Genomic DNA, 144,179 nt, shown 5'->3' with positions numbered 1-144,179 from the left:
CCATCCAAAAGCAGCAGAATACAACTTCTTCTCAGGTGCACACAGAATATTCTCCATGATAGACCATATCTTGCCTCTGTAAATTTGAGAAAATTAAGATCATATCAAGCATTTTTTCCTGAGATTACAAATCAATTACAGGAAAAAAAAGATTGTAAAAAACATGAACACATGTAGGCTAAACTATATCCTACTAAATAACCAACAGAATACTGAAGAAATCAAAGAGGAAATAAAGAAAATATCTAGAAACAAGTGAATGAAAATAAGACAAGCCAAAATCTATGGGATGCAGCAAAAGCAATTCTAAGAAGGAAGTTTAAGTTTAAAATTTCAAATAAACATCTTAACCTTTCACCTAACACAATTAGAGTAAGAGGACCAAACAAAACCCAAAGTTAGCAGAAGGTAAGAAATCACAAAGATCAGAGCAGAAATAAATGAAATGGAAATTTAAAAAACAGTTGTAAAGATTAATGAAGACAATCAATAAACAAATATACTCTCCAAATAAAAAAAAAAAAACAGTTGTAAAGATCAATGAAACTAAAAGCTCTTTCTTTGAGAAAATAAACAAAATTGATAAACCTTTAGCCAAACTCATCAAGACAAAACAGGAGAGGACTGAAATAAATACAATTAGAAATGAAAAAGTAGAAGTTACAACTGATACTGCAAAATACAAATGATCATAAGAGAATACTCCAAGCAACTATATGCCAATGAAATGGACAACCTTGAAGAAATGGATAGATTCTTTAAAAGGTACTAGCTTCTAAGAATGAACTAGGATAAAATAGAAAATATCAACAGACCAATCACAAGTAGTGAAACAGTGATTAAAACTCTTCCAACAAAATAAGTCCAGAACCAGATGGCTTCACAGGCAAATTCTGTCAAAAATTTAGAGAACAGCTAACACCTATCCTTCTCAAACTCTTCCAAAAAACTGCAGCATAAGGAACACACCCAAGCTCACTCTATGAGGCCACCATTACCTGATACCAAAACCAGACAAAGATATCACCAAAAAAAGAAATTATAGGCCAATATCACTGATTAACATACACACAAAAATCCTCAACAAAATACTAGCAAACAGAGTCCAACAACACATTAAAAGGATCATACACTCTGATCAAGTGGAATTTATCCCAGGAATGCAAGGATCCTTCAATATATGCAAATCAATCAATATGATTTACCATATTAAAGAAGAATAAAAACCATATGATCACCCCAATAGATGCAGAGAAAGTTTTTGACAAAATTAAAAACCCATGTAATATATATTAAAAAAAAAAAAAAACTCTTCAGAAAGTGGGCATAGAGGAAACCTACCTCAACATAACAAAGACCATATATAACAAACCCATAGCAAATCTCAGTGGTGAAAAACAAAGCATCCTCCCTAATATTAGGAACAAGACAAGGATGCCCATTCTCACCACTATTATTCAGCATAGTTTTAGAAGTTCTAGCCAGGGCAATCAGAGAAGAAAAAGAAATAAAAGGAATCCAAATTGGAAAAGAAGAAGTAAAATTGTCACTGGTTGCAGATGACATGATACCATATATAGATAACACTAAAGATGCTACCAGAAAACTAATCAGTAAATCTAGTAAAGTTGCAAAATTAATACACAGAAATCCTATACATTCCTATACACTAACAATGAAATGTCAGAAAGAGAAATTAAAGAAACAATCCCATTTACCATCACAACAAAAAGAATAAGATATCTAGCGTGTAATGGTACCTCATTGTGGTTTTGATTTGCATTTCTCTGATAATGAGTGATGTTGAGCATCTTTTCATGTGTTTGTTAGCCATCTGGATGTCTTCTTTGGAGAAATGTCTGTTTAGTTCTTTGGCCCATTTTTTGATTGGGTCATTTATTTTTCTGGAATTGAGCTGCAGGAGTTGCTTGTGTATTTTTGAGATTAATCCTTTGTCTGTTGCTTCATTTGCTATTATTTTCTCCCAATCTGAGGGCTGTCTTTTCACCTTGCTTATAGTTTCCTTTGTAGTGCAAAAGCTTTTAAGTTTCATTAGGTCCCATTTGTTTAGTTTTGCTTAAATTCCAATATTCTGGGAGGTGGGTCATAGAGGATCTTGCTGTGATTTATGTCGGAGAGTGTTTTGCCTATGTTCTCCTCTAGGAGTTTTATAGTTTCTGGTCTTACATTTAGATCTTTAATCCATTTTGAGTTTATTTTTGTGTATGGTGTTAGAAAGTGTTCTAGTTTCATTCTTTTACAAGTGGTTGACCAGTTTTCCCAGCACCACTTGTTAAAGAGTTTGTCTTTTTTCCATTGTATATCCTTGCCTCCTTTGTCAAAGATAAGATGTCCATAGGTTCATGGATTTATCTCTGGGCTTTCTATTACACACCAGTCAGGATGGCTGCTATCCAAAAGTCTACAAGCAATAAATGCTGGAGAGGGTGTGGAGAAAAGGGAACCCTCTTACACTGTTGGTGGGAATGCAAACTAGTACAGCCACTATGGAGAACAGTGTGGAGATTTCTTAAAAAACTGGAAATCGAACTGCCATATGACCCAGCAATCCCACTTCTGGGCATACACACCAAGGAAACCAGATCTGAAAGAGACAGGTGCACCCCAATGTTCATCGCAGCACTGTTTATAATAGCCAGGACATGGAAGCAACCTAGATGCCCATCAGCAGACGAATGGATAAGAAAGCTGTGGTACATATACACCATGGAATATTACTCAACCATTAAAAAGAATTCATTTGAATCAGTTCTAATGAGAAGGATGAAACTGGAGCCCATTATACAGAGTGAAGTAAGCCAGAAAGATAAAGAATATTACAGCATACTAACACATATATATGGAATTTAGAAAGATGGTAATGATAACCCTATATGCAAAACAGATAAAGAGACACAGATGTACAGAACAGACTTTTGGACTCTGTGGGAGAAGGCAAGGGTGGGATGTTTCGAAAGAACAGCATCAAAACATGTATATTATCTATAGTGAAACAGATCACCAGCCCAGGTTGGATGCATGAGACAAGTGCTCGGGCCTGGTGCACTGGGAAGACCCAGAGGAATCGGGTGGAGAGGGAGGTGGGAGGGGGGATCGGGATGGGGAATACATGTAACTCCATGGCTGATTCATGTCAATGTATGACAAAACCCACTTCAATATTGTAAAGTAATTAGCCTCCAACTAATAAAAATAAATGAAAAAAAAAAAGAATAAGATATCTAGAAATAAATCTACCTAAGGAGACAAAAGACCTGTACTCAAAAAACTATAAGATACTGATGAAAGAAATCAAAGACAACACAAACAGATGGAGAAATATACCATCTTCTTGGATTGGAAGAATCAATATTGTGAAAATGACTGTACTATTCAAAACAATCTACAAATTCAATGCAATCCCTATCAAAGTACCAATGGCATTTTTTACAGAATTAGAATGAAAACTTTACAATTTGTATGGAAACACAAAATACCCCAAATAGCCAAAGCAATTTTGGGAAAGAAAAACAGAGCTGGAGGAAGCAGGCTCCCTGACTTCAAACTACATGACAAAACTACAGTAATCTAGAGAATATGGCACTGGCACAAAAATAAAAATATCATCAGAACAGGATCAGCTCAGTTCAGTTACTCAGTAGTGTCCAACTCTTTGGGACCCCATGGACGGCATCACGTCAAGCTTCCCTGTCCATCACCAACTCCTGAAGCTTGCTCAAAGTCATGTCCATCAAGTCAGTGATGCCATCCACCCATCTCACCCTCTGTCATCCCTTTCTCCTCCTGCCTTCAATCTGGAACAGAATAGAAAGCCCAGCGATAAGCCCATGCACCTATGGTCACCTAATTTATGACAAAGGAGATAAGAATATACAATGGACAAAAGACAGCCTCTTCAGTAAGTGGTGCTGGGAAAACTGGACAGCTACATGAAAAAGAAGGAAATTGGAACACTTCCTAACACCATACACAAAAATAAATTCAAAATGGATTAAAGACCTAAATGTAAGGCCAGAAACTATAAAACTCTTAGAGGAAATATAAGCAGAACGCTTTCTGACACAAATTGCAGCAAGACCCTTTTTGATCCACCTCCTAGCATAATGGAAATAAAAACTGAAATAAATAAATGAGACCTAATTAAACTTAAAAGCTTTTTCACAGCAAAGAAGATTATAAACAAGATGAAAAGACTGCCCTCAGAATGGGAGAAAATAATTGCAAATGAAGCAGCTGACAAAGGATTAATCTCCAAAATATACAAGCAGCTCATGTGGCTCAATACCACAAAAACAAACAACCCAATCAAAAACTGGGCAGAAGACCTAAATAGACATTTCTCCAAATAAGACATACAGATTCCTAATAAACACATGAAAAGATGCTCAACCTTGCTCATTATTAGAGAAATGCAAGTCAAAACTAGAATGTCATATCACCTCACATGAGTCAGAATGGCCATCATCAAAAGATCTACAAACAATAAATGCCAGAGAGAGTGTGGAGAAAAGGAAACCCTCCTACACTGTTGGTGGGAATGTAAATTGGTGCACTCACGATGAACAGTATGGAAGTTTTTGAAAAAACTAAAAATAGAACTACCATATAATCCAGCAATCTCAGCCCTGGTCATATATCTATCTGAAGAAGTCCATAATTTGAAAAGGGACATGCACTTCAATGCTCACTACAGCACAATTTACAATAGCCTTGACATGGAAGCAACCTAAACATCCATTGACAGTGGAATGGATAAAAAAGATGTGGTACACATATACAATGGAATATTATGCAGCAATAAAAAAACAAAATAATGCCATTTGCAGCAACACGGATGAACCTAGAAATTATCATACTAAGTAAGTCAGACAGAGAAAGACAAATATATGTTATCACTTATTTGTGGAATCTAAAAATAGGAGGTACAAATGAACTTATTTGCAGAACAGAAATAGAGTCACAGATGTAGAAAACAACCTAATGGTTACCAGGGGATAAGGTAGGCAGAGGAATAAGTTGGGAGATTGGGATTGACATATACACACTACTATGTATAAAATAGACAATGAATAAGTGCCTACTGCATAGCACAGGGAACTCTACTCAATACTCTGTAATGGTTAATGTGGTAAAATAATCTAAAAAAGAGTGGATATATGTATATGTATAAACATTTCACTTTGCTGTACATTTGAAACTAACACATTGTAAATCAATTGTACTCCAATAAAAATTTAAAAAAATAAATAAAAACAGAAAATAAGTATTTTGGAAAAATTAAAATTGTCATGTGCTGCTGGCGGGAATGCAAAATGGTGCAGCCATTGTGAAAAAGTTTTTCAGTTACTCAAAGAATTCAACATAGAGTTACCACATGACCAGCAATTCTACTGCTAGGTATATACCCAAGAGAATTGAAAACATATGTGCACCCAAAATAATGTGCATGAATGTCCATACCTGCCTTATTCACAATAGCAAAAAGGTGGAAATAACCCAAATGTCCATAAACATAACATGATAGATACATGTTATCTACCATTATTTGGCCATCAGAAGTAATGAAGTATGGTCATGCTACAATATGGATGAACCTTGAAAATGTCATGCTAAGTAAAAGGAGCAAGTCACAAAAGACCACATACATGTGATTCCATTTATATGAAATGTCCAAGGTAGGCAAATCCATAGAGACAAGAAGTAGACTAGTGGTTGTTAAGGGGTTTGGGATGGTAATGGGAGCTAAGTGCACATGGGCAAGAGAGAGATGCTATTGAGGTGATAGAAATATCTAATGTTGGATGCAGTGATGGTTGCACCACTTGATAAATTTACTTAAAGTCCTTGAAGGTACACATAAAAGGAGTCAAATTTATGGTGTATAAATTATATCTCAATACAAAATTTTGAAAACACTTTAGGAAGTAGAGAAAAATAGAAAGTCCATGTGTCTGATTATTCATTAGGGGTCATACACGCTTCATTGAGCTGCTGTATGTTGTTGATGTTGCTGCTGTGGTTATGGTAGGAGTGGAGATTTTCCCCTGAGGACTGAGGGTCAAGCAAAGACTTGGGTCCTTTAAAACACTGTTTTGTAATTAACAGAAAAAGAGTGTTGCTGGGTTGAAATTCTGAGTAACAGGGGAGGAAAGAGAAGTGGGTGGGTTTAAAAAAAATATTCAGGATGCAGAAGTGGCAAGAATTTGCACTGATCATATATTCGGAACGAGGAAGAGTGAGGATGCCTCGGACTTAGCATGCTTCAAGTTGAATTCCTATCATCCTCTCAAACTTACTGTCCTCCTGTGCTGCTCATCTGAGAGTGGATCAGCATCCTGGCACAGAGGCAGTATTCATTGATTGTCTTTGGAGTGACAGTATGAATGAACAGAGTAAAAATATGGCCAAAGCCTCCACAGGGTCCTGCCAAACAGCCAGTCCTATGCACACCTATGAGGTTGGCTCAGCAGATGTCTAGCAGAAGTTCCCTCTCACCCTACTGATCACTTGGGAGGTCATCAGGTCCCCCATCCTAAAGGACACTCACATTCTTACTGGCAGCCACTCCTTGTTTAAACCCTGCAGGTGTGGCAGCGACCAGATTTTGCCCAAAGGCTGTAAGTTGTCCTGCAAATTCTTTACATGTGGGCAATGACAGGTGCATGTACAGCCCATATGACCATGGGGAACATGTGGTGTTGTAGAGAGAGGGTCGCAATGGTGCCCAACTGGTGGATCCGTGTTCACTTTGACTCCAAGCAGAATGAGACTCTTCCCATCAGAAGGGGTGTATTCACCCAGGGCCTGCATCCACCCCACCCCACCTCATCCTGGCAGGCAGAAAACACAGCTGCCAAAAACACTGCAGAGAGTGAGTGATCAGTTTGGATATTTTACTGCTGTTTCCAGGGTTGACAAGCAGAGATATACAACTGCTTGTGGTTCCTCATACAGATACTAAAACCAGGAAGTGATCCCTTCCAGTCCACCATTCCCAGAAACAGAGAATGAGTCCACTATTCCCAGAAACAGAGAAACATGCAAAAGACGCCCCCAGACTCAACCCTCCCATTGAGCATTCCCCGATTATAGAAGAGAAGTGAAATTTGCAACCCAGAAGGGAAATCTGGCTGTGTCAGCAGTAGAATTGAGGTTGGAGACTTTTGATGAAGTACACTTTTCAAACCAAAGGCAGTGTCATTAGATAAACATCCTTTTCAATGTTAAATGTTAAAACCCGAATGATTTCTGGACCTTTTCCTGGAAGAGCTTTTTGCTGCTGTCAGGTTACAGAACAGCATAAGGGGCCATTTTCTGGGCATGAAGCCCAGGATTCAAAGGGAAGCTCTAGAGAACATCTGGTCTGCTTGATATATTGAAAATGCTTGTGTATTTTTCTGTATGTGCTTCTCTATGCTGACTCATAGCATTGAAGCGTCTCTGGAAACACCCCCACCCTTCTAGCCAGCCAGTTTATACACACCCAGTTGGCTCCTCCTTGATTCAAATGTTAGTCAAGAGGAAGAAGGAAAACGAATTCAAGAGCCGCTCTCAAGCATCTAGAATTTTCTGCACCCCTCCTCTTGAAGAGAGACTAGCCCAGTTCTGACAATTAGAAGCTGGATTTCCCTCTTAAAGCACAACCTGCATTTAAGCCTTTGGATAAAATTGGAAGAAACCAATCTGTGAGTACTGTGGACTGTGCAGAAGGCAGAGGGCTGACAATTGCCACTAAAAACAGAGAGATGGCAGGCCCAAGGCCCAGCAGTGAAGCTGACCCTGAAATTGAGCTTTTTGTGAAGGTAAGTTTCTAGCTCTAATGACAGCATACAGAATGTAATTTTTCTTGACACTGGACCTCAGCTCCTTTTTAAAAAGTCAACATTTCAGCTAAAGATAGGAAATAAATTTGCAATTAGGTACATACTCTGAGTCCTTGAAGAATGCTTGGGTGTTTGGCTGCTCTTATATAACAATAGAAAAACATCCCATCTGAAAAAAGCAAGAAGATGTGGTGGAAAGACAACTAGACTGGTTAGTAGTCAGAACAACTAAATTATATTCTCAGTGACTTCCTTTGTAACCATGGATCTGTTTGTTTCTCTATCTATACAATGAAGGAGCCTGACAAAATGATCCTTAATTCTTTCCAGGTCTCACAATTTATGTTTTATTGAATAGATTTTGGAAGGGCTGAATGTGAGGAGAGGGCCAAAAATGGCCCGAGAGCCTCATTCCCACCCATGGTCCAAATAGAGCTTTCTAAAATTCTCCTACAATGGATGAACATCAGAGCAGTGTCACATGAACACCATAGGAGGGGAAAGCCAGGAGTGTTTGTGTGCCTGTTATGTGAGTAGCAGGCATTTTGCCTCGGTTTTTTTTAAACATCTTAACTTTTAAGAAAAGCCCTTTGGAAAACCCCTAAAGCAGGAGAAAGGAACATGTGTTTCTAAATTAGCTCATCAAGAAAAAGAAACAATTTGAATGGGTTATTCCAAGTAGAAACTAACTACATAGTTTCCTAAATCCTTGCCTATATTAACTATTTTCTCTATATTTTCATTTACTATTGGAAGTATTCAGGATGATGATAATAATAATAACAAATTCATATCATGCTTGACCCTTTTCTAAACACTTTACATATATTATCTCCTTTAGTTTAGGAGGATAGGTTAATAAAAGTTAAGTAGTAGTATAAGTAGTATTGGTAGTAATATTGTTCTCATGATTTCTAGATAAGTAAGCTAAGGAAATAAAGGTTAAGTAATTTGCCTCTAAAACTACATCTCCTCTTGATGGCCTACAAAGACATAAATAAGGTGTGCTTACCAAATATTAGATTAAACACCTGTTAGCCAAAGTAATACTTTTATACCCTGGTGACTCAGACAGTAAAGAATCTGCCTGCAATGCAGGAGACATAAGAGACACACATTAGATCCCTGGGTCAGAAAGATACCTTGGAGGAGGGAATGGCAACCCACTCCAGTCGTCTTGCCTGGATAATTCCATGGACAGAGGAACCTGGCAGGCTATAGTCCATGGGGTCCCAAAGAGTCAGACATGACTGAGGGACTAACACATCTATTTTCACTTTTTTTAAAACATATATACACCAAGGACATAGTTAATCTGCCTTTAAAAAATTATGGGTGGAGAGGGTGGGAGGGGGGATCAGGATGGGGACTACGTGTAACTCTATGGCTGATTCATATCAATGTATGACAAAACCCACTGAAATGTTGTGAAGTAATTAGCCTCCAACTAACAAAAAAAATTTAAAGAGAGAGAGAGAGAGAGGAAAAAAATAAATAAATAAACTGAGGAATTTAAAAAAAAAAATTATGGGAGAGAGAGAGACTCTTGAATTCCTACACAAGAAAAGAATCCAAGTAAGTGTTTGCTGGACTGTGGGGCATAAGAGCCACTTCTTCTACCTCTTGTTATTGCTGTTTAGTCACTCAGTTGTGTCCAACTCTTTGCGACCCCATGGAATGTAACCCGCCAGTCTCCTCTGTCCATGGGATTTCCCAGGCTAGAGACTAGAGTACTGGAATGGATTGCCATTTCCTTCTCCATCTCCTACCTCCAGATTCCAGCAAATCTAAATAAGCCTTAACTTCCCAACTGGCTTTTTATACCTACCAATTTCAAACCAGAGGTAATAAGTCTCTTCATAGGGTAACTAGTTTCTTTTGTCCAAACTTGTTTATTCAGTCCAACCTAATTCCTCTAACCCATTGCTGGCACTGATCTGTGTGTTTATCTTCATAGACTTCCCATGAATTGTGTGGTTATCTAGACAGTAGAAGTTAGGAAGTCACACGTTGGAGGAGCAAATGTTAAATTAAACAATAACTTTCAGGTTAAAAACTAATCACTTACTGAGTACTTACTATATGGCAGGGCCTGTGCTACGTGGTTTATTATTAACCCTATTTTATGGGTACAGAAACTAAAGAAAAAAGTACCTAGGTAGTTTTGCCTAAGGTTACATAGCTAATAAATGGCTGGGTTAATATTAAAGTCCTTTTAAATAACTGTTTTGTGTGTGCATATTCACTGACTAAGTCATGTCCTACTCTTTGCGACCCCATGGACTGTAGCCTACTGGAGTCGGTTGCCATTTCCTTCTCCAGGGGATCTTCCAGACCCAGAGATCAAACCCATATCTCTTGCATCTCATGCATTTCCAGGCAGATTCTTTACCACTGCACCACCTGGGAAATTAAAATAGCTGTGCATAATCTTAATTGTTTTCACTTGGGCACACTTTTTAGTAAAATTTCTCAGAATTTCATTAGATGAAATCCTCTACATGTAAGCATATCTAATGACGTTGACACAAGTCACAGATTTTCTGAAGGAACCTTGACTATCATCTGGTCTGGGTTTTTGTTTTGCTTTGCTTTAAAGAGTGGCGCCAGTGGTAAAGAATCTGCCTGTAATGCAGGAGACATTAGAGAGGTGGGTTCAATCCCTGGGTTGGGAAGATCCCCTGGAGAAGGGAATGGCAACCCACTCCAGTATTCTGGCCTGGAAAATCCTGTGGACAGAGGAGCCCAGGCTACAGTCCATAGGGTCACAGAGTTGGACATGACTGAGTGACCTAGCATGCATGCATGCAAGATTGATTCCAAAGATCTCTAGAAGTTCTGTAGAAGATACTATGAGTGAGAATAGGGATTGAGAGAAGTGAGAATGTTAATGACAAAGCTTAAAAAGCAACTATATCTCATTTATACTGTGGTGTCTTTCCAAAGATTAAATAACTTTGCAATTTTCCCAGCTACCTCTGGGGAACCTACCACAATTTCCCAATAGCACTGATGGGATCCCTAAAAGAAAGTAATTTTTTCTCCTATCACAATTAAGAATGCATATCACACACACCCCTGTGTTCCATATAGCTAGTGAAAACATTGCCTTTCAGCTCTAAATGACTTGGGCAAGATTTATATCTGGGAACTAAGAAAGGATTTTCTAAAAGAACACATTTTATTTTCTCTAGATGCAGAGGTTGTCTTATTTGTTTGCTGTTCACTGATAAATGGAGTTTTTGTGTTCTCTACTCTACCAGTCTAATGGAGAAGGAAATGGCAACCCAATCCAGTATTCTTGTCTAGAGAATCCCATGGATAGAGGAGCCTGGTGGGCTGCTGTCCATGGGGCCGCACAGAGTCGGACACGACTGAAACAACTTAGCATGCATGCATGCATTGGAGAAGGAAATGGCAACCCACTCCAGTATTCTTGCCTGGAGAATCCTAGGGACAGAGGAGCCTGGTGGGCTGCCATCTATGGGGTCGCACAAGGTCGGACACGACTGAAGCGACTTAGTAGCTGCAGCAGCAGCTACCAGTCTAAAATTAAGTTTTCACAGATTTGTACATAACATTATGTATGCTGTGCTTAGTCACTCAGTCGTGTCTGACTCTTTGCAACCCCATGGACTGTAGCCCTCCAGGTTCTTCTGTTCATAGGGATTCTCCAGGCAAGAATACTGGAATGGGTTACCATGCCCTCCTCTAGGAGATCTTTCCAACCCAGAGATCAAACCCAGGTCTCCTGCATTGCAGGCAGATTCTTTACCATCTTAACCACCAGCAAAGCCCAAGACTACTGGAGTGGGTAGCCTATCCCTTCTCCAGGGGATCTTCCCAACCCAGGAACTTAACCGAGGTCTCCTGCAATGCAGGCAGATTCTTTACCATCTGAGCCACAAGGAAAGCCCATACCATTATAGACTTTAACATTTGGACCAAAATTCTGAATAAAATATTTTTGTCTTTATTGATAAATGTGAGATAGAAAGCAATACTATTCTCTAGCCAGACTGCTTTCAAATCAGAACTATCATAAAGACGATCATAAAGATTTTGTTGTTGTTGTTCAGTTGCTCAGTCATGTCTGACTCTTTGCAACCCCACAGACTGCAGCACGCCAAGCTTCCCTGTCCTTCACCATCTCCTGGAGTTTGCTCAAACTCATGCCCATTGAGTCAGTGATGCCATCTAACCATCTCATCCTCTGTCATCCCTTTTACCTCATGCCTTCAACCTTTACCAGCACCGGAGTCTTTTCTAATGAGTCAGCTCTTGGCATCAGGTGCCCAAAGTTTTGGAGCTTCAGCTTCAGCATTAGTCCTTCCAATGAAAATGCAGGGTTGATTTCCTTTAGGTTTGACTGGTTCAATCTCCTAACTGTCCAAGGAACTATCAAGAGTCTTCTCCAACACATCAATTCTTTGGTGCTCAGCCTTCTTTAGGGTCCAACTCTCACATCCATACATAACTACAGGAAAACCACAGATTTGACTCTACAAACATTTGTCAGCAAAGTAATGTCTCTGCTTTTTAATATGCTGCCTAGGTTTGTCACAGCTTTTCTTCAAGGAGCAAGCATCTTAATGTCATGACTGCAGTCACTGTCTGCAGTGATTTTGGAGCCCAAGAAAATAAAATCTTTTACTGTTTCCATTGTTTCCCCATCTATTTGCCATGAAATGATGGGACTGGATGCCATGATCTTAGTTTTTGGACTGTTGAGTTTTAAGCAAGCTTTTTACCTCCCTTCTTTCACCTTCATCAATATGCTCTTTAGTTCCTCTTCACTTTCTGCCAAATGGGTGGTGTTATTTCATATCTGAGGTTATTGATAATTCTCCCAGCAATATTGATTCCAGCTTGTGATTCATCCAGCCTGGCATTTCACATGATGTACTCTGCATAGAAGTTAAATAAGCAGGGTAACAATATACAACCTTGATATACTCTTTTCCCAATTTTGAACCAGTCTATTGTTCCATGCCCAGTTCTTCTTGACCTGCATACAGGTTTCTCGGGAGGCAGGTAAGATGGTCTGGTATTTCCATCTCTTTAAGAATTTTCCAGTTTGTTGCCATCCACACTGTCAAAGGCTTTAGCATAGTCAATGAAGCAGAAGTAGATTTTTTTCTGAGATTTTCTTGCTTTTTCTATGATTCAAAGGATGTTGGAAATTTGGTCTCTGGTTCCTCTGCCTTTTCTGATTAATAATAAATCCAATAAAACTATCAATTGGGAGAAACCAATGTTTAAGGAGTGTGGGTTCTGGAGTAGATAGTAATGGATTTGCTACATAAGAAGAGTATATGTGTTCAACTCTTGTCTAGGTGAGAGTACTTGAGCAAGTCAGCTTCTCTGAGCCTCTTTCCTTATCTGTAAAACAAGAGTAATGATAGAACCTCCCTCACAGAACAATCTTCACTGTAAGGATTAAATCCAATAAATATGTAAGACACAGTAGTTGTTAACATGGTAAACACTCAATAAATGTCAGATGTCACAGTTGTTATTTTTTACACTTAGAAACTTAATCATAAATGCAAAGAGAAAATGTTCTTCTGGTGAATGACCACATCCTGTCTTTGCCAGCTGGAAGTAGGTAATTTATAAATCAGGCTTCACAATTTGTGTATGTGTGTGCTCACTCACTTAGCCATGCCCAACTCTTTGTGACCCCATGGACTGCAGCCCACCAGGCTCCTCTGTCCATAGGATTCTCCAGGCAAGAATACTCGAGTGAGTTGCCATGCCCTCCTCCGGAGGATCTTCTGGACGCGGGGATTGAACCCAGGTCTCTTGCGTCTCTTGCATTGACAAGTGGGTTCTTTACCACTAGTGCCACCTGGAAAGCCCAACATTTTGTGTAATGGCACTTTATTTTTTATTTAATTTTTATTTTATATTGGAGTATAGTTGATTTCGTTTCAGGTGTACAGCAAAGTGAATCAGTTATACATAGACACATATTCTTTTTTTTTCAGATTCTTTTCCCATTTAGGTTGTTTACATAATTTTGACCCGAGTTTCCTGTGCTATACAGTAGGTCCTTGCTTGTTATCCATTTTAATTTTTTAAATTAATTTCTTTATTATAATTGGAGGCTAATTACAATATTGTAGGGGTTTTTGACATACATTGACATGAATCAGCCACGGGTGTACATGTGTCCCCCTGTCCCAAATCCCCCTCTCACCTCCCTCCCCATCGTATCCCTCAGGTTTGTCCCAGTGCATCAGTTTTGAGTGCCCTGTTTCATCGAACTTGGACTGGTCATCTATTTCACATATGGTAATATACATGCTTCAATGCTATTCTCTCAAATCACCCCACCCTGGCCTTCTCCTGGTGGTGATTTAGTCGCTAAGTTGTGTCCAACTCTTACGACCCCATGGACAGAGGAGGCTGGCAGGTTACAGTCCATGGGACTCTCCAGGGAAGAATACTGGACTGGGTTGCCATTTCCTTCTCCAGGGGATCTTTCCAACCCAGGAATCAAACCCGGGTCTTCTGCACTGTAGGTGGATTCTTCACCAACTGAGCTACAAGGGAAGCCCTCGCCATCTCCCACAGAGTCCAAAAGTCTGTTCTTTATATCTGTGTCTCTTTTGCTGTCTAACATATAGGGTCATCATTACCATCTTTCTAAATTCCTTATATATGCATTAATACACTCTATTGCTGTTTTTATTTCTGACATGCTTTGCTCTGTATAATAGGCTCCAGGTTCATCCACCTTATTAGAACTGATTCAAAAGCATTCTTTTTAATAGCTGAGTAATATTCCATTGTGTATACGTACCACAGTTTTCTTATCCATTCGTCTGCTGATGGATATCTAGGTTGCTTCCATGTCCTAGCTATTGTAAACAGAGCTGTGATGGACATTAGGTTACACTTGTCTCTTTCAGATCTGGTTTCCTCAGTGTGTATGCCCAGCATTGGGGTTGCTGGGTCATATGGCAGTTCTATTTCCAGTTTTTTAAGGAATCTCCACACTGTTCTATATAGTGGCTGTACTAGTTTGCATTACCACCAACAGTGTAAGAGGGATCACTTTTCCCCACACCCTCTCCAGCATTTATTGTTTGTAGACTTTTGGATAGCAGCCATTCTGACTGGCATGAGATGGTACCTCATTGTGGTTTTGATTTGTATTTCTCTGATAATGATTGATGTTGAGCATATTTGCATGTGTTTGTTAGCCATCTGGATGTCTTCTTTGGAGAAATGTCTGTTTAGTTCTTTGGCCCATTTTTTGATTGGGTCATTTATTTTTCTGGAATTGAGCTGCAGGAGCTGCTTGTATATTTTTGAGATTAATTCTTTGTCAGTTGCTTCGTCTGCTATTATTTTCTCCCATTCTCAAGGCTGTCTTTTCACCTGTTTATAGTTTCCTTCATTGTGCAAAAGTTTTTAAGTTTAATTAGGTCTCATTTGTTTATTTTTGCTTTCATTTCCATTACTCTGGGAGGTGGGTCATAGAGGATCCTGCTGTGATTTATGTCGGAGAGTGTTTTGCCTATGTTTTCCTCTAGGAGTTTTATAGTTTCTGGTCTTACATTTATATCTTTAATCCATTTTGAGTTTATTTTTGTGTATGGTGTTAGAAAGTGTTCTAGTTTCATTCTTTTACAAGTGGTTGACCAGTTTTCCCAGCACCACTTGTTAGAGAGATTGTCTTTTCTCCATTGTATATTCTTGCCTCCTTTGTCAAAGATGAGGTGTCCATAGGTGCGTGGATTTATCTCTGGACTTTCTATTTTGTTCCATTGATCTATATTTCTGTCTTTGTGCCAGTACCATACTGTCTTGATGACTGTGGCTTTGTAGTAGAGCCTGAAGTCAGGCAGGTTGATTCCTCCAGTTCCATTCTTCTTTCTCAAGATTGCTTTGACTATCCAAGGGTTTTTGTATTTCCATACAAATTGTGAAATTATTTGTTCTAGTTCTGTGAAAAATACCGTTGGTAGCTTGATAGGGATTGCATTGAATCTATAGATTGCTTTGGGTGGTATACTCACTTTCACTATATTGATTCTTCTGATCCGTGAACATGGTATATTTCTCCATCTATTTGTGTTCTCTTTGATTTCATCAGTGTTTTATAGTGTTCTGTATATGGGTCTTTTGTTTCTTTAGGTAGATTTATTCCTAAATATTTTATTCTTTTTGTCACAATGGTGAGTGGGATTGTTTCTTTAATTTCTCTTTCTGTTTTCTCTCTGTTAGTGTATAGGAATGCAAGGGATTTCTGTGTATTAACTTTATATCCTGCAACTTTACTATATTCATTGATTAGCTCTAATAATGTTCTGGTAGTGTCTTTAGGGTTTTCTATATAGAGGATCATGTCATCTGCAAACAGTGAGAGTTTTACTTCTTCTTTTCCAATCTGGATTCCTTTTATTTCTTTTCTGCTCTGATTGCTGTGGCTAAAACTTCCAAAACTATGTTGAATAGTAGTGATGAGAGTGAGCATCCTTGTCTTGTTCCTGACATTATTGGAAATGCTTTCAATTTTTCACCATTGAGGATAATGTTTGCTGAGGGTTTGTCATATATAGCTTTTATTATGTTGAGGTATGTTCCTTCTATGCCTGCTTTCTGGAGGGTTTTATCATAAATGTATGTTGAATCTTGTCAAAGCTTTTCTCTGCATCTATTGAGATAATAATATGGTTTTTATCTTTCCATTTTTAATGTGGTGTATCACATTGATGGATTTGTGGATATTGAAGACTCCTTGCATCCCTGGATAAAGCCCACTTGGTCATGATGTATGATCTTTTTAATATGTTGTTGGATTCTGTTTGCCAGAATTTTGTTGAAGATTTTTGCATCTATGTTCACCAGTGATATTGGCCTGTAGTTTTCTTTTTTTGTGGCATCTTCATCTGGTTTTGGTATTAGGGTGATGGTGGCCTCATAGAATGAGTTTGGGAGTTTACCTTCCTCTGCAATTTTCTCAAAGAGTTTGAGTAGGATAGGTATTAGCTCTTCTCTAAATTTTTGGTAGAATTCAGCTGTGAAGCCATTTGGTCCTAGGCTTTTGTTTTTTGGAAGATTTTTGATTACAGTTTCAATTTCTGTGCTTATAATGGGTCTGTTAAGATTTTCTATTTCTTCCTGGTTCAGTTTTGGAAGGTTATACTATTCTAAGAATTCGTCCATTTCTTCCAAGTTGTCCATCTTATTTTCATATAGCTGCTGATAGTAGTCTCTTATGATCCTTTGTATTTCTGTGCTGTCTGTTTTGATTTCTGCATTTTCATTTTTAATTTTGTTGATTTGATTCTTCTGCCTTTTTTTCTTGATGGGTCTGGCTAATGCTTTGTCTATGTTATTTATCTTCTTGAAGAACCAGCTTTTAGTTTTGTTGATTTTTGCTATAGTCTCTTTGTTCCTTTTTCACTTATTTCTGCCCTAATTTTTATGATTTCTTTTGTTCTACTAGCCCTAGGGTTCTCATATCTTCTTTTCCTAGTTGCTTTAGGTGTAAAGTTAGGTTATTTACTTGATTTTTCTCTTGTTTCTTGAGGTAAGCTTGTATTGTTATAAACCTTCCCCTTAGCACTGCTTTTGCTGGATCCAATAGGTTTTGTGTTGTTGTGTTTTCATTTTCATTTGTTTCTATGCATATTTTGATTTTGTTTTTTATTTCTTCCGTGATTTGTTGGTTATTCAGAAGTGTGTTGTTTAGCCTCCATATGTATGCATTTTGAATAGTTTTTTTTCCTGTAGTTGACATCTAATCTTACCATTGCAATCCGAAAAGATGCTTGAAATGATTTCAATTCTTTTGAATTTACCAAGGCTAGATTTATGGCCCAGGATGTGACCTATACTGGAGAATGTTCCATGTGCACTTGAGAAAAAGGTGAAATTCATTGTTTTGGGGTGAAATGTCCTATAGATATCAATTAGGTCTAGCTGGTTGATTGTATCATTTAAAGTTGGTTTATCCATTTGAAATATAGCAGTGTGTCAATGTCCATCCCAATTTCCCAGTTTATCCCTCCTCCCACCTTCCCTCTTGGTAACCATAAGTTTATTCTCTAAGTCTGTGACTCTGTTTATGTTTGGTAAATAAGTTCATTTCCAACATATTTAGATTCCACATATAAGCAATATCATATAATATTGGGCTTACTTCACTCAGTATGACAATCTCTAGGTCCATATGTGTTGTTGCAAATGGCATTACTTCATTCCTTTTAATGGCTGAGTAATGTTCCGTTGTATATACATATATATATGTATATATATATATACCACATCTTCTTTATCCATCCATCTGTCAATGGACATTTAGTTTGCTTCCATGTACTGGCTATTGTAAATAGTGCTGCAATGAACATTGATGTGCATGTACCTTTTCAGATTATAGTCTTCTCTGAATATATGCTAAGGGCTGGGATTGCTGGTCAGACGGTAGTTCTATTTTTAGTTTTTCCAGGAACTTCCATACTGTTCTCCATAGTGAATGCACCAACTTACATTCCCACCAACAGTATAGGAGGGTTCCCTTTTCTTCACATCCTCTCCAGCATTTATTGTTTGTAGATTGTTTGGTGATGGCCCTTCTGGCCAGTGTGAGGTAATACTTGTTGTAGTTTTGATTTGCATTTCTCTAATAATGAGAGACGTTGAACATCTTTTCATGTGATTATAAGCCACCTGTATGCTTTCTTTGGAGAAATGTCTATTTAGATCTTATGCCCACTTTTTGATTGGGCTGTTTGGTTTTTTATACTGAGCTGCTTGTGCTGTTTGTATATTTTGGAGATTAATCCCTTGTCAGTTGCTTCATTTGCAAGTATTTCCTCCCATTCTATGGGTTGTGTTTTTCTCTGGTTTAAGGTTTCCTCTGCTGTGCAAAAGTTTTTATATTTAATTATATCCCATTTGTTTATTTTTGCTTTTATTTTCATTACTCTAGGAGGTGGATCCAAAAAGATCTTGCCCCTATTTATGTCATAAAGTGATTTGCTTAAGTTTCATCTAAGAGATTTATAGTATCTGGTCTTACATTCAGACCTTTAATCCATTTTGAGTTTATTTTTGTTTATGGTTTTAGAGAATATTTTAATTTCATTATTTTACATGTAGCTGTCCAGTTTTCACAGTACCACTTATTGAAAAGAGACTGTCTTTTTCTCTATTGTATATTCATACATTTTGTGTAATGGCACTTTAAATCAGCATTATTATAAACAACAGAAAAAGTTTCAGTTTTCCTGTAAAATTGTACTGCATTTCCCCCACACCTCAGTGTTCTGCCTTTCCTTTTACTAAAAGCAACCCACCCTTCCTGCTGTAACTATTATCAGACTTTATTGTTCTTCCTGCCTCCCACCCATAATCAAGATTCCATTCACTAACCCCAGTTACGATTGGATCTTTAGTCTGACTTCTGTTACAAAAGAAGTTCAGACTGCCAAGACTGGTTGTTTCTTCCCATATCTCTTCACTCTCAGATGCCAAAAAGAGCAACAATGAACACTATTTCCTCTGTTGCAGTCACTGCCAAGAAAAAGAAAACTTACCAAAATATAAGAATTACGTTCAAAATCAAGGTGGCAGAATGGTCAGTTTCTGGTGAGAACACTCTTCCTGGTTTATAATAGATGTGTGCCTTCTCTGCTGCAAACTTGCACGCATGGTTGTAGGGGAAAGTGAAGAAAGAGCAATGCAAGGGAGGGAGCTCTCTGATCCCTTCTTACAAGGCCATTAATCCCATCATAAGGGTTCAAACTTAATGACCTCATCTAATAATAATTTGCATCTGCTAACCCCAAACTCCCACTCCATCCCTCCCTCACCACCCCCCTTGGCGACCAGTCTGTTCTCTACATCTGTAAGCCTGTTTCTGTTTTACAGGTAAGTTCATTTATGTCATATTTTAGTTTCCACATATAAGTGATATCTATGTTTGTCTTTGTCTGGCTTACTTCACTTAGGATGATAATCTCTAGGTTTATCCTTGTTGCTACAAATGGTGTTGTTTCCTTCTTTTTGTGATTGAGTAGTATTCCGTTGTATATACACACCACATCTTCTTAATCCATTCATCTGTCAATGTACATTTAAGTTGACTCCATATCTTGGCAATCATAAATAAGGCTGCAATGAACATACAGGCACATGTATCTATTTGTAAAATAATAAAAATAATAAAGTTGGAGTCCCAATATGCTCCTTATGTGAAAATAAATTCTAAATATTAATAGATGAAACAAATGTAAAAAGGAAACCATAAAGGTACTAGAAAAAACACGAGAGGACATCTTTATAGTAAAACAAAATAAGAAAATATTTTCTTTGCAATTTTGATGTATATAACAGCTGTATAAGCATATCAGAAAAACCAGATTTTACAAAGGAAAACAGTATAAGATTTTATTTAAAATTTTAGTTTTACATGAGACTTCAAAAAAGTACGTGTAACATGTATCAAAAAGAGTTAGTGAAAAAAAAAAAGAGTTAGTGGCTTTAGTAGACAAATAATTTTTCCAAACTAATAATGAAAAAGTCATAATCTTAATAAAAAATATAAAATTGTCATGAACAAACAATTCACAGAATAAGGAAATCAAATATCCAATGAAAATATGGAACACATCTTTCAAGAAAAATTTGGCAGGATCTATCAAAATGGAAAATGCAAATAATGTTTAGTTAGCATTCTGGTTTTAAAGGTGAATTCTAAATATATAATCTTAAAAATGGAACAAGTTGTATGCTTGGAAACATTTGTTACTGAAGTATTTAGAGTAACAAAATTTTGGAATATCTGAAATGGTCATATAAATTTTGGTAATGCATAAAATTTATCATTATTAATACTCATCACACTTGTAATTTTTACATACAATAAAATTATTTGCTTCATTAGCACTCTGCCCAAAGATTGTAGAATCCTTGAGATTAAGGACTTCCAACTCTGTCTCTAGCAACTAGCTCATTTCACAGTAAGCAGTCAATAAATACTTGTTGAGCAAATGAATGAATGAAGCCTCTCTTTGTCTTAATAGGCTGGAAGTGATGGGGAGAGTATTGGAAATTGTCCCTTTAGTCAACGCCTTTTTATGATCCTCTGGCTTAAAGGAGTTAAATTCAATGTGACTACTGTTGACATGACCAGGTAAGAGAAATCAGGGGGTTAAAATCAGTAGACACCGATACAATCTTGGTGTTTGCATAATATGTACTTTATCTAGAAGAATAACTCTGCTTATTTTCATTAATTATAGAAAGCCTGAAGAGCTGAAGGACTTAGCCCCAGGCACCAATCCTCCCTTCCTGGTATATAACAAGGAGTTGAAAACAGATTTCATTAAAATTGAGGAGTTTCTAGAGCAGACACTGGCTCCTCCAAGGTACAGCATTTTTACAGGATATTATTGTTCTTGAGATGATCTATTTTATTGACTTATTTATTGCAGATTGAGTATTTTTCTAAACATCTTTTTTTTCAGTTTTGCTCTTTCTAGAAAAGTTTGCAAAGATACCCCTGATCACTCCATATATGATTAGAAAACTTGTGTTTTGTTGTTGTTACTCAGTTGCTAAGTCGTGCCTGACACTTTGCAACCTGATGGACTGCAGCACTCCAGGCTCCCCTGTCCTTCACTGTCTCCCAGAGTTTGCTCAGATTTATGTCCAGTGAGTCAGTGATGTTATTTAACCACCTCATCCTTTGCCACGCTTTTCTCCAATTTTGCCGTAAGTCTTTCCCAGAATCGGGGTCTTTTCCAGTGAGTTGTTTATACTTTTCCTGGCAATTTTGATTCCAGCCCAGCATTTCACATGATGTACTCTGCCTATAAGTTAAATAAGCAGGGTGAAAATATACAGACTTGTCATACTTTTTGCTCAGTTGTAAACCAGTCAGTTGTTCCATGTTCAGTTCTAACCATTGCTTCTTGACTCACATACAGGTTTCTCAGGAGGCAGGTAAGGTGGTATGGTATTCCCACCTCTTGAAGAATTTTCCAGTTTGTTGTGACTCACAGAGTCAAAGGCTTTAGTATAGTCAATGAAGCAGAAGTACATGTTTTTCTGGAATTCTCCTGGTTTTCTGATGCTCCACTGGATGTTGGCAATTTGATCTTTGGTTCTCTGCCTTTTCTAAAACCAGCTTGAATATCTGAAAGTTCATGGTTCACATACTGTTGAAGCCTGGCTTGGAGAATTTTGAGCATTACTTTACTAGCATGTGAGATGAGCGCAATTATATGGTAGTTTGAGCATTCTTTGGTATTGTCCTTCTTTTGGATTGGAATGAAAACTGACCTTTTCCAGTCCTGTGGCCACTGCTGAGTTTTCCATATTTGCTGGCATATTGAGTGCAGCACTTTCACAGCATCATCTTTTAGGGTTTGAAATAGCTCAACTGGAATTCCATCACATCCACTAGCTTTGTTTGTAGTAATGCTTCCTAAGGCCCACTTGACTTCACACTCCAGGATATCTGGCTCTAGGTGAGTGACCACACCATCGTGGTTATCTGGGTCATGAAGATCGTTTTTGCATAGTTCCTCTGTGTATTCTTCCCACCTTTTCTTAATCTGTTCTGCTTCTGTTAAGTCCATACAGTTTCTGTCCTTTATCATGCCCATCTTTGCATGAAATGTTCCCTTGGTATCTCTAACTTTCTTGAAGAGATCTCTAGTCTTTCCCTTTCTGTTGTTTTTCTCTATTTACATTGTTCATTTAAGGCCTTCTTACCTCTCGTTGCTATTGTCTGGAACTCTGCATTCAGTTGGTTATATTTTTCCCTTTCTCCCTTGCTTTTTGCCTCTCTTATTTTCTCAGCTATTTGTAAATGTTCCTCACCCAACCACTTTACCTTCTTGCATTTCTTTTTCTTTGCAATGGTTTTGGTCACCACATCCTGTAAAAAGTTACGGACTTCCATCCATAGTTCTATAGGCACTCTATCAGATCTAATTCCTTGAATCTATTCATCACCTCTACTGTATAATCATAAGGGATTTGACTTAGGTCATACCTGAATAGCCTATTTCAGAGCTCTATTTTGCTCTTTCTATAAAAGTTTGCAAAGATCCACCCTGATCACTCCATATATGATTGGAAAACTTTTACATATATTAAAGCTTTATGAGATGCAAGTAGTGTGTTAGAAATGAAATTTAATTTTAGCCACATTGTCTGATCCATAATGAGGTTTGGGGACACTTATACTGGTAGAAATCAGACTTATTTTATTGTAGAGCCCTCAGAAGATCTAGAATTTTGAAATAGGCTTTAATTCAGTCTGATCTCTTAGTTCTGCAGGGGAGAAATATTATGTCTATCATGCATAAACTTCCCCCTTTGACCTCAAAGACACAAAGACCATCAATATAATATTTTAAATTATTTTTAAAATGCATAACTCACTTAAATTAAAAAAAGTAAATTCTCTGTAGTCTAGAAATAGAGAAGAAACACTTGGAGGGTTGGGAGTGAGGGTATGGGATAATAGCACTGTAAAGTCCATGAGGATTGATGAAGACTAGCTCATTATATCACTGATGACATGAAGGGAGACCATACCTAACACGAGAAAACCAGGAAACAGATATCTCTCAATTAACCAGAGGCCATAACTGCACTGTCTACACTTGAATGACAGCTCTATGTCTCTGCCCACCCAGGATAGTGTCTGAAAATAATAAGACTACTGTATTCATTTTTTATTGTTTTTCAACAAACCCAGTGTCTTAAAATATCACTCATTTATTATCTCACAGTTTTCATCAGTCAGAAGTCTGGCTGTAAGCTTAAAACTGCTCTAAAAAAATAAAGTCTTTTAATGTTAATGTATACATTATAAATAAAAGAGTCTATCAGTATAAAATTCTTCCTACCTAAGAAACTAGGAATACTATTTCAGATTCTTTTCTGTGTTCCTATGCTTTGTCTCTTTCATCCATTAGTGATGGCTTCCTGTATTTTAAGCACTTGTTCCAAGTTTGTCCTATAAGTATTGAGTCTAATTTTGTTATTTTCTCCTCATCCATCTTCCTCTACTACTGAATCCCTTCAAACCACCTGCTCCCAAACCTTTTCTTGCTCCCAAAGGGAACTAATGAAAAATAATCTGTGGTATATGTTTCCATACCCTTTTTATGCTCATATAAACACAATAATAGTAAGCATAATTATGCTTACTTGCATCTTGCTTATCTGACTTCAGAAAAAGTTTTTAATATTCATCAACTCCACTAGTGTAGATTTATGCTTACTATAATTGTGCTGCAAATTGCCAAACGATTCCTCTACTGATGGACATTCCCTTTCCTTCCAGTTTTTTTATCAGTACAAACTGCTATAAATAACATCCTTGTTCATGTGTCCTTATGTACTGGTGTTTTTATCCCTGTGGAATAGATTCACAGGAACAAAATTCAAGTGGTATGTATCTTTTAAAAAAGATTTACAGCTTTATCCATTAGAATATAAGGGTACACTTTTTCTACATATCTTTAATACTATACATTATCATTCTTTTAACATCTGTGACACTCAGATGGGTTTAGTGATAGCTCACTGATACTTTAGTTTGCATTTCTGCTAACTTGTGATCTCAAGTAAATTTCTGGTTCCCAATGTATAATAGCTTGGGTCCCCACTGATGTCTTTCCAGCAGATCTCAACTCTCTCTGAAAGATCCCTCAGGAGCCACTGCCCACATGCCCAGTAGAAGGCTCCTTCAAGTCTTTTTTAAAGGCAAAATGTTGGCTTTTTAGTAAATATGGATGGTGGGTACATGGGCATTTCTTTTTTGTATGCTATTCTCTGTATCTTTTGTTAAACTTCAAAACTTCAGAATTAGCAATGAATTTTCATGTCTCCATACAATGGAATACCATACAGTCATTAAAAAATGTGTCTGAAAAATATTGAAGTATAGTTGTCATATAACATTGTGTAAGTTTAAGGTATACAACATGTTGATTCAATACATTTACATATTGCCATATGTTTACCCACCTAGCACTAGCTAATACCTCTATTCCATCACATAATTATCATTTATTTTTAGTGGTAATAATGGTTAAGATCTACTGTATTAGCAACTTTGAAGTTTATAATACAATATTATTGACTATAATCACTAGGCAGTGGATTCAATTTCCTAAACTTATTTATATACTAGTTGCAAGTTTTTACTTTTAAATAACATCTTACCAATTCTTTCATCCCCCATCCTCTCTCTTGTGACCTCCATTCTACTCTCTATTTTTATGAGTTTGGCTTTTTAAGATGCCATATGTAAGTGATATCATATAGTATTTGTCTTTCTCTGTCCAACTTACCATAATGTTCACAAGATCCATTCATGTGGGCACAAATGGCAGGATTTCCTCCTTTTTCATGGCTAATATCCATTGTGTTTGTGTGTGGGTGGGTGAGAGAGAGAATAGAACCACATTTCTTCATTCATCCACTGATGGACACTCAGGTTGTCCTAAGTGTCTTGTGTCATTTGATGATATTTTGTAGAGTTCTGTTTTTATTTTGGTTCTATACCTTTCATATTAAATTATTTCTAAATATTTTATATATTTGTCACTTTTGTAAGTGGAATATGTTACTAATATCCATTTTGTTATGGCTACTTCTTTAATGTCTGATTTGTATTTAGCCACCTTATCAAAATATCTCATTAATTCTAGCAATTATTTTGGCTAGAAAAGGCAATCTTTTCTTGCTTTTTATAGGTATACAGTTATATTGTTACTTTTCTTCCAATAATTATACTGATTGCTTTATGTTTTTGTTTTTCTCCACTTGCTAAAACCTCAGAAAATGTCAACTATAATAGCAATCATAGGCATTTCTGTCTTGTTGCCTAAACTTTATGTACAAAATGTAGTCATCCACAGAATGGTGTTTTTCCTTGTCTCACAAGTTAGTACATTCAGCACAATATTGAAGAGCCATAGTTATCATGATTATCCTCATCCTTTACTGATTTTAAAGGGAATAGTTGTAACATTTCACCATTTAAAATGATACTTGCTGAAAGTTATTGATGGATACATTTGACCAAGTTAAAGAAATTAATTGATTCATGTAATCATTTAACAAATATTTACTGAATACTTATTATGTGTCAGGTACTACTCTGGGCATTTGGGACACATCAGTGAATAAAATGGGCAAATCTCTGCCTTAGCAGAACTTACATTTTAGTTAGGGAAGACAGCAAATAAGCAAGAGAAAAAGCAAACTATTAACTATTTTAGATGATGATAAATATGAAGAAAAAAGTAAAGCAAGGGAGGGAAATAGTGGGTGTATGGGACAAGGGAGAGGTTGCAATGTCAGATAAGGTGGCCAGTGAAAGGCCTCACTTAGGAGGAGATATCAGATTAAAAGACATGAAAGAAGAGGGAAGCAGGCCATGTGCATATACAAGGGAAAGCTCTTTATGTAAAAGCAGATCAAGTGAAAAGGACCTGTGGTGGGACCTTGTCAGGCCTATTAGAAGAAAAGCAAGGTGGTCAATGGGAATAAGGCAGAGAGTGGAAAGAGATGAGAGCAGAGAGGTAAGGTGGGATCAGATCACACCACTGTGAAGACTTGGGCTCTGGTAGCAGGTGCAGAATATTCTGAGAGTGTGAGGGACAAGCATGGGACAGGGAGGATTCAGGAAGTTCCCTACATACAAACGAGTTCTGTTCTGAGAGCATGTTCATAAGTCCAATTTGTTTGTAAGTCCAGTGAAGTTAGCCTGGTGGTGGTGGTTTAGTCGCTAAGTCATGTCCGACTCTTGTGATCCCATGGACTGTAGCCTGCCAGGCTCCTCTGTCTATGGGGTTCTCCAGGTGAGAATACTGGAGTGGGTTACCATTTCCTTCTGCAGAGGATCTTCCTCACCCAGGAACCCAACCCAGGTCTCCTGCATTGCAGGCAGATTCTTTACCGACTGAGCTATGTACCCAATAACCTAGAAAATCCCATGGTCAGAGGAGCCTGGTGAGCTACAGTCCATGGGTTGCAAAGAGTCAGACACCACTGAGCACAGCCCCCCCACCAATAACACAATCAGCTATATAGTACTGTATTGTAATATGTTTTTAATACTTATCACACAAATAATACATAAAACATAAACAAGCATGAAAAAATAAAGGGAACATTTTTAATCTACAGCACAGCACCTTGAAAAGTGCAGTAGTGCAGTACAACATCTGGCATCCAGGAGCTGGCATCCAATGAACAGGCAAGAAGGGTTACTGACTAGAGGAAGGGGACGAGATGGGAGATAGTAGAGCTGAAAGGTCAAGAGCAGTAGGAGACAGAGGGCGAGCTACAATGTCACTCACACCTGCATTGATGCCACAGTGTCTGGCTCCTTGCTGGACTCAATTCTATCCACCTTCTTGAAGAAACAGTATGGTGATGTCAGGTAGTTACTCTATTTTTCTCCATAGATGACACAGTAGCAGTGGATTGCATTCTGAACACCTGCTGCAACATTCATGTACCATTCTAGGTTCAGGTCCTGGGTTTCAAAAGCTAACAGTCCCTCCTCAAATAAAGAAAATCCCCTTGCCATTTGCTGTGTCATAAACCTCATCCGTTCTTCACTTACTTATTCCTCTGGCCTCTCTGTCCTTTCTCTGACCCTCCAATTCCATCAGGTCTTCATTAGTGAGCTCCTTGTGTTGCACAGCAAGGAGTTCAATGAAGTCATCCTCCTGCAGATCTAGCTCATATCTTTGAAAGTTTTTTTTTCATTTATTTTTATTAGTTGGAGGCTAATTACTTTACAATATTGTAGTGGTTTTTGTCATACATTGACATGAATCAGCCATGGATTTACATGTATTCCCCATCCTGATCCCCCCTCCCACCTCCCTCTCCACCCGATGTTTGAAACTTGAAGGTTCATACGTTGGGGAATTACTGTAATCAAAAACAGTTGCAGTAATATAGGCTTGGGAGCAGGCAGGAAGCAGTGGATGTGGCAAGTTGTGGACAGATTATAGATACATTTTGAAAGGTAGGCTGGCTGGACTTGCTAATGGATCAAATGCAGGGATGGAGAAAAAGAAGAATCAAGGAAGATGGTTAAATATTGGACCCAACCGTTTCTAGTTGCTAGTGCAGGGTTTTATGAATAGGAGTTGATTTATTTATTTTCACTGGACACTTTTCAGGCATCTGTTCATGATCATACAGCTTTCGTTCATTTGTTAATGTGGTGAATTACATTATTACATTATTTTATTGTATTATGCTAAATTAACTTTGTATTACTAAGAGGAAGACATCTTTGCTTCTTTCCCCACTTTCTCCTCTTTACACTTTTATGTGTTTTGTTATTTGAAGCCATGTTTTTTTGTACTACTTATCTTCTGTCAAACAGGTTTTTAGGATCAAGTATGGAGGGTTTCCCTCATAGCTCAGGTGGTAAAGAATTTGCCTGCAATGCAGGAGACCTGGGTTCGATTCCTGGGTCAGGAAGATCCCTTGGAGAAGGAAATGGAAATCCACTCCAGTGTTCCTGCCTGGAAAAAATCCCATGGACAGAGGAGCCTGGTGGGCTACAGTCCGTGGGGTCACAAGAGTTGGACATGACTTAGTGACTAAACCACTACCATGGGGACCCGACAGTCATTTGAAACATTGTTTTCACAGATAAAGGAACTTTGAATTCCAAAAAGCTGATTTCCCAGTGAATTTTAAACACTAAAGTATTCTCAGGCTGGGAAAAAGACATATTTTCAATGAAAGGTTTCTCAGGACCTTCAGTTTCCAGCACGATTTTCCAAAATTTCTATTCTCAGTAGAGTGCAAGCTAGGACACCTGGTGTATGCCTTGTTATATGTGAATGTTATGTGCAGTGATGTTTCTTTTTAAGGTATCCTCACTTGAGTCCCAGGAACAAGGAGTCCTTTGATGTGGGCTGTAATCTCTTTGCCAAGTTTTCTGCATACATTAAGAATACACAAAAGGAGGCAAATAAGAGTAAGACACCTTTATTTAAATTTTTTTGTTTCTCTCACATGCTCACAATCACATTCTGACTCAGCTAAAATAGGATTTTCCTGAATATATAATATATATTGAGAAATACTCTTCATCTCGTTCTCTTTCCTCTCTTCTGAAATTCCCTTGAATGAAGTTTTATTGGATTTATAACCTAATATTCAATATAGTAATCACAAACTTAGCTCAACTAGAACATTGGCATGCCAAATGTGAACTAACTGCAGGATTGTATTTCTTAACCCTCCAACTCTCCCAGCTCTGTGTACCTTTAAGGTTTCTTAAACCATAGCAGCTACCATTTCCCACAAACACTCTTGAACAGGTTTACTATTCTCTGAATCAGGAGAGCTATGAGTCTCTTTTCCCACTTTCTGACTCTCCTCTAGTAATAATATGCATCACCTTTCTTTCTTTGACTCTCCTCCCAATGTACTTCCTCAAGAAAAGTCCAAAAATATTTCCACTCGCCATTTAATTAAACATCTGCCTCTGTCTTATCAGTGTGTAGTTGAGCATTCTAGTTAAATATATAGATTTTGAAGAGTCATTGTAAGCAATGTGAAAGGACAGAGATATCTTAATGTGAGAAAAGCATATTGAGAATGTATTCAGTCATGAAGATAACAAATGTATACGTAACCCTATGATTTCATTGCCTCAGCCTTTGAAAAATCTCTGCTTAAAGAATTTAAGCGTCTGGATGACTACTTGAACACCCCACTTCTGGATGAAATTGATCCAGACAGTGCTGAAGAACTCACAGTCTCCAGAAGATTGTTCTTGGATGGTGATCAACTGACCCTGGCTGACTGCAGTTTGTTACCCAAACTGCACATTATTAAAGTAAGTCTTTACAGGGTAGGCTGAATGATTGAGAAGGGTCTGGGGAGTCGCCAGCAAGAAGCACAGTGACCATTCAGTGTGAGGTTTTTATTATTGATTTGTCATCATTGATATGCGTAGTGTATGTCTCCTTTTCTCCTCAGAGGAAAAATCCATAATGATCTCCACTGGGAAGCATAAACACTTCTTGCTTCTTTCTTCTTAAATCAGAAGGTGTTTTCCACTGTCTTGTCTATAAAACAAGGGTACCCATTGCACAGAATTGTTGAGGAGTAAGACACTGTTGGAACCCTAAACAAACTCATAGTCCAGTGAAGAGATAGAAGCTCTTTATCTGTGCTTCCTTCTTCTAAAACGCCTGGGAGGCCTTCGACAGCCACGGGCAGGACAGCAGCGGCCCGCTGCCCGAGGAGCTCTTCCTGCTGCTGCAGTCCTTGGTCATGGCCACGCACGAGAAGGACACGGAGGCCGTCAAGTCGCTGCAGGTGGAGATGTGGCCCCTGCTGAGCGCCGAGCAGAACCACCTCCTGCACCTCGTTCTGCAGGAAACCGTCTCGCCGTCTGGCCAGGGGATCTGATGAATCCCTGACGGGAACCCCGCCACGCTGTGCCTGTTCCCGAAACTCACGCACTGGCCTGCGCGTTTGCGGGAGCATGATAGACCTTGATCCCAGCGGTTCTGCCTCTGCAGTGTATCTTACTTGTCTTGCCACCGGAGGAATGTAGTTGACTAAAGTCACCTTGTTAACATAACAGTTGCAGGAAAAAAAAACATATAATAGAATCGGAAGACACAGCTCACCTCACCAGGAATTTCAGCATAAACTTGAGAATCCCTTGGGTCCCTTTCACCCAATTGTCCCCTCACCCCGCTTCCCCCCTACCCAAGAAGGCTCGCCTTTCCCCACATCCTTGTTTCACACAGGATTTATTTGCGTATCTCTGGCTTGGAACTCTAGCTGCATGATTTTTTCATGGTGAATCTGATTCCTTAGCATATTCAGATGTTTGCCTTCGTGATCGCCCAGTTCCTCCTTTGTTTCATGCGCCTCATACGTTGGAATCGGTGTATTCAGTCTTCCGCGGTTGTCTGTACAGCCCTCAATCTATGATAAAGCCTTTCTGACACTCCTGACTTGTGGTTTAGATTGATTTCCTCTGTAAAATGGGAATAGCTTATCTACCTGTCAGAAGGCAGAAGCACAAACAGTTCCCTTTTAGATCCGAGGTGGACTCGTTCACTTGAAATGGACACTGTGCCTATGAATCTACAGAGATCATTTGTGATGTGGTCCTTAGCTGCAATGTATTTGTTTTCAATGCAAAAGGGGTGGACCTGGGAGTAGGGGTGAGGGTGGGGTGAGCTCCAGCGCGAAAGTGTCAGATGTGCACTGGAGTTTTCAGTTGCGGTTGTTCCGAGAGGTCCGGGTAATCCACATGGGCAAGTTTTACTTGTAGTATGGACCCTTCTACAAATCTTCCTTTAACTCAGATATATAAAATCAGCATCCTTCTTTGGTCTAGCGTGATCACGTATATGCCAGACTGTGCCCTTGGTCCCCAAAAGCAGGATGGCGTTCCATTTGTAAACACTAGATTTCTGGTCCAAATGATACATGCAAACTGACTTAGCTGTTTCCTCAAATTTTCTTTAGTGTTGAGTGTGATGATAAGAGCTCTTCAGAATATATTCTCATTCTCAGCCATTCAGTTTGGGAAAATGCATCCTTTAGGCTGAGGTTGTAGACAGCAGTAATCTTTTGGGGTGAGATTTAAGCACTCAGTTTGGGAATCTGTCTTGCTTTTGCATATTTGGTGGGGAGGGGGAATATGTGGAGTGTTGTATGAGATAAGTGACCCCAAATGGGTCGGACTTTACGGTATTTTTTGTACCTCTATTTCAGCAGTGTGGAAGCAGTGGCTAAGCAAGTATGGGGAGCCCATTGGAGACAGATGCAGGCACCCCTCCTGTGCTCTCATGTGGCTGCCAGGCAGGGGCCTTCCAAGCCCTGAAAGCCCAGTCCAACTTATTGCCCAGGTGGTGAGAGTGCATGCTCCCTTGTGTGTTTGCTTTTTCTAGAACACTCAGCCCTGGCTGCCTCTCTTATCGTCCTTAGGACAAGAATGCTTATGAATGAATTATGGAGTGTGCCTGGTGAGAGCATTTGGATTTGGGCACAAGGGAAAACCTCCTTAGAGGCTTGCTTAGAGTGGGTGGGGGAAGGGATTCCCAAAGATGCTGGCATTGGGTATACAAACAATATTCGACTTCTCCAGAGAAAGGAAAACAACAGAATCAATCTGTTAAAAAACAAGAAAGCATACCCAGGGACTTCCCTGGTGGTCCAGTGGCTAAGACACTGAGTTCCCAGTGTAGGGGACCCAGATGTGATCCTTGGTCAGAGAATTAGGTCCCACATACCACACCATGCCTCAGTGAAGATCTAAGATCCCATGTACTGCAACTAACACCTGGTATAGCCAAGCAAATAAATATAAATATTTTTTAAAAGAATAGCCAGGAAATCACTAAAAAGGAAAAACTATAAGGGAAAAATAGTTTGATAAGATATTAAAATATACAATCAGGTCTTCCCTGGTGGCCCATTGGTTTAGAATCTGCCCCACAATGTAGGGGACGTGGGTAAAAACCCTGGTTGGGAAACTAAGATCCCACACACCGAGGGGCAGCTAAGCCCACCTGCCACAATGAAAGATTCAGCATGCTGCAACTAAGACCCAAGACAGTAAATTTAAAAAAAAATGCTTCACAAATCCAACTTTAATTATAAAAAATAAAATATACAATAAGGCATCTTTAGGTAAAACAGTGGGGTAGTGGTGTAGCAATAGACAAACACACCTGTGGAGTGAATAGCATGTCAAAAAGTAGACCCAGATACACATAAAGAGTTTAAGATAAAGATAACATCTCAAATCTCTAGATAAATGATGGACATTTTAATAAATGGTTCTGGGACAACTGAAAAGCTATTTATTAAAAAAAAATTAAGTAGATGCATATCTCACTCCATACACAAAAATAAACTCCAAATATATAGGGGTCTAAATATTAAAAAATAAAACTATACAAGCATCAGGAGAAAATATTAGAAAATTCTTCTGTAGCCTTAGTGAAGAGAAACACTTTCTAACTACAATTTAAAACCAGATGTAATAAAATTAAAAATTGGTAAATTTGACTCCATTAAAATTTTTTAAAATCAAAAACTTTTACATGGTTAAAAAACACCATAAAGTAAAAAGACAGCAAACTGGGAGAAAATATTTACCACATATAATGCAGAGTAATAGCTAATATTTCTAAAATAGATTCACTTTATTATTTTACATGTTTTTTCCATTGGGATTTTGATCCTTTGTCCCTCAATTTTAAATATTTTATATATATATATATGTTTGTTTCTATTGAAGAAACAGAAAGGTAAGCCAGAAACAAAATTGGTTGGCTATAAGGGGTGAAAGGGGGAAGTTTTTTTATTTTTAATAATGTTGACTTTTGTAATCATGTTAATGGTTTTATATTAAAATATAAAACCAACAATGATAGGACAATAATTCTAAAACTAAATGAAAATTAACAGTTGAGTTCAACTACAAATAATTAACAAATGTATTCAAGGAAAAAGAAAAAACTTAATGCCAGTATGTTTTAATACAGTTCTTTGGCTAAATATTCTCAACCTAAAAAGAAGTCAGAATATATCAATAATATCTTGAACTATTCTTAGCAGACTTGCTTTTTTAGGTTTTTTTTTTTAACTCTGAAGAAAAAAAACTACTGATGAGCATATTTGAGACTGGGCCCAGTAGTTGCCAATGGAAAGAAGTGAAAGTCTGTAAACAAGTCACAATATATTTTTCAAAAGAGTAATATGTTAAAATTTCTTAGTGAGATTTTAAGCTTTTAGAATATGTGAAATGAATGTCTCCTGCAAACAGCAAATGGAAAAATACATATCAAAATCCATAAAAAAATTTTATGAAAAAGCAAAAATCTGTCATATTTGAACCAAGGACACTCCCTCCCTTCCCACCTGCCCCCTACCCAGACTCAGCACTCCGCTTCAGATTGCAATCACTTTCTCTTCCCTTGACTTGTAGTCAGAGGGCTTTCTTCCCGGAAGGAGCAGTATGTCATTCTGTCTCATCCTGACCCCAGCTGTGTGCTGATGAGGCTGAATCCCAGGCGAGTGTGGTTGAGAAGTGAAAGTTCCCTTCTTCCACTCAGTTCCCACTTAGCAGACTGAGGGTGCACCTTGGGTGCAATGGTTTGAGAAGACTGCGGTCCTGATCATCTTGTTCTTTCTCTGGCTCATGAGTCGGTGGTTCCACTTCAGGCAGATGCCCCCTTCCAAATGTTCAAGTCCTAGAGCACGAGTGTCACTCAGAAGTTTTCCATTGTCCCCAACCCCAGTTCCAGAGCCCTGGCTCACAGATTTTACCCAAAAGGAGATACAGACCAAAAAAAAAAAAAAAAAAAACAGATAGCTCTTAATCTCTTCCCAGAGGAACTGATTATATTTACAACAGACCATGGAGAAATTCAAACCTAAGGACAGTCTCAAGAACAATGGAGGTTGTAGTGAAAGACAGTGAAACTTGTGGATTTAATGAAAATGCAGACTTATCAGCCAGTTAGGAGCCTTCCTGGGGTCAGAACAAATATCAAGCATGAACTCAGAAACTATTCTTCAAAGAAGCCACAATTTGGTTGAATTCCTTTGAAGAACAATTTATACTGCCAAGGCTTTGATGAAAACGAAGAGTAAGTAATCAGGTGGCAATTCATGGACTTTTAACAGCTGGATGTGGTCAAGCAAAGAGAATCCTGCCAATATCACTGTCACTCTAGGGTAATAGGTCAGAGACTTAACAATGTGTGGGGCAAGGGTGGGGGAGCTTGGGGATAGACTTTACTGGTATAATCCACCTAGCCACTAAATAATAATAAACAATAACCAACCCTGGGGTGGGTAATGGACCAATACTCAAGAGTTACTACAATATATTGTCTAAAATGGCTAGCCTCCAACAAAAAATTATGAGACGTACAAAGAAGAAAATATGGTTCGTACACTGGGAGGAAAAAGTAGGCAATGCAAACTGCCTGAAATAGCAAGTAGATGTCAGATTTAATAGAAAGACTTCAAAGTCGTCCTTACAAATATGTTCACAAAACTAAAGGAAAGCATTCTTTGAAAAGTAAAAGTAGATATGGTGGCAATGTCATATCAAATATAGAATATCCATACGAGATAGGAAGAAGAACCAAAAGGAAATTCTCAAGTTGAAAAGTACAATAACTGAAATAAGTAATTCACTAGAAGGGCTCAGCAGATTTCAACTAGAAGAAGAAAGAGCTAGCAGACTTGAAGACAGTTCAATAGAGATTATGCAAGCAGAAAATAGTACAGATAAAGAACGGAGAAAATTGAACAGAGTGTCTGAGAAATGTGGGACACCATTAAGTGTACCAACATAGGAGTAATGAGAAGAGAGAGAGAAAAGAGTAGAAAAAATGTCCAAAGAAATAATATCAGAACACTCCCTAAATTTATTGAAAACCAATAACCTACACATCCAAGAAACTCAATGAACTTCTAGTAGGATAAAGATAGTGAGATTCCCAAACAGATGCATCATAGTAAAAGTTCTGAAAGTCAAATAAATAATAAAAGTCATAGAGAAAATCTTGAATATAACAAGAAAAAAATGATTCATCTCTTAAAAGGGAACTCCAATAAGATTAACAGTCAACTTCTGGAGGAAAAAAATGCGTTGGGATAGCATATTCAATGTGATAAAGTAAAAAATGTAAACCAGCAATCCCATATTCCGCAAATCTATCTTTCAAAAAAGGAAAGCAAATAAAGACATTTACAAAGTAAACAAACAAGCACTGAGTGAATTTGTTGCTAGCAGACCTGCCTTACAAGAAATACTGATGAAAGTTCTTCACGCTGAAAGCAAGTGACTGCAGATGGCAATTCAAACACACATACACACACAAAACAGCACCAGAAAGGTGTTTATGTAATTATAAAAGACAGCATAATTGTAAACTTTTGTTCTTTTCTGTTAACTTATTTTTTTAAATGTATAAAATAATATGTATAATACATATAATAACATGTAAAATACATACAATAGTATGTATATGGTGCACTGTTGGGTCTGTAACATAAAATGTAATATATTTCCCAAAAGTAATGCAAAAGAAGTGGGTGGGAGTCAAGCTATACTGAGTTACAGAAATGACTACAGTAGGCAAAGCAATAATTATTACAACGCATTGTTGAATTTGTAATATTAATAGACATAATAGGTATAATAGTAGTATCATTAAAGAGAAAATGGAATAGAGCTAAATAGGAATAATGTTTCTATATATTATATAAAATATAAATATGTATATATGTGGAATAAGGTAGTATAGATCTGAAGGTGATTCTGGTAAACTAAGATGTATTTGGCAAACCCTAGAGCAACCACTAAAAAAAAAAAAAAACTCAAAAATACATTTTAAAAAATCATTTACAAACTTACAATGTTATATTATAAAATATTCACTTAATTCAAAAAAGGTAATAAAGATTAGCTGCTATCCTTATGGGATATTTGTTATTCGTTGTTTTTCCCTTGCTGCTTTTAATATATGCTCCTTGTGTTTGATCTTTGTTAATTTGATTAATATATGTCTTGAGGTGTTTTGCCTTGGGTTTATCCTGTTTGGGACTCTCTGGGTTTCTTGGACTTGGGTGATTATTTCCTTCCCCATTTTAGGGAAGTTTTCAACTATTATCTCCTCAAGTATTTTCTCATAGTCTTTCTTTTTCTCTTCTTCTTCTGGGACTCCTATGATTCGAATGTTGGGGCATTTAACAGTGTCCCAGAGGTCTCTGAGGTTGTCCTCATTTCTTTTAATTCTTTTTTCTTTTTTTCTCTCTGTTTCATTTATTTCTACCATTCTATCCTCTACCTCACTTATCCTATTTTCTGCCTCTGTTATTCTACTGTTGGTTCCCTCCACAGTGTTTTTGATCTCATTTATTGCATTATTCATTATATATTGACTCTTTTTTATTTCTTCTAGGTCCTTGTTAAACCTTTCTTGCATCTTCTCGATCCTTGTCTCTGGGCTATTTATCTGTAAATCCTTTTTTTTTTTTTTTTTTCAAGATTTTGGATCATTTTCCCTATCATTATTCGGACTTCTTTATCAGGTAGATTCCCTATCTCGTCCTCTTTTGTTTGGTTTGATGGGCATTTATCCTGTTCCTTTACCTGCTAGGTATATCTCTGCCTTTTCATCTTGTTTATATTGCTGTGTTTGGGGTGGCCTTTCTGTATTCTGGCAGTTTGTGGTTCCTCTTTATTGTGGAGGTTCCTCGCTGTGGGTGGGGTTTGACAGGTGGCTTGTCAAGGTTTCCTGGTTAAGGGAACAGCTGATCTTTCAATAGAAACTCTTCAGGCCAGAAGGCAATGGCAGGACATACTTAAAGTGATGTAAGAAAATAACCTACAACCCAGATTCCCGTACCCAGCAAGGATCTTATTCAAATATGAAGGAGAAATCAAAAGCTTTACAGACAAGCAAAAGCTGAGAGAATTCAGCACCACCAAACTAGCTCTTCAACAAATGCTAAAGGATCTTCTCTAGACAGGAAACACAGAAAGGGTGTATAAACTCGAACCCAAAACAATAAAGTAAATGCCTTACATACGGGATCATACTTATCAATAATTACCTTAAATGTAAATAGGTTGAATGCCCCAACCAAAAGACAACAACTGGCTGAATGGATACAAAACCAAGACCCCTATATATATTGTCTACAAGAGACCCACCTTGAAATGAGGGACACATACAGCCTGAACGTGAAGGGCTGGAAAAAGGTATTCCATACAAATAGAGACCAAAAGAAAGCAGGAGTAGCAATACTCATATCAGATAAAATAGACTTTAAAACAAAGGCAGTGAAAAGAGACAAAGATGGGCACTACATAATGATGAAATGATCAATCCAACCAGAAGACATAACCATCATAAATATATATGCACCCAACATAGGAGCACTGCAATATGTAAGGCAAATGCTAACAAGTATGAAAGGGGAAATTAACAATAACACAATAATAGTGGGAGACTTTAATACCCCACTCACACCTATGGATAGATCAACTAATCAGAAAATTAACAAGGAAACACAAACTTTAAATGATATAATAGACCAGTTTGACCTAATTGATATCTATAGGACAGTTCACCCCAAACAATGAATTTCACCTTTTTCTCAAGTGCAAACAGAACCTTCACTAGGATAGATGACATCCTGGGCCATAAATCTAGCCTTGGTAAATTCAAAAAAATTGAAATCATTCCAGTCATCTTTTCTGACCACAATGCAATAAGATTTAGATGTCAATTACAGGAGAAAAACTATTAAAAATTCCAACATATGGAGGCTGAACAACACGCAGATGAATAACCAACAAATCACAGAAGAAATCAAAATCTGCAGAGAAATGAATGAAAATGAAAACACAACCCAAAACCTATGGGACACTGTAAAAGCAATGCTAAGGGGGAGGTTCATAGCAATACAGGGTTACCTCAAGAAACAAGAAAAAATCAAATAAATAACCTAATTCTACACCTAAAGCAACTTGAAAAGGAAGAAATTATGAACCCTAGGGTTAGTAGAAGGAAAGAAATCTTTAAAATTAGAGCAGAAATAAATGCAAAAGAAACAAAAGAGACCATAGCAAAAATCAAAAAAGCCAACAGCTGGTTCTTTGAGAAGATAAATAAAATTGACAAACCATTAGCCAGACTCATCAAGAAGCAAAGGGAGAAGAATCAAATCAACAAAATTAAAAATGAAAATGGAGAAATCACAACAGACAACAAAGAAATACAAAGGATCATAAGAGACTACAACCAGGCAATATGCCAATAAAATGGACAACTTGGAAGAAATGGATGAATTCTTAGAAAAGTACAACTTTCCAAAATTGAATCAGGAAGAAATAGAAAATCTTAACAGATCCATCACAAGCACAGAAATTGAAACTATAATCAGAAATCTTCCAAAAAACAAAAGCCCAGGAACAGACGGCTTCACAGCTGAATTCTACCAAAAATTCAAAGAACTAACACCTATTCTACTCAAACTCTTTGAGAAAATTGCAGAGGAAGGTAAACTTCCAAACTCATTCTATGAGGCCACCAACACCCTAATACCAAAACCTGACAAAGATGCCACAAAAAAAGAAAACTACAGGCCAATATCACTGATGAACATAGATGCAAAAATCCTTAACAAAATTCTAACAGAATTTTCTAACAGAAAATTCAAACAAACAAAATTCAAAATTGAATTTTCTAACAGAAAATTCAAACAGAATCCAACAACATATTGAAAAGATCTTACATCATGACCAAATGGGTTTTATCTGAGGAATGCAAGGATTCTTCAATACCCACAAATCAATCAATGTAATACACTACATTAACAAATTGAAAAATAAAAATCATATGATTATCTCAATAGATGCAGAGAAAGTCTTTGACAAAATTCAACATCCTTTTATGATAAAAAAAAAAACCCTCCAGAAAGCAGGCATAGAAGGAACATACCTCAACATAATAAAAGCTATATATGACAAACCTTCAGCAAACATTATCCTCAATGGTGAAAATTTGAAAGCATTTCCCCTAAAGTCAGGAAAAAGACAAGGGTTCCCACTCTCACCACTACTATTCAACATAGTTTTGGAAGTTTTGGCAACAGCAATCAGAGCAGAAAAAGAAATAAAAGGAATCCAGATAGGAAAAGAAGAAGTGAAACTCTCACTGTTTGCAGATGACATGATCCTCTACATAGAAAACCCTTAAGACTCTACGAGAAAATTACTAGAGCTAATCAATGAATATAGTAAAGTTGCAGGATATAAAATTAACACACTGAAATCCCTTGCATTCCTATACACTAACAATGAGAAAACAGAAAGAGAAATTAAGGAAATGATACCATTCACCATTGCAACAAAAAGAATAAAATACTTAGGAGTATATCTACCTAAAGAAACAAAAGACCTATACATAGAAAACTATAAAACACTGATGAAAGAAATCAAAGAGGACACAAACATGGAGAAACATACTGTGTTCATGGATTGGAAGAATCAATACTGTCAAAATGGCTATTCTACCCACAGCAATCTATAGATTCAATGCAATCCCTATCAAGCTACCAACGGTATTTTTCACAGAACTAGAACAAATAATTTCAGTTTGTATGGAAATGCAAAAAACCTCGAATAGCCAAAGTAATCTTGAGAAAGAAGAATGGAACTGGAGGAATCAACCTGCCTGACTTCAGACTCTACTACAAAGCCACAGTCATCAAGACAGTATGGTACTGGCACAAAGACAGAAATATAGATCAATGGAACAGAATAGAAAGCCCAGAGATAAATCCACGAACCTATGGACACCTTATCTTTGACAAAGGAGGCAAGGATATACAATGGAAAAAAGACAAACTCTTTAACAAGTGGTGCTGGGAAAACTGGTCAACCACTTGTAAAAGAATGAAACTAGAACACTTTCTAACACCATACACAAAAATAAACTCAAAGTGGATTAAAGATCTAAATGTAAGACCAGAAACTATAAAACTCCTAGAGGAGAACATAGGCAAAACACTCTCCGACATAAATCACAGCAAGATCCTCTATGACCCACCTCCCAGAATATTGGAAATAAAAGCAAAACTAAACAAATGGGGCCTAATGAAACTTAAAAGCTTTTGCACTACAAAGGAAACTATAAGTAAGGTGAAAAGACAGCCCTCAGATTGGGAGAAAATAATAGCAAATGAAGAAACAGACAAAGGATTAATCTCAAAAATATACAAGCAACTCCTGCAGCTCAATTCCAGAAAAATAAATGACCCAATCAAAAAATGGGCCAAAGAACTAGACAGACATGTCTTCAAAGAAGACATCCAGATGGCTAACAAACACATGAAAAGATGCTCAACATCACTCATTATCAGAGAAATGCACATCAAAACCACAACTACCATTAGAAGCCAGTCAGAATGGCTGCTATCCAAAAGTCTACAAGCAATAAATGCTGGAGAGGGTGTGGAGAAAAGGGAACCCTCTTACACTGTTGGTGGGAATCCAAACTAGTACAGCCACTATGGAGAACAGTGTGGAGATTCCTTAAAAAACTGGAAATAGACCTGCCATATGACCCAGCAATACCACTTCTGGGCATACACACTGAGGAAACCAGATCTGAAAGAGACACATGCACCCCAGTGTTCATCGCAGCACTGTTTATAATAGCTAGGACATGGAAGCAACCTAGATGCCCATCAGCAGACGAATGGATAAGGAAGCTGTGGTACATATACACCATGGAATATTACTCAGCCATTAAAAAGAATTCATTTGAATCAGTTCTAATGAGATGGATGAAACTGGAGCCCATTATACAGAGTGAAGTAAGCCAGAAAGATAAAGACCAATACAGTATACTAACATATATATATGGAATTTTAAAAGATGGTAACGATAACCCTATATTCAAAACAGAAAAAGAGACACAGATGTACAGAACAGACCTTTGGACTCTGTGGGAGAAGGCGAGGGTGGGATGTTCTGAGAGAATAGCATTGAAACAAGTATACTATCAAGGGTGAAATAGATCACCAGCCCAGGTTGGATGCATGAGACCAGTGCTCAGGGCTGGTGCACTGGGAAGACCCAGAGGGATGGGATGGAGAGGGAGGCAGGAGGGGGGATCAGGATGGGGAACACATGTAAATCCATGGCTGATTCATGTCAATGTATGGCAAAAACCACTACAATATTGTAAAGTAATTAGCCTCCAACTAATAAAAATAAATGAAAAAAAAAAACAAATAAGACCTAATTCACATATACAACAGTCCACTCAAAAGTAGAATATAAATTTTTCTTACATATACATGGAGCATTTTCCAAAATAGCCCATTCACTATACCATGAAACAAATTTTCAATTTTAAAAAGTACAAATGATACAAAGAATGTTCTCTGACCACATGAAGTAAAATTACAAGTGGGGGAAAATGTAGAAAACTCACAAATATATAGCAATTAAACAAAACCCTCCTAAATAACAAATGTGTCAAAGAAGAAATCAAAAGAGAAATCATAAAATAATTTGAAATCAATGAAAATACTAATATGAAAATTAATGGGATGCAGATAAAGAACTGCTCAGGATGAAATATATCACTGTAAATGCCTATATTTAGAGAAAAGGAGTGCTTCTCTGGTAGCTCAGCTGCTAAAGAATCCACCTGCAGTGCAGGAGACCCCGGTTCGATTCCTGGGTTGGGAAGATGCCCTGGAGAAGTACATGACACCCACTCCAGTATTCTTGCCTGGAGAATCCCCATGGACAGAGGAGCCTGGCAGGCTGCAGTCCATGGAGTCACAAAGAGTCAGACACAACTGAGCGACTAAGCACACACAGCACAGAGAAAAGGAAGATCTGAAATCAATAGCCTAACCCTACACCTTAAGGAACTGCAAGAAGATGAATAAACTAAAAGTAAATCACACAAAAAGAATGAAATAAGATTAGAGCAGAGATAAATGAAATGGAGAGCAAAAAAAAATAGAATCAACAAAATCAGAAACTGGTTCTTTGAAAACGAATTGACACTATCTTTAGCTAGATTGATCAAGAAGAAAAAGAAGATTCTTAAATCACTAGAATCATAAATGAAAGAAGGGACATTACCACTGACCTTACAAAATTTAATATCCCATAAAGTAATACAATGAACAATTGGATGCTGACAAATTGGATAACTTAGATGAAATGGAGCTATTTCTACCAATACACAAACTACTGAAACTTACTCAAGAAGACACAGACAATCTGAACAGAGTTATAAGAAGTGAAGAAATTGAATTAGTAATCAAAACACTACCCACAAAGAAAAGCCCACACCCAGATGGCTTCACTGCTAAATTCTAGCAGATATATAAAAAAGAATAAATACTAGTTCTTCACAAGCTCTTCCAAAAAGCAGAAGAGGAAGGAATACTTCTCAACTCATTTTAGGAGGCCAATATTACCCTGATGCTAAAGCCAGAAGAGGACATTACAATAAAAGAAAACTATAGACCAATAAATATCATGCATAAGAATGCAAATATCCTCAAAAATACTAGATAATCAAATTGAAAAACATATTTTAAAAATTATGTACCATGATCAAGTAGTATTTATATCAGGAATGCAAGGTTAACTCAACATTCAGAAGTCAATTAATGTAATATATCAATAGAATAAAAGCACATGATCACCTCAAAGATGCAGAAAAAGCATTTGACCAAATCATAAGGAATGCACTAAAAAAAAAATTGGGAATTCCCTGGCTCTCCAGTGGTTAGAACTCAGTGCTTTCACTGCCGCCAGGCTCCAGGTTCTGTGCCTGGTTGGCGATCTAAGATCCTGCAAGCCACGCAGTGCAGTCAAAATATAAAGATTGAAAAATGCAATGAAGAATCCAAAAATGAAAAATTAAGAAAGCAGATAACTTAGCTGAAGAAGTTCAAGACTTGTAAACTGAAAACTACAAATCTTTGTTGAAAGAAAATTAAAAATACCTAAATATATAGAAAGATATTCTATGTTCAAGCATTGGAAGACTTAATTTCATTATGATGGCAGTATTCCCCAAATTGATCTATAGATTTAATGAAACCTCAATCAATATCACAGCTGCCTTATATGCAGAAACTGACATGCAGATGTTAAAATTCATATGAAATTGAAAGGGGCCCCAAAATAGCCAAAAACAATCTTGGGAAAAAAGGAACACAGTAGGAGGCTTTTGCTTCCCAATTTCTGAACTGACTAGAAAGCTACAACAATCAAGACAATGCAGTACTGGCAGAAGACTAGACACTAGACATAGAGCCATGGAATAAAATTGAGAGTCCAGAAAGAAACCAGTCTATGGTCAATTGACTTTCAACAAGGGTGTCAAAATCATTCAGTGGGGAAAGAATAGTCTCTCCAACAAATGGTGCTTGAACAACTAGATATCCACATACAATGCAGCTGGACCCTTACCTTATAGCATATATAAAAATTAGCATAAAATGAAACATAGACCTAAATGTATGAGCTAAAACTACAAAACTCTTCGAAGAATGCATAGGAGTAAATCTTCATGTCCTTGAATTTGGCAAAGCATTCTTGGACATGACATCAGAAGCACAAGCAACAAAAGAAAAATAGACGATCTTCATCAAAATTTAAAACTGCACTTCAAAGGGCACCCTTAAGAAAATTCAAAAAAGGACACACAAAATGGGAGAAGATATTTACAAATCACATATCTGATAAGGGACTTGTACCTACAATATGTAAAGAGCTCTTATAACTCAATAATAAAAAGACAAATAATTCAGTTTTAAAATGGGTAAATGGAATTCCCTGGCAGTCCAGTGGTTAGGACAACACACTCTCACTGCCATGGTCCCAGGTTCAATCCCTGGTGGGGAAATAAGACACCACAAGCTACTCGCTCGCCACTTGGCATGGCCAAAGAAAAGAAAAGAAAAAGAAAGAAAAGGCAAAGGATCTGAGTCTACATTTCTCCAAGCCAGATATGCACATGGCCAATAAGAATGTGAAAATATGCACATCGTCATCAGTTATCAGGGAAATGTAAATGAAAGCCACAATGAAATACCACTTCATACTCACTAGGATGTCTAGAATCAAAAAGTTGGAAAATAAAGTATTGGAAGATATAGAGAAATCAGAATCCTCATGCATTGCTGGTAGGAATGTAAAATGGTGCAGCTGCTGTGGAAAGCATTCTAGCATTTCTTCAGAGGATTTAGCATAGAGTTACTACAGATCACAGGAATTCTGCTTCTAGGTTTAAATCCAAAAGAGTTCAAAGCATGTGTTTTAACAAAAACTTGTACATGAGTGTTCATAGCAGCATTATCCATAATAGTCAAAAGGAGGAAACAACCCAAATTTCCATCAACAGATGAATGGACAAACAACAAAATATGGTATGTTATACAATGGAATATTATTCAGTTATAAAAAGGAACAAAGTCTTGATACATGTTACAATGTGGATGAACTCAAAAACATTATAAGTGAAAGAAGTCAGTTACAGAAGTCCATATATTGTATGATTCCATTTATTTGTAATTACATCAGATTGGAAAGAATTCATAAAGAATATCACATATGATGCTTGAAGTAATGCCAAAGAAATGGTCTTTTCAAGCCTCACTGTTAGGGCTTTTAACTGCTATAAACTTGTCGCTGAAACTTGGCCTCTGTTCACCAGTACCAAATAGGAACAGGGAGACAGAGTTTTGGGTGAAGTAGAAAAGAATAGTTTTTTTATTGCCTTGCCAGGCAAAGGGTGCCACAATGGGCTAATGCCCTGAAGACCCTGTGACCAGCCTGGAGGGGGTAGTAAGGAGTTCTATAGTGTTCAAGGAGCAGGGTATGATCAGCTTGTGGACAGTTCTTGGATTGGTTGGCATCAAGGTGACATTTCAAGCATTATCAACCTTCTGGTTTCAGCCAGCCTAGGGTCTGTGTTCTTGTGGTCAGCAGTTTTCAACTGATGCAGTGGGGGGAGGGGGGTGTCTGCTTCCTCTAAGAACAACTTAGGAATATGTATCAGGCCTTTATTTATATCCTTCAGGGAACTGGGAGTTTGGTTGACTCTGTTATGTGGCAGAATTATAGTCCAGTTCCTTAGCCCAACAGCTATTCTTTGTTTCTAAAGCTTCACGTTTTCCAATCATTGACTCAAATCAGCATTTTACTTCAAAAGACAAGGCCATAGAGGCCTGAACACAGTTTCAAACTTTGTACTGGTTTTGTCAGGAGTAAAGTTAATGATTTTAGTACATCATATTCAAAGACTACAAGATGTTCACTCTGCAATTTATAGTCTTGGGAGAGCCAGACACCCCACTGTACCCATCCCACTGCGGCAGGATTTATTTTTATTAAAGTAAATTCTGAGAGTTTTCCTAAAAAAAAGAAAGAAAAACGAAATGATCTTTTCAAACTTTGCCAACTAGAAGTTAAATTGCTAAGTATGTTTGCAAAGTATAATGCCTATATCTATAACATTTAAAATATTCATACTCTTTGACTTTCAGGTCCTTCTTTTTAAAACCCTATTTCATAGAAATAGCGTATATGTTGTTTATTCATTTATCTGTTGATGGACATTTGGGTTGTTTTGCAGCATTGTTATGGCGAAAGGAAACTGAGTTGGAAATAAAGAGATGTCTATGATTCTTTATTAATTGAAAAAAGCAAATGTCAGAGTAATGGTCCAGTTTGATCAAATTTGTGTAAAATCAAACAGTAATAAATGTGTATATGGATATATTTTATAGAAATTCGTGTGGAAGAATATATAGCAAACTTCATATTTCTTTTCTGTATTTTTGTATTGTTTCATTAGTTTTAATGAAGAGGTGTTACTTTCACTATCTGAAAGACAGAGAAAAATTTTAATTAAGAAAAGGAGGTGGGTGGAAGAAAGGAAGCTGTTGTTCAGTGGCTAAATCGTGTTCAACTCTTTGTGACCCCATGGGCTGCAGCACACCAGGCTTCATTGTCCTTCACTATTTCCTGGAGTTTGCTCAAACCGTTGAGTCGGTGATGCCATCCAACCATCTCATCCTCTGCCATCCCCTTCTCCTCCTGCCTTCAATCTTTCCCAGCGTCAGGGTCTTTTCCAATAAGTCGGTTCTTCGCATCAGGTGGCCAAAGTATTGGAGCTTCAACCTCTGCATTAGTCCTTCCAATGTATATTCAGGGTTGATTTCCTTTAGGATTGACTGGTTTGATCTATTTCCAGTCCAAGGGACTCTCAAGAGTCTTCTCCAACACCACAGTTCAAAAGCGTCAATTCTTCGGTGCTCAGCCTTCTTTAGGGTACAACTCTCACATTCATAGGTGACTACTGGAAAAACCATAGCTTTGACTATAGGTACCTTTGTTCGCAAAGTGATGTCTCTGCTTTTTAACAGGCTGTCTAGATTTGTCATAGCTTTTCTTCTAAGGCTTCCCTAGTGGCTCAGACGGTAAAGAATCCGCCTGCCAATGCAGGAGAACCATGGTTCGGGAAGACCCCCTGGAGAAAGGAATGGCAATCCACTCCAGTATTCTTGCCTGGAGAATTCCATGGACAGAGGAGCCTGGGGGATTACCACCCATGGGGTCGCAAAAAGTCTGACACGACTGAGTGAGTAACAGTGTCTTCTTCCAAGGACCAAGCGTCTTATAATTTCCTGGCTGCAGTCACCATTGCCTTTGATTTTAGAGCCCAAGAAAAGAGTCTGTCACTGTTTCCATTTTCCCCCCATCCGTTTGCCAGGAAGTGATGAGACCGGATGCCGTGCTCTTAGATTTTTGAATGCTGACTTTTAAGCCAGAAAGCCAGGGAACTAGCTTCCCCCACCCCCGACCCCCGGCCATTTCCGTGTGCGCTGCTCTTACAGACAATGCGGTGCTGGGCGTCGCCTCTACCTGGAGGATTACAGTAAGCCTGTTGTCAGTGATGAGTCAGAGTGCGTGGTGCTGATGCTGCTGCCATTTCATCACCTCCGCGAGCGCAGCATCCATCCCTCGGTCCTCCCCGCGCCTGGGCCTACCTGGCCTCAGGCTCCCAGGCCAACGATGCCGTCGTGGCCGATCTAGATCAGGACCAAGCCGAGCTCTCTGAGGCCCTGGCCTGGCCCCCCCCATCTCGCCGCCCGCGGCCCGGGCCAAGGAGACCTGCCGAGCCTCGGCCATGGAGGCCATCTGGCTGTATCAGTTCCGGCTGATTGTCATCGGGGATTCCACGGTGGGCAAGTCGTGTCTGATCCGCCGCTTCACCGAGGGCCGCTTTGCCCAGGTTTCGGACCCGACGGTGGGGGTGGATTTCTTCTCCCGTCTGGTGGAGATCGAACCCGGAAAACGCATCAAGCTCCAGATCTGGGATACCGCGGGTCAAGAGAGGTTCAGGTGGGAGCGCAGACTCGGCCCGTGAGCAGTGGGAGGGTCTTCTGGGTTTTCCCTATCCCCGGGGGAAGAGGACTTCCTGGTCCCGGTCGCCGCCCTTAGCGAAGGTAGCGAGGCTCTGAGAGTTTCTGCTTAAGCCCACCTTCAACTAGCTGGGAATTCAGTACAGGGAAAGATGCATCCTGGCAGTCAATAATACATATTGCTCGTACCACAACTCCACCAACTTGCCCCCTTGGTGGTTAATCAACTCGCTGGAGTTGATCACTGTCATTCATCAATTTCAGTCCCTATGCTACATTTCAAAAAATGTTCCCAGGTCATCCTAATGTAGGATGACAGATCTAGATAGGTGATGCAGAGATAAAGATATAGGCAGGAATATAAATACTAGATAGAAATAGAGATGTATGTGATGATTGGATCTTTTTTGCAACTAGCACGCATGCAATGATCATTCACTCTGCCAGACACTGCACATATGGCTGGGGAAACAGCTGGAGGAAACTCCTGCAAGGGGATGCCATGTAAACAAAATAGACACAGGCATTGCCCTCCTACCATGTCTCTGCTAGCATAGTGGAGGGGGGCCTAGGTCAGTAATTACACAAAAGAGTGCCTTGTTCATATTTGTAGGCTCACTGCCTACGATAACACTTAGCACTTACTGAGTGATCAATAAACAGGTGGAATTTTCTCTTCCAACCCTTTGCTTCACTTGTAGTATGTATCACTCGTAATTACATGTATGGACACAGATGAGGGAAGGCTTACTGGAGACAATGACACCTGATGAGTGTGAGGAAACTGCATATATAATGACAAAAGTCAGAGCAGCATACAGAAAACTTTGAGCTACAGTCATGCAGAGCAGCTGAAACTCAATCAAGATGCCTCAATAATCATTATTTATCTAGTGAACATGAATCAAGCATAGAAGATATTTGTTAGCTGGTTGAAGAGGGGTGGGGAGAAGAGAAAATTTAGACTTGTCTCCACTTCCCCACTTCTGCAAACAAATATCCTTGTCCAGGTTCACTTTGAACTTGTGATTTCATGTTTCATATTATAAGCGAAAAAAGGTATATTTTGTGTTTGTCTCAATTTCTTTCTGTGTGAACAGCCTTTTCATATCCACAGATTATTATTTATTGGATGATAGTGACTTCTAAGGGTTCTTTATATATTAAGAATATTAATCCCTTTCTGTCATGGATGTTGTAAAGTGTTTTTCCAGTTTTTCATTTGTCTTTTAACTTTGTTTACATTAAGAATATTTTTTGCTGTTTTGTTCTTACCATCATCTAGCTAGGACTTCATTCCCTGGACAATGTTTGTTCTGTTATTACTGGGCCATTTGTCCTAAGGCTTAAGCTATTGAGTCCCTCATTGTTTATGTTCTTCATCCAAGGAGAAAGAAAAACTAAAAATAGACATAGGTCAAAAAGCATGGTAGTCTAAGGGAAGTGACTGGATAAGCAAATAGTTCTATAATGTCTAAGACACCCTGAGGAAAGTACCATAATGCACATTGAAAATGAAGCTCCTCAAATCAAGAAGCAAAAATATATGTGGTTTCTTCTGTTTCAAAAGTAAAGAAAATGTATAATAGGTTTTAGAAACATTCTGATTACAATGCTTTAAATAAATCATATCATTTTAAGGGGAATCTTTGTCTATTTAGGTAGTTTTTCCCACCTGGTGGCTCCTGAGTCAGCCTCTCTGAAGTGGGGCAGACAGACACTTGGCTCAAGGTCTTTGCAGACAATCCCTCTTTTTCCTATTCCCACATGGCCTGAAAAGTAAAAAAAAAAAACAAAATCGTGTTCCTCCTCACAGAAGAGATTGAAGACCTCTGTTTGATGAAAATAAAAAGGTAACAGAGAAATATGGTAATGATAAATAGAGCACTTTTGTGATATATACTTGTTTTTCCTGTCAACTATCATAAATTCATTTTTCTTTTTTAGAAAATCCTATGCCAACTACGATCATTTGTAATGAGCTCTCCAGGTGACAGAATACTTAATCCATTATTTCATTTGCCTCATGATAAGTTTTTACTTAGATATCCCACTTAGCAGAAGAGGAAGTCTCATTCAGCTCTTCAGTGGCGAGAATGGACAGGTTAACTGTGGTTCGACCTAAGTTGAGGGAAAGTGCCTATATGCCCACAAGCTTTCATTTCTAGAAGATACCATCTCAAAGTTTAGCTCAATTGAAAAGTTTAGCTCAGTTGCAAATTCATGTATCGTTATTATGATGGAATGGCGTTTGTATTTCTTTGTTACAAAGAGAAAAGCATTTTCACCGAAGGACTCTGTCGCTAACTAGAGACCACTGTTTGAGTTCACTGAAGTACAGCAGTTTGGGCTTGGCATTCAATCTTGACTTCTCTCTTGTGTTCTAGATCCATCACTCGTGCCTACTACAGGAACTCAGTAGGTGGTCTTCTCTTATTTGACATTACCAACCGCAGGTCTTTCCAGAATGTCCACGAGTGGTTAGAAGAGACCAAAGTACACGTCCAGCCCTACCAAATTGTATTCGTTCTTGTGGGTCACAAGTGTGACCTGGATACACAGAGGCAAGTGACTCGCCACGAGGCTGAGAAACTGGCTGCTGCATATGGCATGAAGTACATTGAAACGTCAGCCCGAGACGCCATTAACGTGGAGAAGGCCTTCACAGACCTGACGAGAGACATATATGAGCTGGTGAAAAGGGGGGATATTACTATCCAGGAGGGCTGGGAAGGGGTGAAGAGTGGATTTGTCCCCAACGTGGTTCACTCTTCAGAAGAGGTAGTCAAATCAGAGAGAAGATGTTTGTGCTAGTCAGCCCTTGTGTCTCCAAAACCTGCTGTCCCACCTGGACTTCCAGCTGATCAAAATGATAGAATCATCGTGTGACTCAAGAGAACTTAAACCTCTATATTGGATACCAAGTGAGCCTCCTCCCCAAGGGGCCCTCGGACAGGTGATGAGTGGGTGGGTGGTGGAACCTGGGGGCTGGAACTGGCCCTGTTTTGTGGCCCAAGCTGCACACTGGCTGCTCTGTATGCCCTTTGTAGACCGTATGTCAAGAAGCTGAGGTCCAGGGAACCAGGCCCCCAAGGAAAGTACACCCACAGTTAGGACAACTATTTCTTGGTGTTGCATAGGTCATGATCATAATAAAATATGTCAAAAGGAGTAAAGTATCACATCAGGAACAATGATCAAGCCTACAAAAATGAGTGATATCGACCCAACCAATGAGAATATCCTGCACTAAATGTATGTGTGGGGTTTGGTTAAAAGGTACCAATTAGCTCTCTACAGCTCATCTGTAAAATGAGGGGTATGGGCCAGTCTTTTCATAAGACCCATTCAAGGCCTGGTGTTCTGGTAAAAAAAAATGGTGTGAATGTCAAGAGGGAGTCAATTTATACACTGTTATTATCACATTCAAAAAAATGTACAGTCCTGTGCAAGAATAACCAGCGTGTTTAAGAAATTTTCCCATGCAAATTATCATGGAATTAGAAGAGAGAAATACTGTTAACGCCAATGCCATCCCCCTTTCACCTCTGACCACACCTGGGGTTTCACTGCTTTGGCGACAATGATCTGAACGTAAACACCTGCTTAGGAGGGGCTGTCACACTTACAGACACATTATGGTTCACTGAATGACCTGTTTGATCATTGTAAGAGGCCATGAGGTTTTCTTCCCCAGTTTACAAAAAAATTACCTGAGAGGCAGAGGAGAGTCACTAGGCCAAAGTGAAGGTCTTCTGACTCCTGGTTCTTACTTCACTGCATCATCCTGCTGTCCAATGAATAAACTGTTACTGTTTACTTTGGAAAAGATATGACTGCAAATAAATATTCTCTACATGTTAGGATATGTTTCCTTATTGATTATAACTCAGCTCTAACCCTGAGGAAACCTGGGCATAAGTCAAAGGTAAAGCCCATTCAGGTATTATCGAAAAGAGGATTTTACACAAGTGAATAATTGCACAGTGAACACACATTAGAACTGTTTGGGTTATAAGTGTTCTTATCACTGAAATGCAGTGGATATATTATTGAAAGGAACTAAATACAGCAACGAGGAGTGGGATGGGGGTAAATACTCACTTCACAATGACCTTGGCTCCTTGTTTGCCATATGCCTACACTGGGTTTCTATCTACCCTACAAAGTTAACTCTTAATTCTCAGGTGAACAGACAGCTAACTAGTTGCATCAGAAACTTGAAATGGTTGCCTTGTGGTTCCATTATCTTCTTGAAGAGAGGTGATGCTTTAAATGATTTTTTGATTGTAGCCAGTTCAGCTAGGCAAAAGCCATACTTTTAGTAGTAAAAAAAAAATAATAATAATTCTGATTAGAGTCAGGTTTCTCATTTCCATTGTGATAGGAACGCCTGAGGATGGTAAATTGCTTTGAAATATGGTGTTGAATTTCAGAATGGATGTAACTGAATCTGAAATTTGAAGGATTTACTTCAGCCAGAATAAAGCAGCAAAATCATGAAAATTATGGAAACAAACCACCTTGGACCTACCTGCAGCATCTACTACAAGTGACCCAATCATCATCTCTTCCTTGGTTTAGCATGACCTAGCTTGGGTGGAGTAACTAAGTTGCCAGATTTGTGGTTGTAGAAGACAAATAAAAGATAGTAAATTGGGCTAACACAAAATTTCATCAACTACTATACTTAATTATGTTTAGAAGATTCTGAAAGCAAGATTATCCAGTGGATAGATGAGAGTTGACTGGATTCTGTCAGTTCAAGAAAAAAAGGATAGAAACAAAACTCTCTATCGTTTTCTTGACTTAAATACATCATATGTATATTTTTCTCATTCTTTGCATTTTTAGGCAGGTTTAAAAATACTCATCATAGATTCAGCAGAAGTGGCTGGGCTTAACTGCTTAAACAAGCTCTAGAACTTTAAAACTCATTTTAGTAGAATTCAGTGCTGTTGTCACTGCAATAAGTGGGTTTTGGAAAATGTGTGAAAAAGTCCGGTGTTAGTACAATATTAAGGGTAAAGCTCTAGAAGCTATTTTACTACATAGGTGAAGACAAGATAAACTAACTTGTAACAAAGACCACAACTGCATGTTGGATTAGATTGCCTCATATTCCAGAATAAAATGTACTGTGTACTTTTCCTCACTTTGTTGTGCACTGTAATGAAATGTGAAAAACTTTAGCTGTATGTGAATGAAAATATGCTTGTATTTAGTAAAATGGTTGATTATGTGACTGTGAGATTCCAAGTGTGTGTTGTAGCTATTTCCAGAGGAGTCTGTCCCTACAGTGTAGCAACTGCTACCAAGAACATCAGGTAGGTGGGACATATGCACAACAGTATTCACCAATATCTTAAAGCCAGAAAGTTACAGGATAATCAGCTTGAAAGTCACAGAGACCTCACTAATGCCTGGAAATGCCATATGACCTTTGCAAACATTTGTTCTGTGAAGCCTAAATATGAATCATTGCAATTTTTAGTCAAGGGTTTTTTGTTTAAATTTTAACTATTTTTATTAAATAGCTCCTAAAAATTGGGAGGTTGTTTTTTAATTAAAGTATAGTTGATTCACAATATTATACTCATTTCAGATGTATATAATAGTGATTCAGTATTTTTATAAACTATACTCCATTTAAAGTTATTACAAAATATTGGCTATATCCCCTGTGCTGTACAATAGTGTAGCTTATTTATTTTATACATAGTAGTTTGTCCCTCTTAATCCTCTACCCCATCATGCCTCTTCTTTCTCCCTGCTAGGAACTACTGATTTGTTTTCTATATCCATGAGTCTGCTTCTGTTTTGTTATATTCAGCAGTTTATTGTATTTTTTATATTTGTCTTTCTCTGTCTGACTTACTTCACTTTAATATGATAATCTCTAGATCCATCCATGTTTCTGCAAATGGCACAATTTTGTTCCTTTTTATGGCTGTGTAATATTCCACTATATATAAATATCATATCATATATCATAAATATATATATAACATATCATATATATATATATATATATATCTCACATCTTGCTTCCATGGTTTGGGTATTGTACATAGTGCTGCTGTGAACACTGGGGTGCGTGTATCTTTTGAAATTAGAGGTTTTATTTGCTTCAGATAGATGCCATGTAGCCTATTACAATTGTTTTCCTTAGAAAGTCTTCTTTTCTCAAGGCTACATTGCTTTCGTCTTTTCAAGTACTACTAAGGTGTGCAGTTTGTGTCAGGATCACTTGCAGTATGGAGCCCAGGTCACACCACAAGAGTTCCATACACTGCCTAGGGTTTATAGCACATATTTGGTGGCAGAGTGAAAAAAAAAAAGGGAAGCCCTTCCCAATAGCTCAGCAGTAAAGACGCCACCTACAATGCAGGAGACACAGGTTCTATCTCTGGGTTGGAAGATTACCCTGGAGAAGGAGATTGGCAAACCCACTCCAGGTCTGCTTGAGAATCCATGAAGAGGAGCCGGAGGGGCTACAGTCGATGAGCGATCACAAAGGAGTAGTATACAAAATGGCAACTGAAACACACCATGTGAAAAAAGGGAAATGTTTGATTCAGAGTCTGGGATAAGCTTATCACTTTTTATAATCATGAGTGAATGAGAGGTTAGGTGAGGGCAGGGAGAAAGGAGGAGGGAAAGACCAAAAATGCACATATAATTCAGTTACATGACTGTAAATATCATCTGTCAGCCAATGAGTCTCTGAATTTCTATCTCCAGCTCATCTCTTTTCTCCCATGAAGTTTAACATTTTAGGAAACAACTGTGTAGCCAACGTCCCATTTAATGTCTATTAGGGTTCAGAAGTTGTACATGTCACACTGTCATTTTGTTGCCAAAGTTGTGATCCGCTTGATACTCCCTTGCTTCCAGAGTCTATCTCCACACAAGCAGCCAGAGGGAGCCCGATAAAACATTTATTCATCAAGCAATCAGCTTGCTTCATAATGCCCCAGTGGTTAATCCATTATAGTCAGCTGAAAAACCCAAAATATTCCAGTGGCTTCAGAAAAAAACTTTTTTTAAAAATGAAGTTCAACCTCTTGTGCATTCACCTGTTGTGGCCTTGTTCATCAAACACCCCTGGGTAGATTCACACTCAGGGTGTTTTGTACTTGCCCTTCACTCAATCTTGGATTCTCTACTTGAGATGTTCTGCATGGGATTTCTCCCTGACTCCATTCAAGTTCTGAAACAACAGCTGCTGAAATTCTGCAAGCAGCTTCCGATTCTAGAGATAAATGTGGCTTGAGAAGTATGTTCCTGACAGTGCAACGTATAGTCTAACTCTTAGTCTGCCCTGGGAAAACAAGGTTTAGGAAAGGAACTTCAGTTTTTAGTTTCAGTTCACTTCAGTTGGTGTCAACTGGTTTGTGACCCATGGACTGCAGCACCCCAGGCCTCCCTGTCCACCACCTACTCACGGAGTCCACCCAAACCCATGTCAATTGAGTCAGTGATACAGTCCAAACATCTCATCCTCTGTCGTCCCCTTCTCCTCTGGCCTTCAATCTTTCCCAGCATCAGGGTCTTTTCCAATGAGTCAGCCCTTCACATCAGGTGGCCAAAGTATTGGAGTTTCAGCTTCAACATCAGTCCTTCCAATGGACACCCAGGACTGATCTCCTTTAGGATGGATTGGGTGGATCTCCTTGCAGTCCCAGGGACTCTCAAGAGTCTTCTCCAACACCACAGTTCAAAAGCATCAATTCTTCGTTGCTCAGCTTTCTTTATAGTCCAACTCTCACATCCATACATGACTACTGGAAAAACCATAGCCTTGACTAGACAGACATTGTTGGCAAAGTAATGGAACATAGGAGAGAATGGGAAACCTTGAGAGCACAGTTTCACAGGAAGGAGTAAACAATAGTATCCCCATGCAGCAGTGGATTCAAAAAGACAAGTCTGAAAAGATATTCCTAGAATTTCAGGGAGCAGGAAGGCATGCACAACATTTGCCAGTATAGTGCTGGTGAAGTGATTTCTGCTGACACCAAGCCTCTCAGTAAGTTGATGTTCTTAGTTCTGTTGGAGGCCCAATCTTTTATGATTTTAGTTACTGCCTTTGTATTGATGACTCCCAACTGAAGGATTCCAGTCCACTCTTGTGTGCATTATACCAGTACAACCAACTTGCCTACTAAACACATCCACAAATTCCTCAACCTTGACATATCCAGTATGAAATCAATGGTAATCAAAACAAGCTCCTTCAACCCCAGACTTGCTTCTGTAAATGACACCATCTACCCCCTTGTTCAACACAGAAACTTAAAAGTTGTTCTATTTCCTCACTTCCCCTCACTTCCCATATCAAATAGGTCATAAAGTCCTATCAATTCTTTCTCCAAAATATAGCCAACTCTCCCATTTTCTCCACCCCACATTGCTTTCACCTTTGTCCAAACCACTATCAGCTCTTTGCTGAACTACTTACTATCTTTCTAAGTGGTCTCCCTACTTCAGCTCTTATTCCCATGATACATTTTCAATATAACAGCCAGAATGATCTTTTCAAAAAGGAAATCACATCAAGTCATTCACCTGCTTGAAACCCACCAACAGTTTCTCATCACATTTAGAACAAAGTCCAGACAAACTTGACATTTCTTAAGATGGCTACCAGGCCATGCATGATCTGGCCTCTGGCTACCCCTCCAGTTGTAAGGTCCATGAAAGTAAGAACGTTATTCGTCTTGTTCACAGATATTTCTATTCTACAATGTGTACTATAGATATAGATATGAATCATGATTTTTTCTTGCCCAACTTCAATCCAGTAAGAAAGATATACACACCTGAATGCAGAGTTCCAAAGAATAACAAGGAGAGATAAGAAAGTCTTCCTAAGTGATCAGTGTAAAGAAATAGAGGAAAAGAATAGAATGAGAAAGACTGGAGATCTCGTCAAGAAAATTAGAGATACCAAGGGAACATCTCATGCAAAGATGGGCTCAATAAAGGACAGAAATGGTATGGACCTAACAGAAGCAGAAGATATTAAGAAGAGGTGGCAAGAATACACAGAAAAACTATACAAAAAAAGATCTTCATGACCCAGATAACCACGATGGTGAGATCACTCACCTAGAGCCAGACATCCTGGAATGTGAAGTCAAGTGTGCCTTAGGAAGCATCACTATGGACAAAGCTAGTGGAGGTGATGGAATTCCAGCTAAGCTATTTCAAGTCCTAAAAGATGAAGCACTGTGAAAGTGCTGCACTCAATATGCCAGCAAATTTGGAAAACTCAGCAGTGGCCACAGGACTGTAAAAGGTCAGTTTTTGTTCCAATCCCAAAGAAAGGCAGTGTCAAAGAATGTTCAAACTAACACACAATCACACTCATTCCACATGCTAGCAAAGTAATGCTCAAAATTCTCCAAGCCAGGCTTCAACAGTATGTTAACTGAGGACCTTCAGATGTTCCAGCTGGATTTAGAAAAGGCAGAGGAACCAGAAATCAAATTTCTAACATCCCTTGGATCATATAAAAAGCAAGAAAATTCCAGAAAACATCTACTTCTGCTTCATTGACTACACTAAAGCCTTTGACTGTGTGGATTACAACAAACTGGAAAATTCTTCAAGAGATGGGAATACCAGACCACCTGACCTGCCTCCTGAGAAACCTGCATGCTGGTCAAGAAACAACACTTAGAACTGGACATGGAACAACATACTGGTTCCAAATTGGGAAAGGAGTATGTCAAGGTTGTACATTGTCACCCTGCTTATTTAACTTATATGCAGAGTACATCATGTGAAATGCTGAATTGAATGAAGCACAAGCTGAAATCCAGATTGCTGGGAGAAATATCAATAACCTCAGATATGCAGATGACACCACCCTTATGGCAGAAAGCAAAGAGGAACTAAAGAGCATCTTGACGATGGTGAAAGAGGAGAGTGAAAAAGCTGGCTTAAAAGTCAACATTCAAAAAGTGAAGATCATGGCATCCAGTCCCATGACTTCATGGAAGTCATAGATGGGGATACATTGGAAATAGTGACATATTTTATTGTCTTTCTTTTTTTCTTATTTTTTTTTCTTATTTTCTATTTTTCTTATTTCTTTTTTCTTATTTTCTTTCTTTCTTTCTTTTTTCTTATTTCTTTTCTTTCATGGCATCCAGTCCCATGACTTCATGGAAGTCATAGATGGGAATACATTGGAAATAGTGACATATTTATTTTCTGCAGTGATTTGACTGCAGCCATGAAATTAAAAGACACTTGCTCCTTGGAAAAGTTATTGGAAGAAAAGAAAAGCTTGGAATAAAAGCTAGACAGTATATTAAAAAGAAGAGACATAACTTTGCCGACAGAGGTCTTTATTGTCAAAGCTATGGTTTTTCCAGTAGTCATGTATGGATTTGAGAGTTGGACCATAAAGAAAGCTGAGCACCAAAGAACTGATACTTTGAACTGTGGTGTTGGAGAAGACTCTTGAGAGTCCCTTGGACTGCAAGGAGATCAAACCAGTCCATCCTAAAGGAATAAACCTTGAATATGCATTGGAAGGACTGATGCTGAAGCTGAAGCTCCAACACTTTGGCCACCTGATGCAAAGAACTGACTCATTGGGAAAGACCCTGATGCTGGGAAAGATTGAAGGCCGGAGGAGAAGGGGACAACAGAGGATGAGATGGTTGGATGGCATCACCGACTCAACGGGCATGAGTTTAAGCACACTCCAGGAGATAGTGAAGGACAGTGAGGCCTGATGTGTTGCAGTTCATGGGGTCTCAGAGAGTCAGACCTGACTGAGCAACTGAACAACAACATAGCTGTACATAGACTGTCTAAATTAACACATGAATCCTTGTAGGTAAATTTTGGTAATTTATATTTTCTTTGAAAGTTGTATCTTCCATCTAGAATTTCAAATGTATTGGCATACAGTTGTGCTTAGTATAATTTTAAAGTATCTGTATTTGTGGATAGAAACCTTTCATTTACAATGTTACATGTTTCTGTTTTTTCTTTTATTATTCAGAGGCGTTATTAGAGGTCTGCCTATTTTTATCGATATTTCCAAAGAATCAGTTGTGTTCTTTGTTTTATGCTTTTTTTTACTTTTTCTGCATTTCAATGTATTAATTTTTATGTTACCTACATAAAAGGCCTTCTCTTTTCTGTGCTGCAGTCAGAATTCCCAACCAAGCCAACATGATTGAAGGCAGAAGGGGGGAGGTAAGAACAGAGTGTTAACTTCTGTACAAGTATAAAGCAGGGCTGTCCCTAGTAAACAGTGGCATCCATACTAGAGTTTATATTTTTGGGCTCCAAAATCACTGCAGATGGTGACTGCAGCCATGAAATTAAAAGACAAAGACACTTACTCCTTCGAAGGAAAGTTATGACCAACCTAGACAGCATAATAAAAAGCAGAGGCATTACTTTGCCAACAAAGGTCCATCTAGTCAGTTCAGTTCAGTCGCTCAGTCGTGTCCGACTCTTTGCGATCCCATGAATCGCAGCACGCCAGGCCTCCCTGTCCATCACCAACTCCCAGAGTTTACTCAAACTCATGTCCATCGAGTTGGTGATGCCATCCAGCCATTCCATCCTCTGTTGTCCCCTTCTCCTCCTGCCCCCAATCCCTCCCAGCATCAGGGTCTTTTCCAACGAGTCAACTCTTCTCATGCAGTGGCCAAAGTATTGGAGTTTCAGCCTCAGCATCAGTCCTTCCAATGAACACCCAGGACTGATCTCCTTTAGGATGGACTGGTTGGATCTCTTTGAAATCCAAGGGACTCCCAAGATTCTTCTCTAACACCACAGTTCAAAAGCATCAATTTTTCGGCACTCAGCTTTCTTTATAGTCCAACTCTCACATCCATACATGACCACTGGAAAAACCATAGCCTTGACTAGACAGACCTTTGTTGGCATGGTTTTTTGAGTATTCATGTATGGATGTGAGAGTTGGACTATAAAGAAAGCTGAGTGCCGAAGAATTGATGCTTTTGGACTGTGGTATTGGAGAAGACTCAAGAGTCCCTTGGACTGCAAGGAGATCCAACCTGTCCATCCTAAAGGACTGAATATTCCTTGGAAAGACTGAATATTCACTGGAAGGACTGATGCTGAAGCTGAAACTCCAATATTTTGGCCACCTGATGTGAAGAACTGACTCATTGGAAAGGACCCTGATGTTGGGAAGGATTGAAGGCAGGAGGAGAAGGGGACAACAGAGGATGAGATGGCTGGATGATATCACTGACTCAGTAGACATGGGTTTGGGTAGACTCCAGGAGCTGGTGATGGACAGGGAGGCTTGGCGTGCTACATACAGCCCATAGGGTCACAAAGAGTCGAACATGACTAAGCGACTGAACTGAACTGATACTAGAGTTAAGTACTCATGGGAAAATAAAGCAAGGAAGAGGATTAAGGACACACATTTGTGTGTGTTGTGCAGGGGCCAGTCCTTTCCAACATGTGTATGGTGGCCTTAAGAAGCTCATTTAAGAAGTTATCTTTGGGCAGAGACTTGAATTTAGAAGAGTTCAGGGGGAAGCCATGTAGATAACATCTGTACATCTGGACAAAATGGGGAAGCATTTTCCAGGAAGAAAGAATGTGAAAGTGAAAAGTCACTCAGTCATGTCCGACTCTTTGCGACCCCATGGACTGTAGTCCACCAGGCTCCTCCATCCATGGAATTTTCTAGGCAAGAGTATTGGAGTGGGTTGCCATTTCCTTCTCCAGGGGATCTTCCAGACCTGGGGATCGAACCCAGGTCTCCTACATTGCGGGCAGATGCTTCACCGTCTGAGCCACCAGGGAATCATAGCAAGCAAGAAAAGTCCTGAAATGGGAGCAACATGAGTCCATTCCAGGAAGAGCAGAACCAGGCGTGCTAGAGCAGAAGGCCCAAGGGGAAGGGTATGAGGTAGGCAAAGGGGTGGAGTGGAAGCCAGCTCATGTCATTGAATTTAGACCATTGTCAGGATGCTGGCTTATGCCCTGACCTCTGACCTCTTCACACGGTGGACTGCAGAGAGACAAGCGTGGAAGCAGACAGCCCACTCCGGAGGCTGTGGCGGTGATCCAGGCGACAGATGTTGGGACTTGGACCAGGATCATAGCTGAGAAGGTCACAAGTCAGTCACATTTTGGATACACCACGATGTTAAGAGTCAGGGTTTGCAGATGGAAAAATAAGAAATCAGAATATGTTGGAGTGTGGGTAGACTTGAGTTGGAGGCGAGGCAAGGGAAGGAGTTAAGTTTTTGACACGTTGAGCTTGAGATGCCCATGAAGTTTGGCAGATGGAACTGTCAAGTAAGCAGCTGGATACGGGAGTCCAAAATTCTGAGCTCACAAGGTCGAAGTTGGAGACCAAATTCTGAGGCTCACCAGGGCAGAGGGAGTGTTTTCCAACACGAAGTGAGTGAAGTCTCTCAGTTGTGTCCAACTCTTTGTGACCCCATGGACTGTAGCCCAGCAGGCTCCTCCATCCATGGACTTTTCTAGGCAAGAGTACTGGAGTGTGTTGCCATTTCTTTCTCCAGGGGATCTTCCTGAGCCAGGGATTGAACCCAGGTCTCCTGCACTGCAGGTAGATGCTTTCCCGGCTGAGCCACCAGGGAAGCCCTTGCAACATGAGGGTGAATGAAAAACCGAGGTCTAGGAGATAGAAGCACTGGCACGTGAACGTGAGAAGCAGGCAGAGAGGTGGGAGGAAAACCAGGCATGGATCCTAAAAAGCCAAGAGGGAATCTCAGGAGGAGAGAGCAATCTTCCGTGTTAGCTCCATCTGACTGAGAACAGGAGAGAAACAGGAGAAACAATGGGGACCATGAGTACAAACACTTTCAGGACAATGCATTCTGCGAAGGGCAAAGAAATGAGGATGGCAGCTTGAGGGGAAGAGAGGCCAGGATAGAATTGTTTTTAAGATAAGAAAAATTCAGTGGAGAAAGTTTGAGGATGCAGGAGAGAGGGGCCCTGGTTGCGGAGAGGGGGATAAAATGGAGAGAGGCCAGCTGCTCTGCTGTGGACCATGACACGATGCCCATACTCCTGACATTTCCTGAATCTGCAGGGCCATGCTCTGCCTCTGATGGGCTGATTTGTGTGCCCCCAGCAAGATGTGTTGAGGTCACCACAGTGAATCTGACCTCGTTTGGAGACAGAGTCAGAAGCTGTCATTAGAGGGTGGCCCCGTGGATCCATCGATGTCAGACTTCGGCCTCCAGAAAAAACTCAGACATTTCTGTTATTTAAGACTTCCCTGGTGGCTCAGAAAGTAAAGCGTCTGCCTACAACATGGGAGACCCGGGTTCAATCCCTGAGTTAGGAAGATCTCCTGGAGAAGGAAATGGCCACCACCTCCAGTATTCTTGCCTGGAGAATCCCATGGACAGAGGAGCCTAGGGGGCTACAGTCCACAGGGTTGCAAAGAGTTGGACATGACTGAGCGACTTCACTTCACTTCTAGGCCATCAGAGGCCAAGAGTAACAAGGATGAGGGGACAAACAGGTTTGGTCACTGGCACTGGGGACAGAATGTGTGCACCACCCAGGCCAGAACCTGACTGAGCAGATGCCGCCCCTAGGCACATTCAAGATGCTTCACATACCGCCCAGAATGCCTATGATGGTCCACATGTCTTGGCGAGGGTGGGGTGGCCAGAGACTGACAGTAGGCAGAACTGAGTTGGGTGAGACAACTGTGGATGGAGGCAGTCATAGGCTGGGGGCCACACTCAGCAAGGGGCCTCTTGCAGAAGCTTTTTTTAAAAAAATTATTTATTTTAATTGGAGGCTAATTACTTTACAATAAAAAAAAGTTACAGAGAAACCACAGTACAAAAAAAAAAAAAGCTTCTGTTCTTTACAGCCAAAGAGATACAGATGCAAAGAACAGAAGCTTTTATGGGGGATGTGGTTTCTCTTTTACTTTTTTTTTTTCTTTTTGTAAATTAATTTATTTATTTTCATTGGAGGCTAATTACTTTACAATAAACAAGTTAAAGAGAAACCACAGCACAAAAAAAGCTTCTGTTCTTTACAGCCAAAGAGACATAGATGTAAAGAACAAAAGCTTTTTGGGGGGTGTGGTTTCTTTTTTTTTTTTGTAAATTTAATTGGAGGCTAATTACTTTACAATATTGGAGTGGTTTGAATCAGCCACGGGTGTACATGTGTTCCCCATCCTGAACCCCCCTCCCACCTCCCATCCCAACCCATCCCTCGGGTCATCCCAGAGCACCAGTTTTGAGTGCCCTGTTTCATGCATCGAAACTGGACGGGCGATCTATTTCACATATGGTAATATACATGCTTCAGTGCTATTCTAATTTTTTTGAGTGACAGAATGACAGCCAAGGCTGACAGATATTGACAGCTGGGAGCAAGAATGGGGGTGTGGAGGTCTGAATGGCTGACCTATGGATGGTGGAACCTTGCACCCCTGACTTTAAAGTGCTGGGAATTGGTCGTCCAATTAAACAAGACACTGGCTTATCCAGGTCAGGACGGCAAAGCAGGAATGGGACCAAAGCATTTGTGGTGTGTGCAAGGACCTGAACAAGACAGACCATGAAAGAAGTCAAGATGTGGGGGACAGTGAAAACCTGGAAGGGAACAGAATGGCTTGAGGTGGAGATTAAGAAGGCACTGCAGGGATTGACAAGGTCTCAGCTGTGACTGCGGCTGAGAGATGGGGAGACAACAAGACACCCCAGGGAAGGAGATCAAACAGGAGAAACACCGTCCTTACCTTAAGGACAGACAAGCCTGCAACCTCTATTGAGGAAGGCAATGGAAGTTAGTGTGTTTGACATTTTTGTTTCAAGTTTCTATTTTCATCCAAATCCCCTGTTCCCAAATTGCCTAGTGTTCCCATTCCATTAAATTCTGCAAGACACAAAATTGATTCTCCAAAACCTCCCATTGCTATCTCACTTGAAGTGTTCAAAACATTTTTTTAAAAAATGTTACTCTGAAAAGCTTCATTTGTATTAATGACAACTCCATGCAAATATTTTTTGGGGGTGGGGAAAAAGCAGAAACAGGTGGGTTAACAGAAGTCATACTAGATAATGTTTACAATATGAATACTGAATTCCATAGCCAGTGCTCAGTATACCCCACCACTTCTAAGCTTAATATTAAATATTGGTATATATTTGCCATTATTCAGCTACCTGAATCATTTTTCCTTATGACATATGCAGAGTCATACATGAAATGTTTGAGCTACACAAAAGCACTCTGACCATATTCCTGCCCTTTTTAAAACTCTTCCAAGCTTTGTTACTATCTGCTTTTAAAATGTCATTTCCCTTGGTCATTCCTATGGGTGAACAATTCTCCCTACAGTCACTAGTTATCTGGATTTTTCCCAGAAGTATGTTGGGCCCCATCAACTTTCAGCAGTTCGTGGTGTGACCACCTGAGTATGTATAGGATAGGAGGTGAGTCAAGGATGGGGTCTTCCAGGATTATCTTATCTTGGACCAGTCTTTATTTTTCCAGGACCTTCTTTATAGCATCTGAACTGTGCAGATTCTATCCATAAAGCCAAGGTCAGTCACTTGCGTAGCTGAGGACCAATGGAAAACAAGGGCTACTACAGCCCACTTGTAACTGAACTCTGGAGTCGATGTTTCAGGGTTACACCAAGTCGAACCTGAAAAGCTAATATTGTCACTTTGCCGTGGTATTGGAAGCAACAGTGATGTGGAGTTGAAAATTAAATGTCCTGGGTCAGTTAAAATGTAACTCTTAAGCTGCCTCTGGACCACCGGACTGAGAATAAACTATTGCCCAAGCCACTCCAAACACACCTAACTAGCCAAAGATGGAGGTGTTGACGAAAAGGAAGAGATCATTATCTCCTGACCTTTAGCTTTTTGAAGTTTTTGTGTATTTTACTCTCTAGAATCCACAGCTTTGAGCTGGAGAAAATATGCTGATTCAGCCTAAGATGGGTTTACTTGGGGGTGCTAATAGAACCAGGAAAAAACTCACAGCCCCAAAGATAAGTTGTTACACAACCTACTGAACATAAGCCATGGCTAGGAGGCATGATCCTTTATACACAAACTGCTCAAATACACTGTGCACACGAGATAGGAAAGAGACACAAATAAAAGTGAATTATTTATATGAACTTTGAAGCATTATCCACATAATTTTTCCCAGCATCATGGACTTTAACAAGGAGTCGGCTCTTCACATCAGGTGGCCAATCTATTGGAGATTCAGCTTAACATTATATCAATTTAGTAATATATTACATATTAACTTAATATTAAGTTAGCTTATCATTAGCCTATTAGCTACTAATATATAATTTTGGCATGTTCATGTTAACTTAATATATTAAATATATACAATTTATATACACACATATTTATATATACAATTTATATTATATATTATATAATTTATATATATAATTACATAATTTTGTATTATATTAATACAAAAGTATATTAATATAGAGAAGATGTGGCAAATTAGCAGACCCATCTAGTCTATGATACTGGTTGTGGTTATAAAATTTCAAAATAATAAATGTAAAAATTCAAAAGTTTATTGACTAGTTTTGGCCACAAGACCAAAAAGTCACTCTGCTACGAGCTCCTGAAGTTCAGTAAATTTATGGCAACACCTGGCTTTGGGTTATGGAGAAAACAGCTCTCCATCATGTTATTGTCAAACTTGACCTCTCAGCTGATTCCTGAGTTTTGCCTCACCTAGACAGAAATGATTCCATCTGGCTCTTTAAAATATCTTAACGATTATTGTTTTTTTTACAGAGGCAGATACTAGCTAAGCAGCCTTATGAAAGGGACTAGAAAAGGAAGTATCCCACTGACAAAAACTGACCATGATCATGCAAGATCCAACAGGTCAGGTGAGATGTGTTGAAAAACCCTTTCTCCCTCAAGGCGAGGCGCTCACCTTGGAACAGCTTTCTAGTTTGGTTGTCCTAGAAACGTGATGAAGGTGTATGGGCCTCTGTGGGACCACTGGGCCTGCTTCCAGTAGAAAGTCATGGGTGGTACCCCACTCCTGGCCTGGGAGGGCTACGACTGAATGTAAACATCTGCTGGGGGCCACAGCTCAGGGTCCCTGAGTGCAATGGACCTCTTGTTCCTGGGCCTTGACCCTAGCTGGGACCCAGGCTGTGTACAGGGGGCTGTTACGGGATGGCTTCTAAGCCCAGCAGCTCCTGCACCCATCTGTGTCGTCTGTGGGGACCACTGCAAGAATTTCCACCAAAGAATGATGCTTCAAGCTGACCCATGGCATGGCATCCATGGGGTCTTGCTTGTCCCGTATTCTTCAGAGTAAACTGGTATTCAGGCACGGCCTACCCAGGTCTTGGGAGTTCAAATGTGTTGTTAAACCCAACGCTAACTATGATGAGTGTTGCCTGTGCTCTTGGTAGTCTTCAGAGACAATACACCCCCACATTTAGCACTAAACAGACAACAGACATGGCTCCATAGGGGATCAGGACCAACCAAGATGAACCTTTAAGAAATGATTCGAGACCCTTAAAGATATTGTGAGGTATAGGGCTGAGAATAGCAAACATAAAAGAACAGAGAGTATTCATTAAGGAATTGAACTTAATGAATTACTCGGTATATGCCATGGGTACAGAGGGAAGGAAATTCACCCGGGAACCAGACTTTGGTTTCACTCTATGTGGTTGTGGCCGTCAGTATCTATAGTTAGTGTGTCAGACCTTTTTTTTTTGGACATTTATTTTTGTTTCAAGTTCCTATGTTCATCTGAATCCCTTGTTGCTTCCCATCATCCCCTGAGCAAACTCCTCTCAGTTAACCCCAGAAAATAAAATGCTATAATCTTTGACTCTGTAATTCTATTTTTGGTAATCTAATCTCAGGAAAAATCCTAAATACAGGAAAAATCCTTCTGTAAAAATGTAAAGTGCTGAATTATTTACTTCACACAAAAAAAATTTAAGACATCAAATGTCTATAGGTCACAGTTTACTAGGGTCCAGCTATTTAGAATACTGTTAAAACAGTAAAATAATGTTAATTTAAAAGCATTATATAATAGGCAGATTGAAAATCCCATGTTAAGAAAGTATGATAAAAATTATACAGACAAAATTATTTAAATTATGTTTTTTAAAAGACCTATGCATAGGAAAAGAAATGGAAGCCACAGAATCATTAAGGGGCAGCTGCAAGTGGAACTGAAATGTCTTTTTTCCTCCTATTTTCTAAACATTCTCAAGTGAACATGTTTTACAATGGCAACATTGATTTCAGTTGCATTTTCAATGCATTTGTTACTCAAAATCACAATTTTATAGTCAATCTTGTGCTCATTATCCTTTCAGGTATACTATACTAATATTAGGCTTGAAGAAATCATGTCAAATCAGGATGATTATGTTATTCTGAAAATGTAAACTGTTACAAGAGAAATAATCTGGCAGACGCAAGATTTAAATATCTTTTATTTAATTATCAGAGCCTAATACTCTCTCTGACACGTACTGCATACCTAGGTAATATTTGTTGTGCTTAGAAAACCTAAAATTCCTATTTAGATTTTCAGGGACTTAAAGGAAGACAAAAGGAAGATCTTCTGACCAAATCATTCCTGTTAACAGGAACATTTCATACCAATATACTTACCATAATAAAGTCTGGGGAAAAAGTAACACTTAAAAATACATTAAGATGTTTACAAAGCTCAAATTCTAAAATACGGGAATTTAAACTTATGAAAGAAACCCTGAGAGGAAACTTTGGTATCTCTCAGATTTAACTTCTGAATTGTTTGCTTATCTATATTCCTTCCAAAGGGATTTTATGTTGTTTCTACAAACATAAAAAGTTCTGGACATGGCCAGTTATACATGCAAGTAAATAAACTTTACAAAAGACCCATGTTAATTTTAGAAAGAATAACATGATAAAGGTAATGGGCTACAATTGTTCACTTCACTGCTTTAATATCATGAAATACAAGTACAAAACACTGTACAAGTATACTCTTTGCTACAGGGACATGGAATAATACATTTGTGTTTTTACCAGAACTCTGTATCACCCAGCACTAGCCACTGTACCAATGGCTTTCCACAGGGATTTTCTACCACTCTTAGGAAGTTTTAGCATGAATAAAAAATCTCCCAACTCTTTTAAAGCACTGCAGATTTATATTTATCTTAATACTCCTGTCTTGCTGCTTTGGAGAACTGTCAAAAAGTACAAAATCACCTCAGGCAAGAGTTTTCAGTAGGTAATTTTGTTATTTCATGTTGGCCAAGATCTCCTTTATGTTGGCATTGCAAAGGCTCTGTGTACCTATATCGGGTTAGAAAAGGTGTTGTCTCAATAGCCCTCTTACTATTTAGGAATGCAAACTGCCACTTCCTTAAAAGTACAGAACATTACATAGTTACTAACTAAGCAGTAATTCACGAAACTCCATTTACAAAGGACAAACAACAACAACAGAGGACCATAAAGCCTTACGTGTACTAAAGAAAAACAAATTTTCAAATATTTCAACTGTTTTTTCTACCTCTAAACTGGTTTAACCATATCACAAGTGAGAGTTAACACCAGCCAATACAGAAAAAGTAAACTGTGCTAAACCGTCCAGAAATCAGCTTCTATAATATATCTCACAGTTTCTAGCCATTTTGGCTAAGACTTTCCTTATGAAAAACAAACAAACAAACAAACAAAAATGATGAAAGCAGCATTTACTTTGTTGGAAATGCAAAAAATAAAATAACAACACTGTAAGTTTCATAAAATATTTGCAACTAATTTTGTTTTTATAAATAAATAAAGTGGTGCTTATCTGTTTTTAAAGTTTTAATTATTCTTGCTGTTAAAAATCATTTAAAGTTATGTCAACTTTTAAGCATAAACATGTTTGGAAAGCTTAGCCACATTTTTAACTGCCATCTTTATGCTTTGTTCTTGGTAGAATCATCTTTGTTTCTTCTCTTAACATCCCAATTATAAACTCTGGCCATATCTGCAAAAATTGTCAAAGAAAATGCCAAAGCAATTCGAAAGATAACGTGCAATCACAAACTGAATGAAAGACAGAAATCACACACACAAAATACTAGTGGCTACAGCAAGGTGTAGTATGTCTGCCAAGGAAAGACTGAAACAAAATTTCACCAAAACCTAGTCAAGACCTCAAATCAATGACTGTTTAGCATAGCTAGGTCAACTATAGTATTATATTTGACACATGTGTGCTTGACACTCTCCCAACAGTTTTCAAGAGAGACCCTCATCCACAGTATTTTGAAGGTGGTTCAAAGCATACCCTGACATGCAATATTTAAATTATTACAATTAAATTATCACTAATTTTCTCTCTCACCCTGTTTGGCTTAATTTATGCAATCTATTCAGCATCTATATCTTTTCCTTTCCACAAGCTCCACCCTGCATAAATTCACCTATTGGTGCTCTCTTTCCCGGCTCATGCCTTCGTTGGTGTGTCCTGAAGGTACAATATTATCTTCTAGGTATTTTATCTTTTTTTTACCTCTGAATGAAGTCTCCACATTACCAGTCACGTGCTAACCCCTGTTCTAGGCCTCAGACAGACCTTCACCCAACCCCTTAAAACCTGTCATGTGCTACATGCCATGGAGGAGAGAAAACGTGGAGCTCCTACACTTGAGGAGCTCCCAGTCTGGCATGAAAAACAAATTTTAAGTACTATGTGCAAAGTGCTCAGGAATCACAGAGGAGCAACACAACACCCGGAGAGGACTAGAAAATGTTCAGAAATGTTCTGCTGCTTGAGCTGAAAGACGAAAGGTAAGATGGAGGACCCCAAGCAAATAGGGGGAAATCAGTCTAGGTAGGAGGAACCAAGTGTGGACATACAAAGGGCATGCCCTATTTAGGGGGTGAGGAAAACCACCTGGGGTGATTTGGACCTTGGGCACACCAGGGGAGGAGCAGGGCAGGAAATCAGTCAGTGGCACGTGGAATCGAGACTGGCAGGGACCACCCCCCAGAGTGACCATGTGCATAGCTGACATGTAACAAAGAACCACTGAGGCATTATAGCCAGAGGAATAAAAATAAGAAGTGTGACTCAGTGAATTCACAGCAGAGAGAGTGTGAAGGACTGGGGTGGGGGAAACAGAGTAGAAAACTGCCATATGACCCAGCAATCCCACTGCTGGGCATACACACTGAGGAAACCAGAATTAAAGAGACACATGTACCTCAATGTTCATCACAGCACCATTTTACAATAGCCAGGGCATGGAAGCAACCTAGATGTCTATCCTTAGATGAATGGATAAGAAAGCTGTGGTACGTATACACAATGGAGTATTACTCAGCTATTAAAAAGAATTCATTTGAATCAGTTCTAATGAGGTAGATGAAACTGGAGCCTATTGTACAGACTGAAGTAAGTCAGAAAAATACCAATACATTAATATTAATGCATATATATGGAATTTAGAAAGATGGTAATGATGACCCTAGCAAAAGAGACACAGATGTAAAGAACAGACTTTTGGACTCTGTAAGGAGAAGGCGAGGGTGGGATAATTTGAGAGAATAGCATTGAAACATGTATATAATAATATTTGAAACATATCGCCAGCCCAGGTTCGATGCATGAAGCAGGGTGCTCAGGGCTGGTGCACTGGGATGACCCTGAGGGATGGGATGGGGAGGGAGGTGGGAGGGAGGGTCAGGATGGGGAACACATGTAAACCCATGGCTGATTCATGTGAATGTATGGCAAAAACCACCACAATATTGTAAAATAATTAGCCTCCAATTAAAATAAATAAATAAGAAAACTACTGACCCTTGGTTATTAAAGGCCAAAATGAGTGTAACAGAGAGGTAAGAAGATTGACTCCCAGGTTTCTGTCTTGAATGACTGTGTGGGGCCAATGATTCTGACAATTAGGAGACACAGGTCAGAGGGAAAATGCCAAGAGCTGGGTTTCAACATGAGAGCCTTCCCTTTTTCTCTGCTAAAAGAAATCCTACACTACCTTTAACTACAGTCTCAGGCCTATCTTCTCAAAGACTGTTCTGAACTCACACTAGCTCACATCTATCACCCTAATTTTAAATTGCCTTGGTGTTGACTACCTGAAATTGACTGACTTCTATTTTGCTATGAAATGATCACTAGCTGTCTCACATGTGCTTTGTCATTCTTTTTTTACACTGATCTCACCAGCGCATGCCCCACACAGCTTAGCACAGTTGTAGGAACACAAGAGACCCTTAATAAAGAGTTGTGGAACTCTAGTACTTATCTAGCTATAAAGATTATCTTGAGAAAATATCTGAAATAGAAATACACATGTACTAAATTGAATTTGCTATTTCCACACTTTCACACCTCAAATTCAGATCAATCTATAAACTTATTTCAACATTAGTTCTAAAATATGTCATTTACTACTCATAAAATCTGCAACTTAACATTAGTCTAATAATAAGGACATTCTTCTCATTAAAGCAATGCACATAAGAACATAAAAAACATTTCTCTCCTGTCCCCCCTTTGCCTTTCATTAGGAAAGGATACTGACTTCCGTGGTAGTAAACTGATCTCGAAGAAAGTCGAGGTCTTCCTCAAGAGAATCAAGATTCTTTGTGGCCGTCAATAAATTCTTTTCCAACAATGCCTGAGCTTCATCAATATCATATTCAAGCATTACGTTCGCCTGCAGAGAGAAAAGCGTGACAATGAGCAAACACTGACTTTATGCTCTATAGGTTAGAGCAGTGATTGGCAAACTACAGCCTTTGGGTCAAATCTGGCCAGCCGTCTTTTGTCTCAAGTTTTTTGGAAACACAGCAACTCTTTATTCACTTAAGACTTACATCCCGCAGTGGTGAGCCAAGTACTAGCTGTGGCAGAGACCATGTGGTCTGCAACACCAAAAATACTCTCTGGCTTTTCACACAATATTTATTGCCCCCTGAGTTACAGAATATATTTACATACATTATATCATTTCCTCCTCAGCTTCTCTAGTGAAGAAAATAGGCTCTGATAATTCAGCTTACCTATGATTTCAGAGATACTAAATAAATCGAAGATTAGGATAGGAACCGGTATCTTTAGTTATCAAACCCTATCTTTCTACCACCTCTATCAGGACACTAAATAGTAATACATTTGAATCAACTGAAATAGTTGTTTCTGAGCTTAAGGTAAAACTTTAAAGCTTTCACAGACATATGTATTATCTCCATTTGGTCCATTAAGAGAAAACAGCTAGCTTTAACTGTCCCCTTCCAAACTCCAACAGATGCCAGAGGCGAAGGCAAGGTGACTAGTTCTGGATCTAAGATCTGGAGTAACTGCTGATACTTGGTAATTCATGCACTCTGTAATGGGGAACCGTACCTTTCACAGCTCTGAACTATCACCTGACTTACCACCAGGCATTTCCGGAACCACTTTCCTCATATGACAAATGGAATTTAAAAATTATTCAAAGGATTGTTGTAAGAGTTAATGAGACAACATGAAAGGACTTAGCACCAAGCATATGCTACATACTTATTGACTGAATATGCCAGTCCATGATAATTGGAAGTGAGTGAATGAAAGCCGCTCAGTCATGTCCGACTCTTTGCAACCCCATGGACATGGATTTCTCCAGGCCAGAATACTGGAGTGGGTAGCCTTTCCCTTCTGTAGGGGATCTTCCCGACCCAGGGATCACACCCAGGTCTCCTGCATTGCAGGCAGATTCTTTACCAGCTGAGCCACAAGGGAAGCCCTTGTGAGAATTAGAAAGCTGCATAAAAATTCAGACAGGACTAAAATATTCAGTGCAAAGTAAATGCTTCTCCAAACACAGACTCCCAATCTCACTTCTCAATTACTGATACTTATTAGCACTTTTTTCCCCAGAAAATGTCTACATTTTGCTTACATGTAACAAGAGGAAATAGAATACATTTTAAAACACTTCATTCATGTCAAAAACCATCAATCATTCATTCAAGTATATCTCCTTAGTTGGTTCACTCCTCAAACACTGCCTTATCAGCCTCTCTACTTGACAGTCTAACAGGCATCTGAAGACTGACATGCCCAAAAGACAACTCCAAGTCGTCCTGCAAACATGTTAGTCCTTTGCGTGCAATATGAGTCACATATATTTTTTTCTTGTTGTCTTTTTACTTTGCTCATGGTTTCCGAGTTTTGTGGCCTGAAAAACCATCCTTATTCCAGGGCTACAATTATCTGTGACTTGATCCAGAACTTTGATGGTGTCACTAGTTCACGTCATTACGTGATCCATTTGGAATCCATCTCGTGTAAGGTGGGCTCCAGCCATAATTCTCAGGAGAGTGCTCCCTGTTGTCCCAGTCTACTTTATGGAATCATCTTATCCCCACGTGCTGATTAAGTGTGGGTGAAGGAGAAAAGAAACCAAAGAGGATAACCCCTAAGATCTGAGCTACTGGGTGGCTAGCTGTTCCATTTATAAAACTAAAACTAAACAAGAGTGGGAATTATGTTTGTAGAAATAAATGCATAAACTCTGAAATGTTATAGCTAACAGAAATCAGGAAGGAGGAACTAACAGATAGAGAAGTGAGTTTCCACGTATGAATCTGCCAACCTTTCACAGCCCTAGAGTGCCTCTCAGGGATGACTGTACAGGATAGCAGCAAGTGGAAATCCTCCCAATTTGCAACTTTGCATAGGAACTTGCCTGAGGTAGCAAGACCTACCTGTGTGGTCAGGCATGACTTGGTTGATCATGGGACTCAAGAGTAGTAACAGGAAAAATCACAGACAAGGTCTCTGAAATCATCACAACTGAAATGTATGACTTTTTCAAATGGGTTCTAACTGCAAGATTTTTATAGTAATCTTTTCCCCCTTAAGTTCAGAGATATCTTTCTAGAACTCATAAACTCTGATGATGAACAAACATCTATCTGAGGTTCAACAATAACTGCTGTTACGTTTAACAGATAAAGTGCTAGCTGGAGGGAAAGCTGCGTTTTGGTCCACTTTATTTTGACCGGAAGAGACTCAAGCATGTTTCTGTGGCAATCTTTCTCATACTCCTAGTCCCCCGCAATGCTACCCCTTCATTCTGTCCACGGTCAAGTGCTCCTCTTCAATACTGCCGTGCTGGGGAAAACACACTGCCTTACCAAATGTCAGCCAAGGAAGCTGTGGCAATGACACTGACTTACCCCCAACCACAGACACACTTTATCGGTAGGAGGAACTGAAGCTTTGCAATACAGGTTATCTGCCAATAAGAACCTGGTCTCCAGTGAACTGGTGGACTCCTTCAAAAAAAATAAATAAATACATGACGGTACTGTAAACTGTCCATCTTAATACCAAGGTCATACAGGTGATTGCAGAGCTGAGCTTAAGCCATTTAAAACAGTCCCACCCCACAGACAAATCAGGTGGAGGAACTGAGGGACAGAGAGGTAAAGGAGAAGGGTAAAGAAAGGACCACAGGGGCCACAGGACTGCGCAGGGAGCACATGCATCCTGACTCAGCAACTTAATGCACCCCTGAAGGCTGTGGCAAGCAGCACTTGTATGAACACAAACACACACACTTCAGTGCCTGGCACAGAGTAAGCACTAGACAAGCGTGATCTATTATTATCACTTCATCAGCACTTCATCCTCAACCAACCAGTCTTCTGAAGTCTCTTATAAAGTTTGTGACATAAAAAAGCGGTCTCAAAATGTAGCTACTCTGCCAGTCAAGTAATAAATCATGTATATATACATACATATAATATGTTAAATATTTTCTGAAACTTCATTTTTACACCCTCCTTTTATTTAACAAAAAAATGGGTGAGAACTCAGAAGATTCTCAAATCCAGTTCTGCCAGTAACTAGCTATGTGACACTGATCAAGTGTACCCTCTTTGTAAATATTTCCTCAACTGTGAACTGAGAGCCACAAACAATAAAGACTATTCATTTCTTTTTGCACTTAAAATAATTTCAAGTTGCATTTAAGCTTCACAAATACTACATATAAGTAAAAGACCCCAAGTAGTGTGGGCCCTAGAATTAAATCTGACTTCAGTGTAAAGCCACATGTTTCACAGAAGCACACCGTCTGTGATATCACTACATGTGCTCAGAAAGGCAGACTGGATCTTCTAGCACGGGTTCAAATACCAGTGACCAAGGAGTCAAGGAACACGTGTCTCTGCTGAACTATCCTAGTTTGCTCACGTTTATAAACAAAAAAGACACTTACTTTTTTCTTCTGCATATATTTTAGAATTTCTAAAGTCTGCTTAATTTCAGGAATCTGGCCTTTTAGCCTGTGAATAAGAAAAAGGTTAATTTAGTATCCGGCACCAAGAAACAGTCTTATTAGCTTTATACTTTCTACTGATATGTTTTGAGGACAATATGTAAATATGAAATAGTAAATATATTTTATATGTAAGATATTTAATGAATTGTTTATTAAAATATCTAAGATATTTCAGACATAAATATTTACTAAACTGCTTAGATATAATAGCGAATACTTATGGAACACCTTTTGTGCACAGAGTCCTGTTCTATATGTCAAATCCTCCACTAGTAAGCTTTTCCGGGCTGTGTGCGCTTAGTCGCTTAGTCGTGTCCAACTCTTTGTGACCCCATGGACTGTAACCTGCCAGCCTCCTCTGTCCATTGGGATTCTCCAGGCAATACCAGAGTGGGTTGTCATGCCCTCCTCCAGGGGATCTTCCTGAATAAGGGATTGAACCCAGGTCTCCCGCACTGCAGGCAGATTCTTTACCAGCTGAGCCACCAGAAAGTCATATCCCCCAGAGGTGATCAAGAGGTTCTACATCTAATTAGAATTGCATTATAAATAGATTTTTTTAAAATAACATGCATTCAAGTATTATATTCTCAACTGGAAACCACCAACTCAGCAGCAGCAAGTGCAGGGACAGCTTCTCAGCACCTGCACTTCTCACAGTGCAAAATCAACTGAATGCCTAACACACCACAGTAAGATACAGTATAATTTCATGATTCTTTTAAGCTTTGGGTGATTTTTCTTTAACTTTTATGTTGAAAAATACTATTTTCTTTTCAAGTTAGGTAATAATTATTACTAAAATTATAAATGGATCATTGGTTTGAACACAGGAAATTTACGAAAACAATGACAGACATGATGAGACTGATCAGACTGAACCAACTGGACATCCACACATAAAAAAATGAATCTAAACACAGGCATACATACACATTTCACAAAACTTAAGTTGAGATGAATCACATATGTAAAGTATGACACAAAACTATAATGCTCCTAGAAGATAACACAGGAAAAAACCTAGATGACTTTGGGTCTGGTAATGATTTTTTAGATATAATACCAAAGACATAATCCATAAAAGAAATAATTGATATGACAGACTTTAATGAAAAGACAAGCCACAGACTGGGATAAGATATCTGCAAAAGACACATGTGATAAAGGACTGGTATCCAAAATATAAAAAGAACTTTCAAAACTCAGCAATAAGGAACAACTGTATTAAAAAATGGACCAAAGGACTTAACAGATACCCTACCAAAGAAGATATACAAATGGCAAATAAGCATATGAAAAGATGCTCCACATCATATATCATCAGTATCAGTATCAGTTCAGTCACTCAGTCATGTCCGACTCTGTGACCCCATGAACCGCAGCATGCCAGGCCTCCCTATCCATCAACAGAGAAATGAAAATTTAAACAATGACATAACCACTGCAAAACTATTCTGGGCTTCCCAGGTGGCGCTAGTGGTAAAGAATCTGCCTGCCAATGCAGGAGATGCATGTTTGATCCCTGGGTCAGGACGATCTCTTGGAGGCGGGCATGGCCACCCACTCCAATACTCTTGCCTGGAGAATCCAATGGACAGAGGAGCCTGGTGGGCTACACTCCATGGAGTTGCAAAGAGTCAGCCACGACTGAGCCACTGAGCACACACACACCTGTTATAATGGCCAAAATCCAGAATACTGACAACTCTGGATGCTGGTGAGGATATGAAGCAACGTTAATTTTCATTCATTGCTGGAGGGAATGCAACATGGTACAGTCACTTTAGAAGACAGTTTGTCAGGTTCTTACAAAACTAAACACATTCTTACCATACGATCCAGCAATCATGCTCCTTGGTATTTATCCAAAGGAGCTGGAAACTCAAGTCCAAATAAAAATTGCACACGAATGATTATAGAAGCTTTATTCATAATTGCCCAAACTTGGAAGCAACCCAGATGCCCTTGGTAGGCAAACAGAGAAATAAATTGTGGTCCATCTGGACAATGGAATAATATTCACTGCTAAAAAGAAATGATCTATCAAGCTATGAAAGACATGCAAGAAGCCTAAATGCATATGACAAAATGAAAGAAACCAACCTGAGAGGGTTACTACATACTATAGGATTCTGGCTGTAGACATTCTGGAAAACACAAAACTATGGAGACAGTAAAAGCATCACTGGTTGCCAGGGGTTTAGGAAGGGGAGGGAGGGATGAATATATGGCACACAGAGCATTCTTACCGCAGTGAACCTACTCTGTATGACACTATAATGACAGATACACGTCATGGTGCATGTGTTCAAATCCATCAAATGTACAACATAAGAGTGGACACTAATGTAAACTATGGACCTTAGTTAATAAGAACATATCAATATTGGTTCATCAACTGTAACAAATGTTCCACTCTGGTGAAAGGTATAGATAATGGGAAGGTTATACATGTGTAGGCGCAGGGGCTAAATAGGAAACCTCCGTACTTTATGCTCCATTTTGCTACAAAACTAAAACTGCCTTTAAAAATAAAGCCTATTCAATTTTAAAAAACTAGTAGCAACTGATTCCCAAATGAAGTCACTCTCACTGACAAGAGGTAACAATATGTTGAAAACACTCAAAGCCAAACTCAGAGAATACAGAATGAGACCTTTTTAGCTCTTTTATTTTTGACGATTAGAAGCAGCCCAAGGCTTTCAAGTGTTTCACATGGAAAAATGTGCAAAACTATTCTGGGAGTCCTGTCAAATCACAGTGTAATTTGTAACCAAATGGACTAAAAACGGACTAAAAATAAAGCTGTGGAACTTTCAGAAGACATGCAACTAAATATTATTAGAGATCAGCATGCAAATAAATTCTAAATATGATAATGAACATGTACTTCCTGAATCATATAAAGAAAGTCACAGTACGTGTGAACGAGGTTAGCACGGCAAACTTCTTTACAATCTGTGCTACTGACCTGGGAAATGTGTCACAGAAGCCTGCTGCTTGAAAAATAGTATCACTATCTGGCAAGACAACCCAGTGAAGAGTCGAGAAACACACACTTAGCATTGATTTTTTTGTAAGCATAGCTTGAAGGCTAGTGTTCTGTGAACTCTTTACAATTCAATACAGATGTCATATATTTCTCAATTTTGCTTCTCTTTGTCTATGCTGATATATGTAAATGCGAGAAAGATGTAGGTGTGTTCATGTGTATAGTATCTGATAGACATGTAACATTAGTATGTTCAAATTGTTTAGGTCATACAAATGATTTCTATGTTATATTGTTGTACATGTAGATATTACATGTAATATATAGGTTATGAAGCATAGCAATCAATCAAGCAGCTGCAACTCTGGACATCTCAGGAACTAGACCACCAAAGCCACTGCACATGTCTGAGCAATACACCCTCCCCACCCTTGTTGTGCCCAATTCCCCACGACCACATGGACTGCAGCACACCAGGCTTCTCTGTCCTTCACTATCTCCCAGAGTTTGCTCAAACTCATGTCCAGTGAGTCAGTGATGCCATCTAACCATCTTATCCCCTATTCTGCTACTCTCAATCTTTCCCAGCATCAGCGTCCTTTCCAATGAGCTGGCTCTTCATATCAGGTGGCCAAAGGACTGGAGCTTCAGCTTCAGCATCAGTCCTTCCCATGAAAATTCAGGGTTCATTTCCTTCAGGATGGACTGGTTTGATCTCCTTGCTGTCCAAGGGACTCTTAAGAGTCTCCTACAGCATCACAATTTGAAAGCATCAATTCTTTGTTGCTCAGCCATCTTTATGGACCAATTCTCACATCCATATATGACTACTGGCAAAACTACTGACATCACTGGAAAAGTGATTCTCTGCTTTTTAATATGCTGTCTAGGTTTCTCACAGTTTTTCTTCTAAGGAGCAAGTGTCTTTTAATTGTGTGGCCACAGTTACCATCCACAGTGATTTTAGAGCCCAAGAAGATAAAATCTACCACTGTTTTCACTTTTTCCCCATTTATTTGCCATGAAGTGACGGGACCGGATGCCATGATCTTAGCTTTCTGAATGCTGAGTTATGTCATTTTCATTCTCCTCTTTCACGCTCAAGAGACTCTAGCGTCTCTTCGCTTTCCGCCATTAGTGTGTGGCATCTGCATATCTGAGGTTGTTATTTCTCCAGGCAGTCTTGATTCCAGCTTGTGATTCATCCAGCCTGGCATTTTGCATGATGTACTCTGCATAGAAGCTAAATAAGCAGCGTGACAATATACAGCCTTGTCATACTCTTTTACCAATATTGAACAAGTCCACAAGTTCCACATCCAACTCTGTTTCTTCTTGACCTGCATACAGGTTTCTCAGGAGACAGGTAAGATGGTCTGGTATTCCCATCTCTTTATTTTCCAGTTTGTTGTGATCCACACAGTCAAAAGCTTTAGCATAGTCAATGTCGCAGAAGTAGATGTTTTTCTGAATTCCCTTGCTTTTTCTATGATCCAACAGATGCTGGCAATTTGATCTCTGGTTCCTCCCCATCCTGCTCTGTCCCAAAAAATAGCAGCTCTCCTGAACTGTGTGTTTATAGTCCCATTTTTACTACTTCAAATAGTTTCATTAGTTACGTGTATTCCAAAACAATATATTCTTTGCTAGTTTCTTGATACAAATGGGCTCATGTTAGTTGCATTTTCCTGGTGTTTGCTTTATAACCCAATCAAATTCCAAAGAGTTGTTCATCTGTTTTCACTGCTGTGTAATATACATTTACAAATATAACACAACCTGTTCATCCATTCTCCTGTCAATGCACATTTGGGTCAGTTCTAGGTCTTTGTTATTCTATGAACAATGAAAATTTCTAGATGAGAGGAGAGACAGAAGGGAACTAGAAGGGAACTAGATGAAGTCTTCAAAGGGAGGAGCATTTAAGGCTAAAGGGCAAATTTCTAGTTGTTTTTCCTCCCTCTAAATTGCCCTGCGTGAATCACATTACCTACCCCATGACTGTAAAAGGGCAGAAAAACAATACAACTGGCCAGAGGCAGGGAAAAGGTCAGACTGAGGACTGAGAAGACAGTACTGGCCCCTAGTAGTTCTGTTCTCCCCATCCTCCTCCCAGGGGAGATGCCAGTGAAACCAGTCAAAGAGAAAGGAATGGAAAGAATCTCCCAGAGCCTGAGGCACTTGGCCGAGGAGAAGGAGCATTTGTCTGATGGCCATGCCATAGAGTGTAAACTCTGCCCACCAGGAAGGACTTGAATTACTCACTCCCACTTCCACACACATTACTGGCCAAAGGGAACGGATATCCCTGAGGGAATATGAGCTGACAGGGGAAAAAAATGGTCATCTGATAAACTCAACTACAAAATAAAATAAAGAAAATAAACTCAACGACCTCTACCGGGTGAAACAAGTGCAGTTTAGTTCAGTTCAGTTGCTCAGTTGTGTCCAACTCTTTGTGACCCCATAGACTGCAGCATGCCAGGCCTCCCTATCCATCACCAACTCCTGGAGTTTACCCAAACTCATGTCCATGGAGTCAGTGATGCCATCCAAATACTAAAAGATTACACAGTGAATATTTTTAAATACCTCAAAAAGACAAGACAGGATACTGGTAATATAAAAAAGAAACAAGGAGCTGTAAGAAGAACCAAAAATACTAGGTATAAAAAATGTAATGGCTGAAATAAAGGACTCATGGATAGCAATCCATTTAATCGTCAAAAGACAAAATTACTGAAGTCAGCAGAAAAAAGGAAACAAAACAGAAAGGGAAGGCAGAATTAGAAGAGTTAATTAACATCCACATTAACACGAATCCCAGAATGAGAAAAGGAAAAAAATTACAGAAATTTATAAAAGCACATAAAAATTCAAGTGTTAAATCACCACACGAAAATTATGAAATAATAAGTAACTTTTATACAGCTGAAGGTAAATTTAAATGACAGGGTGCAAGAAAAGACAAACAACATGTGTAAAGAAAAGGTTAATATCCACACTACACAGAACCGTCTGCTGTAAAACAATCAACCACAGAAGTAGTTTTGTTGCATAGCTGCTATCAGAGGTCAGGGAACTAACTTTCAGGGGAAAAATAAGATAAGAATAAAACTGGAAAAGGCTTTGAGTTGAGCAGTGAGGACTACAGAAAAGCATGTGTCTCGAGGCAGGTGCCAATACCAGCTGGAGACCTGAGCCTGAGTCCCTGACACACTTCAGTTGGGAGCTCACATATTAAGTGCAAGAACTAGGAACAGGGTTCAAGAGGTCCAAGGCTGATATAGATGCACAGCTGCCAAAAAACAAACTCCTCTATGGATAAAAATGATCCACACAGGTATCCATGGCTACAGGAACCTGAATATAAGTCAGTTAAGAAAGAATTTAAGAAACATAGCCTCAAAAAAGACAAATCTGTATGCAGGACAAGAAGCAACAGCAAAAACCAGACATGGAACAATGGACTGGTTCCAAATTGGGAAAGGAGTATACAACGCTGTATATTGTCACCCTGCTTATTTAACTTATATGCAGAGTACATCATGCAAAATGCCAGGCTGGATGAAGCACTAGCTGGAAGCAAGATTGCCAGGAGAAATATCAATAACCTCAAATATGCAGATGACACCACCCTTATGGCAGAAAGCAAAGAAGAACTAAAGAGCCTCTTGATATATTGATGAAAGTGAAACAGGTGAGTGAAAAAGCTGGCTTAAAACTCCAACATTCAAAAAACTAAGATCATGGCATCCAGTCCCTCACTTCATGGCAAAGAGACGGGGAAACAATGGAAACAGTGAGACAGATTTTATTTTGGGAGGCTCCAAAATCACCACGATGGTGATTGCAGCCATGAAATTAAAAGACGCTTGTTCCTTGGAAGAAAAGCTATGACCAACCTAGACAGCATATTAAAAGCAGAGACATTACTTTACCAACAAAAGTCCGCATAGTCAAAGCTATGGTTTTTCCAGTAGTCATGTACAGATGTGAGAGCTGGACCATAAAAAAAGCTGACTGCCAAAGAATTGATGCTTTTGAACTGTGGTGTTGGTGAACTCTTGACAGTCCCTTGGACTGCAAGGAGATCCAACCAGTCCATCCTAAAGGAAATCACTCCTGAATATTCATTGGAAGGACTGATGCTGAAGCTGAATTCCCAAACTTTGGCCATCCGACGTGAAGAACTGACTCATTGGAAAAGACCCTGATGCTGGGAAAGATTGAAGGCAGGAGGAGAAGGGGACAACAGAGGATGAGATGGTTGGATGGCATCACTGACTCAATGGACATGAGTTTGAGCAAGCTCTGGGAGTTGGTGATGGACAGGCGTGCCGCAGTGCATACAATCACAAAGAGTCGGACGCGACTGAACTGAACTGAAAACAAAAGAGCTGACAATCTCCAAAGTATCCAAAAAGAAAAATGAGCTTATCGAAAGACAGGTTGGATTTTAAAAAAATCCATATGTTGTTTACATGGAACACCCTTAAATATAAATAGTAAAAACAGTTGAAAGAAAAGGCATTAGAGAAGATATACCAAGAAAATGTTAGCCACCACTTCCGGGCATATATCTGGAGAAAGCCATGATTTGAAAGGATACATGCACCTCAATGTTCATTGCAGCACTGTTTACAACAGCCAGGACATGGAAACAACCTAAATGTCTATGGACAGAGGAATGGATAGAGAAGATGCAGTATATATGTACCATGAAATATTACTCAGCCATAAAAAGGAATGACATTATGCCATTTGCAGCAACACAGATACACCTAGAGATTGTGATATGAAGTGAATTAAGTCAGACAGGGAAAGACAAGTATCATGTGGCATTGCTTACATGGGGAATCTAAAAGGGTACACATGTACTTATTTACAAAACAGAAACAGACTCGCAGATGTATAAAACAAACTTCTGGTTACTAGGGAGGAAATAAAAGGTGAGGGATAAATTCAGAAATTGGGACTGACATATACACACTACTTTACAGAAATCAGATAACTAGTGAGGACCTACTATATAGCACAGTGAACTCTGTAATGACCTATATGGGAAAAGAATCTAAAAAAGAGTGGATATATGTATATGTATAGCTGATTCCCTTTGCTATATGGCAGAAACACAGTATTATAAATCAACATACTCCAACAATAGATTTTTTTTAAATGTTAGCCAAAACAAAGGTGAAGTAGCTCTAAGTTTCCAACAAAACTGACTAAAACAAGACACATTATTTTACATGGGTTTAAAATCAGCAAGAAGACTTCATAATTCTCAAACTGCAGGTACCTAATGAAACAGAGTAAAAAGCTTAAAAAAGAAAAGGATAGAAATTGTTTCAGGTTAAGATGGTGGCAGACCCAGCACATGCGCTTCTAACTGCTCCAAGTAGCCAGGGAAAATACATACTTCCTTTGCAGCCAGGCAGCAGAGAGCTGTTGAGGTGACGGACTACCGGGCTAATCTTGCCAGGGACAAACTGAGAGGTGAGCTGATTTCTTATAGCCACTTTTACCAAAGAGCACATGAAGGGACGTTTCTGTTTATAAAAACATGCCAGCTTATTAAGAAATAAAAAACAAATAACTGAATTAGAACATCAGCATTTTGCAACTCATCACTAATGAATTGAGGATCATTGTAGGAGAGAACTAGATATTATCTGCCTCTTAATGGAGAAATCATATACAAACCTATGCAAGTGTCACCAAAACACAAAAAGAGAAGAGAAAGAAACAAAAGAAAAACCTGATTATGAACAAGAATGCAGAGACAACTACCAATGTATAATACACAGAAAGGGCAAAGAAACATACTTGAAAAGCCCACAACTGCTGTAAAATTTAGCAACGTCCTTCTGAATAACCCACAGATTATAGATCAAAGTGTGAGATAAACAATAAACCTCTGAGAATAAAACATGAAGAGAATATCCTCATGAACTTGGGATATTTCTTAAACAGGATACAAAAAGCACTAACCATTAAGGGAAAAAAACTGTTAAATCAAAGTACATTCAAATTAAATGTTAAGTCAAACAGGATGTCCACAGTGTATCCATTTTAAAAAAGAAAGAGGAATTCCCATCTAAACACCAACTTTTGTATCTTTACCTAAGTGGTACCCTCATACCCAGACTACCCTTCCTCCCTTTAGTCTGCTTCTAAGGTCATAACCAACCTTCAACATTCTACACAGCCATCTGCTCCTCTTGGAAGTTTCCCCTGAACCCCTGTGTCTCCCTGCAGCTCACCCCTTAACCTCTGCTAACTCATCACTCCATGCCACAACACCTTAACTGCTATACTATGTGTACTTCTTTTATTTACACACCTATCATGCCACTAGACTACACCCCTACTGAAAGCAGATATTGGTATTTTACCCAAAAACAGTATCTGGCACCTATTAGGAACTCCATAATATTTGACATCAGAATGCTGGCACATGTGTATAGCAGGTGTCCATAAGTATTTATTACAGTGAATTGACTGCATAAGCTACTATAAAAATATAAGGGAATAAAGGACTGAAAATGAGAATATTTTTGGCCCAAGCCTATTAGTTATGAAATCTTGGGAAAGTTGTAACTTCTGTGGGTCTGCCATCTCATTGGCAAAATGAAAAAATGAAGTAGATATTTAAGATGTTATGATCCTAGATGCTATGGAATAAGGACTTCAATACTCATTCTGTTAGGTTTTCAAAAGCATCTTAGGCTGACAACAGCAAGTGCTGGCGAGATTGAAGAACTGGAACTCCCATACATTGCTGTAATGTAATATACAACAATAATTGCATATAATGCAATTATAATTGCATATAATAACTGCAATAATGTAATACTGCTGTAATGTAATAATGTAATGTGGCTGTATAATATGCTAGAGCCACCTAGGATTTTTGGTAGTTTCTCGAAAATTAAACATACTTACCGTACAAGTCAGCGATTCTACCTCTTGGATAATAATCCAGGAGAAATGAAAATATATGTCCATGCAAAGATTTAAAACCAAATGGGGAAATAACCCAAATGTCCATTAATAAGCAAATAGATAAAAATAGACAAAAACTGTGGTAAACCCACATACAGTGGAAAATGACTCAGCACTAAAAAGAAACTAATTTACTGATACCCACAGTACCATGGATGATGACTCTCAAAACCACTATACTAAGTGTAAGAAGTGAAGTGAAGTCACTCAGTCGTGTCCGACTCTTTGCGACCCTGTGGACTGTAGCCTACCAGGCTCCTCCATCCATGGGATTCTCCAGGCAAGAATAATGGAGTGGGTTATCATTTCCTTCTCCAGGGGATCTTCCCAACCCAGGGATTGAACCCGGGTCTCCCGCATTAGAGGCAGACGCTTTAATCTCTGAGCCACCAGGGAAGCCCTAGTGTAGGAGCCTGACATAAAAGAGTAGTTACTATATGGTTCCAGTCATATGACATTCAAGGACAGACAAAACTAATTTATGGTGAAAATAATCAGAACAGTGTTTGTCTCTAAGAGCGGACATGGTTGGCCAGAAAGGGCTGGGAGGAAACTTCCTGGGTAACAGAAATGTTCCATATGTTTATCTGGGCAGTGGTTACAGAAATGGATACATTTATCAAAATTCATAAAACTGAATATTCAACACATAGACATTTTATCTGTATGCAAATTATCTCAATCTTTCAAAAGTTTCAGTGATGTAATATTGACCTTAAAAACTTAGAAATTTTTACACTTACCTCCTTTTCTTTTGCGCAAGGTTGAGTTCCATAAACTTATACTTCTGGTACTGTTCATCCAGCTTCTTCAGTACAATATCTGCAGTCTCATTCCCAGGCTGTTTCATGAAGGAATCTACATCTTCCTTTTAATATCAAAAATAATACATTAAGAATTTTACAATTCATACCTCAGATTTTTTACTGCTTTAGCTTTTTTAAAACATAAAAGGAGCTTGGGGGTGGGGGGGGGAAGAGCTTGTGTTTCTTTTTCTCCAAGACTTGTTTTTAACTTTTTTAGTTATAAAGAATTAGATACCATTTCAGACAGTGCACATACGTTATGTAGCTAATTTATTCTTCTCCCACCCTCCTATTTACATATAGGGAAAGATGACCTTGCTGCTTCATATATCTGCCATGCAGCACTCACAGTAAATACAAAAATTACCAACAAACACGTCATTTAGTCATGTGCCTTAGCCACAAAATGATTCAAAAGTATCCATTTTATTACTTACAATTTTAACTCTACAAGTTCTGCCATAAAAATCATACTAAATATGGTCATTAGGTTCCCAAGAGAAGCCACAAATGCTTCCTTAAGTTACCAACTGATCGAAATAAAGTAAGCCAAAGTGTAAAAGTGTTAGTTGCTCAGTTAGGTCTGACTCTTTGTGATCCCATGGACTGTAGCCTGCCAGACTCCTCTGTCCATGGAATTCTCCAGGCCAGAATACTGGAGTGGGTTGCCATTCCCTTCTCCAGGGGATCTGCCCACCCCAGGGATCAAACCCGGGTCTCCCGCATTGCAGGCAGATTCTTTACCATCTGAGCCACCAGGAAAGCCCAAGCCTAAAAGGCAAACAAAACAATCTTTTATAATAGGAATAAATAAGCAAAAGAAAAGCAATAAAACTGAACAGCATTTTTAATGTATACTACACATGATGGTCCCTGAAGAAAAGCTAGTTAAATAGATAACAATCAGGAACTAGGTGAAACTCTATCGAAACAAAGGAGATTCTGTAAGAACCTTCCAGTAGTTTAAACAACTTTAGTCCTTCAGTACAAGAAACTTAAATTCAGACTTTTGCTGCTGTAGTTCATTCTCCTTGCTCGTGTCTAAGCTTCTAATAACATGTGCTAGAAACATTTCTTTTCCTATAACAATCCTTCTAGGAAGATGCTATCTCCATTTTATTTCCAAATTATCTTACAGTTTCTGGGATCTCTGCTTATCTGGTATAAGCATTATTCTTATTCATGCTTACTAGCTAGGGTTTCCCTGATGGCTCAGCAGGAAAAGAATTGGTCTGCAACACAGGAGATGCAGGAGATAAGGGTTGGGGGAGATCCCTAGGTGGGGGAGGTTCCCTGGAGGAGGGCATGGCAACCCACTCTGGTTTTCTTGCTGGGAAAATCCCATGGATAGAGGAGCCTGGCAGGCTACGGTCCATGGGATCGCAAGAGTTAGACACCACAAGCGACAACAGGTGAGCAGGTGCTTACCAGCTCAAAGGGAGTATTTTAGCTAAAACCAAGCAAGAAGAAAAAGGAAAAGAAACACAGCAAAGGAGTGAACTATGAAGCCATCAAGTAGACTCTGTAAAAGAAAACTGAAAAGGTGAGCCTGAGGCAACAGCTGAGTTCTGCATGGTGATCAAGTGCAAGGAGATAGCATCTTCCTAGAAGTATTGTTGTAGGAAAAGAAATGTTTTTGGCACATGTTATTAGAAGCTTAGACACGAGCAAGGAGAAGGAACTACAGCAGCAAAAGTCTGTGGTTAAGACTCAGGGGCTACATGGCTTGAATGCTGGCTGCATCACGTACTAGCTGTGCAGCCCATGAGGCAGTTGTTTAACCCTTGTCTTGGCCTCAATCTGTAAAGCAAAAAGTGCCTCTTCCCCACAGGAGATTAAATGAGTTACCAGGTATCAAAGGCTCAGAAGACGACACAGTGGCTAGTAAGTGTTCAACAAACATTAGATATGGCTAAGGGAACAGATGGAAGCACCAAGAATTCTGTCCTGGGGTGGTGGTCAGGAAAAACTAGAGGTCATATCTGAACTAGATGTTGAAAGATGGAGCAGCCAACCAATGGACAAGGGGAGAAAAGAACAATTAAAGCAGAGAAAGAAACAAAATTACTGTACCAACTGGGATGGGGAAAAGGCAGTCTGACTTCTAACCACTATGGTACACTGCCTCTTATTACCAAAATGAATATGTATTAAGTATCTACTTGCAATACTGAAAGCACATTCTCTGTTTCTCAGACGAAATCTGTAAGTAATGTTATCCTTATTTCAGTTAAAGAAACAGAGGGGCTCAAAGTTGTAAAACAATATGCTCAAGATAAGCAGCAACTGGGAAGCAGAGGCAGGATTCAAACTCTGGTCTCAAAACCAACGTTCTTTATAACATACCATGCTATTTCCCATTAGTTGGGGAACATAAAATATTTATATAAATTTGGATTGTTTATATATCATATTGATATAAATTTTAAAGGTCTAGAAAAAGCAACTCATAACATTTTAGAGAAAATGCATTTTAAGATAACACTTTATATAGCCCCTTGATAAACTTTATCTTCCTGAATTAGATTTCTGAAGCCATCCTTTGTTGAGCACCATGAATGCAGGATTTTAAGGCACTATGGAAATTCAATCTGACATTTAGTTGTGAGTTTATACTGTGTGCCAGGCACTGTGCTAGGATCAGGGGAAATGCCAGTGAGCAAGATTACCTCACTTTCCTCCCAGCAGCAGAGCATGGCATGGAAGTAGAGGTCTGGAGCCCACAGACTGACCAAGTTTAAAGCTTGGATAACTCACTTACACATTGTGTGACTTGGGCAAATTACTCAAGGGCTCTGGGCCTCAGTCTGAACATGAACAAAATAAGAATAACAGTACTTGCCTCTTACTGAGTAGTGTGAAAGCATTAGGAATGTGCCTGACATTCAACAAATTTTGTCTCTTGTTGATTAGCTAGGAGATGAGCGGAAAGAAATACATGGCACATTTCAAGGACAAAAAAAATAAAATAAAATAGGACAAAACTGAATCAGCCAATGCAAATTTTCATACAGTGCATATAAAACTGGTCTAAGTAAAAGACAGGGGTCTTCTGAACGGTGGAAGATTTCATCAACAAAAAGCCAGTCCACGTTCGACGTATGAGACAGGATGCTCAGGGCTAGTGCACTGGGACGACCCTGAGGGATGGGATGGGGAGGGAGGTGGGAGAGGGGTTCAGGATTGGGAACACATGTAAACCCATGGCTGATTCATGTGAATGTATGGCAAAAACCACCACAATATTGTAATTAGCCTCCAATTAAAATAAATAAATTTTTTCAAAAAGGCAGAGATAAGACAATATCGGGACAAAGCAAAAGGTGGAGAAATTTCCATTAAGGTTTTATAGTAGTTCAGCCAGAACTGAGTGGAGAAAGATGGGTGATACTGGCCTGGAACACCCATCAGGTTTTCTCAACACTCAACTAGTTCTCATCTCAAACATTATTTCCAGAACAGCCTCATGGAGAGACAGGACTGAAAGCCTCTACGTGCTTCTGTTTGGCCTTGGTTTAGTCTCCCGGTTCAGTGAACCCTCCAACACGGCATTGCTGGCTTCCCCTGTGAACTTCACCCAATTGACTCTCTACGTTGTTAGAACCGTGTACCTCAAAGTGATTACAAGTGTCTTCACTTAGACAACCTTCTAGTGAGCGCCCGCGACTAGCGGGCTAAGGCCTCCATGGCCTAGCGGGTTCCATAAGGCCTTCGAGAGCTTTCCCGGCCGTCGCCCCCCATCATGGGGTCTTCTTCCAAGGCCAAAGGCTGCCGCAGCCCTTCCACACCCGAGGTGTCATTTTCGAGCTTCACACCTGAGCCCCAGCTCCGTTACCCCGTCCCCCTCGGTCTCCCCGGAATCCAGGCTGAGGCTCCAGCTTCTTACCTCCTCCCATCTTCCGGGTAGCGGGGTCTGAACCTAAGGCCGCGGAGGGCGGGGGAAGGCGGTCCCTCAAAGCGGTCCCGCCTCCGCCCCCGAGTCCTCCAGCCCCGCGCCCCCTTTGCGCCGGTGACCTGCTCGGACGGCAGGCCCCCTCCCAGGCAGGTCCCGCCCCAGTTTAGTCCCTCTAGGCCGGAGCACCCCCTCCCAGGTAACTGGGCCCAACGCCTCTCCCCCCAACAACCGAGGCCCGGGTGAGGGGCCAGGAAGAAAGGGAACAACAGCGTAGCATCAAGCACCCACTGGCCGCTTACCACAAAAACCGCTTCAGGAATCCCCAGGTGGAGTCGCCTCCCGTTCCCCACGGCCACTTCTCCCACACCACAACCGTCCTTAGAGGCCGCCATTTTGAAGAAGCGAGCGCGCGACTAACGTGCCTCGCGAGCGGCCTGTAGCCGGGGGCCTGTGATTGGCTTGGCTGACAGCGGCGGGCCCCCCCCCCCCCCGCCTGGAAGTCTGTGCGGTCGTTGGCTTACAGGAAGTACCCGCCCCGTCCCCCGCGCGGCAGAGTCGCTCGATCTGTGGGTTCTAATTGGCTGCGCGGGTGAGTGACAGGCGTGGAAGGGCCGCGGGGGCGAGGCTGGCTCTGCGGGAAGGACCAATACCGAGTCCTGGGAAAAGGGATTCCGGGGGTTTTGTTGGTGGGGCGGCGGGCTGAAGGATGCTGACAATCCTGGAAGAAGCTGGAACAGACTCCACTGCCAGCCCGGAACAGTCCCCTCCAGAATAACCTTCGAAGCTATCCGATCCCTTCTCGAATTCAAGCAGACTCGAGACCTAGACGCCACCACGGGACTTGGGCCTCGGTGACATTCTGGGTCCACGATCCTCTCGAGCTTTTTGGCCCCTGAAGGGTGCTTGTTTTGAACCTGCTTCCGAGTGGACCCAGTGGTTTAATTCCAATAAATACCCCACCCGTTGCATCACAATTTACCGAAAACCACCTTTGATCAGTCTCTCACCACCAGCTCAAACGTTTTCAAAACTTCACACTGTACATATTAATACAAAATCCTAAGAACTTTCCCGATGTTTCTAGACCCAAGGAATCCCCAAGCTCATCCACTACTACACCCCCGTTATCTGACATCGAAGCACCGTGTTGGTTCCTGCCTCAGGCTTCCCTTGTGGCTCAGTGGGTAAAGAATCCACCTGCCAACGCAGGAGATGCAGGAGACATAGGTTCGATCCCTGGGTTGGGAAGATCCCCTGGAGAAGGAAAGGGCAACCTACTCCAGTATGCTTGCCTGGGAAATCCCATGGACAGAGGAGCCTGGTGGGCTACAGTCCATGGGGTCACAGATTCAGACATGACTTAGTGACCAAACCACAACCAAAAAACACGGACGTCTCTGTCTTGCCTGCACGGAGTAGGAAAGGAGCACAGGTGAAGACACTATCTAAGTTATTTAAAAATTAAAATGACAATGGGTACCAACAAGGCTGTTGTAAAGATTAAATGAGATTATGTATATAGACTACCTGGGTTTTCCTGCTGGTTCAGATCGTAAGAAGTCTGCCTTTAATGCATAGATTCAATCCCTCGGTCAGGAACATCCCGTGGAGAAGGAAATGGCAACCCCCTCCAGTATTCTTGCCTGGAAAATCCCATTGAGGAGCCTGGCAGGCTACCGGCTACAGTCCATGGGGTTGCAAAGAGGCAGACACGACTGAGCGACTAACACTTTCACTTTTCGCGTAGTGTACCTAATAAGTACTTGGCATACAGCAGGACTACAGTAGTGATGGAACTAGGCCAGGATGAAGACGTGGAAAGAGAGAGGCAGTTGTTGTTGTTCAGACGTTAAGTGGGCAGGGCTTTGAGCTGGACTGAGTGGTGAAGGACAGAGTTTGCTGGAGTCTGGAGGAAGGGAAAGAGGGCGCTACTAGAGGTGGGGTAAGTGGGTGGGGGGATGGCTGGTACCCCAGGAGTGGAGAAAGTGGGCAGGGCAGTAAGACTCAACTGGGAAGGGGCTGAGGACTCGGGACAGTGGCAAGGCTTGAGGCCCTGGAACATGGGTGGTGGTGGATCAGAGTGAGAGCCTTTATATAGTAGTGACAAAACTTAGAAAATGAATTAAAGAATACCATTATGGTAGAATTAAAAACGGAGAAGGCAATGGCAACCCACTCCAGTACTCTTGCCTGGAAAATCCCATGGACGGGAGAGCCTGGTAGGTTTCGGTCCATGGGGTCGCCAAGAGTCGGACACGTCTAACCAACTTCACTTTCACTTTTCACTTTCATGCATCGGCAACCCACTCCAGTGTTCTTGCCTGGAGAATCCCAGGGATGGCAGAGCCTGGTGGGCCGCTGTCTATGGGGTCGCACAGAGTCAGACACTACTGAAGCAACTTAGCAGGAGCAGCAGCAGCAGCAGCAGAATTAAAAAACAAAAAACACTTGGTAGTCTTTATTTACATAATGAAAAGTGCTAGTAACTGTTCAAAACCCCAAATCAGAAGACAGAAGTTAAAGAATGCCTGAGAGCTCCAGCATGTTCATGATTGGGAAGGGCTGATATTGTTAGGATGTCTATATGTCTGTTTTCTCCAAATTGAACTAGATAGTCAATGTAGTCCTAAGCAGCGTGTTCTCTGAGGCCTTTTTTTTTTCCATAGAAACTGATCAGTTGATTGGAATGTTTTATGTAATTCAAAGAATACCTGAATACCTGAACCAATCTTGAAAAAATATGCATAAACCTAGAAGACTAATACTGCCTGATTTTGAGACCTACAGGAAACTATGATATGTGTTATTGAACTAAGGATAGATCTTTGGATCAATGGAACAAAACAAAAGCTAACACAAACCCATAAATATGTTGTCGGTTGGTTTTTGAGAAATGTTCCAAGACAATGCAAGGTGAAACGAATTTGTTTTTCCCAAATGTTTCAAGAACAACTGGATAATTATATAGAAAAAGTTAACCTCTACCCCTATCTGTCACCAAGCACAAAAATGTAGCTTAGATGGATCATAGAGCTAAACATAAAAGTTACGAATTCCCTTGCTGTCCAGTGATTAGGACTCTCCACTTCCACTACAAGGAGCATAGGTTCGATCCCTGGTTGGGAAACTAGGATACTGCAAACCATGTGGTGCAACCAAAGGGGGGGAAAAAAACTCAAAGGAAAACATTAAAATGGGAAAAACAGTTGAATGCTTCACATAGTAAAAGAGATGGTGGAATGGCCAATAAGTATATGAAAAGTTGCTTAGTCATTGGGGAAGGGTAAATTAAACCACTGTGAAATATGACTTAACAAACCCACCAGAATGGTCAAATTTTAAAATACTAACAGCAGTCATTTTTGGCCAGACTTTGAAGCAATAGCATTCTCATAGACTGCTGGTGGAACACAGTGGTACAGTAATTTTGAACAACTTTTGGCAGTTTTAAGTTATTTTTTTGGTCATGCAGGGTCTTCATTGTGGTGCACAGACTTCTCTAGTTGTGGCACGTGAGCATCTGTAGTTATGGTGAATGGGATTAGTTGCCTCGTGTCTTGTGGGATTTGAGTTCCCTGACCAGGGCTTGAACCCACGCCCCCTGTATTGGCAGGCAGATTCTTAACCAGTGGACCACCAGGGAAGTTCTGGCAGTTTTAATTTTAGATAAACACCTACCTGATGACCCTGTCATTCTACTCCTAGGTATTTACCCAAGAGATAGATCCACATTTGTCCACAAAAAGATTCAAACAAGAATGAGTTTGTATGTGTGTATCAATTTAAAGTTTACTTTAAAATAATAAGTATGAAGCACTACATTTTCCAATAAGAACTGAGTTTATCATCAGTATAACTACACTAAATAAACTTCTAAAACATGTACTTCAAGAAGAGGGAAATGGTTCCAATGCAAGAAGGGATGGTGAACAAAGAATTTGTGAACACATTTCCAAGTGTAAACAAAAACGTTTCTCTCTAACACCTTAAATTTGGGACAGGGCTAATATATTGGGCCACCATCATCCATAAGTTGGGAGGGAATGCCCTTGTAGTTTAAAAGTATTCTAAGGTCTTTGTGTTATTTAATAGAGGAGATTAAGATATTAACTTTAGGTTGTTTTTTTTTTTTTTAATAATTTTACAGGGTAAAGTTTCCAGGATAACTATTAAAACAAGAGAGTGCATAACTTCAAAAACACTGAGCTGAAGAATCTCAAGGGTGTTGACTGTCCAAATGAATGTTTATTGACTTGGAAGATGTGGATGATTCAGTTCAGGCTGCAGAGAGATCATCATTTGTTTTGACCTCTGATTTGGAATTGTTTTCACTTTGGTACTTCTACATGGATTTTGTCTGTGAAAGACAGACAGATATATAAATCTTTCATTGTTCCCATATACTTTTCCTTGTGGTTATAAAATAAACTACAAATATTTTTACATAAAACTCAGGTCAGTCTGCTCACTATCTGATGCTTGAAGCTTTGTCAGGCCGCTTAAAACCTTCAGGAACCAGGTGGCCCCCAGGGCATGGTCTGAAGACTGAAGGTAGAAACCTTGTAAAGATTTCTATTCATATCAATGTATGACAAAACCCACTGAAATGTTGTGAAGTAATTAGCCTCCAACTAATAAAAAAATTAAAAAAAAAAAAAGATTTCTAGAGAACAATACTCGGAGGCAATGAACACCTGGATCATGACACTCTCCCATTTGCTTCTGAGGTTAGCTATACCTCATCCATGTTACCACTGCCTGCTTCCACTTCTTTGCTCAAGCTGTTTTCTCTACGTCTAATGTCAAACTTCTACCATGCATACCTCCACTAGTCGCAATTCTCCTTAACATTTTCTATGCAATGCCACGCACGCAGGCCCTGAAATCGTTTATCCCTGAATTAATTGTTCCATCCTGTGATCTCCCATGGTGCTTTGGCTTTCCTATCTGTTTATATGCTCGTCTGGAAGATCCTTTCCCCACTCCCTTGACTGGCTACCCATTTTTAAGTCTGAGCATACAACTCAGGTATCACTTCCTTAAGAAAGGTGTGCCTAAAACCTTCATACTGAGTTACCCACCTCTTCAGCACTGCTCTCAGTTGTTGAGATGAATGAATAATAATTGAATGAATGAATTGAATTCAACTCAATTGAATGAGTTGAATGAATGAATAAAAGGTTTGCTGATTACATATTGGAACTTGGTCAAGGTTTCACCACACAACTTTGTAGAGGATTGGGTTTTTACAGTTTTGTCTTTTTAAAATGTTAGAATGCTGAAACTGTTATACTGAAATTGAAGGCTGAAAATGTGAGAATTCCTTTTTCTTCTGTGAAGAAACAACAGTGCACAAAAGACTGCAAAACTCTGTTCTAACACTGGTCTTGCGTCCAGTGACTGCACATGTCTGCATGCATGCTAAGTCGCTTCAGTCGTGTCTGACTCTTTGCTACCTTATTATGGACTGTAGCCTGCCAGGCTCCTCTGTCCATGGAATTCTCCAGGCAAGAATACTGGAGTGGGTAACCATTCCCTCCTTCAAGGGATCTTCCCAACCCAGGGATAAAACCCATGTCTCTTATGTCTCCTGCACTCACAGGTGGGTTCTTTACCACTGGCACCACCTGGGAAGCCCCTGCACATGTCTACCAAGGGCCAAAACAACAACAGTTCAAACATACGTTATTTCTTATGGATGCAGCACAAGCCTTGCTGGTCCTTAAGCCTGGTTGAGTGTAACTCATGGATTGAGGTGCCATCATGGAAGAGAGTCTCATTGGAATTGGAACCTGTGAATTCAAATGGAAGAAAAAACAAAGGAAAAACTTAATTACTATTTTATTACTCTGTGGTGTTGGAGAAGACCCTTGAGAATCCCTTGGACTACAAGAAAATCCAACCAGGCCATCCTAAAGGAAATCAGTCCTGAATGTTCATTGGAAGGACTGATGTTGAAGCTGAAACTCCAATACTTTGTCCACCTGATGCGTAGAACTGACTGATTTGAAAAGACCCTGATTCTGGGAAAGATTGAAGGCAGGAGGAGAAGGGGATGATACAGGATGAGATGGTTGGATGGCATCACCGACTCGAGGGACATGAGTTTGAGTAAACTCTGGGAGTTGGTGATGGACAGGGAGGCCTGGTGTGCTGCTATTCATGGGGTTGCAAAGAGTTGGACACGACTGAGAGATTGAACTGAACTAAAAACAATAGTACCAAGAGTACAAAAAACTGCTCTAGAGCAAATATTACATTTAAAGGATGTCCACTGAAAATGCTAAATGTTAGATATGAAGAAAAGAGAAAATGCCTCCATCCTTAAACATGAAAAGATGCCAGTTGAGTCGTGGCAGACCTTGGAGATAAACATGGATGGGGAACTAGAATTTCAAGTATTTTGCTCAGATGCTGACAGCGTTTTGTGCATTCAAAGACAATAAAATATCACTAGTTTACAAACCAAGTGCTCTGATGTTTCTAAAGAAGCAACAGATACTGGCACTGAAGAGGCTGTTGCAAAATCTCCAAGGAAGAAAAAGGAAAAAATGACACACAGCCATGAAGTAGAAGGGATGTGGTAACATGGGGATGCGGCGGGCGGGGGGTGGGGGAGGCAGAATCCTTACTGGAACAGGTTCAAGCGAGAAGGAGAGAAAAAACCCAACAAACTAGTGAATATAACAAAACAGAAGCAGACTCACAGATACAGAGAACAAACCAGTGGCTACCAGTGTGGAGAGGGACCTGGGGAAGGGCAAGATAGGGGTAGAGGATTAAGAGGTACAAACTACTATGTATAATATACATAAGCTACAAGGATATATTGTAAACCACAGTGGATATAGCCAATATTTTATAATAATTGCAGAGTATCACCTTTCAAATGGTGAATGACCATATTGTACATCTGGAACTTGTATAATAATGTACATCAACTATATTTCAATTTTAAAAAAAACTTCAAAAATAAGTTGGACAGAGAAAGACAGATATCATATGTGATCACTTATGTGTGGGATCTAAAAATATGATACAAATGGACTTATTTACAAAACAGAAACAGACTCACAGACTTAGAGAAGGAGCTTATGGTTGCTGGAGGAGGGGTGGATTGGGGGAAGGATACTTAGGGAGTTTGGGATGGTCATGTACACACTGCTGTATTTAAAATAGATACCAAAAAGGACCTACTGTATAGCACAGGGAACTGTGCTCAGTGTTATGTAACAACCTAACTGAGAAAAGAGTCTAAAAAGGAATGGATATATGTATATGTATAACAGATTCCCTTTGCTATAGACCAGAAACTAACACAACATTGTAAGTCAACTATATTCCAATAAAAATTTTGATTTAAATTTCAAAAAAAGAACAAAAGGAAAAGAAAAGAAGTAGTTACATAGCATATTTGAGAACTCTTTTAAGGAATTTTTCAGTAAAGGTATAATTTTTCAGTAAAGGTATAAAATATACCACTAAATCGTAATATATTCCTATGTGAAATATCATTGAGCCTTTATATATATATATATAGTTAATATGTACCAATCTATAAAACATATCTCAAAACATAAATGCAGATCTCAAAAACATAAATACAAAATAATACCAATTATAATCAATTTTCTAAAATCACATAGAAGAGTACTACATATTTTTCCTTAGTAAAAGAATGAAAATGTTCTGAAAGGTTATACAGAAAATTAACCATAGTCATTGTCTCTGGAGTGGTGGAGGGTGATTGGGAAAAGGGATGAGCCAAGGAGAGTTTGGTCTTATTTGTAAAATTTCATTAAAAAATGATCTGGAAAAATTATGACTTAATGTTAACATTTAGTAATTTAGAATGTTGAAGCATGGATGCTTGTTATCCTCTATACTTTCCCACATTTTAAACATTGTTCCAAACTGATACCAACAGTAAAAGCATGAGCGAATTGGTTGTGAGGTTGTGTGGGCTAAGGGACTTCAGAGTTTCCATTACTTGTATTCACTTCAGTTCAGTTCAGTCGCTCAGTCGTGTCCGACTCTTTGCAACCCCATGGAGTGCAGCACACCATGCTTCCCTGTCCATCACCAACTTCCAGAGTTTACTCAAATTCAGGTCCATTAAGTTGGTGATGCCATCCAACCATCTCATCCTCTGTCGTCCCCTTCTCCTCCTACCTTCAATCTTTCCCAGCATCACGGTCTTTTCACATGAGTCAGTTCTTCACATCAGGTGGCCAAATGTTGGTGTTTCAACTTTAACATCAGTCCTTCCAATGAATATTCAGGACTGATTTCCCTTAGGATGGACTAAGGGACTCTCAAGAGTCTTCTCCAACACCACAGTTTAAAAGCATCAATTCTTCAGCACTCAGCTATCTTTATAGTCCCACTCTCACATCCATACATGACTACTGGAAAAACCATACCTTTGACTAGACGGACCTTTGTCAGCAAAATAATGTCTCTGCTTTTTAATATGCTATCTAGGTTGGTCATAGCTTTTCTTCCAAGGAGCAAGTGTCTTTTAATTTCAAGGCTGCAGTCATCATCTGCATTGATTTTGGATCCCAAGAAAATAAAAACTGTCACTGTTTCCATTGTTTCCCCATCTATTTGCCATGAAGTGATGGGACCAGATGCCATGATCTTAGTTTTTTCAACGTTGAGTTTTAAACTAACTTTTTCACTCTGCTCTTTCACTTTCATCAAGAGGCTCTTTAGTTCCTATTCACTTTCTTCCATAAGGGTGGTGTCATCTGCATGTCTGAGGTTATTGATATTTCTCCCTGCGATCTTGATTCCAGCTTGTGCTTCATCCAGCCTGGCATTTCACATGATGTACTCTGCATATAAGTTAAATAAGCCGGGTGACAATATACAGCCTTGATGGACTCCTTTCCCAATTTGGAACCAGTCTGTTGTTCCACGTCTGGTTTTAACTGTTGCTTCTTGAGCTGCATACAGATTTCTCAGGAGGCAGGTAAGGTGATCTGGTATTCCCATCTCTTTAACAATTTCCCACAGTTTGTTGTGATCTACACAAAGGCTTTGGCGTAATCAATAAAGCAGAAGTAGATCTTTTTCTGGTATTCTCTTGCTTTTTATATGATCCATCGGATGTTGGCAATTTGGCCTCTTGTTCCTCTGCCTTTTCTAAATCCAGTTTGAACATCTGGAAGTTCACAGTTCACATACTGTTGAAGCCTGGCTTGGAGAATTTTGAGCATTACTTTGCTAGCATATGAGATGAGTGCAATTGTGCGGTATTTTAAACATTTCTTGGCATTGTCCTTCTTTGGGATTGGAATGAAAATTGACCTTTTCCAGTCCTGTGGCCACTGCTGAGTTTTCCAAACTTGGTCCCATCACTTCATGGCAAGTAGATGGTGAAAGAATGGAAACAGTGATAGATTTTATTTTCTTGGGCTCCAAAATCACTGCAGATGGTGACCGCAGCCATGAAATTAAAAGACGCTTGCTCCTTGGAAGAAAACCTATGACCAACCTAGACAGCATATTAAAAAGCAGAGACATTACTTTGCCGACAAAGGTACATATAGTCAAAGCTATGTTTTTTCCAGTAGTCTTTCATGTATGGATGTGAGAGTTGGACTATAAAGAAAGCTGAGCACTGAAGAACTGATGCTTTTGAACCGTGGTGTTGTAGAAGACTCTTCAGCGTCCCTTGGACTGTAAGGAGATCAAATCAGTTCATCCTAAAGGAAATCAGTCCTGAATATTCTTTGGAAGCACTGATGCTGAAGCTGAAACTCCAATACTGTGGCCACCTGATGCAAAGAACTGACTCATTGGGAAAGACTCTGATGCTGGGAAGATTGAAGGCAGGAGGAGAAGGGGACGACAGAGGATGATATGGTTGGATGGCATCACCAACTTAATGGACATGAATTTCATTAAACTCTGGGAGCTGGTGATGGACAGGGAAGCCTGGCTACTGCAGTCCATGGGGTTTCAAAGAGTCTGACAGAACTGAGCGACTGTGAACTGAACATAATACTTACTGATTGAAAGAAGGTCACAAAAGTATATGTACAGTATGATTCAATTTATATAAAGTTTAAAATTGGAAAAACCAACAACAAAAAAGAACTAAGGTGACAATATGAAAGTGAAAGTGTTGCTCAGTCATGTCCCACTCTTTGGGACCCCATGGACTGTAGCCCACCAGGCTCCTCTGTCTATGGGATTCGCCAGGCAAGAATACTCGAGTGGGTAGCCATTCCCTTCCCCAGGGGATCTCCTGACACAGGGATCAAACCCGTGTGTGGTCTGAGTCACCAGAGAAGCCCAAACTTAAAAAAAAAAAATAAAAAATAAAAAAAGAGCCGAATATATGAGCGAGAGGAACTTTCTTCTCCATTAGGTGGAGCTGTGGCTTCGTGAACCGGGTGACAGAAAATATTTTTCAATTCTCTCTCTGTCCTACCATTAGTTGGAAACATGTTTCAATCACAGAGATAGAGAAGCTTGGGGAAGCTAGTTATGAACTCCTGGGTTCATCAGCCCCCTTCCCACTCCTGTACGTGAGTGAATAGGCTCTTAATGAACACACCAAAGACTTTGATTACTAAGCCCCCGGAGAGACCAAAGCCCAGGTCCCAGGTTGATTGCTGAATGGAGTACATGCAGGACAGACAGGAACAGCAGAACAAAGGCTATAGAAACTGAGCTGCCACTGGGACCACAGGTCAGAGAAGCGGGCTGGAAGGTGTAGCGTAAACTGAACCAGGTCAGTGTCTGCTAAAGCACAGATATCAACATTCTCCATAATTTGGCCAGACCTAGGGTCTTTTAAATTAACAGTCAAAACATCCAGGATACATGTATACCCATGGCTGATTCATGTCAATGTATGGCAAAAATGACTACAATCTTGTAAAGTAATTAGCGTCCAATTAAAATAAATTTTAAAAAGTAATTTAAAAATCCAGGATAAAATCCCAAATTAGTTGGCACATGAAGAACCATGAAAATCTCAACTTCCGTGGGAAAAAACCATTAACAGTCATGACATAGATGATGGAATTACCTGACAAAGACTTTTAAAGTGGCTAGTACACAAATGCTTGCATGAGTAATCATGACCACTTGAAACAAAAGTTAAAATAGAAAGCATCAGCCAAGAAATAGAAGATTCAGAGAAAGGCCAAATAGAACCTTCAGAACTGAAAAATATAATTAACTGGAATAAAAATACCCAATGGAATGACTAATTATCAGAAGGGAGATGAAAAAGGAAAGATTCAGTGAAACTTTAGATGGATGAATACAAATCACTCATTCTGCAAGACAGAAAGAAAGAGAGAGATTTAAAGAACCAAACAGAGCCTCAAGGACCAGCTGGGACAACATCTAAAGCTCTAATATTTGTGTTATTAGAGTCTCGGAAAGGGAAGAGAATCAGTGCAGTAATAATGGCAGGAAATGTTCGAAGTTTGAGAGAAGACAAAACCAAAGACTCAAGTTGCATGAACCTGAACAGAATACCCTGCCCTGCATATCCATGCCAAGGCAAAAATCATAATCAAACTTCTCAAAATGAAACAGCAAAATTTTTGAAAAAAATGATGCAACAGCTATGATTCTGATGACTATGTATTTTTCATCAGAATCACAGGGGCTATTAATATCTTAATGAACATAAATTTGGCCCACATCATGTTGCTTCTTCATTTTGTGACTTTTTTTCACCCTCGAAACCCCAAACTTTCTTGCTAAACTCTTCCTAGGTGCATAGCCACACATTTGCTCAGTACATTTCAAAATTACTTCTTCCAAAATCCTATCAAAATTCTCGTTTCTAAATGCAGCTCTGCTGCATGCAAGGAGAACAAAGTTACTATGTACTCAGAGTGAATGTGCAGTTGGTTATATCATTGGAGCAATTAAGTTTTAAAGCAAAATTGTGCAAAAATAGCAGGTGCACATCATTTAAGTCCTTGGGGCCAGATGTGTTTTGGAGTTCAGAATGTTTTACACATAGAACATGTTAGTAACACCCCACAGGGACTGAAATAGCACCCTGTAATGAAACACACTAATATTTATTTTTGTACCAAAATGCAAATGCCAAATTCACGTATGAATATTTACACTTAGTAACATAAATAATGACTGTAGCCTCATTATAGTTCAAGTACACTTCTGTGACCAAAAGTGTTTGCTGCAAACTTAACAAATCTTGTTTCCTGGAGTTGTTTGAATTTTATATTTGCAGATAATTTATTGGGGACCCATATTTCAACCTTCAACTTATCAGCAGCTCCTATCAATCCTATCTGCAGTCGAGCTTCTCGAAATTCTTTCTTTAGATCTACTGCCAACATTCTAGCATTCTAGACCAGATCATTCTAGATTCTGGCCTGGATGACTTGAAAAGACTTCTAATTGACTTCGCTGATCTGTGTCTTATTTTCCTACTAATCATCTTCCACTCTCCTCCCAGACTAGTCTTTCAAAACTGTAAAAAGGACTGTGTGGTAGCTTTGGTTCCCCACTGCTTATATAACAAAGCCTAAATTCCTATACAAGTTCCTACAAGATCCAGTATTTCTTTAAGCTCGAGCTTTATTTCTTGTTGCACCCATCATCCACGACAGTATGGCCATGCTAAACTACTCCGAGTTCCCAGAATAACCCACCAAGTTTCCATTTGCCAACCAGTTACTATCAATCCACCTCATCTCCTTTTCCCTTATGTTCAGATTCTTTATCAAAGTAACCCACACACCCTGTAAAGTGTTCATTCCACTTGGAATAGTCAATGCCTCTAATTGATGACATGTCTATCTACCCTTGCAGCCTCTGTATCTTGACCTGCCAGCCCACTGCCTAAATGCCTGATAGATGCTCAAGAAATGTGGAGCAAAGCTGGGGAACTCTGTAGCTCTCTCCCCATCATGGAATCCACTCTTCCACAAAGAGAGGAAGAGTGAGCTCAACCTGTCTATAGCAAATGTTAGCAAAATACACAGATGGGATGGGGTGGGAGGTGGGAGGGGGGTTCAGGATGGGGAACACATATACACCCATGGCTGATTCATGTCAAAGTATGGCATTTAATAAAGTCTTTAAAAAAAAAAACTGATGAAAAAGAAAACATTTCTAGGAGCGCCAGTCCAGTGGTTAGGACTCAGTGCTTTCACTGCTGAGGGCCCAGGTTCAATCCCTGGGTGGGGAAATAAGATCCCAAAAGCCATGCAACGTGAGCAAATAAAAAAAAAAGGAGAGAGAGAGAGAGAAGACATTTCTTGCTCGACTTACTTCCCTGATACAAATGTATATGCCACATGTATATATCAAAAAAGAAAGAAGGTAATAATACATCACAAACGTTACCATGTAGGAGATGGAAGGAATAGAAACTGGGTCCCAGATGGTTGATATGCAGGTGCAGTTACTCAACTGCCAGTTCATTTCACTGGTCATTTCCATCTCTGAGGGTTGATACCACTTCACGTCAGATCTAAAGGGCAATTGATAAATCAGCTCACATTGGGAGATGACAAGTCTACCATGTAAACATCTAGTCAGGACATAGCCTTCGAGACAATGTTTATGCTAATCAATAGGTAAGAGATAATAAGAAGGAACCAGTAAAAAAGCTAAAAAATAAAAGACCGTGGCTATTTTCTACATGAAATTAAGGTATCATTACAAAGCTACATATTTCAGCTTAGTTTTTATTTTATTTTATTCTATTTATGTTTTAAAATTTTATTTCTGTCGCTAAGTCATGTCCAACTCCTCCATGGACTGCCATATACCAGACTTCCCTATCCTTCAGTCTCTCCTGGAATTCGCTCAAACTCATGTCCATTGAGTCAGCAATACCATCCAGCCATCTCATCCTTTGTCATCCTCTTCTCCTCCTGCCCTCAATCTTTCCCAGCATCAGGGTCTTTCCCAACGAGTTGGCTCTTTGTACCAGGTGCCAAAGTATTAGAGCTGTGTAACCTTGACTAAACAACTTAAACTCTTTCCTTATTTATAAAATTAGGATAAACTATGGTTCATAGAATTAGAGTTATTAAGAGAATAAATAATGTAATGTGTACTATTTTGTATAAATAAGAGAATAAATACAACTAAAATGAAACAAACTCTTATTGAACTCTTACTAGGCTCTGTGTTAAGTGTTTTCACAATCTTAAATATTTAATTTTCATAATAACTATGTGAAGTAGGTATCATAAAGTCTCATTTTATGGATGAGGAGACAGACTCTCAGAGAGGGCAAATACCTTGCTCAAAGTCTTACAGTCAATTAGTGCCAAGCCTAGAAGCCCATATTCTGTATCACTGGTAAAGGTTATTATCCCTGTTTTTGTCATCTATTTCAACTCCTCTACCAAATTATGTAATAATCTATTCTCCATACACTTTAGTTATAAATCTAAGACATGTTTCTTATCTCTACAAGCTCATCTTTATTCTGTATTCATCATTTGACTTTTTAAAATTTAATTTTTATCCAAGTGATCCAGAGTTTAAAAAACCAAATAGTGCTAAAAGACCTAAAACCAAAAACACCAGTCATCACAAAAGCAGCTACTTTTTTCCTTATGGTATTTAATTCCATAATCCTAAAGAAGACGTTTATGCTACCATGTCTTCCCCTCTCACCCCGCTGTATCTTCACAATACAGGCCCCAACTCTACAGCAAGACTGCCTGGGTTCAAATTCCATTTCAGTCATTTCATATCTGTACGTTGGAGAAGTTACAGAATCTGTGTATCTCAGTTTCTGCATATGTTAAATGTGGATTCATTGCATTCATTCTACAAATACCCATTCAATATCTAGTAGGTGCCAGGCAGCATCCTTAGTGTCTGAAATATATAAAGCAGATGGAACTATTTGCTTTCATGGAGCTTATAATCGAGTGGAAATAATAACTTTCCCAAGTAGAAAGATTGAGTCATCATGTGTAAAATACTTAGCATGAACAGTATCTGGCTCAGAGGAAACAAATGTTAGCACCAAATAATATGTCATTTTGATTTTTTCCTGGAGACCTGTCTACATCCTTCTGTTCCATTCCAAATTGGCTTCTGTACAAGTAAATACAACCCTTGGACTTCCACTGTTATACTGGGAATTCCCTCCACCTCTTTAAGTAGGGCTCTCTGTTTCCCTGAAACCCATGTGTTCCTCTTTCTTAATTTAAGAAAACCACTGTTTGGTTGGAGCACACACTGTGGGATCTTTCTGAGCAAAGGTGCTTGGTAGGCAATTCTTTTTTTATAACTTTGGGGTGTCTGAATCTATCCCTTACATTTCTTTGAGAGCTTGATCCCCCTTATTTCCTCACCTCTGATAGTAATTATTATCAACTCTACCTCCAAAACATGTCCCAGGGGCGTCCACTTTCCATTATACCCCCTGCACGACCACCATTCCAGACAGAGTATTTCATATTCACACTCAAAGAAGCAGCAGAAATTGTGGAATTTTAAAATATATTCCTGGATTTTATTTGTGAATATTTTATGTACAATTCTGATATCTATAATTAATAAGCGAGCTTAGTCAGCAGTTTCCGTTCTTTGCTCTATCTTTATGGGCTTTCATATCAAAGTTACAGACTTCCCTGGTGGCTCAGATGTTAAAGAATCCACCTGCAATGCAGGTAAACCTGAGTTCAATCCCTGGGTCAGGACGATCCCCTGGCAGAGGAAATGGCAACCCACTCCAGTATTCTGGCCTGGAGAATCCTACGGACAGAGGAGCCTGGCAGGCTACAGTCCATGGGGCTGCAAAGAGTCAGACATGACTCAGCAGCTAATACATTAAACTTATGTCATTTTCTAGACTGTATTGTAGATCGTCCCTCTTTTCAATAGCCTGGAATTGAAATTGTCTACTCTTTAAGGATAGATAAAGCTCAACTTCATGTGACAATGGGCCTATGCATGTTTCTGCTTATTCTTGGATGAATTCTGTCATTATATTTAATTTGGAAAACCATCAATTTCCTTTAGATTTTCAAATATGTTGTTACCAAACAGTTGCACAAACTATTGATGTATAATTGTTTTAATCTCTCCTACATCTGTGGTTTTATCAGCCCTCTTATTCCTCATCTTGCATACATTCTCCTTTCGGCTTAATCAGAGGATCTTATTTTATTGGACTTTAAATCAATGTTTCACAGATCACCAGCCCAGGAGGGATGCATGAGACAAGTGCTCCGGCCTGGTGCACTGGGAAGAGCCAGAGGAATCGGGTGGAGAGGGAGGTGGGAGAGGGGATCGGGATTGGGAATACATGTAAATCCATGGCTGATTCATATCAATGTATAACAAAACCCACTGGAAAAAAAAATAATAATAATAATAAATCAATGTTTCAGATTTATTGTTCTTGCAATTTTATTAATTTAAGCTTTTATCTTTATAAATTTTATCTTCCTATTTTTTATTAATTTAGATGATTTTTCTTAAGATAAAACTAAGTTCTTATTAATTTATCTTTTTTAACAATGATGATTTTTTTTCCTGTTCAGCTTTCACATTGCCCCATTAACTCTGATATGAAGTTCTCTTTCTCATGACCTCCAGAACTAGACAGCGTATTAAAAGGCGGAAACATAACTTTGCCAACAAAGGTCCATATACTCAAAGCAATGGTTTTTCCCAGGAGTTGTGTATGGATGTGAGAGCTGGACCATAAAAAAGGCTGAGCGCTGAAGAATTGATGCTTTCAAACGGTGGTGCTGGAGAAGACTCTTGAGAGTCCCTTAGACTGGAGATAGATCAAACCAGTTCATCCTAAAGGAAATGAACCCTGAATACTCACTGGAAGGACTGATGCTAAAGTTGAAGCTCCAATACTTTGGCCACCTGATGTGAAGAGCTGACTCAGAAAAGATGCTGATGCTGGGAAAGACTGAAGGTGGGAGGAGAAGGGGGCAACAGAGGATGAGACGGTTGGATGGCATCACCGACTCAATGACATGAGTTTGAGCAAACTCCAGGAGATAGTGAAGGACAGGGAAGTCTGGCATGCTACAGTCCATGGGGTTGCAAAGAGTTGACACGACTTAGCGACTGAATGACAAAGATACTTGGTAACTTCCCTTTCGATTTCCTGTTTGGCAAAAGGATTGTGTTCTATGCTTAGTTGCTCAGTCATGTCTGACTCTTTTCGACCTGTGGACTATAGCCCACCAGGCTCCTCTGTCCATGGGGATTCTTCAGGCCAGAATACTGGAGTGGGTTGCCATGCCCTCCTCCGGGGGATCTTCCCAACCCAGGGATCGAACCCAGGTCTCCCACATTGCAGACTGCAGGCGGATTCTTTACCATCTGAGTCACCAAGGAAGCCCAATGTATCCTGCAATTCGCATTAATTCTTGCAAAAGAATTACTGATTAATTCAGATTTTCATGGTCAACTTTTCATTAATTAGTTATAATTTTATTGGATTATGATAAAATGTAGCCCATAAAATTCTTTTTTTTTTTTTTAAAGATTTTCTTTGGGATTCCTTGGAAGAAAATGAACATTGTGTGTGTGTGTGTGTGTGTGTGTGTGTGTGTGTGTGTGCACATGTGCACTTAAGTTTCTTATTTATTTATTAGGTATTTATTAGGTATTTAAATTCAGATATGTCCTTATGTTTTGTCTACAAGATTTGTCCAACAATGAAAGAAGTCATTGAAACTACCCATTAGAACTGTACTTTTCAAGCTCCCATGCATTTCCAATAGCTTTTGCTTTAAGTATTAAGTTTTGTCCATACACTACTAAGACTGTTATATCTCCTGAAATAGTGTCTTATTCTGTTGAGTGCTTTTAACCTTACATTCTACACCATTTCTTGTTAATATTATCAGTTCGGCCTTCCTTTGATTTCCATTTGCCTATTTTTTTTTTGTTTGCTTTTTATGGCAATTTTTGGCAAAAAATGTAGGGAATCACTCACTGAAGTAACTCTAATTACCTTACAATGCTGAGGAGCTCCAACTGGCAGTTTTATTGTCTTTGTTTAATAAAGTAAAAAAAAATAAGTATCATTCATTTACTACAGTTTCTACCATAAAGTAAGAAAATAACCAAGAATACAAAGAACTACGAAGAACGCCAATATTTAAAACATGCTTAGCCAAAGAAAAGCCTTCAGACAAACCATGAAGGGTTAAATCAAAGTAAAAAATAACCTTTTTTTTCTAGGTGCTATGCTCATCAGTCCCTTCCTCTAACATGTATTTATTGGCTGTCTTTTTTTAAAATAACTCACCTGTTAGCTGCGCTTTCTCCAAAGTTAAGATCTGTTTTATAAAACAAACACAAATTTCACATTATTTTAATGTAAATACTCCTATTAAAATGCATATAAATATATATACAAAATATTAGTTTAAAAATAGATGCTTACTTGCTACAAGGCTAACAACTGAACCGTCCAGGTCACTTGCTAGGACTTTTTCATTTTGCCGTCTGGCTTCAACACGTTTGCGGGCTTGTGAAGGCAATGTTGGTTATAATATAGCAGAGAAAAGAATCTGAAAATAAGAATCAGACGAAAACCTAAACCAAATTTCCATCAATACAATAATGATATATCTATATCTATACCTTCCCATTCGGAGAAGGCAATGGCAACCCACTCTAGTACTCTTGCCTGGAAAATCCCATGGGCGGAGGAGCCTGGTAGGCTGCAGTCCATGGGGTCGCCAAGAGTCAGATACGAATGAGCGACTTCACTTTCACTTTTCACTTTCATGCATTGGAGAAGGAAATGGCAACCCACTCCAGTGTTCTTGCCTGGAAAATCCCGGGGACGGAGAAGCCTGGTGGGCTGCCATCTATAGGGTCGCACAGAGTCGGACATGACTGAAGCAACTTAGCAGCAGCAGCATACCTTCCCATTACAAAGTAACAGGACTTTAAATTATTAGGCTAATTAGTATAAATAAGGTCATTTAAAATTATTTGTTAAATCTAAATTGAGCACTTGTTATGTGCTAGACACTGTACTAGGTGCTAAAGATACAGCTGTGAATAAAGAAGATAAAAATCTCTGCCTTCATTTAGCTTACGTTCCGTTGGAGACCAACAATAACCAAGATGAAGTACATAACATGTTAAAGTGCAAGTCACTCAGTCGTGTCTGACTCTTAGTGACCCCATGGACTGACTATACAGTCCATAGAATTATCCAGGCTAGAATACTGGAGTGGGTAGCTGTTCCCTTCTCCAGGGGATCTTCCCAATCCAGGGAACGAACCCGGGTCTCCTGGATTGCAGGCAGGTTCATTACCAGCTGAGCCACCAGGGAAGCCCAAGAACACTGGAGTGGGTAGCCTACCCTTTCTCCAGGGGATCTTTCCAACCCAGGAATCAAACTGGGGTCTCCTGCATTGCAGGCAGTTTCTTTACCAGCTAAGCTAGCAGGGAAGCCCACATAACATGTTAGATGGTAAAAAGTGCTAAGGAAAAAATAGCAGGGAAAGGAATATGATATGTTGGTGAGAATTTAATTTTTATTTAATTTTATTTATTTAATTATAAATTTAATTTAATTTAATATAAATATTTAATTTAAATAATAATTAAATTATTAAATGTTAAATATTAATAATAATTATTTAAATATTAATTAAATTAATGTTAAATATTAAATAATATTAAATATAAACATAAATGTTTGATTTTAATATAAATTAATTTAATATAAATTAATAAATTTATTTGATTTTAATTTAATTTTTATTTAAAATTTAAATTTTAGACAGGAATGGCTCACAGAGAAGATGACTTTTACATAAAGACCTGAAGCTTGTAAAGAGTGACCCATGTGGATCCACCAGAAGGAACAGCATGAACAGCTCTGAAAAAACACTGTGATTGGTGTATTTGATGAACAGTGACTCCAGTGTATCTGGAGTCAAAGTGGTCAGAGTCGGAAGGCGATGAAGGGGTTTGTAAGGAATTGGTCTTCACTCTGAGGCTACCATCTCTGAGATGGGAAAGTCACTGGAGGGATTTGAACAGACATAATCTCTCTGACTACAAGGAGATCCAACCAGTCCATCTTAAAGGAGATCAGTCCTGGGTTTTCATTGGAAGGACTGATGCTGAAGCTGAAACTCCAATGCTTTGGCCACCTGATGCAAAAAGCTGACTCATTTAAAAAGACCCTGATGTTAGGAAAGATTGAAGGCAGGAGGAGAAGGGGACAACAGAGGATGAGATGGTTAGATGGCCTCACCAAGTCAATGGACATGAGTTTGAGTAAACTCCAGGAGTTGGTGATGGACAAAGAAGCCTGGAGTGCTGCAGTTCATGGGGTCACAAAGAGTCGGACATGACTGAGCGACTGAACTAAACTGAACTGAATCTCTCTGACCTGTATTTTAATGGGATCATTCTGATTGGTATGTAAAGAATGGACTGCAGAGAGCAAGGGTAGAAGCAGAAAGCCCTTGCAGTAGTGTAGGTGATGGTAACTCTGACTACAATGGTAGCACCAGAGATAGTAACACATGGTCAGCTTTTACATATGTTTTGAAGGTAAAGTCAAAATGTTCCCTCATGTATTGGATGTGGGTGTGTGACAGAAAGAAAGGAATCAAGATGACTCCAAGCCTAAGTTGCATTGGTCCTAGTCACATGCTTCCTAGAAGAAATGAGTCGCTATTTGCCATTAACTTGACATGGGGGAAAACCATGGATAAAGGAGGCTTGGGGTCAAGGGTCAAAAGCTTAGTTTTGGACACATGGAGTTTGGGAACCCTACTAGATGTTCAAGTGCTACCACAGAATGGACACTTGGATATACAAACCTGGAGTTCAGGAGCAGTGGCTGCAGCTGGGAGTTCTTATCATGTAAATAGTATTTAAGGCCATTGGCTTGGATGAGGTCATCTAGTATTTTTATTTCACAGTGACTGAAGAGGAAAAGTAGTTTCAGCTGGCCACAGGGTTTTCAACACAACTGGCTCAAGCAACGAGCATTAGGCAACCAAGGCTAAGTGCTCAAGACAGCATGGGCAGAGATCACCAGAAGCCAGTTTTGGGCTGTTGGTACTCAGGCAGACATTACTTTGCAGACAAAGGTCCATCTAGTCAAAGCTATGGTTTTTTTCAGTAGTCATGTATGGATGTGAGAGTTGGACCATAAAGAAAGCTGAGCACAGAAGAATTGATGCTTTTGAACTGTGGTGTTGGAGAAGACTCTTGAGAGTCCTTTGGACTGCAAGGAGATCCAACCAGTCCATCCTAAAGGAGATCAGTCCTGAATATTCATTGGAAGGACTGATGTTGAAGCTGAAACTCCAATACTTTGGCCACTTGATGGGGAGAACTGACTCATTTGAAAAGACCCTGATGCTGGGAAAGATTGAAGGCAGGAGGAGAAGGGGATGATAGAGGATAAGATGGTTGGATGGCATCACCAACTCAATGGACATGAGTTTGAGCAAGCTCCGGGAGTTGGTGATGGACAGGGAGGCCTGGCATGCTGCAGTCCATGGGGTCTCAAAGAGTCAGCCATGACTGAGTGACTAACAGTTTTATGTTTAAACTTCTTAAAAGCACTAATGATTCCCAAACCACAGGGCCTCAGAAAAGTCCTTCTTTTGGAAATGGAGCAAATGTTTACTATATGTATAGTGTTACTCAAAGGACTTACGTTCATCACAGTTTTGGTCAAAGTCACCCATTGAAAATGCAGAAAGTGTGTCCATTGAGAAAATATATACAAAAGAAAAATAAAAAACATTGTTTAAAATAGACACAGTTTAAGTCTTCAAGTTAAATTAAGAGCAAGCAAATTTTAATACATATAAACCCCATGAGGGTATAGTTCATAACTACAGGAATTTTTGTCTAGCATAGAGGGACAAGTAATATCACTGAAATACAATCAGCCATTAAAAAAGAAACAGGATATGGCTGATCATGTGCAGTTATGTACCAGAAAGTGTACAACAACCAGCTCTCTAGGAAAATGCCTGTTTTGTAACGTCTGTCCATTTATTTCTGTGGTATAAATGCTTCCATCACAGCTGATTTCAAGTTACCACTATGTCATTAACTAGCTTCCAGATTTCCCGAGACAATAGCAGTTGGGCTCCTGTGAGATGGTCTGAGTTGTATCTTGCATACTCACTGAGTATAAGGCTAACTAACCTTTGGACTTCCCTGGTAAGCAAAACTTGCTCCATGTACAGACATCACACTTGATTTATGTATGTATCATGTGTTTACTTTTTAACACTTACCTTCTAAGTAGTATTTGCAGGTACAAAATTCAGAAATTACAAAAAGGGATACAGTGAAGACTCGCCCACCCATCCCTTTCCATTTTATTCACTTCTCAGATATCCTTCCAGAAATGTTCTTTAAGAAATTAAAGAAATATATATGCTTTCTTTTTTGTTTTTAAAAAGAATAAGCAGTAGCATACTATACACTGTTTCCCACCTTGCTCATTTTCTATTGAACAATAGAAAATACATGCATTTTACAATACATGTTGGAGGTCATTCCATTCCAGGGCCCCTTATAGAGGGTCATTTTGTTATTACAATATTGTAAGGTATATCCTTGTTTATATGACATTTCACAACTATGAATATATATGGGATAACTTCCTAGAAATGAAGTTGCTAGGTCAAAGATTGCTTTAGGAAGAGGCAGCAGATATAGTAAGTGGTTAGGGAATTAAAGAATTAAATATTCTAATCCTGCCCTCAACTATCACTGACATAATCATAAAACAGAGTCATATCACCTGAAAACCAGACTTTGCTTGCTGAGTTTGTCACAAACGGATTGTTTGGTATGGAGGGAATCAATGCACGCTGCATGCTAAAGAGATCACAGGAAAAATGAGTCATGCTAGGCAATCAAGAGAGATACAAATATCCTACCTGGCTGAGCCTGCATTTCTTTCATTTATTCATCTATCCACCCATCGATCTATCCATCTTATTATATACTAACTACATACCCACCTATGATAAAGAGAAAATTAATAGTCAACAGACTGGTCTAGTAGAGGTTGATACTATAAATCAAATATAATTAACATAACCTTAAAAAGTGGACTGAATGAATAATATATGACCCTGATAGAAATCTTGAACAATGCTGAAAAGGACAAAACAGGAAGCTAAAATCAACCATAATTATTCTACTCAGAAATAGCTAATGTGAATATTTTTAAGTGATGCACCTCAAAGTTTATATTATTCAATTTGTATGTATGTAGACGAGTACATGTATGTTTGTGGATAAACAGTTTGCCATACCATTATATAATCATCCACAACAGTTAATTCTCCCTAGCAGAGTCCCTAAGGTAAGAAATCAAATTCTTCACAGAGAGGTTCTTCTAGGGCCAACTTATGACTTTGAGAATCACTCAGTATAAGAAAAGATGTTAGGTGGGAGGGGGGATCGGGATGGGGAATACGTGTAAATCTATGGCTGATTCATATCAATGTATGACAAAACCCACTGAAATGTTGTGAAGTAATTAGCCTCCAACTAATAAAAAATAAAAAAAAAGAAAAGAAAAGATGTTCCTCTGGGAAGCAAATGACACTGTGAAGAGTATGGAATCCCACAAAAGACTGAAAACCTCTATTCCATATTATCATTAAAAATGGCTGTATACTATTTCACCATATTTAAAGCCCAAAATTTCTTTAGTCAATCAGATGTTGCTAAACTGAGACAAATTATTTAGATGAAAACAAAATTTATCTATGTTATAAGATTTATCAACTTACCCATAAGGAGGCATAATATCATGTTTGTCCTCCAGAGAAGCCAAATGCTGTTTTAGTGCTTCAAGTAAACTGTAGGGTGCCTAAAAATAATTAGGAAAAAGTTGTTTTTTGATAGTTATTAGCAAAATCAGACTCTCCTATATCATGAAAAGGTTCTGAAAAACAATTAGGACACCTGTCCTGCAAATGATTAAAGTAAAATCATTGCTACAAGTAAATTCATTCTTAAAAGTAGCATCTTGGTATGAAATCAGATTTTCAGACTATGCTTTTACATACCTTTTTAAAGAAAGAACAAAAAAGTCTCTTAAGATGATCAAACAGCTGCTAAAATATGTCTTCTTTGGAAAAGACACTGGGCTTGAAATTCTTCATTACTTATGGTTCTTTCATGAGTCACTAGATTATTAGATAAATTTCAGTAAAACATTAAGCCTAGTGGTGAAGAAGGAGAGGAGGTGAGAAGAAAACAGAGAGACAGAGAAAGAAACACAGCAGGGAACAGAGAAGCTCATTCATGGTCTCCAGTCTCCCCTGGAATGTCACCTCTTCAACCAGGATTTCCTTGGGTGTCCTAGAGAAAACAGTACCTACCAACAATCTCTTTACCATCACCACCTTTTCTTTTTCTTCATGGCAATTATCATCCTTGAAATTATAGGTTTCATTCTGTGTATGTTTATTGCCTGTCTCCGTGCAGTAAAATATAAAACTCTAAGGGACTGATGTTGAAGCTGAAACTCCAATACTTTGGCCACCTGATGCGAAGAGATGACTCATTGGAAAAGACCCTGATGCTGGGAAAGATTAAAGGCGGGAGGAGAAGGGGGCGACAGAGGATGAGATGGTTGGATGGCATCACTGACTCGATGGACATGAGTTTGAGTAAATTCCGGGAGTTGGTGATGGACAGGGAGGCCTGGCATGCGGCAGTCCACGGGGTCACAAAGAGTCAGACATGACTGAGTGACTGAACCGAACTGAAAAAGACAGCAATTTTGTCTGTCTGTTCACTGATGAATCTCAGTGTTTGGCATACAGTAACTGCTTAATTGGTATTTGCCAAATGAATGTGGATGCACCCTTTCATTTTCCACTCCAATTAAAGATGGGAGAAGTGTGCTTCTTACATAAGGTCAATTCCCAACCAGGGTTCTGTGTGTCCCAGCATGTCTCCCCTGATCCAACCGTTCACTCCTCAAGAAGAGTTTGTTAATAAACTACTAGACACCAGGCACAAGGAATACAGCAGGCCTCACGACCTGGGGTGTGGGAGAGGAGAGATATCAAATAATCAAAGAAACAAATGTCAAATGAAAGCTGTGAAAAGTACTATGAAAGAGAGGTACATGATACTTGGTGTTTAGGTGAATCTGATCAAGTGAGGCATGGCAGAGAAGCAAGCTGAACAACATAACAGCTGAGCTGAGAGCTGAGAGAGAAAAGTAGCATGGTATGAAATGAATGAGCATGACAAGCGGGCATACGGCACAAGCCACAAATAAAGGTGAACTACGTTGCCAGGGCAGGGAGAGCCAAGGGAGTGTGGAGGAGATGAAACTGGGAGGGTTTTCGATGGTGCAAGACCTTAAACTCATGTCAACATTGTGGCGTTTGGACATTAACTTGAAAACTGTTGTTGTTTTTCAGTTACCAAGTCGGGTCCAACTCTTGGAGACCCCATGGACTGCAGCTATGTCAGGCTTCCTTGTCACTTACCATCTCCCAGAGTTTGCCCAAGTTCATGTCCATTGTACTGGTGATGCCATCCAGCCATCTCATCCTCTGTTGCCCTCTTCTCTGCCTGCCCTCAATCTTTCCCAGCATCTGGGTCTTTTCCAATGATCCAGCTATTTGCATCAGGCGGCCAAAGTATTGGAGCTTCAGCTTCAGTATCAGTCCTTCCAATGAGTATTCAGGGTTGATTTCCTTTAAGACTGACTGGTTTGAAACATGTATATTAACAAATATGAACCAGATCGCCAGTCCAGGTTTGATGCATGAGACAAGTGCTCAGGGCTGGTGCACTAGGATGACCCAGAGGGATGGGATGGGGAGGGAGGTGGGAGGGAGTGTCAGGATGGGGAACACATGTAAATCCATGGCTGATTCATATCAATGTATGGCAAAAACCACTACAATATTGTAAAAAAAAACAACACCAAAAAAATAAAAGAAAAAAGAAAAAAAAAAGATTGACTGGTTTGATCTCCTTGCAGTCCAAGAGACTCTCAAGAGTGTTCTCCAGCATCACAGTTCAAAAGCATCAATTCTTCTGCACTCTGCCTTCTTTAAGGTCCAGTTCTCACAACCGTACATGATTACTGGGAAGACCATGGCCTTAACTATTTGGACCTTTGTCAGCAAAGTTATGTCTTTGGTTATTAACACATTGTCTAGGCTTAAAACTAAATATTAAAATAATTAAGATCATGGCATCCAGCCCCATCACTTCATGGCAAATAGAAGAGGAAAAGGCGGAAATAGTGACAGATTTCCTATTCTTGGTCTCTAAAATCACTGCCCCCCCAAAAAAATAAATGAATAAATAAAATCACTGCCCAACTTCCATATGTTCAAGCTGGAGTTTGAAAAGGCAGAGGAACCAGAGATCAAATTGCCAACACCTGCTGGATCATCAAAAAAGCAAGAGAGTTCCAGAGAAACATCTACTTCTGCTTTATTGATTATGCCAAAGCCTCTGACTGTGTGGATCTCAACAAACTGTGGAAAATTCTTCAAGAGATGGGAATACCAGACCACCTGACCTGCCTCTTGAGAAACCTGCATGCAGGTCAAGAAGCAACAGTTAGAACCGGACATGGAACAATGGACTGGTTCCAAAGTGGGAAAGGAGTACATCAAGGCTGTATATTGTCACCCTGCTTATTTAACATATTCAGAGTACATCATGTGAAAGGCTGGGCTGGATGAAGTACAAGCGGGAATCAAGATTGCCAGGAGAAATATCAATGACCTCAGATATGCAGATGACACCACCTTTATGGCACAAAGTGAAGAGAACTAAAGAGCCTCTTGATGAAAGTGAGAGAGGAGAGTGAAAAAGTTGGCTTAAAGCTCAACATTCAGAAAACAAAGATCATGGAACCTGGTCCCATCACTTCATTGGCAGGACTGATGCTGAAGCTGAAGCTCCAATACTTTGGCCACCTGATGCAAAGAACTGACTCATTTGAAAAGACCCTGATGCTGGGAAAGATTGAGGGCAGGAAGAGAAGAGGGCGACAGAGGATGAGATGGCTGGATGGCATCACCGATGCGATGGACATGAGTTTGAGTAAACTCCGGTAGTTGGTGATGGACAGGGAAGCCTGGTGTGCTGCAGTCCATGGGGTTGCAAAGAGTTGGACACGCCTCTTTGAACAACTGAACTGAACTGAAAATCACTGCAGAGGGTGACTGCAGTCATGAAATTAGAAGACGATTGTTCCTGGCAGGAAGGCTGTGACAAAACTAAACAACTTGAGAATACTGGATGACTACTGGACGGCTTTGAAGTGAGGAGTGAAATGATCAGATCTGTGATGTGAAAGTTCTCAGATCAGCATCCTGGTTGCATTGTATAAAACAATCAGCAGGGGGCAAAGTACATGGACGTGGAGCAGTGGAGATGAGTTGAAGCTACGTTCTTGAGTTGACGGTGGCAGAGATTGACCCCAATGCTGCTGAACTAGCAGCTGGAAAAGGGTTTAATGAAGGAAGTGTTCACAGAGGTGTGCCAGGGCTAAGGGACCATTCTGAGAGGAACAGGGATAATGGCACACAAGTTACCAAGAAGGGCAACACTTATCCTCCAATTAAAATTCTTTTTAAAAAATAATTAAAAGAAAAGAAAAGCATCAAACACATGAGTCTGGGAAGACTCAGAGGAGGCTGGGTATCACTCAGTATGGATGTGCTGCCGGGATGATGCAGCTAAGCAGAAATCTGTTCAGAGGAATTTTCCATCACACCAAATATGGGGACAAGGAGAAGACTTCCCCACAGATGCCTCTTAAACATGTGGGCACTCTCAGCACAAAGGAATTGGAGAGTCTGTCCCAAGCCAGAGGCCACAGGCCCCTGAGCAGCAGGGAGAGCAGGAGGTCTGGAGTCCAGGATGAGCTTCAAATGTTCAAACATACAAGATAGGGAAAAAAGAGGGAGAGGGACCCCAAAATGATCAGGGGACTGCCAACATCAGCAGGGCAAACACACATGTACGGCAAAGGCACAAAGCATTTCTGGATCAGTCAGTCAGTCATTCAACAAACACATGACAAAATCATAAACAGAGAGAAGTTGCCATTCCTTACACAATGTGGGTTGGAAACATTCTTTTTTCATCCGATTTGCTTTCCAACGATTCCAGCAAAAGGGTAGGTGGGAGACTGTCAGAGTTCTTCTGGGAAGCACCCAGTAGCCCTCCGCCCACCAAAACCAGGGCCACTCCATCTGGTAGGTCCCCCCGAGTTTGGGCTCCTGGAACTCTGCTAAGGGGTGCGGCCCAGGTTTAAAGCGCTTGGCTGAAAAACGAAAATGCACGGAATCACAAGCAGAGCAGCCGATATGTGAGTTTTGGGGGAGTTGAACCCAACATGAATGAAAGAGCAGAGAAGGGTGGCAAGAAAAGGGGTAGACCCAGACAGACACACCGGACAGCCACTCACGGAAGGATACTCCATGAGCCCGAGACAGGGTAGAGACTGAGGAGGAAAGATCAGCCAAGGAAGTGAGGGAGATGCCTCTTCAGAAAACCAAAGAGTTTGACTGAGCCTGAACATGGGGAGCGTGCACTTAACATTTCCCTTCCTCCACGTAAAGTCAAGATGGTCGGAATCATGAGAGAAACTGGCCAAGCGACGCAGAGGTGCAGAGGAAGACCTCTGCAACCTTGCAGGGGTCAAACATCAAGACTGAATGCAAACGCTCCTCCCAAGGGTGTATGGACCTCTCTCAAGGGGGCTGACTGAGGGGGCAAAGAGGAGGAAGGAAGGAAGACCTCATCCTGAACTTTGAATCAAGATGTCATCAGAGTAGCCAGGGAATTAGAAGATCAAGTGACTCCCCACCCCCCTCCCATCCCAGAAAGCCCTGCATCTTAGTCCATCCCAGGCTTTCCAGAACGCCCCAGAAAGCACGTGCCCAGCGAGCAGCTCAGCCGGCCCAAGGCCGGGACAGATGACTCTCTGTGCTGGCTAAGGGCCTAAAGCCAGCGTGCTGATAAGGAAGCTCTTGCAGTAAAAGCAGCTGATTCACAGAGCAAGGAGTGGAGACCTGTGTGACACTTGAACAACAAAGAGCCTTGCCTGACTTCTGCGGTCTCTCCCCCAGCCATCGATTTTGGTTTTTGACTCAAGGGTCCTGGGGATCCTAGGAACCAGGCAGAGCAGAGGTAAGGAGGACAGAGGGGGGTCTCATGGGAAAGAAGGACCTCTAACCGGGGGCTGTCTTGTCCAGATGCCCTCCCCCCTCCAGAGCTCCGGCCGCAGGCACTGAGCACTGAAGGGGGCCAAGGCCAAGAAGCCAAAGCCCAGTTCAACTGAAGCTGGTCTGTGCTGCCATGTTGGGCTGTGCAATTCTCGGCATGGGAACCGTTCCCACCTTCGCCACCACCCTCAAGGAAGGGAGGTCAAGGTGCAGAAAGTCAGAGGATGATATCTGGGGAGATATCGAGTCATGTTTCCATAGTCTTTCTTTTCTCTCTGGCAGGGGTTAGGACTATCTCATTCATGATATCTCCCTCCTGGGAGGGGCCAGACCTGTGTCTGTGAATGCCTGTTGATTGCAATCCACTAATTATAGTGACTCTGGGCAATGAAACCCCATCTTCTCTACTAACACAGACATTTTCATTGTCTCTCTGTCTGGTTAGTGGAATTCTCATTCGGGAAGCTGTGCCCTACTGCATCCAACAGTGGTTCCCATTGTGGACCATTTGATGGGGTTCAATGTCTGTGCAGAAAATAGGTCACTTTGGTACCTCTCCACACATGAAGGAATGATTGTGAGGACACATATGTTTCCCTCAAAGGTTTTTGAGAGTCATCAGATAGACACTCCCTCCTTCTCCTGACACCAAACTCAACATTTCCTTGCAGCTGCAATGATCCTGTCCTCCCAACCTCCTCTACCTTCTAACTGGAGGCCTCTGCTGGGTCCACTGGGTTTTTTCTTCACAAGCTTCCCCCCATACATTCCTGACCACCTCCCATTCCTCCAGTCTCAATCAAGGCAGGTCTGCAACACCAGAGTCAGGCAGCAGGTCGTGCTAGAGTTAAGGACCTGACTTATGGGATGGGGAGACCTGGGGAATGGCTGTGGAAGTTCTGAATCCCCAGATTCCCCAGAAGGCTCTGAACTTGAAGAAGCTTCCTCCTCCTCCCTTGCTGGAGATGATATGGAGACCACTACCCCCCCCCCCCCGCCAAGTTACATGTCTCATCAGGATATGTCCCCACCCCCTTCCTGGCCTCTAGGCCTCTAACTACAGTTAAGTCACAGCATTGCCAGCTGGGGACATGCCTCCACCTACAGTCCAGTCAAAACAGTAAAAATAAACAAGATCACTTCCTAGGAGGATTGCAGAAATCCATGCCCATCTTAAAGGTAAAGAGGATGCAGGGGTGATGGTCGCTACTGTATCTCTATATAATTCACCAGTATGGCCCCCAAAATAAGCCCTGGGGAATGACAAACTGCAGCATAATCAATCAAGTGGTAACCCAGATCCAGCCACTATAGTTTCTTTGGTTTTTGTTGCTGTTGTTCAGTCACTCAGTCATGTCTGACTCTTTGAGACCCCATGAACCACAGCATGCCAGCCCTCCCTGTCCATCACCAACTTCTGGAGTTTACTCAAATTCGTGTCCATTGAGTCGGTGATGCAATCCAACCATCTCATCCTCTGTCATCCCCTTCTCCTCCTGCCTTCAAACTTTCCCAGCATCAGGGTCTTTTCCAATGAGTCAGCTCTTCTTATGAGGTGGCCAAAGTATTGGAGTTTCAGTTTCAACATCAGTCCTCGCAATGAACACCCAGGACTGATCTCCTTTAGGATGGACTGGTTGCATCTCCTTGCAGTCCCAGGGACTCTCAAGAGTCTTCTCCAACACCACAGTTCAAAAGCATCAATTCTTTGGTGCTCAGCCTTCTTCATAGTCCAGCTCTCACATCCATACATGGTTACTGGAAAAAACCAAACCTTTGACTCTACAAACCTTTGTCAGCAAAGTGTATCTAGGTTTGTCATAGCTCTTCAGTAGATGTAGATTAATGTAGTCTCAGGAACATGGTATGTGGCTAACAGTTTAGTGAGTGCTGTGCTTTCCATTGTCATCTAAATTATGAATCAGTAAGAGTTTGTGGCAGATGAAATGAACAATGCTATACATTTATGATCCGGTCCAGGCTGTGTTAACTCTCTCAACCCATATGTTGGTCAGAATATGGTCAGAAGGTGTTTAGTCCCTCTGGTTACCCCTCAGAATATTGCACTGATCTACTTCCATTCATGATGTCATGCTAAATGGACCAGATGAGCAGAAAGGGGAACTTGGAAAGTGATATGCACTCTGATGGAAGGTCAACCCGACAAAGATTCAGGAGCCTTCCATAGAAGTAAAACTTTTAGAGCATCAGTGGCCTGGGGTCCACCAGGAAATCTCATTCAAAATAGAAGACAAAGTGTTGTATCTCACACGTCTCACCATGAAAAAGGAAACATGAGTACTGGGAGGTCTCTTAGAGATCTGGAGACCAGGAAAGACTGCTTTGGCTCATATTCCAAGTGACCTAAAGTAGCTTGCCATGTTAGTCTGGGTCCCAGAGCGGGTCAGCAGGCGGGGCCTGCAACCTCTGCTGCTCAAGCCCTATGATACACACAGGATGGAGAGCAGGCAGGTCAAGAGGGCACCCACAGGCTGCATGAGCAGCCTACCAGACCCGCATTTCATCCTCACCTGCACTTCCTGCCACGTGAGGGATTCCAGATGAGAGACTTTGGGAGAAGCAAAAAGCCTGAGCTCATCTGATGCTCACAACTCTGCTGTAAGGCAGACAGTAGCATCGCCCTCATTCTGCGTTTGCATAAAGGAGGCATGGAGAATGCAAATGAGTTGCTTGAGATGACACACTTGAAAGGCAGATAACGCAGCCTCAAGCCTAAACTCACTGTTCCCAATACCTTGCTATTTTCTTTTTTTTAAATTTTTTCTAATTTTATTTATTTTTTTAGACTGTATTTATTTTATTTTTCCCCATTATTTTTATTAGTTGGAGGCTAATTACTTTACAATATTATAGTGGTTTTTGCCATACTTTACAATATTGTGGTGTATATGTGAATGTATATGTAAATGTGGAGTATATGTGAATATTATAGTGGTTTTTACCATACTTTACAAGATTGTGGTGTATATGTGAATGTACAATAATGTGGTGTATATGTGAATGAATACATTCACATGAATCAGTCATGGGTGTACATGTGTTCCCCATCCTGACCCTCCCTCCCACCTCCCTCCCCATCCCATCCCTCAGGGTCATCCCAGTGCACCATCCCTGAGCACCCTGCCTCATGCATCGAACCTGGACTGGTGATCTATTTCACATATTATAATATACATGTTTCAATGCTATTCTCTCAAATCATTCCACCCTCACCTTCTCCCACAGAGTCGACCGGTCTGTTCTTTACATTATACAGAGCTGAGTAAGTCAGAAAGAAAAACACCAATACAGTATATTAACGCATATATATGGAATTTAGAAAGATGGTAATGATGACCCTATATGTGAGACAGCAAAGGGACACAGATGTAAAGAATGCCTTGCTATTTTCACCAATCAGTTCTGTCCACTGAAAAAGCATGTTGGAGTTGTTATACTATAAGTCACCATTTGCACTCAAGGGGGTACAACCTCTTTTGTAAGACCTACGGCTCAAAGACCCATTTCAAAGACACAAGTCTATGTATATATAAGTAGAAATATAAATGTTACTCTCAGGGAAATGAAAATACACATGCAACCATACAGAAAATGACGACATCTCAGATGATGATTAATAAACACAGAACAAAGACAAAAAGCCACTTAAAGACAGACAAGAGATGCACTGACCTGAGAAAGATATGGAATGTTATTCTGGTCAATTCCAGCTTGCTGAAATCAGAAAAAAGGGGGAAAAAGAAAACATTACAGCAAGGAGTGTTAACAAAGAAAACTAAGTGTGAGACCAATTTGTACACTAAAAAGAAAGGACTCCAAGAGCAAGAGTGCCTTGCTGGGCTGGTACACACCCAGATCAAGAAAAATGGCAGGCTAAAGTATGTCTTGAGGGGCTTCCCAGGTGGCTTAGCAGTAAAGAATCCGCCTGCCAATGCAAGAGACGCAGGTTCGATATCTGGGTCAGGAAGATCCCCTGAAGGAGGAAATGGCAACCCACTCCAGTATTCTTGCCTGGTAAATCCTCTGGATAGAGGAGCTTGGTGGGCTATAGTCCATGGGGTCACAAACAATCAGACATAACTTAGCGACTGAGCAACAACCACAAAAGAATGCCTTGCACACTTAAGCATAAACTTATATTTGCTCTTAAGATAAAATTTAAAAAGACCTGCCATATTTTGAGTCTTTGTTGTTTTGTGAAGAGCTTGGCTTCATTTTGGATGTCATACAAATGTGTTCTAACTTTTCAAGTACTCAGAAATAGCTACTAGGGTAAACCTGTGGCCCACCTCATATGTTTCCTTTTCTCACTGGTTTTAGAGCTGTTTTTGGTGGGAAGGTAAGCTTGGTATAAATTATCCTCAAGTCACAGAATAGAAATCATTGTAAGATTGTTTTTGATCACAAGTGCATTGGAGGGTACATTTGAAGTACCTATTCCTAGTTTTTAGTTGTACTGTTTACAAAATAGTTAAAACTACCCACTTCTGTTGGTGTGACAGTGATTGTGGGGTGGAGGTATAGTTGTACAGGATACTAAACTAATACAGAAAAGAGCACAAAAGCCGTGGCTAGAAATAGATTTCTGTACCTCTGCAACTTTAAGGAACCGTCCCAATTTGGTCATTCTTTCGAGGAACTTGATGTAAATATCCAAACTTTCCCTGCATTGCTTCTTCCCCATGTCAAAATATTTCTCTAAAAATAGAAAAAAAATGACAAAGTAGCCAGTATTGTAGCAGTCCCAAGTTTCATTCCTTTCTGATGATTCTATGTTAATTCTGGATATGATTTTAACTTCTTGAAAACAATTACAGTTTTAATCCAGTAATGTTTTGCTTTAACAAACAACAACACTGCACATCTAAGTATAACCAACAGATTTTTTATACAGGAACTACTGCATGCCGGACACTGGTGCTGGTAATATATATGGCATTTAATAGCATACACATATAATTTAGATGGTTTAGTTTAATTTCTACAAATTCTAGTCTGGAATCTTTTTTGAGTAACATCAGGTTCTGATGGTCTCTGATAGAGGGGTTGTATTTCCTACTGTTTATAACTCAACAAATGTACCAGGCACTTCCTAAATGTAAAAATTATCTCAAATTGTCAACAACGAAACTGGTTAGGGCTAAATGATGACTGAAATTTCCTAAAAAGCCTAAGAAACATTTGTTTGTATATGATCAAAACAATAATTTGTAGGCTGTATCTTAGGAAAGTTAGAATTGTACTATTTGACATTAGTTGAGTGGGACTTACTGTGTAATGAATAAATATGGCAATCCATGTTAATTTCCCAATAAATTTCCCAGAAATATCAGTTAGCACTTATATACAAATTGAAAAGTTCTAAAAGAGACACAGATGTACAGAACAGACTTTTAGACTCTGTGGGAGAAGGTGAGGGTGGGATGTTCAGAGAGAACAGCATTGAAACAAGTATACTATCAAAGGTGAAACAGATCACCAGCCCAGGCTGGATGCATGAGACGGGTGCTCAGAGCTGGTGCACTAGGAAGACCCAGAGGGATCGGATGGGGAGGGAGGCGGGAGGGGGGATCAGGATGGGGAACACATGTAAATCCATGACTGATTCATGTCAATGTATGGCAAAAACCACTAGAATATTGTAAAGTAATTAGCCTCCAACTAATAAAAATAAATAAAAAAGAAAAAAATAAAGATGTTTATAACGGGGCTGAGTGGAGAATGAAGTAGTAATATACGCTATCATGTGGATGAACCTTGAAAATATTATGCTACATGAAAGAAGTCAGATATAAAAGGCCACGTATAATTCTATTATTATGAAATGAAAATAGGTAAATCAATAGAGGCAGAAAATATATCAGTATTTCCTAGGGATCGGGAGAAGGCATAAGTAACTACTGACTACTAATGGGTATAGGGTTTGGTGATGATGAAAATATTCTGGAATTAGACAGTAGTGATAATTGCATAACTCTGACTATACTAAAAACTACTGAACTGTAGATTTTAAAAAGTAAACGCAATAATTTTCAATTAAAATAAGTGCCAATTTATAATGTATATTGCTTAATAAATAGTAAGCTTAAAAAAAGCAATATGATGTCTAATTATGTAAATATGTATGACCTTGTAAAGATCTTCTATTTTGAACCTAAAACACAGATGAATCTCAATGTAGATATAAAGGGTTTTTACAAATAAAGTATTTTTGCCAATTTAGTTTTTAAAAAGTCATGTTTATTTTAGCTTACCTAACAGATTAAGGATCCCCTCATTATAGGCTGCAAAGAGGCGAAGAGAATCCTTAAAGAGGAGCATGAAAGCAGCATGTATTATACCATTAGTTAGTTCATCAGCATTTGCCTGGAAATTAAAGAGGAATCGATTACCACCACATTTTTTCCCCTCTCTCACCTACAATCAAACAATGCTGCTTAACAATATTTTTTTCAAAAAAGGATTTATAAACCTCTTACATTAAAATTCAGAAGAGCATCAAACTGAATTTGAATAACTGGAAGAGTGTTCAGCAGCTGCTTAGTGTTCATAGTTCTCATCACACCATCTGTCCTATAAAAGAAAAGAAGTTCATAACATCAATGCTAATTAAGAGTTTGAGAAGCACTGTGACATCGGCATCTTGAAAAATAGCTGCGTTTTTGCCAAACTACATATCAGAACAGATATATACTGCAATACTTCTTGCTTACAAACTAACAATATTTACCTACCCTCTCTTGGTTTTGGTGATGTCTGACTCCATCAGTCTATATGCGAGTGACTTTTCATTCAAGTACTTGCTATATCGTCTGATGAAAGCTGACATAGTATAGCCTAAAAATGAAATACCTTTTATTATTTCCAGTTTAACCAATGTTAACCATTTACAACATACATCAACAAATGCAAAGATTTATCATTCCACATTCACGCATATCCCTCAACAATATCTTTGAAACATAAAACACTAGAATGGCTTTTATTACTCACCGAGTACAGTATTTCTAAAACTTTCTGTTAAAGATTACTTTTAAAATGAGTTTATGCTTATTTATTTATTTTTAATTTTAATTGGAAGCTAATTACTTTACAATATTGTGGTGGTTTTTGCCATACATTGACATGAATCAGCCATGGGTGTACATGTGTTCCCCATCCTGACCCTCCCTCCCACCTCCCTCCCCATCCCATCCCTCAGGGTCATCCCAGTGCACCAGCCCTTCCTCAAAGTGTTGATATCACCTTTGGATATGGTATTGATGGTGACATTTCTGAACCGGAGAAATAACTGAACTTTACTAGTTCCTTTCACATTTTCACAGACACTATTATAAATCCTTAGCACGTTCCTGTCACCCCCTATCCCCTTGTTACCATCGTTCCGGTCTTCCTTTCACTCAACAAATGACCTTGCCCCTACTTCATAGACAAAATGTAAAGAGAAAGGTCATGACAGAAACTCAGCTGCTCACTATGGGCCTTGATTCATTTATTCAATTTACTTATTCAATTAACAATTATTCAGTGTTCACTATGATACTGTAGGTTCAGGATTGAACAATACAGACCCCCCCCTTCCTGCCAAAAAAAAAAAAAAACACCCTGCCTACACGGATCTTATACTCCAATGGTGATTGATAGACAAGCAAAAGAAAAGAAAAATACAGAGATGTTTAGTTGCTGAGAAGTGGAAAGAATAAAACTCAGGCAGAGAAGGGATAAAGGGACCATGATTTTTGGGAGACTGAGCAAGGAAAGCTTCACTGAATAAATACCTGCATATGTGTTGCGTCAATGAATTTAGAAATTACTTTCCATCATAAAACGTACACCACATTACACCCTTCATCATTCAGAACCATTTTTTTTAAACTAGGCATGGTTTCCAGACCTTTTCCCTCCTTGCCACAAAGAAATATTTCCATCAAAGAATCATCTTACCTTCTACGACACTTTTATCCAGAAAGTTGTGTAAAGTGAACAAAGAACTTCTCGATGCAAGATGTTGGATAAAACGCTGTCAAACAAGTGTGCCAAATTCTCAAAATTAGTTTTGGTTCACAAATAGAGTTCATTCATGATTTTGTCTTTGTGAATACATACTTAACATAATTCTATCATACATATCTTCTATTTCAGGGGCATTGATTAAGGTGAGCACCATCACACCCTGGGCTAGCCAACATAAGGATCTATAGTGCTGCCAAGTCTGTTGACATACCCCCCAAATAAACAAGGGGTTAAACATTAAAGCTAATGTGAATACACACTTTTCACCCACGCCTTTCTATCAGTAACACCTCAGGAGTTAGGGACACTGACCCACCATGCAGTCAAAAATTCCCATATAATTCATAGTATATAAAGTGAAAGTTGCTCAGTCATGTCAGACTCTTTGCAACCCCATCAACTATATATACAGTGCATGGAATTCTCCAGGCCAGAATACTGGAGCAGGTAGCCTTTCCCTTCTCCAGGGGATCTTCCCAATCCAAGGATCAAACCCAGGTCTCCCATACTGCAGGTGATTCTTTACCAGCTGAGCCACCAGGGGATAAAACCCACATATAATTTACAGTCAGCTATCTGTAGATGCCATACCACTGTGACTGTGATTCCATCCATGCCTATGGAGTCAACCAAGCATGGATACTGTAGTATTTACGATGGAAAAAAGCCACATACAAGGGGACTTGTGCAGTTCAAACCTGAGATATTCAAGGGTCAGTGGCAATTACAGGATTAATTATTTTGATCATTCATGTTAAATTATTTAACAATTCAATTAATAGAAAAATAAAAAGAATACTTTGATACATCTCTGGACCCCACTGCCCAGAAATGGCAACTGCTAACTTTTGCACATATCTCCTTCAGTTCTACTTTTTGGCAGGAATTTATTTATCATTTATTTATTTATTTGGCTGAGTTAGGTTTTAGTTGCAGCACACACACAACTGCTCTGGCAAAGAGTCAGATATGACTGAGCATGCATGTGCGCACACACACACACCCATATGCCACTGCTCTGGCACAGAGTCAGACACAACCAAACACACACACACCAAAAACCACACACACACACAGCCATACACCACTGTTCCACCACAGATAGTCAGACACTATTGAGCACACACACCCATATGCCACTGCTCCTGTGCAAATAGTCGGACATGATTGAGCACACACACACACACACACACACACACACCCATATTCCACTGCTCCAGCACAAAGAGTCAGACAGGACTGAGCACAAACACATGCACACACACACACCCATATGCCACTGCTCTGGTGTAGAGTTGGACAGGACTGAGCACACACACACATGCACACTCCCATATGCCACTGCACCAGCAAAAAGAGTCAGACATGACTAAACATGGACACACACACACAAACCCATCTGCCACTGTGCTGGAGGAGTCAGACACAACCAAACACACACACACACACACACACACCCATACACCACTGTTCTACCACAAAGAGTCAGACACTACTGAGCACACACACACACACACATATATATGCCACTGCTCCAGTGCAAAAAGTCGGACACGACTGAGCAGACACACACACACACAGACACACACCCATCCATCACTGCTCCAGTGCAAAGAATCGGACATAACTGAGCTCACACACAGACATACACACACCCATACACCACTGTGCAAACAGTAGGACACAACTGAGTTTGCACACAGACACACACACACATCCATACGCCACAGCTCCAGCACAAAGAGTTGGACACGCCTGAGCACACGCACACACACATGCACACATCCACATGCCACTGCTCTGGTGCAGAGTCAGACACGCCTGAGCACACACACACACACATGCACACATCCACATGCCACTGCTCTGGTGCAGAGTCAGACACGACTCAGCACACACACACACACATGCACACATCCACATGCCACTGCTCTGGTGCAGAGTCAGACACGACTCAGCACACACACACACACACACACACACACACACACACATATGCCACTGCTCTGGTGCAGAGTTGTACATGACTGTGTACACACACACACACACACACACACACACACAGAGCCAGCCGCCACTGCTCCGGTGCAGGGAGTCAGACATGACTGAGCATGCATGCATGCACGCACACACACACACACACACACCCATATGCCACTGCCCCAGCACAAAGAGTCAGACAGGATTGACATGCACACACACAAACACACCTCCATACGCCGCTCTGGTGCAGAGTTGGAAAAGACTGAGCACACAAATACACACACACACACTCACAGCCATCTGCCACTACTCTGGTGCAAAGAGTCGGACACGACTGAGCATGCACACACACACATCCATATGCCACTGTTTCAGAGCAAAGAGTCGGACATGACTGAGTGTACACACACACACACCCATCCACCACTGCTCTGGTGCAAAGAATCAGACACTACTGAGCATACACACAAACACACATACCCAACACCACTGCTCAGGTGCATAGAGTCAGAAACGACTGAGCTCACACACAGACACACACACACACCCCCATACGCCGCTGCTCTGGCACAAAGAGTCGGACATGACTGAGCTCACACACACACACACACCCTCATATGCCACTACTCTATTGCAAAGAGTCAGAGAGGACTGAGCGCACACACACACACACACACACACACGGACACACCCATACACCACTGTGCCAGTGCAAAGAGTAGGACATGACTGAGTATGCATGCACACACGTGCACACACACACACACACACATGCACATACATATCCCACTGCTCCGGTGCAAAGAGTCGGACATGACTGAGCACATGGGCACCAACACACCCCCATATGCCACTGCTCCGGTGCAGTCGGACACGACCGAGCACACACACACACCCATAAGCCACTGTTCTACCACAAAGAGTCAGACACTACTGAGTGCACACGCACACACAACACTGCTCTGGTGCACAAGTCAGACAGGACTGAGCACGCGTGTGCACACACACACACACACACACACACACACACAGCCATCCGCCACTGCTCTGGCACCAAGAGTCAAACACGACTGAGCACGTACACACACACACACAGAGTCACATGCCACTGCTCCACCACAAAGAGTCGGAGACTACTGAGCACACACACAGACACACACTCATATGCCACTGCTCTGGTGCAGTCGGACACAACCGAGCATGCACACTACTGTTCCACCACAAAGAGCTGGACACTACTGAGTGCGCAGACACACACACATACCCATATGCCGCTGCTCCAGTGCAAAGACTCGGACATGACAGAACACACACACAGACGCACACACCCATATGCCAAGCTCAGGCACAAAGAGTGGGACAGGACTGAGCATGAACACACACACCCATATGCCACTGCTCTGGCAGAGTCAGAGACGACTGAGCACACACAAACACACACACATACAGCCATCTGCCACTTCTCCAGCGCCAAGAGTCAGACATGACTAAGCACGCATACAACACCCACACAACCACACGCCCCTGCTCTGGTGCAGAGTTGGACACGTCCAAGCAAACACACACACAGCCATACACCACTGCTCCACCACAAAGAGTCAGACACTACTGAGCACACACACACACAGACACATGCACACCCATATGCCACTGCTCCAGCAAAAAGAGTCAGACATGACTGAACACGCGCACACACACACACACACACCCCCCCATATGCCACTGCTCTGGTGCAGAGTCAGACATGACAGCACACACACATACACACACACACACACACCCATATGCCATTCCTCCAGCACAGAGTCAGACAGGACTGAGCATGAACACACAGACACACACACATGCACACACCCATAAACCACTGCTCAGGCACAGAATCAGACACGACTGATCTCACACACACACACACGCACACACCCATATGCCACTGCTCCGACAAAAAGTCAGACGCGACGGAACACACACACACACACCCATATGCCCCTGTGCTGGCGCAGTTGGACATGACCAAGCACGTGCACACACACGCACACACACACACACACCCATATGCCACTGTTCCACCACAAAGAGGCAGACACTACAGACTGCATACACACACACACACACACACCCCTATATGCCACTGCTCTGGAGTGAAGAGTTGGACATGACTGAGCACACACACCCATATAAAACTGCTCTGGTGCAAGGAGACAGGACTGAGCACATGCGCACACACACACACACACACACCCATACTCCACTGCTCTGGTGCAGAGTCAGATACTAGTGAGCGCGTGCGTGCACACACACACACACACACAGCCATCTGCCACTGCTCCGGTGCAAAGAGTCAGACACACCTGAGCTGCACACACACACACACACACACACCCCCATATGCCACTGCTCCAGTGCAAAGTGTCAGACAGGACTGAGCATGCACACACACATACATACCCAACACCACTGCTCAGGCGCATAGACTTGGACACCACTGAGCTCACACAGACACACATGCACACTCATATGCCACTGCTTTGACACAAAGGGTCAGACACGACTGAGCTCACACACACACACACACCACTGTTCTGCTACAAAGAGTTGGACAGGACTGAGCACAGACACACACACACATACTCAGCCATACGCCACTGCTCCAGCACAAAGAGTTGGACATGACTGAGTATGCATGCACACATGCACACACACACAACCATATCCCACTGCTCTGATGCAAAGAGTCGGACACGACTGAGCGTGCGCATGCACACACAGTCACCCATAAACCACTGCTCCGGTACAGAGTTGCACACCTCTGAGCATGCACATACACACACACACACACACACACACACACACACATACACACACCCATCCGCCACTGTTCCAGCACAAAGTGTCGGACATGACTGAGAATGCACACACACACACAGACCCCCATACTTGCGCCACAGGGAGTCTCTGGGCAACAGATAACTTTAAGAATGGGACCCCTCTCAGAAGCCCGAGTTGTTACTCCGCTGCCTATTATGTCCCAAGGTTCAGGCTGAATGTGCAAAGAGTTCGACGTTTGGAGTTAAAGAGACCATAGTTTGAGTTCCAGGCTCAATCAAAGGCACTGGAGTGTGAACGCCCCCTCCCCCACGCCCCCGTGCCCATGGCCGCCATGCGGTGGGGGGGGAAGGGTGCTGGGGCTGCGGCAGGGCCTGAGCAGCCATAGAGCCCACTCACCCGCCAAGTGTTTCGGCTCGGGTTCGGTGGGCTCGTTGGTGGTCGCCGCGAGGGCAGCCTTGGACGCAGACGATCCCATAAGTGCGTCGCTGTCAGCCAGCCACGAGGATAATGGCCGCAGAAGCTGGTCCCTCCTCTTCCGGCCAGCGGACTGAGCCTGGACCCGGGCGATGGGAGGGGCGCCTGAGATGACGGAAGAAAGACCTTGCGTGGCAGCCGGCCTTCACCGTCACTCTGTCCTGCGCCCCCTGACGCGGGCCTGCAGAATTATGAGGTGAGGCATGAAGTCACGAGGCACCGGGGCCGAGTATAGGGGGTTCAGGGGGGTAGGACCCTGCGTGAGGCGGAGCATCTCAGGCGACCAAGGCATGATAGACCCTCAATAAGAGAATAAACAACTGCCATTGAGTGAATATCATGAGAAAGAGGGACATATTGGGGACCACAGATGAAAGATCTGGAGATCTTTTGGTCTTTGGAAGTTAAGTGGTCATGTGACAGTGCTGTGGAAATCCTTGACCTGGCCTTCTTAAGGAGGCTTCCGTCACGGGTAATGGGACTTGTATCCTGCCTGAGTCCCTGGCCTTCAACCCTTCACCCAGCATCATATATGGAAGTTCATAGACTTCTTCATACTATTCCGTCTACCCCTGCAGTCTGTAGTGACCTTACTACTCTCAATCTTGATAGTAATGTATGCCTTCTGTCTCTTTTTCTTCCATGATTGATCTGGCTAGACAACTATCAATTTGATTGATCCTCTCAAAGGACCACGGTTTAGTTTCATTGATTTTCTCTGTATTCTCTTTCTGTCATTGATTTCTGCTCCTATCTGTATTATTCCATTGCTTCTACTTACTTGCAGTTTATTTACCTCTTCACTTTCTAGTTTCTGAAGAGAGGTTCGATTCCTTGTTTAAGATTCTTTTTTATAATATAGGACATTAGGGTTAAGTACGGCTTTTGTTTCTGTCAAAGATATTGTTTCAGTCTCTTAAATATTATTGAGATCTATTTTATAGAACAGAATATATGCGCTACACAGGTAAATGTTCAGTGTACCCTTGAAAGCTGCATATTTTTAAAATTAATTTATTTTTGTATTGAAGGATAATTGCTTTACGGAATTTTGTTGTTTTCTGGCAAACTTCAATATGAATCAGCCATAGGTATACATATATCCATTCCCTTTTGAACTTCCCTCCTATCTCCCTCCCCATCCCACCCCTCTAGGTTGATACAGAGCCCCTGTTTGAGTTTCCTGAACCATACAGCAAATTCCCATTGGCTATTTTACATATGGTAATGTAAGTTTCCATGTTACTCTTTACATACATTTTACCCTCTTCTCCCCTCTCCCCATGTTCATAAATCTATTCTCTATGTCTGTTTCTCCACTGCTACCCTGTAAATAGATTCTTCAGTACCATTTTTCTAGATTCTGTATATATGCATTAGAATATGATATTTATCTTTCTCTTTCCAACTTACTTCACTTTGTATAATAAGTTCTAGGTTCATCCACCTCATTAGAACTGACTCAAAGGCATACCTTTTTATGGCTGAGTAATATTCCACTGTGTACATGTACCACAACTTCTTTATCCGTTTATCTGTCTAGAGACATCTAGGTTGCTTTCATGTTCTAGCTGTTGTAAATAGTACTGCAATGAACAATGGGATACATGTATCTTTTTCAACCCTGATTTCCTCAGGGAATATGCCTAGCAGTGGGATTGCTGGGTCTATGTTGTTTTATTTCTTAGTTTTTTTAAAGGATCTCCATTACCGTCTTCCATTAGTAGCTGACAAAGTTCACTCCCACCAACAGTGCAAGAGCTTCTTTTTCTCCACACCCCTTCAGCATTTTTGTCTGTAGACTTTTTGGATGATGGCCATTTGCCAGTTGAGGTGATAGCTCATTGTAAATTTTTGATTTTGCATTTCCTCTATAATGAGCCGATGTTGGAATATTTTTCAGTGTTTGTTAGCCTCTGTATGTCTTTCTTTGTGAGAATGTCTGTTTAGGTATTTTCCCACTTTTTGATTGGGTTGTTTGGTTTTCTGGTATTGAGTTGTATGAGTTGCTTGTATATTTTGGAAATTAATCCTTTGTCAGTTGTTTCATTTGCTATTATTTTCTCCCATTCTGAGGGTTTTCTTTTCACCTTGCTTATAGTTTCCTTTGCTGTGCAAAAGCTTTTAAGTTTAATCAGGTCTCACTTGTTTACTTTTGTTTTTATTTCTATTACTCTAGGAGGTGGGTCATAAAGGATCTTGCTTTCACTTATGTCATCAAGTGTTCTGCCTATGTTTTCCTTTAAGAGTTTTACAGTTTCTGGTCTTACATTTAGGTCTTCGAAAGCTGCATTTTTTTTTTCCTGCTCAATGCAGTGTTCCATTAAATGTGTTTTACAGTTATTTGTGATACAGTTACTTGTGATACAATACAAGTGACTGAAGCTTTGTTCATTTGTATTTTTATAGCCTTTGTCCCCCACCATGAGCTTCAGGTTGGAGACTTTATTTTGCTATGTCTTCAAGTTCAATGATCTTAGCTTTTGCAGAGTCTAATCTTCTCTTAATCCCGTTTTGGACAGTTTTCATGTCCAGTAAGGTGTTTTTCATCTCTAAAATTTCCATTTGATTCTTATCTTTTAATGCTCTCTTCATTAGGTTTACATTTTCCTTTAAACCCTTGGCAGAAGGAAAGAAATTATAAAGATCAGTGCTGAACTAGATGAAATAGAGACAAAGAAAACAAAGCAAAGATCAATGAAACTAAAAGCTGGTTTTTTGAAAAGATGAACAAAATTTATAAAACTTCAGCCAGATTAATCAAGGAAAAAAAGAGAGGACTCAAGTCAATAAAATTAGAAAGGAAAAGGGGGAAGTTACACCTGACACCACAGAAATAGAAAGGACTGTAAGAGACTACTACAAGCAACTATATGCCAATAAAATGGACAATCTGGGGAGGGGAGTAGGAATGGACAAATTCTTAGAAAGGTACAATCTCCCAAAACTGAACCAAGAAGAAATAGAAAATATGAAAAAAAAAACAACAACCACAAGTTCTGAAACTGAAACTGTGATTTAAAAACTCCAAACAAGGACTTCCATGGTGCTCCAGTGGTGAAGACTCTGTATTCCCAATTCAAGGGGTCTGGGTTTGATCCTTGGTCAGGGAACAAGATCCCACATCCCACGGCAACTAAGAGTTTCCATGTCACAATTAAGAGTTTACATGCCATAGTTCAACTCCTGGGTGGCAGATTGGCTTCAGAATGGCCAGTAGCGGTGGACAGGCCAGGGTGCCCTCCACTCTGGGTGTCCTCCAACATCAGCTCCAGCCTTACCCAGACTCCCCTTCCAATCACTCCATCAGGGCCTTTGCCACTACCCCCAGCCACAAGCTGACTGACACCCAGAGACCAGTGAAAGTTTACATGCTCAACAAGGACCAGCATTGGACAACCAGGGCACTAGGAATGTTATCCAGCTATGCTGAACAGCTGAAGGGCATGTCCCTGCTAGTTAGGGCCTGACAAAATGTGGTTGACTGGAAAAGGGAATGGCAAACCACTTCAATATTCTTGCCTTGAAAACCCCATGAACAGGATGAAAAGGCAATAAGATGTGTCACTGAAAGATGAACCTCCAGGTTGGTAGGTGTCCAATATACTACTGGGGAAGAGCATAGAAATAGCTACATAAAGAATGAAGAGGATAAGCCAAAGTGGAAACGATGCCCAGTTGTGGTTATATCTGGTGGTGAAAGTAAAGACCAGAAAGTATACATGGATATCACCAGATGGTCAGTACTGAAATCAGATTGATTATATTCTTTGCAGCTGAAGATGGAGAAGCTCTACACAGTCAGCTGGAGCCAACTCTGGCTCAGATCATTAGCTCCGTATTGCAAAGTTCAGGCTCAAATTGAAGAAAGTAGGGAAAACCACTAACTCATTCAGGTATGACCTAAATCAAATCCCTTAGTATTATACAGTGGAGGTGATGAATAGATTCAAGGGATTAGATCTGGTAGACAGAGTGCCTGAAGAACTATGGACAGAGGTTCGTAACATTGTACATGAGGTGGTGACCCAAACGATCCCAAACAAATGCAAGAAGGCAAAGAGGTTGACTAAGGAGGCCTTACAAATGGCTGAGAAAAGAAGAAAAGTGAAAGGCAAAGGAGAAAGGAAAGATATACACAACAGAATGCAGGGTCCCAGAGAATAGCAAACAGAGATAAGAAAGCCTTCTTAAGTGGACAATGGAAAGAAAAATAGGAAAATAACAGAATGGGAAAGATTAGAAATCTCTTTAAGAAAATTGGAGATACCAAGGGAACATTTCATGCAAAGATCAGCACAATAAAGGACAAAAATGGCAAGGTCCTAACAAAAGCAAACAGATTAAGAAGAGATGCAGGAATACACAGAAGAACTGTACAAAAAAGCTCTGCATTACCCAGACAACCACGATGGTGTGATCACTCACCCAGGGCCAGACATGAAGTGTGAAGGCAAGTGGGCACTAGGAAACATTACTACACACAAAGCTAGTGAAGGTGACAGAATTCCAGCTGAAACACTTCAAATCCTAAAAGATGATGCTGTGAAAGTGCTTCACTCATTTTCCAGCAAATTTGGAAAATTCAACAGTGGCCAGAGGACTGGAAAACTTCAGTTTTCATTGTAATCCCAAAGAAAGCCATTGCCAAAGAGTGATCAAATTATGGTACACTTGCACTCATTTCACACGGTAGTGAGATTATGCTCAAAATTCTTCAAACTAGGTTTCAGCAATACACGAACCAAGAACTTCCAGATGTGTAAGCTGGATTTTGAAAAGGCAGAGGAACCAGAGATCAAATTGCCAACATGTGCCCAGTTCAGTTCAGTCGCTCAGTCCTGTCCAACTCTTCACAACCCTATGGACTGCAGCATGCCAGGCTTCCCTGTCCATCACCAACTCCCCGAACTTACACACACACATGTCCATTGAGTCGGTGATGCCATCTAACCATCACATCCTCCTCTGTCGTCTCCTTCTACTTCTGCCTTCAATCAGGGTCTCCTCCTGCCAGGATCAGGGTCATTCCCAAAGCGTCAGTTCTTCACATTAGGTGGCCAAAGTATTGGAATTTCAGCTTCAGCATCAGTTCTTCCAACGAATATTCAGGACTGGTTTCCTTTAGGATTGACTGGTTTGATCTCCTTGCAGTCCAAGGGACTCTCAAGAGTCTTCTCCAACATCACATTTCAAAAGCATCAATTCTTTGGCACTCAGCTTTCTTTATAGTCCAACTCTCACATTTGTACATGACTATTGGAAAAACCATAGCTTTGACTAGGTGGATTCCCTGGTGGCTCAGATGGTAAAAAGTCTGCCTGCAATGCAGGAGACCAGAGTTTGATCCCTGGGTTGGGAAGATACCCTGGAGAAGGAAATGGCAACCCACTCCAGTATTCTTGCCTGGAAAATCCCAAGGGCGGGGGAGCCTGGCAGACTATAGTCCAAGGGGTCGCAAAGGGTCAGACAAATAGCTGGGAGAAATATCAATAACCTCAGATATGCAGATGATACCACTCTAATGACAGAAAGCTAAGAGGACCTAAAGAGCCTCTTGATGAAGGTGAAAGAGGAAAGTGAAAAGGCCAGCTTAAAACTTAAGATTCAAAGAACAAAAATCATGGCATCTGATCCTATCACTTCATGGCATATAGATAAGGGAAATGTAGAAACAGTGTCAGATTTCATATCTTGGGCCCCAAAATCAATGCAGATGGTGACTGCAGCCACGAAACTGAAAGACACTTGCTCCTTACAAGAAAAGCTATTACAAACCTAGACCGTATAGTCAAAGCTATGGCTTTTCCAGTAGTCGTGTATAGATGTGAGAGTTGGACCATAAAGAAGGCTGAGCACCAAAGAATTGATGCTTTTGAGCTGTGGTGCTGGAAAAGACTCCTGAGAGTCCCTTAGACAGCAAAGAGATCAGATCAGTCAATCCTAAAGGAAATCAACTCTGAATATTCATTGGAAGGACTGATACTGAGCTGAAGCTCCAATACTTTGGCCACTGATGTGAAGAGCCGACTCATTGGAAAAGATTCTGATGCTGGGAAATATTGAGACCAAGAGGAGAAGGAAGTGACAGAGCATGAGATGGTTAGATGGCATCACCGACTCAATGGACATGAGTTTGAGCAAATTCAGGGAGATAGTGAAGGACAGGGAAGCCTGGCATGCTGCAATTCATGGGGTCACAAATAGTCAGACACTACTTAGGGATTGGACAACAACGCCATAGGTAAAATTTTGCATGCCACCACTAAGGATTCCACATAAAGACACATGTATCCAAATGTTCATAACAGCATTATTTACAGTAACCAAGATAGGGAAGCAACCTAGATATCCATTGACAGATGAATGGATAAAGAAGTTGTAATGTGTGTGCTCAGTCACTCAGTCATGTCTGACTCTTAGTGACCCCATGGACTGTAGCCCTTCAGGCTCCTCTGTCCATGGAATTCTCCAAGCAAGAATAGTGCAGTAGGTTGCCATTTCCTCCTCCAGGGGATATTCCTGACACAGGGATCAAACCTGTGTCTTTTATGTCTCCTACATTGGCAGGCAGGTTCTTTACCACTAGCCCCACCTGAGAAGCCCAAAGAAGTTGTGGTACATATATACAATGAAATAATACTCAGCCACAAAAAGAAACAAATGTGAATCAGATTAACTGAGCTGGATGAATATAGAGCCCATTATGCAGAGGGAAGTAAGCCAGAAAGATAAAAACAAATATTGTATATTAATGCATACATATGAAATCTAGAAAAATGGTACTGATGAAGCTATTTGCTTGGCAGTAATAGAGACACAGATGTAGAAAACCTAAGGACTTGTGGACACAGAAGGGGAAGGAGAAGGTGAGACGAATTGAGAGTAGCATTGACATATATACACTACCATATGTAAAATAGATAGTAGAAGCTGGCATATAACACAGTACTCTGTGATGACCTAGAGGGGTGGGACGGTGGGGAGAGAGGCTCAAAAGGGAGGGGATACATATACTTATGGCTGATTCATGTGTTATATAGCAGAAACTAACACAACATTATAAAGCAATTACCTTCCCTGGTGGCTTAGATGGTAAAGCATCTGCCTACAATGCGGGAGATCCAGGTTTGATCCCTGGGTTGGGAAGATTCCCTGGAGAAGGAAATGGCAACCCACTCCACTACTCTTGCCTGGAAAATCCCATGGACGGAGGAGCCTGGTAGGCTACAGTCCATGGGGTCACAAAGAGTTGGACACAACTGAGCAACTTCACTTTCACTTCACACCCTTCAGTTAAAAAAAATAAAGATCCCACATGCCCCAACTAAAAGATCTGGCATGACACAACAAAGATCAAATATTCCATGTGGGCTGATCAGAAGATGGCAGAGGAGTAGGTGGAGGTGGAGTACATCTCTCCATGGATACATCAGGAATACACCTTCAAACACAGAAGTGCATGCAGAACCCTGTCTGAGAGCAGACAGGAGTACCTGACCACTGGAAAAGAATATATAGAACCACGCAAAACTTGGTAGGATGAAGGAACTAGGGGGAAAAACAGGAGGGTTAGTAGGACTGGACCTGCCCTTGGCGAGTGGGGGAATTGAAGCATGGTCCAATCACCACATCAGGGCAATCGTCTGAGTCAGAGGAGAAACATTTAAGACTGAGAGTGAAACAGCTGATCTGTGGCAGTCTAAATGGAATGAGAATCAGACAGTCTTTGCCATAGCCATACATACCCTGAGCAGGGATGCAGGTCCCCTAGAAGGCACAACAGCTGGGAGCTGGAGTTTAGGGATTGTGGAGCAATCCCAGAGCAAGGGCTGCTGTTGACTGCAGAAAGCCGGATCAAGGGGATGTGAGGGAGGAGCTTGTGGTGGGAAATGCCTGTGGAGGAAAGCCAGGCAGCCACGGAATCAAGGTGATACTGCTGAGTCATGCATAGGGGGTGGAGCAAATACCATAGCCTCTCTCCCCACACACATCAGTATCAGCAGCTGAACAACAGAGAGGCTGGCCCATAAAACGTCTGACGCACTGAACTACAGAGTATGACCCCAACCAGGATGCCTCTTTAAGTGCCTCATTCACCAATCTACAGAGTAGGACCCCAGCAAGTGGAGCCCCTCTGTATGCCTGACATACTGAACAACAGAGAAGGACCCCAGGCAAGGGAGCCCTCTAAGTGCCTGAATGGGAGGAGCTATGGAGAAAGACTGGCCAAAGAGGCCTTCTAATCACTGGCTGTAAGAGGCTCGAATGAAGACTCTGATAGGGCCATAACTCCTGTGGTGCAGGTAGTCTGTGTCCCTACACACTTGACTTCACCAGGGTGCCTTCAAGCCAAGCAGCTTCCCCACATTCACGCTCAACCCTAACTGGGGCAGAGCTGCCCCAGGCAAAAAAAGTCTTGCATCTATGCACACAAGGTTGTTTTGGTCATGTCCAACACTTTGCAACTCTGTGGCCTGTGGCCTGCCAGGCTTTTCTGTCAGGGGGGTTCTCCAGGCAAAAATACTGAAGCATATTGGCCAATATTTGTTGCCATACCCTTCTAGAGCACTATATTTCCTGCTTCCCTAGCTGCCAACTTCTCTGAGTACCTGATGCTGCTAAAACCCTTGTGACCCAAGCAGCTCCACCACCTCCACACGTGGCCCTCACTTGGGCAGACCCAAGTCCTCCAGGACAGCCTCAGGAGCAAACCCCAGTGGGCAATCCACATGCAGTGGTGGAAATAGAACCACAAGTGAAACCCAGGGGCAGTGTGGCTAAGAAGACCCAAAATCTTCCCACCAGCTGCACAAACTGCAGATTAAATCTACACAATCAACTAGGCAGACTCATGTCTATGCAATAAAAAGGACATTGAGAGCTCCCACAAAAGAAAACAGACTAGTTCTGATAGCTGTGGACATTGGAGGCAAGAATACACAGGAGTAGGACCAGATCAGAATCTGAGCTGCCCCACAGCAAGTCCAGAGACAAGCACAGTGTTGGATGGCATCGTAGGGAAGTGAGGTGGACTGTGACTCCCAGCGAGGGAAAGGACTCTGAGAGCAATGACTCAAGAAAAACATTTATTATTCTTATGTTTTGACTTGTTCTGTAGATCCTTTTGGATTTTCTTTTAGTTTTTTTTTCTTTTCTCCCCAATCTGTTGTAGTTATTGATTTTATTGGCACTCAGACTTGCCCATCAGAGGAAAAACAAACAAACAAAAACCAAATTCAGCACAAATCTCACCCTATTTGAAGCTTACACAAACCATTGGACCAACCTTAGGAGGGGAGAAACAAAAAGGAAGAAATAACTCAACCTTGAAGCCTGAGAAAAGGAGACTTCAAACACAACAAGTTTTAAAAAATAATGAAAAAGCAGAGAAATATTATACAAATGAAAGAACAAACTAGAAACACAGAAGTCCAAATAAATGAAGAGGAAATAGGCAAACTACCTGAAAAAGAATTCAGCATAATCATAATAAAGCTGATCAAAAAACTTGAAAACAGAATGGAGGAAATACAAGAATAAATTTAAAAGGATCTAGACGAATTAAAGAATAAACATACAGAGACAAACAAGACAATTACTGAAATTAAAAATACTCTAGAAGGAATCAGTAGCAGAATATCTGAAGCAGAATAACAAATCAAGAGCTGGAAGATAAAATGGTGGAAATAACTTCTGAAGGGCAGAATAAAGTAAAAAGAATGAAAAGAACTGAGGATAGTCTCAGAGACCTGTGGGACAATATCAAATGCACCAACATTCAAATTATAAGGGTCCCAGAAGAAGAGAAAAAGAAACGATATGAGAAAAGTTTTGAAGAGATTATACTTGAAAATTTCCCCAAAATGGAAATGGAAATAATCAAGCCCAAGAAGCACAAAGATTCCCATATAGGATAAACCCAAGAAGAAACATGCCAAGACACATACTAATCAACCTAACAAAGACTAAACACAAAGAAAGAATATTAAAAGCAGCAAGGGAGAAGTAACAAGTAACATACAAGGGAAATCCCATATGCTTAACAGCTGATCTTTCAGCAGAAGCTCTGCAGGCCAGAAGGGAATGGCAGTATATAAAGTACTCAAAGGGAAAAATCTAAAATCAAGATTACTGCACCCAGCGAGGATCTCATTCAAAATTGATGGAGAAATAAAAAGTTTTTCAGACAAGCAAAAGTTAAGAGAATTTGGTACCACCAAACCATCTTTACAACTGTTAAAGAGACTTATATAGCCAAGAAATACAACAGAAGAAAAAAGATCTACAAAATCAACCCCAAACAATTAAGAAAATACAATAAGAACATATATATCAATAATTACTTTAAATGTAAATGGATTAAATGCTGTAACCAAAACACACAAACTGGCTGAATGGATACAAAAACAAGACCCATATATATGATGTCTACAAGAAAGCCACTTCAGACCTAAAGACACATATAGACTGAAAGTGAGAGGATGGAAAAATATATTTCATGCAAGTGGGAAGCAAAACAAAGCTGGAGTAGCAATCCTCATATCAGACAAAATAGACCTTAAAATAAAGAAGATTACAAGAGATAAGGAAAGGCACTACAAAATGATCAAGGGATCAATCCAAGAGGAAGACATAACAAGTGTAAATATCTATGCGCCCAACATAGGAGTATCTCAATACATAAGACAAACACTAACAGACATAAAAGGAGTAATTGACAGTAACACAACAATAGTAGGAGAATTTAACACCCCACTCACACCAATGGACAGATCATTAAAACAGAAAATTAATAAGGAAACACAAGTCTTAAATGATATGTTAGATGAGATGTATCTCATTGATATCTTCAGGACATTGCATCCAAATGCAGAAGAATACACCTTCTTCTCAAGTGCACATGGAACATTCTCCAGGACAGACCACATCTTGGGTAACAAATAAAATCTCAGTAAATTTAAGAAAATTGAAATCATATCAAGCATCCTTTCCAACCACAACACTATGAGACTAGAGGTCAATTACAAAAAAAAAATGTAAAAAAAAAAAATGTGTAAGAAACACAAACACATGGAGATTAAACAGCATATTTCTAAATAACCAACAGGTTATTGAAGAAATCAAAAGGGAAATCAAAAAATTTCTAGAAACAAATGACAATGAAAACACAAAATGCAGCAAAATCTGTGCTAAGAGGGAAGTTTATAGCAACACAATCCAACCTCAAGAAACAAGAAAATCATCGAATAGACAACATAACTTTACACCTAAAACAACTGGGAAAAGAAGAACAAAAACAAATAAAAACAAAATTAGTTGAAGGAAGGAAACCCTATATATCTCAGCGGAAATAAATGAAAAAGAAATGAAGGAAACAGTAGTAAATATTAATAAAAACTAAAGATTGTTTATTTGAAAGATAAACAAAATTGACAAACCTTTAGCCAGACTCATCAAGGAAAAAAGAGAGAAGAATCAAATCAACAAAATTAGAAATGAAAAAGGAAAGGTTACACCAGACAATGCAGAAAAACAAAGAATTATAAGAGACTATTATGAACAACTATATGGCAATAAAATGGATAACCTGGATGAAATGGACAGATTCTTAAAAAAGTTCAATCTTCCAAGACTGAACCAGAAAGAAATAGAAATTATGAACAACCCAATTACAAACACTGAAATTGAAGCTGTGATTAAAAAAAAAAAAAAAAAAAAAAAAACTCCCAAAAAACAAAAGCCCAGGACCAGATGGCTTCACAGGA

The 144,179-nt window shown here is 40.1% G+C and overlaps 4 protein-coding genes across 5 annotated transcripts; 2 read left to right on the top strand and 2 right to left on the bottom strand.

Annotated features, from left to right (window-relative positions):
* Positions 1-7,511: 7,511 nt before the first annotated feature.
* On the top strand, positions 7,512-29,751 carry CLIC2 (chloride intracellular channel 2). The gene is made up of 5 exons (XM_043459884.1): positions 7,512-7,823; positions 20,888-20,997; positions 21,107-21,232; positions 28,739-28,845; positions 29,531-29,751. Exons 1-5 carry the CDS (start codon positions 7,767-7,769, stop codon positions 29,734-29,736), a joined length of 606 nt encoding a protein of 201 aa, XP_043315819.1. The 5' UTR covers positions 7,512-7,766; the 3' UTR covers positions 29,737-29,751.
* A 17,512-nt stretch (positions 29,752-47,263) lies between these two features.
* RAB39B (RAB39B, member RAS oncogene family) lies at positions 47,264-53,095 on the top strand. Its single transcript, XM_043460080.1, has 2 exons — positions 47,264-47,826; positions 50,234-53,095. Exons 1-2 carry the CDS (start codon positions 47,612-47,614, stop codon positions 50,658-50,660), a joined length of 642 nt encoding a protein of 213 aa, XP_043316015.1. The 5' UTR covers positions 47,264-47,611; the 3' UTR covers positions 50,661-53,095.
* A 15,491-nt stretch (positions 53,096-68,586) lies between these two features.
* Positions 68,587-90,355, bottom strand: VBP1 (VHL binding protein 1). Of its 2 annotated transcripts, XM_043459044.1 has the most exons (6): positions 90,199-90,307; positions 85,942-86,066; positions 75,133-75,199; positions 74,087-74,185; positions 71,442-71,580; positions 68,587-68,882 (listed from the first exon to the last, which is right to left on the bottom strand). In XM_043459044.1, the coding sequence occupies exons 1-6, from the start codon at positions 90,289-90,291 to the stop codon at positions 68,812-68,814; spliced, it is 594 nt and encodes a 197-aa protein (XP_043314979.1). In that variant the 5' UTR covers positions 90,292-90,307; the 3' UTR covers positions 68,587-68,811. The 2 variants fall into 2 exon arrangements, with proteins under 2 accessions (XP_043314979.1, XP_043314978.1); XM_043459043.1 differs by lacking the exon at positions 74,087-74,185 and having other exon boundaries at positions 90,199-90,355.
* LOC122435799 lies at positions 90,313-132,703 on the bottom strand. The gene is made up of 16 exons (XM_043459872.1): positions 132,625-132,703; positions 132,334-132,516; positions 127,720-127,745; positions 127,060-127,135; positions 125,850-125,952; positions 125,595-125,688; positions 125,370-125,481; positions 123,707-123,813; positions 122,788-122,829; positions 113,665-113,744; positions 112,662-112,738; positions 108,300-108,383; positions 108,162-108,192; positions 103,256-103,382; positions 95,584-95,691; positions 90,313-90,813 (listed from the first exon to the last, which is right to left on the bottom strand). Exons 1-16 carry the CDS (start codon positions 132,701-132,703, stop codon positions 90,313-90,315), a joined length of 1,830 nt encoding a protein of 609 aa, XP_043315807.1.
* Positions 132,704-144,179: the final 11,476 nt, after the last annotated feature.

This window comes from Cervus canadensis, chromosome X, assembly GCF_019320065.1.
Source record: "Cervus canadensis isolate Bull #8, Minnesota chromosome X, ASM1932006v1, whole genome shotgun sequence".
Classification (NCBI taxonomy): Eukaryota; Metazoa; Chordata; class Mammalia; order Artiodactyla; family Cervidae; genus Cervus; species Cervus canadensis.
Note: the sequence above shows the minus strand (reverse complement) of the source record. Positions and strands in the feature narration are given on the sequence as shown.

Coding starts and splice junctions, on each gene's coding strand:
- CLIC2 (XM_043459884.1), top strand. CDS start 7,767: ATGGCAGGCCCAAGGCCCAGCAGTGAAGCTGACCCTGAAATTGAGCTT. Junction 20,998..21,106: donor ACTACTGTTGACATGACCAG/GTAAGAGAAATC, acceptor CATTAATTATAG/AAAGCCTGAAGAGCTGAAGG. Junction 28,846..29,530: donor ACAAAAGGAGGCAAATAAGA/GTAAGACACCTT, acceptor TCATTGCCTCAG/CCTTTGAAAAATCTCTGCTT.
- RAB39B (XM_043460080.1), top strand. CDS start 47,612: ATGGAGGCCATCTGGCTGTATCAGTTCCGGCTGATTGTCATCGGGGAT. Junction 47,827..50,233: donor GCGGGTCAAGAGAGGTTCAG/GTGGGAGCGCAG, acceptor CTTGTGTTCTAG/ATCCATCACTCGTGCCTACT.
- VBP1 (XM_043459044.1), bottom strand. CDS start 90,291: ATGGCGGCCTCTAAGGACGGTTGTGGTGTGGGAGAAGTGGCCGTGGGG. Junction 71,581..74,086: donor AAGTGTGTCTGTGGTTGGGG/GTAAGTCAGTGT, acceptor TTCTCTCTGCAG/GCGAACGTAATGCTTGAATA. Junction 68,883..71,441: donor GTTTACTACCACGGAAGTCA/GTATCCTTTCCT, acceptor CAATTTTTGCAG/ATATGGCCAGAGTTTATAAT.
- LOC122435799 (XM_043459872.1), bottom strand. CDS start 132,703: ATGCCTTGGTCGCCTGAGATGCTCCGCCTCACGCAGGGTCCTACCCCC. Junction 123,814..125,369: donor GGGGATCCTTAATCTGTTAG/GTAAGCTAAAAT, acceptor TTCTATTTTTAG/AGAAATATTTTGACATGGGG. Junction 113,745..122,787: donor ACATTCCATATCTTTCTCAG/GTCAGTGCATCT, acceptor AATTATTTTTAG/GCACCCTACAGTTTACTTGA.